The sequence below is a fragment of the Coptis chinensis genome, chromosome 9 (assembly GCF_015680905.1).
Source record: "Coptis chinensis isolate HL-2020 chromosome 9, ASM1568090v1, whole genome shotgun sequence".
Lineage (NCBI taxonomy): Eukaryota > Viridiplantae > Streptophyta > Magnoliopsida > Ranunculales > Ranunculaceae > Coptis > Coptis chinensis.
In genome coordinates this window covers 15,537,268-15,662,705 of record NC_141464.1, presented here as the reverse complement: position 1 = coordinate 15,662,705, position 125,438 = coordinate 15,537,268, and the positions used below count along the sequence as shown (strand labels likewise).

Below are 125,438 nucleotides of genomic sequence, written 5' to 3'. Positions count from 1 at the left end.
ATCCTATCTGATATTAGATGAGTATAGGACTCTATCCTATTAGATATTAGATGAGTATATGACTCTATCCTATCTGATATTAGATGAGTATATGACTCTATCCTATCCAATATTGAGGAGGTGGGAACCTCTATAAATAGACCCCCCACCTCTCACATATTAATCATCCAAACAACAAGAAAAGCTCTCTCTCCTTTAATGGCAGCCTCCAACATTTACTAAAGTAGAAGCCAGTAATTTGTGGAGATTCCATAGGTGGTATCCTCCCTAGCCATTGTCAGTTCTTGGTTCTTGGTTCGTGAAAAAAGGTTGCTTCCGTTAAGTGGTTGGAACTTGACTCCGACAAAGTTAAGAAGAAGAAGATCTTGAGTGTGCCAAGAACATCTTCTCTTGTAGATCAAAGCTTGGAACTTCAAATTGAAAGCCGTGACCAAGGTACGATCTTACGTTTTACTGGCTATTTTTTATGCATGTGGTATAACGTAATTGTATATATCGTAGGAATCATGCATGAGATATCGATAAAATCCTACACTGCCAAAGGAAAGAAATTGGAGCATATTATTTTCTGGAAAAGTTTTGCTAAAATAATCTTAAGCAAGGCTCTCTATCATGCTAATTTTTCCATCAATAGTCATGTCTGGTGTCTGTTGTATTATCTTAAAAATATTTACCTCAACAGCAAGGTTTCCAAAGGAAATGGACATCGAACCATCGCAGCAATTAATGAAGGCATTGGCAGTTGCCAAGAAAGGACACCTTAAGATGATAGGAACAGAGTCATGAGCGACTTCTGTATCTAGAATGACAAAATTGGCTGGATAATAGAAATCTTAAACTTTAACAAGAATATTTTCAACTACGCCCTTATGATACTTAATCGAACGATCGGCTAACTACAAAGTCATTTTAGTTGGTTTTAGATCATGTATACCTAGTTGTTTATAAAGGTAAAATGGGAGTAAGTTAACACTCGCCCCTAGATCTAGAAGAGCAGTTATGGTGAAAGTATCGCCCAAGGTGCATTGTACAGTGGGATGACCAGGGTCCTTGTACTTAATGATTCCGTTGTGCTCAGTTAAAGAGGGAAATTGTTCTATTAAGAATGCTTCTTTAGGTATGCTTGTTTTCCTCTTTGTGGTGCACAAATCTTTAAGAAACTTAGCGTGTTTTGGAATATGTTGTATGGCATCGAGAAAAGGTAGGTTTATAGTTAAATTTTTGAAAACTTCCCTAATCTCGTCAAAATTATCGTCCTTCTTTAGCATAGCTAGTCTATGGGGAAACTGTGGTTTTTCTTTATATTTAGCATAAGGGTCAATAGGAGTATTGCCCTTTTCTTTATCTTTTGCTAATTTCCCCTTAGGTTGAGGTTTAACTGGTATTTCTACAATGGTGGGATCTTCAGTTTTAACAACATTATCTAATAAGGTTCCTTTATCTTTATTAATTTGTAGGGAATCCTCGGGCATTATTACTTTGTTGTCAACCACTTTCCCTAAACGGAGAGTAGTTACGACCTTTAATTCTCCTTGTATTAAATTTTCATTACTAGGATTACCGGTTAATTCAAAAGATGTGTTTGTTGATTTTGGATTGGGTACGAGTTGACTTGGAAACACGCCTTTTTGTTGGGCCTTTTCTTGGGATAGATGTTGGATAGATTGTTGGATTGCTAGTAATATTTGTTGTTGAGTTTGCATGTATGCATCGAATCTATCAGGCTGGGAAGGTTGAGTTGCCACGAGTTGTGTAATAGGAACTATCTCATGTTGATTATTAACTGGTGGATTTTGATAGTTGTTATTTACCGGGACTAAACTTATATATATTATTATTATTATAATTACCTTGCCCTTGTCCTTACCTTGGTTGATATTTATTGTAATTGTTGGTGGGCCTAACGTTTTGATTATTAAAATCTGGAGGTGTTGCTTGCTGGTGATTATTACGCCAACTAAAATTAGGATTTTGTCTCCAAGGTATGTTATGTATATTAAAAGCGAAACATCTTCTGGCTGTGGTGGTGGTTGTTGTTCATAGGCAAGAGGACAATAATGATCGGAATGCTCAAGACTAAAACATAAATTACAGTGAAGAGAGTTTATATTCATGACAGGAATGGGTTTCGCTTCTTGTTTATTTATAGAAAGGGCATCTACTTTACGAGTGAAGGATTCAATTAAAGTTCTAAGTTCAGGATCTGGTTTAACCACAAACATACTGGCTTCCTTAGCTGTAGAAGAAGAAGGCATGGAGCGAGAGTAATCGTTACCTCCCCAGTTGTTACTTTTCTTGGATTAATTATCTAGAAAGTTATAAGAATATGTGGCTCATTTACCTAAGAAATTACCTTCGTTCATGATATCTAAAGTCTCTTTATGATGTTGGGATAAGCCTTTGAAGAAGGCACAAACTAGTGTGTCTTTACCAAGATTATGATAGGGACATTCTACTAGAAGATCAGTGAAACGATTCCAAGCCTTAGAAAATGATTTTTTAGGCTTTTGACGAAAGAAATGAATATGTGATAGCATTTCATCAATCTTCTGTGGTGGGTAAAATTGTTCCATAAATAATTCTACTTGTTTTTCCTATGTATCGACAAAGTTTGGCTTTTGTGTTGTTAGCCAAGCAGCCGCTTTGTCAGTTAAGGTGAAAGGAAACACCCTGAGCTTTATTTGTTCAAGTCTTACGTTAGGATGATGAAATGTAGTAAGAACTTGTTGTATCCTACGGAAGTGTTGATAAGGTTTCTCATGGTCTAACCCATGGAAAATAGGTAGCAGATTAAATATATTAGGGGGGGAGGGATTCTAGAATCTCCCGTAGTATCTGCAAGAATTATGCAGGACTCAGGTCCATCGTTGAAAGTCTTATAGAAATCAGAGAGGGGTCTCTCTGCTATTTCTTCACCCATTGCTACAAATGTAATGTAGGTTGTGTGTATGTGGTGATTGGTGAATTTCTAGATAGGCGATTATTTCTACGTCTACGATAAACTAATATGGCAGGTTTATGTGTACCAGATCTTAATCTCATGCAAGTTTTAAGTCTAATAGGCAAGTCCTAACGAGCATGCAAAAATAGCCTGATTATTACTAGAAATAGAATCCTCTTACAGTAAATTCGAGGATGTAGAGAGGTGTTATCTGGAGCGTCCTTGCTACGCGTATAAATAGCGCCTTCAACAGCCTTGAAGCACGTATATGTTAATTGAACAATTATACGAGTACTGGTCCGGGTAGACGATGTGGATTGTGAAGTCCTGTAAAAATATTAACCTTATTAGTCCAAGAGTTTTAAAATTTAGGTTAAGGCTTTTTACTATGGGCTTCGTGTTGGGCCTTGATGTTAGGCCTATGAAACGGGCTTTGGGAGTGGGTGGGCTTACTAACTAATATTAATTAATTTTTTTGTATTTTTATATCAAACCAACGGTCATGCCACTTAAGAATTGAGGGAAGTTGTCCGTGTGTACACTATCCTTAATTAGAGAACCCCAATTCTTTGAGTTTTCTAGACACCGTTTAAAATGAAAAAAAATATAAATAAATAAAATTTTGCATTTGATAGCCTATTGTACTCGTGAGAAAATATTGCAAATAATATTAAAATATTATTTTAACCTAATTAACCTAGGCCGGGCGCGCTTGGGAATAAGGTATATTGGGCGCGGTGCGCAAGTTAAAGGTGCGGGTCGCGCTTAGCGAAGGCAAAAATAAGGCACGTGCGCGCTCAAAACTAAATAACTAGGGTTGAAACTTTTAAGGTCAGGTCACGGGAGGGTAGGGAGTTGCTTGAACAACTCGTATGCTCTCGAACAGTAGCAGAAAAAATTGAAGAAATTGCAAACAGTGTTTTCAATGTGTATTTTGTGAATAGTAAAAACAGTGTTTTCTAATCTAACTACGCGTAATGTAAACGAATTAGATGGCAAGCGGCGCCATTGATAAGATATAATTTAATTAGACTAGAAAATAGTATATTGAAGGTTAAGAAACAGTAATTTATCAAGATATGAAACTCTCTAAATCATGTGATAAAGAGGAGAGTAGTCGTGTTTGTACTACTCTAGTCGTACACTACTTGGTTGCAAGTCTAGATTAGAAATATGCCTTACTAGTGAGAGTCAAAACAGTAGATTTAAAGGTGAAAAATAGTGTTTAATAAGATGATAAAAGATATAAAAGGGGTTTAATCTGCCACACGATTCGATTGACTATTAGTTAGTATCGAATCGCTTGTTTGATCCCTAGTGATTACCAAGTTGTCTCAGATCAAGGTTTAACTAGCTTGAGAGTTTAGCTCCACCACAAATCTCTTTGGTGGTGGCTCTAAACTCTAGTTTTCCGTTATGAGCTTTATCTCTAAACACTCACAACAAAGAACTTGAAGTTCTTTTATTCAAAAAAATAAAAGATAATGGCTACTCATCCTCACATGGCTTCATAAACCTCTTCTAATGGAGATTTAGCCATGATTCATTGGAATCGTACTAACTAAAGATTGAATAAAAGACATAATTGAAAAGACAATAATTGAAATTAATACTAAAACTTTTTATTAATGGGAATTAATGGTGGCTACAAACTAAAATTATTCTAACCCTAAACTATATTAAAACTAATTATAAACTAAGGGGTTGAGAGAAAAGAAGAGAATAGGAGGATAAAAGTGTTTAGCTTTAATCCTCTATATATAGGAGAGGGTTAGGGTTACATTAAAAGGGGGACTTTGGGCCTCTAAAGTGAGCCAAAAGTCTGTTAGGTTAAGTCTAAAGAGGTCACAGCTGTTGGAAATTACTTCCATACTCTTTTTGTCCACTTTTACAGCTCTGATTGGGGCAAGACCAAGTCCACTGGAAAGCTGGTTCTGAGCCGGTCATTTTGACATAACGTAGGCTCAATTCTGAGACCCGAGTCCAAAGATACGACATGTTGAAGTTATGTTGACTTTTTTGTTCTCTTTCTACCCTGATTGACTTTGACTTCCCAGCTTTAACTGGGCTTAAAAAAGGCTTTTCTTCATGATTCTTGGGCTTTAAATATAGAACTTCCTTGATAATCATCTTGACTCATTTTCCATACAAAAGCGGTGCCTTTAGTCACCTAATCAGCTTCAAGTCCTGAAATGTACAAAAACACGTAAACATTACTAATTCTCATTTATTATAAACACAATTGGCCTAAGTAGAATATTATTAAGGGGTTTAAACTACACTTTTGAGTTCTTATCACCACTCATTCTAAATGATCAAGCTAAAACTCTGCTAGCTAATACTGTAACTCAGGATGCAAAAGTAGCTGCAGTGATATCAAATGGCTGCTGGTCTAGGAGTATTACTGATTAACCTGAGAGTGAAGTCAAGAAGTGGATCATGGGAACTGAAATTAACTCATATCTCAATGCATATCAAGTTATTTGGACCCCGACAAGCACTGGAGATTTCTCTATATCTTCTGCTTATGCAGTTCTAATATGCAAAGTAAGGTCAAGTAGTACAAGATTGTTTGGGGAAAGCTCTCGGTTCCTAAACATTCCTTCACAATATGGCAATTATTTCAAGGGGTCTTCCTACACAAAATAGACTAAAGGCGAATAAAGTGATTGAACAATCTAAATGTTGTTTATGTGATTCTCATGAGGAAAGCTCGGCCCACTTATTCTTCGATTGTTCCTACTCGAAACTAGTATGGCAAGGCGTAAAAAAAGTTATGGGATTATTAGAACTGGTTCGAAGTTCTCATGCAGAGTGGTACCATCTCATGCACATTTGTATAGCAAATACAATGACATCTGACATGATGAGAGCTCTAATATGTGCGTATGTACAAGCTATTTGGAATAAGAGAAACTGGATAATTAAAAAAACAAGAGTTCATACCACATGATGTAGTCACTTTACGAGCATTTAATAGGATGAAACTCTACTTGGGGGAAAAGTTGGAAACAGTTAAAGAGGATGAGGTTCTGAGAGCTCTTTTACTGAAATTGGGTATTAGAGCAAAATTTAAACACAAGGAAGAACAGTGGGTTCAATGGCAGAAAGTAGAAATAGACACTCCCACTTTAACTCTTATGGGTCTCTACAAGGTGAGAGAATGGGGTTTGGAGGAGCTTTGAGGATATGTAATGGTGAGGTTCTACTACCATACAGCGAAAGTTCTACTAGACCATCAGTTTTGTACCGGGAAATTCTTGGGGTTCAAGAAGGGCTTGAAGGTGTGATAAAACTGAATGTATAGAGAGTTCAAGTTCAGTCAGATTCTATGAGAGTGATCCAAATTATGAACAAGAACGAGGAACCACCGTGGTATTGCAGAAATTTAGTTGCAAAGATATGGGATGTGAGAATGAAGTTTGAAGAAGTTATTTTTAAGCATGTTCTCAGAGAAGGAAATCAAGTTGCTCATTACCTATCCAAAGTTAGTAGGTCCTTGTGTACTGAAACTTTGTACTTTATCCCCCCCCCCCGGATCAAAAACTTTATGAATTGATCAAGGGGGATAACTGGATAAGGAAGGAAAATTGTACTTGCGTTCTTGTCATAAATAAAAGGTTGGGGTATGGTATCCTTAACCTCTAGCTATTTCAAAAAAAAAGTATTATCATGAAGGGATGCACCTGCTTTAGCAAGATTCCATGGTAGGCTATCTATGTTGAAGGCGAGTGCAGTTGCTTCAAAGTCGGTTTCCACCCATAATTTCCTCCAACGAACCTTTGGTCGTTGCATAATTGAAGAATATGGTTATCAAAGAAATCAAGATATAGTATTAAACAGACCAATTTTAAAAGGATAAACTACTGTTTGGTCAAGTTTCGTTCTTCCCCTTGTACAAAATTAACAGCTTAAAAAACATTGTACTTTCAAGTCCATAACAATTTCACCCTTGTCATTGACTCCGGCCCAATTCAGGCACTCGAAATCACACGTGTGCGTGTTTAATGTACTGAAGGAGTGTTCTTGGGTGTGGAGAGGTATTCTAGAGATAAGAACTATAGCGAGGAAGTATATCAAATATATTATCTCTAATGGAAACAACACTTTGCTATGGCATGACATATGGTGCCATGATAAACCTTTAAAGGAAGACCCTATTGCAAGAAATGAATTCACACTCCTAATGAATACCAAAGTGAGTGAACTCATATCAGATGGCAAATGGAATTCAATAGTGCACGATTTGCCTCAAAGCTCTTTAAAAGACATGATTCTCTCAACTGAAATCAATGTTCACCTACAAGAATATAGAATCATATGGACTCTTAACCCAGATGGTACATACACTTCTAAGTCAGCCTATGCTGCATTAAGGATACCTAGGGTCACAGTGATATGGTACAATATGGTTTGAGAGAAACTAGTTATCCCAAAACACTCTTTTACTGCTTGGCTCCTTTTCTATGGAAACTTACCCACTCAAGATAGATTGGTTCAGAGAAAAGTTATTCAGTCTTCCAAGTGTTGTCTGTGTAACACCAATGAAAAGGATAACTCTAAACACCTCTTTTTTTAGTGCCCTTTCAGTAAAGCACTATGAAATAGTGTTAAGCAACACTTAGGACTACCTCCTCAAGCTTCTAGTGCCAACAAAGAATGGAATCAATTCATGTGGATGTGCCAGAAGAACACCATGGAAGTGGAAGTATACAAAGTCTATGTTTGTGTTTTAGTGAGCTCTATTTGGCGAGAGAGAAACTATAGAAGATTTAGGAAGGTTGCACAGGATTGGAAGATGCATGGTTAGTAACAGACTGCTGTATGATGTGGGAATCTACCTTCAAGGCTAGCTAATAGTAGTGAAAGAGTCTGTTCAAATCAGAGATTTACTGGAAAGGTTGGGAATCACAGTGGAGTATAAAACAAAAATACCGATTCCATGCATTTGGAAGAAACCTGAAAAAGACACAGTCAAACTTAATGGTGATGGCTCTCTAACAGACAGTAGAAGTGGAAATGGAGGAACCATACGTGATGCAAATGGTGAAGTGCTGCTGGCTTACTCAAAAGTAGGTGACTAAGATCTGTACTCTTTCAAGAACTAAAAGCACTCTTTAATGGCTTGCAGGGATGTTTGATGATGAAGTTCATGAATGTGGAAGTAGCCTCAGATTCTCTACGAGTTGTCAGAATTTTGAAAAATCAAGAAAGAGCCCCATGACAATGCGATAAGTTAACAGCTGCAATTCATGACCTTATTAGCAAGTTTGTTAGTGTTAAGATCACTCATGTCTATAGGGAAACAAATTGAGTTGCTGATCACCTAGCAACCTTAGCTATTGACCATGTATTGGAATATTTTGTACCTCCTCTCATTTCAACTCTTATGACTATTGATGAGGAGGACAAAAATGGAATTGTTTATTTAAGATTCTAAATGCAGGTTGGGTCTCCCTTAAAAAAAAAAAAAAAAAAAAAAAAAAAAAGCTTCAATCTTAGGGGTAAACTAGTCTTTTAACATCTCAAACAAGACAACTGATAACAAAACTGATTCCTATCCTCAAAACACACTTTTCCAAAACAATGGAGTTATTGAGCTCATCCACTACAACTACACTGTTCAGTTTCAAGCCTTGTACTCCTTTTCCCTCTCGTCGTCTCTCTTTCCTTTCAACTTCTTCACTTCATATCTCAAACCCATTTCTTTCACTCACTTCTTCTTCCCGCCAATTTATCTCCCACCGCAAATCTTCAACTCCAAGTCATCTCACTGTTTCTGCTTCTTCTTCTTCTGTTGCTGTCAACACAGAAAAGGTTGATAAGTTGCCTGCTGATATTGAGGTTACTGAAACTAAAGAACCCAGTTCTAGAGTAAGTTGACCTCTTTAAATTATTTTGTTATGCTTTTAATTGTTTTTTTATTAAATGTCTTTAGTTTTGTTTATGTAAATATACAGGTTCGGTTAAATGTGATAGTTCCACCAGCTGTATGTGAGGATTGTTACAAAAGGGTGTTAGCTGAATTTACAAAGCAAGCAAAGGTGGTTTTTATTATTTTTATTTTTAAATTTTTTCACAGTACTAATTATTTGTTGCTAAAGATAATGTGAAGAATTTTATTGGATAACACAATTTATTGCAAACACCTCCCTATTAACTTTGTAAACTCAAAGTGCATTGTGGCTCTCTAATTAAATGAATAATTATGGCTAAATTAGTGAGATGTGGAATGTGGGGAAACCTTAAAAATGTCGTACTGGATCCCTTGATTTAGATGACCAAGTGGGGGTGAATAAGACTGAGTCCAGGCATTTGTAGAAATCTTAGCCGATTGATGTGTACATAGAGACATTAATATGTGCATATCAGACAATTGTACGCAGAATCATGCTATATGATCCGAAAATATATTGATAAAAAACCCTTGATTGAGAAGTTGATAGAGTTGATCGTCCAACCGCCAAATGCTTCTTTGGGTCACAAAGTTGACATTTGCATTAGTTTATATCTTAAGATTGGCATGAATTCCAAAGAAAAATGGGGCTATATAGTCCTACTTCTGAACTTTAAAGCTTTTCACTATGATATATAAGATAATGAGGGCACTACACTTGTGACTAAATAGTTTTGAGTATCTTCAAATTTAAGATGTTATCACAGCAGACAAATGTGTAGGACTTAACTGCCGACACGAGCCTAATAAAATGAATGCATTTCAGTGGGTTGGTCTGGTATGAGAAGTTATGGGAATGTATGTGTTTGGCCCAAGTTACCCTAGATGTGACAGGGCATGTCGCCATAGAGTTCCACATCTGGATTTTAAAGTGTTTGATTATAATATATAAGATCCTGGACTCCAAGGTTGGATGATAGATTGTACCAGATTTTATATAAGAGTAACCTGCTTCAAAGTACTGCATTGTATGATCACTATTACGATGAACTCTGTTTTGTATGAGTGCGCTCTTGATATTTCCAAGGGCTTGATGTGCGTAACTTAAGGCTATAGGATAATGAGACATTAGATTCCATCATATAGTCGTCAGCTTGTATTCATTGGGCTCACATCCTTAGCCTAACTCACTTTTCCTGTATCCTTCTGTTCTTGCATGTTTTAAAGTGGTCATTTCTTTGAATGCATTGGCGTAGGATAAACGATTGATGCATGCCAATATTGGACCAGCTAATCGTTTCTTTGAATGCAAAGTTGGAAATCACAAGTCTTTTGAGGAAAACATGTCACCACTTTGGAGTCCCTTTTCGCAGTGTTGAGAGAGAAAAGGGAGTGCAAATGTCAGGGTACCACCATTCTGGTCTGTCACCACTTTTTGGCTGAAAATGTCATGAGAAAGGAGCATACAATGGAATTCCCACACACACACACACACGCACTTCATGAACAATCTTACTGGAAAATTTTTATAGGGAAGGCATGCAAAAACTTTTAAAGAAGAATTCCTCATGAAAACTCTTGAGGGTGGTAAACAGGTCCCCTGGGTGGAGCACTTAATGAAAGTTTATACTGAAAAGTGGGTTTCCCACGGTAAATTCTCTTTTGCAATCAAAGACACCTTTAATGTTTTGAGCTTGTAAGTGCCTTCTAGCTTAGTTGGTAAAACCTTTGGGTGATGATACCAAAGGTCTGGTGGGTTTGAACCCTGCTACACACTATTGAGCTACTGATCTCTTTAAAAATAGGCTTTCCCACACATTTTTGCAGGTGTCGACTAGCAAAGTCGGTAAAACCTTTGGGTGATGATACTATAGGTATGGGGTTCGAACCCCGCCAGCTTCAAAGAGTTACTGATCTCATTTAAAACATGCTTACCAATAAAAAAAAAATGTTTTGAGCTTTGAGATCAACTTGGTGTCATTTTTTTACTTGTTTAAGTTATGTATTATTTTTTCCATTGAAGAATAGTAATGTTTAATGTATACTGCATGCATGTAAGAGTTCAAGAAGAGAAGTATTTTCATGTAATAATTTGGTCTCATAAACAGGTCCCAGGATTTCGCCCTGGAAAGAAGGTTCCAGAGAGTATCCTTATAAACTTTGTTGGTAAACAACATGTTCGACGTGCCACGATCGAATCGATTCTAAAAAGAACCCTCCCACATGCCATGTCTTCGGTATGCCACCTTATGTTTTGTTATTTTATTTTCCTCAGAAATCTCTATAGCTAGGTTTCTGATGTAAATTGTACTTTTGATGATTCTTTTTAATCCCCTTTTTGCATTACATACTTGAGTTATAGTTGAGCTGTAAGCGTTTGGTCTGTAATATCTGTTGCAGAGAATGCTTATCTAATTTCTACCAATAGAGCATGATTTGTTTTAGCTTGCGGCAAGATCCCCTTCTCACATTTATGAGACTAATGCATGTTATGAGCCTTCTTTACCAACAACATCATGAGTATTGGAAAAAAGATAATTTTCTCTGCTGGAGTGTTTTATATTTTTTTATTTAAGAGAGTTTAGATCAGGTTGATTGGCGTTAAATGGCGGGTTTTCAGGTCATTTTAAACGAAATATCTCTTTTTGAGAATCCTTGGATCTTGGGAGATCAATCGAGGTTACCTCTTAGTGAGGCAGACATGAAGAAAACCAAGAATCACCTATGATTTGTCTAGAGGAGAGGTGCAGGGTTCAAGGAGGCAGCACAAGCTCTATATTCAAGAGGTTTTATCAACATTAGGCCCCTCTGTTGTAAGCAAAATAGAAAAAGAAAATTGAGAAAAAGATGTGTCGGAAAAATGAGGAGAAAAATGGCCTTGGTATGGTAGTAGAAGAGAGGGGAGGAGCTCCTTCATAGGGATTTTTTTTTTGGTTATGTGGATGTGTCACCATATGTAGAAGCTTCGGACACTGAGCCTAAAGTCATATCACACATTTGCATCATATACGAAGTGTTAGCCTTAATACAGATTGAGATATGGCCATCTTAAGGGCTGGATACAAAGATATTGTACGGCATAATGATGGCTCAGTATGTCTCGGAGTTTGGAACTCATTGCTGCAATCTTTGTTGCCGGTTTTCTTATTGGGTCTCAATTATGCGCAGCAGAATTTAGGTGGCAACTGAGTCCAAGCAAGCAGTCACGTGTTTGAAGAAGGACCTTGTGCCATTAAACTGCCTCACTTGGGTCACGAGATTTGGAGTATGTGCCGCGGTACGCGATTTTGGATAGTTTGTAGTTGACAGTGCTTTTAGAGAGCCTAATAGAGCAGCTGACTTATTATCCTCTCTAAAATTTGTTGAAAGTTGTATTGTCCTTATTTCACCCTTACGTGAAGTTGTATTATTTTGTGCTGAGGAGTGGTGCATATAAGACTAATAAGTTTCGAATTAATGTGGTTGGGTCTTGCTGCCTGCTTACCCAGGAAAAAATTGTAAAAAACTTAAAAAGAGAAGAAGGATAAACAAAGAAAGACTTGAGGTTTAACTACTGCAATCAAATCCTGAAATTTAATTATTATTGTTTAACTTGCAAGCCATAGTGGCGTGGTAACTGTGTATTGATGGACTTATTTCTCAGGTGGAAGGAAGGGCTTTAAAAGATTCTGTTCACATTACAACTAAATTTTCTGATATTGATGAAACTTTCTCTTCTCCTGAAGATTTTTTGAGGTTTGTTAGATGTAAATCTTGAATTTAACTGCATTTTTTTTTTTTTATTTCAAAAGAAGAATATTGTTGGATAGAATGTTATTAAGCATCCCTCTTGTGAGGATGAATTTCTGTTTTTACATCTAGTGTTTGTTTCACTGCTTTGTTTTGTGTCAGATATGATGTACTTGTCGATGTGGAACCTGAGGTTAAATGGACTCCAGAGAATGGTTATAAGAACCTGAAGATTACTGTTGAGATAGACAGTGCTATAACTGCTGAAATAGCGTGTGAAGCTGAGATAAAGCGACGTCATAAGGCTCTGGGTTCCCTACGAATTGTAACTGACAGAGGCCTGCAGGTATTTTTTTATTCTATTGCTTGCATAGTTGGATGCATTTACTTCTGCGAGAAATCAGTAGAGGAAACACTGCATGGAAAATGAAACACAAAATTCCGTGCATCTGATGAGATTCCCAAGATGTGGAGCTTTCCATACTAATTTGGTTTTTAAGCAAAAAGTTGCAGAGTTTTGTTTTCACCATATGCGTTTTGATTTTATGTCTTGGTTGTGATTTATGCAAAAGATACATTAGGGGTCATTTACGATACAAAACTTGAATAGTGAAATGAAAGAAACTATGCTGTAGATTAGGGGGTTGCATTCACCTCACACTTCACTTGGGCATTTGCAAGTATCAACTGCGGATAGTTTATGCATTTCAACTGGAAGGCAGCTTCAAATATGAATATCAAAATTTTGTTTGGCCAATAGTAAAAGTTAATAGATAGAAGAGGTCGCGGAGCATACAGCTATCTAGGAATCGGGCTACCAAGACTATCTGCAAGTACCAAACTAGTGATTCTACGAAGAGAGGCTGTGTGTCAGGTTTCTAACTCTTAGCTAACGGGCACAACTTTACTGTCAGCTACGAAGTTGCACTCTCTAAATATATATATTTTTACTTTTGTAGTTTATAATCAGGAGTCTTCATGATTGACCTGCTCTGACTGCATTCACACTTTTCTGTTAGTTTAATAATCTTTGTTGATTGAGATGTCTCTTGTATTACATCAAAGTACAGACATCAAAGTACATAGTTTGAAAATTACTTATCCAAATACAAAAAATTAAGGATGGCATAGAGTTTGTAAAACATGGATGAATGGATCATTCAGTATATGTCTCAGAACCTTTTCCTTGCACTCTTAGTGCTTTAGCAGGTTCTACCCATTGATTTAACAGGAATATTCTGTTTTTGCTGCTTTTAAATTTCATACTTCACAGATTGGTGATGTTGCAGTCCTTGATGTTTACACGACAAGTGTTGAGAAAGATGAGTCTGATACTGAAAATATTCCACCAACAGAAAGTAAAGGTATGTTTCTTTACAGATAAGATTGTCAAATCGGTCAGGATGGATTATGCAATGTTCGTTGTATCGTTTTAAGTTTTATAACTGCACTAGTTTAGTCTTTGCTTTTATAGGTGTGAGGCGTCTGCTAGGTGCACAGTGAGGGGTAGATATATAACCATTATGAGCATGAAGTTCTCTTGATACTTTGGTTGTGAACTTGTGATACATAGCTGAGATTTTATTCTAGGTTTCTCCAAGTATACCGTATGACTCAAATTCTTTAAATTAGCATCGTCTTCTATAGTTGAGGTTTTGATCCTACTCCCACTCGTAAGTGGTAGGGACTGGCCCTAACTGACCAAATCAGTTCCTTATCCATCTCTGAGCATGTATTGCTTTGCTATGGCCTCAAGTCACGTTCCAAGCACATGGAGAGGTCATTTTCCAAATTTGATGCTCCACTGCCTGTTCATAATGTGCTTTGGGCGTGCTTCTGTTCTCTCACGTGTGGACAAGCCGACAAGGGCAGTGTCAGAAAATGCACCCACATGCATTTGTTTTGTTAGAATTTGAAATCAGCTGTGTTATAGTTGTGTACGGATATTTATGTTCTCTTGAACAAAGTTTAGAATCCCATTTGGGTAAAAGATGATGTTGGTTCACTTTGGCCCATGGCCAAACAAACCTAGATCTACTGAATATAGGATAGATAAACTCGCATAAGAAGACAGATACAAGCATACAACCCTGTTTTTAAAACCGAAAGACAAATATTTCCATAATTTTACCAAGTCCTTATTTCCTAAGCATTAGAACCACACTTTTCAGTCAGCAGAAATATACCAGGCGAGTATGCTTTTAAACATGTATTTTGAGTTCAAATAGTTTCAGGAACATAGATTAATAAGAGGCTGTAACTAGAGATAGCGGAACTTTAGTGACTTAAACATGTACTACAAGTTTTTGTCAAAAATGGTGAAACAATACTTAATCTTTTGGTAGATTATTACACGTATTTGGAAGCGAGTCATTGAGTGAAGCAGAACATGTCTATATATTAATATTAAAGTTCCCATATAAATATTTTTCTAGCTCTCTTAAAATTCCACGTCATCAACTCCTATTAAAACGGGAATTCCTCTCCTATTGAAAAGAAAAATTCTAGCACTTCTAATTAAAACAGGAATCATTCTTCTATTATAATAGGAATTCCTCTCCTATTGAAAAAGAAAAATCTAACATTTTTAATTAAAACGGGAATCATTCTCCTATTAAAAACGGGATCCCTCCTCCAATTAAAAACGGGTTTATAAAACTTAATTTAAACAATTTGTTGAGAAATTAAAACTGTAACAAGGGGTATTTTTCTAGCTCTCTTAAAATTTCACGTCATCAACTACTCCTATTAAAATGGGAATTCCTCTCCTATTGAAAAGGGAAATTCTAACACTTCTAATTTAAACGGGAATCATTCTCTTATTATAATGGGAATTCCTCCCTTATTGAAAAAGAAAAATCTAGCACTTATAATTAAAATGAGAATCATTATCCTATTAAAAACGGAAATCACACTTCAAAATTAAAACGAGATCCCTCCCCCAATTAAAAAGCGGGTTTTTAAAATTTAATTAAAACAATTTGTTGATAAATTAAAACGCGTTTTTAAGACTAGATTAAAACAATTTGTTAGGAAATTAAAACGGGTTAGTGACGAAAGCAGGAATCACAATTTGTTATGATTGTTGAGCAAGTTTTTAAAAGAGTCGGTGCTTATGCACGGGTCTACTTTCTAGTACTAAGTGTATCATCCACAATCCGACGTAATATGGTTTAGAAACATAGATTTTGTTACATAAAACATAATTACTTAGTTAGACGTAAAAGTCTAAAGTATTGTAAAACATAAACTTGATGCGGTGCAGAATATGGGCCACGTGACAAGCACATGTCATGCAATAGTAATCCAAGTCTGTCTTTAGTTCAATTCTCCATGTTTTGTTTTAGACTTAGGTAGGGATGACCCCCCATTATTAGTTGCAATTAGGTAAAACTCACATTTTCAGTAAAAAATTGACATGATCCCCCACCCAGACCAAGTCAACTCTCCTTGACCGTTATCATCGTGGTCATGGCTGATAAAAAGTCCAAAATACCCTTATTGGAGTGTAATTACTCAAAAGATCCCATGACTTTGCAAGACCAGGGCTTGAGCAATAACTATTATAGACAAGACTACTTGTTACTTGTCCTTGCTCAACTATCATCCGCTGTTCTTTATGTTATCCATATTGTAAATCGTCTATTTTTCCTTTATAAACAGTGTGAGAGAAGACCGCAATTAAGCGCTACTCTCTTTTCTCCACAAACTTTTTCCTTTGTTAGCTATAATAAAGTTTTCATTCGTATCAAAGCAAGCTATTGTGTTTGGCCCAAAGGGCCTACTTACTCCACGTCATCCAAGTGTTGTTCACGTGCTAGGCTCAAGTAATGGTACATGTGAGAACCGCTATTAAACTTCACTTGACCCTTCCATTTTCATAAAACAACAACCTTCTACCATTTTCCAGATGGTGCACGCATTTCCTATATATTTAGCTCAACTTAACGCTTCCCAATTATCCAATTTCCTTAAATCCATGTGGAAGTTGGAAGTTAGTTTTTGCCCATGTTTATTTAATACAAATTTCTATTAGTTATACAATCAATATTTCTTTGAGTTGCTATCTTCTTCTTCTTCATTTTTTAGTTGTGAGTTATGTGCTAGTGTAAATTGTTCATTTGCACTACCTGAGAAGCGAATCTGTTGGAATTTGGAAATTCGTCTTTCTAAGGGCGTGTTGAGATGTTTGTTATAGTTTCATATGAGATATGTGTGAAACCAAGATAGTATAACTGTTCCTGGGCCTCTCCACTTATCACCAATTGGTTTTAAGTTGGATACTCATAATGTTTATACATAGAATCACATAGCAATGGTAATTGGCATTATGACATTCTCCGCAAACTGTCAAATGCCTTTAGATTATGAATTTTAGGAGGGGGGAGGAATGCTTTTAATTTTGAAATATTACAAATTATTAGGAGATGTTGGAAGAGAATAATGTTGGTTAACAAAGATACTAGAGCATGCATTTTAAGATGAGGAGATTAATGATTTCTTCTTCATTTTTCTTTATGTTTAGTTTATTTATTCGTTACTTTAAGTATCATAAAGTTCAAAAAACCATTCTAAGTTTTGGTCCAGTTGTTAATATGTTGTAATTGGATCTTTTGAAAGCACTTGTCAAAGACTCTTAGTACTAATCACACATGTGAAATGAAACACATAGGAAATTACTGTTAGAATATATCATTATATTCTAGAAGATACTCTAGAATATATGGGGATTTTATGTTATTCTACTTTCCAGTTTTATTGTAATTTATGGATCTAAAAGTTAATATAAAATGGGTTGCTCTCACATAGAGAAGGACAGCACGACCTTCTTTACAATTCTTCTATTACCACTATTATAAAATCATAGATAGTACTGATGAGATTAGGATGGAAATGGACCTTAGTCACCAGATAATCAAGCGGGAGCAAGAGCGGGAAAGCGCACAACTTGAGAAGCTCCCACTTTTAGAGTGCTTTTATATACTAGTAATTTTATTAATTAATGAAGTATTAAGTTACGAAAGTTATTTATCCCACTGATTTTATTTTGTGTGATCCTAAGTTACTATATCAAACAAAGGAATGACAAAGGAAAAAAATTAGGAAAAAGGACAAATATTATAGAAAAATTTTGGCCAGTATTAAGTTGGCTGCAAAACTAGAGAAAAATATGGTCTACTCCACAATTGCTAGTTTGAGATGGGGAGTACAGTATAGTGGTCTTGGTCTTCTTCCTTAAACCTTCTTTGCACTTCAGTCTTAAGAGACCCACAAATTTCATCAGTTAACGAATAGAAAGAACAACTTCTCGACCAATATCTGATTCATCAATTCTGAGAAACAAAACTCGCTAGTTCGACCAAATCGTCATATTCTCATTTCTTTCAAATTGGGTGTCGAAACAGTTGTTATTGTTCATGGATTTTCATTCAACTTCAATCATATCAGTTTGGGTCTAGGAAGCATGGATACTGATACGTGACACGGATACGCGGACACGGCAATTTTCAAAAATATAGGACATAGATACGTCATGGACACGTTTGAATAATATATATATAAATATTATATAATTGAGCATTTTTCATCAAATTCAAATTAAAATGGCAATTCTACTTCATAAAATGACCAATTCAAACACATTAAGCAGCAACTTACATGTATAACTTGGATTAACTTCATCTTTCTTCTCTTGCATCTCTTTTTAACTTGGATTTTATTTCACTTGTTTTTTTTTGTTGAAGTTCCAAAAAAATTTCTTATGTGTGAGATTACTGTCCCCCGCATGTCGGAAATTAAAAAATTAATTATAAAATTAGATACTCCAAATCGCGTATCCGACACGCATCGGACGCGTATCGGGGCGTATCCGTGTCGGACACGTATCGGACACGGATACTTCACCCTTAGGGATGTATCGGTGCTTCATAGGTTGAGGTTAATAATCTATCATAGTATTCTTCAAATCTGTGAATGGTTTGTTTAGAAAATTAGAAGTCTGATTTAATTTAATAGAAAACTCATCTAAATGGGTGATAAAGAATGAATTGATTGCTTCTTCAGTGCAAAGAGCGATCTCTCAAATCCAAAGGCGGTTTGTTAAATCGAGAGCGCGGTTTAGAGGGCTTGTGATCTGAAACCGCCAAACCGCGGTTTGAGTGCGGGAGCTCCATACCACCTAGACGAGAAAGAAGAAAAATTGCAACAATATATTCAAGTATCACCTTGTACGTTTAAAGCTAAAACACACAAACTTTAGTGTAAAAAACTTTCATGTAGCTGAAAAGCATAAAATAAACAAAGAAAGAAGTTTATTGTATTCTAAATATGCAATCAGATCCATGGAGGTTTCTATCCAGGTGGCGTAATTGTATGATCGTCATCTCAAGAATGGAGTTTCGTTACTCCCATAGTATTAAGAAGGACATAGAGTTACAGACGTAATGGACAACAATGGACTTCTCTCTAAGTTGGTGTTTTCCTGGTGGCCTTCAGCACCGCAATTCTTTGAAAGAGAGGTTATTCATGACTTGATGATTGATGAATGACCTCTCTATTTTCGTGTGAAGTAAATTTGCGCATTCCTTCGGGAATTCTTTCTATCTTTCCACTCTCCCGTGTATTATTTATTTTCATTTATTAATAAATTGGTAGGGGTCAGGCGGTCAAGCAAGACCCTCCTCTTCTAATGTAGTCATGTACATGTTGGAGTGTTTACGGATGAAAAATAAATAAATAAATAAAATATCCACAGAAGTGTTCTTCCCCTAACTCCCAAAGTACTCCCAAAGTGTAAGCCTATCTAACACCTTTTTGAATAATGTGTTAGTCTTAAGGGGGAAAAAATGATGTAAAGCCTCAGACCCTTATCTTAAATCCTTTTCTTCGGCAATCCTCTAGTTGTTCCTACAACCTTCGTGAACATCCCATTGTGTGTGGCTTGATTATGTAATAGTCCGTGTTAATGAGCCGATGATTATGACAACAACATATTGAGAATGACTACTTGAAGGAAGTACTGTAGGATTATACTTGTTGTAAAAAATTTACAGTTTTCGAGCTTTACCCCCCAGAACTTGGGCCAATTAGCTTTACCCCCCAGTTCTTTCATCTAAAGGTTTACCCCCCAGATCACACCACATCCAAGTCAACTATACTTAACAGTTATCTTTTTGGTCAATGCATGTAAAAAGACTTCATTGCCCTTTGCCCTTTTAATAGTTTTCTAGCTTTACCCCCCCAGAACTTAGGCCAATTAGCTTTATCCCCCCAGTTCTTTCATCTAGAGATTTACCCTCCCATAACTTAGGCCAATTAGCTTTACACCCCCCAGTTCTTTCATCTAGAGGTTTACCCCCCCTCCCCCCAAGACCACAACACATCCAAGTCAACTGAGTTTGACCGTGATGTTTTTGGTTAAAACAAATGAAAAGACTCTAATGCCCTTTTCTAGGTATAATTACATAAATATCCTGTGACTTTAGCGAAGACAAAATTGGAATTCAAATCATCTAGGACACATGTCATGATCTTCTGAACTCTATCCGACGGCTATCACCAATCCTTATCAAATGACATCCACACCCTTAACATTATAAAATTACACCACTACCATCACTGTAGCATTATCTTCTCCAAGCCATACACCACTACCACATAAAAAGACTTCATTGCCCTTTCACGGTTGGTTTTCTCCTAGGATACATGTAGCTTTTAACAACCGTGAGGGTAATTATGTAATTTCATAATGTTAAGGGTGTGGATGTCATTTGATAAGGATTGGTGGTAGCCGTCGGATAGAGTTCACAAGTTCATGACATGTGTCCTAGATGATTTGAATTTGAATTTTGTATTTGCCAAAGACGCAGGGTATTTATGTAATTATATCTAGAAAAGAGCATTAGAGTCTTTTCATTTGTCTTGACCAAAAACATTACGGTCAAACTCAGTTGACTTGGATGTGTTGTGGTCTTGGGGTGGTGTAAACTTCTAGATGAAAAAACTGGGGAGATAAAGCTAATTGGCCCAAGTTCTGGGGGATAAAGCTAGAAAACTATTAAAAGGGTCAAGAGCAATGAAGTCTTTTTACATGCATTGACCAAAAAGATAATACTCAAGCATGGTTGACTTGGATGTGGTGTGATCTTGGGGGGGGTAAACCTTTAGATGAAAGAACTTGGGGTGTAAAGCTAGAAAACTGAAAATTTTAATTAGTATGAGAGCGTAAAATGACATTAACGGTGAATGGCAATCTGCAGAATTTCTAATGAATTGTGGCATGAAATAGTAAGCGATATTTGTTTGTCTCTCATTCACCTATCATACCTTTTATTCCTATCATTAACCTTTTCTCTTGTTCTTGACAATATATCTTGTCCGTTTTATTTGTATGAAAAGGAAAAATATATCCTTGGAAAACCTTTCAAATAAGCTCTGATTGAAATGGTTTGAAAGTCTCTTTGTAGTTGATTTCTTATGTGAATACGTTGCAGATTTTCAATTGGATACAGAAGAAGCTGGTAACCTTCCTCCAGGATTTCTTGACTCAATAGTAGGAATTCAACCTGGTGAAACAAAGTCCTTCCCTCTTGTATTTCCAGAATCACGGAAACAGGAAAATCTACGTGGCGCTGGTGCACAATTTACAGTGAGTTACATATGTTTAAGAGACTTGTTTGATGTAGGCAGTTAACAAGAAAAAACTATAAATGATGACGTGGAAGCATCCATGGTCACATTGATACTTTTCTTAGAAGGAAAGGCACACTTGATTGAAGGGAGAGAAACAAAGTTTGTTTTTCTTTCATAGCAATTTTTCTTAATATTCAATCTCACTAGTTTTTTATATTTTTTCGATCGAGTTGTTGTTCATTGCTTACTTCAAGAGAAGTTGAGTGTAATGATGCTCCTCTTTTCATGTTTTAGGTCAAATGCAAAGAATTATTTTATAGAGACTTACCAGCTCTTGATGACTCTCTCGCTGAAAAGATTCTTCCAGGATGTGGTGCCTTGTCTCAGGTAGGCTTCCACCCATTCACACACACTGGTCTATAGGCTTCTTTGTTTCTAATACTTGTGTCTAAAGTCTAAACTCAACTTAGCTACTGGGAAATTTGGCTGTTTAATCCTCAGTTAAGAGAATCTGTGTTACAAAGATGTCAAGAAGTGGAGCATACTGCTACAGATCAAGCAACAGATAATGCGATTCTGGATCAGCTTTGCAAGGTGATCTGACTAATATGAAATAGTTTAATTGCTAGTCTGTCTGCAATTCCATTTGGGGAACATTTTTCTAAATGCCTTCAGAATAGGTTCAGCTTCTGTGGACGTAAAAATGATGACATTACATTGACATGTGATTTCAAAGTCCACGTTGGTACACGTGTTTGGAAAGAATATTAAACTAGAGTAACACTTTGCGAATAACCTTTGGTATTAAAACATCCAAATCCTTGAGTTTGGGTTGTTGAATTTTTTTAAAAAAGCAGAGCATTTGAATATCTTCTTTCTCTTTCATACCTGTAACACGCCCCCCATTCCGAACTGGGAAAACTTAGTGTCCTTGTAGATTGAAATGACACACTTACAAGAATAATTTGGGCTGATCTTGGTTTTGGTTATCTTGTTTGGTATGAGGTTATGTGTAGATGGTTGAGCATTAACAGTTCACTGATACCAGAAATATCCTACAGTTATTATAATTGTTTTTTATGCATACTTGGATCACTGTCTTTTCTGCTTGTTATATACTATGTTATTATGGTTCTCCATACTGCGGGGTTTCCCTATTGGTATTGTGGAAGAATCTAGATAGAGTTTTCCCATTGTGTCAATGTACCTGTTGCATGTAGGTTACACTTAGATGACTTTCTCCACAAGATAAATGAGCTTGGATTTAAATTTGGGTCAACGTTGAAGCGAGAGGCTGGATACAATTTCTAACTCCATTTGATATTGGGTCCATTCCACGCTATTTATCTTAAAACAAATGAATGTTGTTGATTAGTCAGGAATTTATATCACACCTGGCACGCATACAGTTTGAGGAGACATTTAATATTCTAATGGTATTAACATACCGACAAAGTCGATGACGTTTTCAATGTGGGAAACCTGGGTGCTCATGCGTTTTGATTGAATTCTTGATTCCCTTAACAATTCAAATAGAAGAAAAAAATTAGAAAGCAAACACATAAATCATAAATGCAAAAAGAAACAACAGAGTTTTGGTTAACATCGAATAGCCTGCAATCATATCTATAAGAAGTTTTGGGTTCAAGCCTTTTGAGGTGCATTTCCAGTGTGTCCTGCTGAGGCAGTATGTGTTGAGATTATTCCATGCCTTTTCTCCATATGCTCAAACTTGTGGAGGGGACAAATTCTATATAAATATGAGAGGAGGCTCGGGAATAGAACATAGGTGGGACAATGGGATGGGGTAATCTCAACAGTCTTCTTGTTGAAACTACCCGTCTATGGATGCTCATGATGCTATGAGGTTAAACCACCTCGTGATGGTCAAACACACTGAATTGATTTCTCACAAATGCAATTTGAGGCTTTTTGATGTAAACTTGGTTGCGGAAGCATTAATTAAAATCAAAGTCTAATTTGTTCCATGGGAACAGGAAAAACGGAAAACATCATAATTTTGATTCACATTTCTCATTAAAAGAGAAGAAAAATGAACTTACAAAAAATAGCCAAAAGGCTTATCTGTAAAAGGGGTTTTGTTGCAATCCAAGATATCTATTTTAAAAGGAAACCTATTGAATTATTTCTGTTTAAGCAATCCACAATAAGAAAATTAGTTGACTTGCTCATCAATCAACCAGAAGAGGAAAGAAGCCAAACAAAGTTAAAAAAAAAACATAAAGAGTAATAATTAAAATGGCCTTCTTATTCACTTGTTCAACACGCATCTTGATGCCCACACATCGACCACGAATTCATTGCACTGAGAAGTTTGTCATCGACTTAAATTAGGAAGAGGTTCGCTCAGCTCCCTTTATAAGAAGAGGTTCTACCTCACTTTGGAGGGCCACGTAATATTGTTTTGATCAATTCCTTTTCTTGTTATCTTCATCAGATGATCGAAGTTGATATTCCGCAGTCATTGTTTGAGGAGCAAGGAAGGCAGCTTTATGGAGCCAAACTGTTACAGATACAGGTAAAATGGTTCAAATATTGTGGTGGTGTGCTTTTTGAAAGCACTTTTTAATGATGGAAGCCTGGCATAGCATATTAAATGAACAGATATATGAAGAACACTGACATAACATCATTTCGATTGCACAAGTCTTGAAAAAAAACATTGAAAAGAATGAAAAGAAAAAACTATAAAAGAGGAGGAGAAGTTGGCTTTCATGGTGGGGGTATATCGTATATGGATACTTTTGTTTTTGGAGTGGGGATGTTATCGAGTTTGTGGGGTGAGAATATTAGCACCCTATATTTATTTTTCAGCTATATTCTTGATAATTGTGTTCTGTCGTGTATACAGGCAGATATGAAACTAACTGAAGAGCAACTTGCTTCTCTGTCAAGTCCAAGAGCAGTAAACGAGTTCCTTGAAAGCCAGAGGGAAAACATAACAAATGTGATAAAGCAAAATCTGGCAGTTGCAGATATATTCAAGCGTGAAAATTTGCAGGTAGGCATCTTTTCTACTATTTGAGTCTTTTGCTTTGATTATTGGCTAGGTTTCCCTATCATTCATATTGCACTTATGCTGAGTGCTCTGATATCTTGCATTGTGCCCTATGCTAAAATTTTCTTTAGATACTCAAGAAAACTGAAAAGCAACGACTATCATCTTTTGACTTTAAACTCTTTACAGTGCTCAACTGAAGAGATTGTCAAAGAGGTTGAGGATTCTATAGCTGAATTCAAGCGTAATAAGCAAGAATATGAAGAGGAACGCATTAGGGATCAGGTATGCTCTTTGCTATTAATCCGTTTTGTTGTTTCTAGTGTCAACTAACTTGTATTATCTGGATTCCGAAAAGCCCTGATTTCGATCGTAACCTCTCCCTGTTAGGAATGATGATTGATGACTTGTTATTGTTAGTTTTGTCTGTGACTCTGTTTAAGGTCCAATATGTACCAGTGATAAATGTACGTAACCAGTCGACATTCTATCTTCGTTTGAAACTAAAATGAAAGAAAAAGAAACGAGAAAAGGCACAAGTGGTCTGTAGCATACAACATGTGATCATGTTGACATTATTAACTTTGCAGGTTCAGGAAATTCTGGAAGGGGCAAAGGTGTTAGAATGGCTGAGAGAACATTCAGACATCCAATACGTAAGGTGAGGGAAACAAGACATCAATAGTTATTTAAGAGTAAAGGATCAACATGAACAGAGCAGTGATCATTTTTGCAAGTGAGGTTTTTTACTTACCTTTCCTGTATATAAAGTATTTTTCGCAAGTTGCATTTGTAATCCTTTCCTTTATAAAAACAAGTCTTTTACTACGATGTTCACCAGATGATACTGTAATCAGACTCTAATAGATCGGCGACTAATTACTTGTCACTCCCAGGGTTTATAAAGAACTGAGATGGTTTGGTTTGTAAAGTTGTAAACTATCATTTCAAGTCAGATCTAGAACCAAATATTCTGAGGTATATGTGTTAGCAACAAATGTAAACTAAATTAGTTTATATAGCAACAAATTCTGAAACATCGTTAATTGTAATGGAGTAGGAATGGTCAATTTTTCCGTCAACGCTTTTTGTGATGGTAGTAGGTAATCCAAATTCCAAAGTGCTTAAGGGACCTCTCTTGAGTATTACCCCCACTAGATGGGAAATTAGGGTCTCCCCCCTAAAAAAAAAAAAAAAAAAAAACACTGTCAATCCAATTTGATTTGGGTGAGAGACTCTAATTCTTCATCTAGTGGTGGGGAAATCCTAATTGGCTCATATAGTGGGAGGTAATACTAGTTAACCCTACCCTTTATCTAAGCTTTAAAACTCTGATATAGCTCTCTATTGTGACTTTGCGAGGTCTCCACTGGAGATTCTGTTTTAAACAATTCGAACTCCCTCCGATGATTTGATATCCATTTACAGGTTTGCCTAGACCCGACCAACCTTTTTATAGACTTACAGAGTTACAGGTCTCTTGCATGACCACTGGATTCCTTATGTCCATGTCCCACTAGGCTAACTTTTTTGGAGTTTGGCGTAGAGGATAAAACTGAAATGAAAGAGTTCTTTTTCCTTATTAGGAAGAGGGTGATATTTGTTTCCCTTCTTTTCAGGCAGTCCCCATTTCATTATCTAGTCCATGTCTAGCTTGGAGCTTTCTTCTACCTTTTAAATGATTGTTATTAAAGCCAAACTAAGCATGCTACCATTTATGTCTTTATCTTCGAAAAGAATCTTGAATTTTCGTTTCCCTTATGAATTTGCTTGAATAGCCTATGAACAATACCCATGTTTTACTGCATTGAGAGAAGAAGAGTGTATAAGAGTTTAAGACTTTAAGATCAAGTTAGCCATATGAAGCACATTCAGGCACCTGTGTTGAACTTCAGATATCTGATGGATCCTCGCTCCACATCTAGATTTCTGAACTTCATGGCTTCTGTAGGATAACAATGTAGATTCAGCCATTGTCTCTTTTTATTTTCTTATTATCCACCATCAAATCAGAGTGTTGTATAAACTAAATTTTCTTTTCTATCAGCCGCAATGATATGATTTATGACGAACTGATTCAATCTTTACTCAAAAAAGAGACAAAATAGTTTACAAATTGATTGGTCGTTTTCCATACCACGAGTATATGTTGGGTCATATGCTTTTAGCTGCTCTGTTCTTTTGCAACATGATATATTTGCTAGAGCAACTGGTAACAACACCGCGCTTGCCTTCTTTTATCTACTCTAGAATCTGGATAAACTCAAGTACACGTCAGTGGGATTAGGTTTATACAACGCAAGGACCCAACATGAGATCATGAGATAATATTCATTTTTTTACACTATGAACAACTTATTTACAGATGTCGTCAGCATCAAGCATTTGAGTCAAGTTTCCAACTCTCAAATTCACTTTGCTACCTAACCGACTTCGACAATAATATTGCAAAACTGGTGCTGACTCAAAGCCAACTGACCGTTTCTTGGCAAAACCATTATCGGAATCCGTCACATTCGCCCTTGGGACAGTGTTCATTGTCCGTTTGTAGGAACTGAACCATTTAGCTAACATGAACCCGTTTCTCCTCCATGGAGGCACATGCATGTCTCCATTCTTCATGGACTTTTTAACTGCCGAGCACATTAGCTTCACTACTTGTTTGAGATCATCTGGTTGTGCTACGAAGACTGGAGGGAAAGCGTCCAGTAATGATTGGTATTGGTTGCTTGGCCTAGCGATGGTGAATTCACCGGTTAGGTTGGCTTCAACTATGTAGCGAGTGCCTTCAACCATGACGTCGATGTATTCGTAGTCACCTCCAGGGAACTGGCCTATTTTCTTCCACCGTGATTTGCAGAAACCTGAGACAATAATTAGCTTCTTGTTAGAATTGTAAATTAAATTATTAAACATGAACATACAGGAGTTCGGTGCAATTTAAAGTAGCATTCTCTAATAAGTCCCTAAATTAGATGGTTTTCTTCTGTATCATGCAATGTCACCATAATAACTTTTGTTAGTTATCCTTAATCAAAAAACGCGCACGATACAATACATTTTTCGATCTCAAAACATGTATGAAAATGATGAAATTATGCATGAGTACGTTGTGCTGGTTTGTTACCTGCATCGAAACCTCTTTCACGTAGTCGACTCATCAAATGACGCTTATTAATATTCACCCCTTGATCAGAAAAACTCATCATCCTTGCAGCAGCAATATCTTTCAAAGCAAGTTCGGTTTCAGAACGAATCCTCATTCTTACATCACCATCATGAGAATTACCAAGCAACAGCAAGTTCATCCGTTCTTTACTCGTTTCTGCACCAGCAGAAGAACAAGAATAAGATATGGTCTCAGAATCCGAGCCATCTTTTTCCATATCAATAATCTCTTCTTCCAAAAACATTCTTTCATCCTTCTCTATAAATGAGTTGATAAGATCAGAAAGCTCGGCAGAATTTTCTTCTGACGAGTGCTCGCTACCACTGCTTTGGCAAAGACGTGCTCTAGCGGTTTCATCAAATGTTGTGGTTACTCTCTTGAACCCAATTCCCATTTTTGATACTTACTCTTTTTTGTGTTCTCTAAAGTCTGTGTTGGTAAGTTATTTCCCTATTTGCAAAGGTGATAGAGAGTTAGAGATGCTTGTGGTTTATATGGGAGAAAGGGAGAACTGAGTGAATGAATATGAAAGGCATTTTTACGATGGAAAGGGATCACCATGTCGTCATGATGTTGAATGTGTATGATTGGAGCATGCTAGACGACAAAAGCCTCAAAAGCTGACAAACAACGTAACTAAAGAAATTTAAGAGGAGAACACCCGTGGTGCACCTTAGGTTCACCTGAGTTTAGTACATTTTCTCTTCATGCTCACATGTGGGAACCACGTGTATTCCACTTTTACCACGGTCATTAATCTTATCTTATCAACAATTGGAATTATAATCTCATGTCCAGGTTCATTGAATGTTTGTTGTAGTTCGAAGTAATTGGGGAAGATTGTATTATGTCCAGGTTCAACAATGTATCTAGTATCTAGTATCTAGCAGTATAATGTCTAGGTTCAATGAATCACGTTTCTTCTTTCAAGGGATATAAGATCTTTGTCTAAAACAGTATTTACATTTTCAGTTCCAATCATTTGTAATCCATCAGTGATTAAGTTACACATTAGTGTACCTAAAATGCCAGATTATTTAAAATAAGAGTTGGGATTTGTTGACTACTTGACTGTACTTAATGTGTAGCAAAACATGAGTCATCTTGCTACAACAGAATGTGAAAAATGATTTATATTTATTGTGGAAAATGAAAAAAGAAAACGATAAGCACAAAAAAATGGAAAAAACTATCCATACAGGAATTACTTGGTGCTAGAGCGGTAGAGATTAGCAAACTAGAGTTGTTTTTCGATAAACTTAGAGAACTAGAATCTAGACTTCTAGAGTCTGAATGAAACCGTAGCTACATGGGGCTCTTTTAGGCATATCACTTTTCTCCAATATTAATTCTCATCATATTTTTGTTGATTGCCGGAAATTCAATCCAATGGTTTCTCGAAAAAAACAAAAGCAAATTCAATCCATTGGATTTGCAATAAGATTGGTTCCGCTGGGGATTTAAACGCGAGATTTGTCCTTATCCATCATAACATCAAACTGACTTCGGATTAGACTTCGGTATTAACACCCCACTTTATGAGATTGGCAGCTCTTTGATCAATTCTAAGGTAGTGGCACCTCTTTATTAATCACATAAAAAAACACCCACGACAACAAGAAGTTGCTGCGATATCGCACAATCCACGGCATCAGGTTACCGCGAGATCCCATATCCCACGGAAGGTTGTTGTCATGCGTTTTTTTTTTATTTTAATTTTTTTTTAATAGCCACCGTAAAAAAATATTAGTTGCGTCGGTAATGATTTTTGATTTTTTGGTGTGGAGAAGATAATGATTTTTCTCTCCTCCTTTTATCTTTATATAGTCCTCTGAGCTAGTTTTACTCCAATCATATGCTGACGCGTGCTCATTCTTCTTCTTCTCCACTTTCTTCCCACTCACACCTGCAATATTCAACTATAGAGAGATATCGACCATTATGTTGATATCTTGATATTTGATTAAACTAACACTAGGGATGAAATATTAGGTGGACCTGACGGTATTTGCCCACGATATCGCCCCCTCTCGAAACCTTTAAATTTCAACCTTGAAATTTAGATGTTTCGAGAATTGAGCGCCAAACTAAAGTAACCAAAGTAACTTACGAAACACACCTTTTTCGAATCTCAAAATACAATAAAGAAAACGAACCGGTTACTGTTGGAAATGACAAGTCAGGCCCAAATCTCGTGAGTATAAAAACTCATTGTCACTTTTCTCTCTTAACTTATTCAGAAAAACAAAAGAAAACCACCGCCATTAAAGAAACTCTAAAGCTTATGTTCTTATTAATCTCATTCAACAGGACAAAGATTTGAACACTTTCTCAATCTCTTTCAATAGGACAAAGATTTGAACACTTTCTCAATCTCAATAAAGAACAAAAAGGTTAGAAATCTTGATTTTTTTTTTTTTTTTTTCTTCTGTATTATATTACTTTATCTATTTTGTTCTTCTTCTTGATTGAAAATGCTAAGGTTAGGGTTAGGGTTTAATTTTGAAATCCCCAACTTTTTCAATACTATGTAGCTTATAAGGTTTTTGAACTTATGGCTTTACCTTGTTTCAGTTATAGCTAGGATAAAAACATTTGGTAATTTTAAAAGAATTACCTCTATGAATTACTGGCTTCGAAACCGAGGTCTCATGACGAGATGTCAGATTCCACCTCTACGAATGCCCTCACCTTAACCTCGAAACTTCGATATGTGTATTATAAATACTATAATAATTGATTGTACTGAATATAGTGATAGTAGTACCAATAGGGGATATAGTTTTAATTCTAAAATCATTTTTTGTAGTGATAACGAAATGTCTAGGGAAGATACCGAATCTGAAGTAAGAGTCAGTACCTCCACCTCGACCTCAACATCTGATAGATGTGTTCAACATGAACAAGCCTAGGAATATACTTACGTAGCTGATGGTCTGCCTTGCCATCCTTTTGAAACGGTGACTTCTGAGTCAGAACGTGACATCACCGACGATACCAGCATATGGAGTCATGGTCTAAATCCTTATTTCCCAAAAAGACCCAATTTAGAATTGGTTCGAGCTACATATTTAATACTTGACAATGTCCAACTCCGACATTATGTTGGAGCAAAGAAATGGACCAAATGCCAAAGTGGTAATCCCCAAGCAATCATCATAATTGTTGGTAAAATAGCAGCAGGTCTACGACTTCCTTTTACTGCTCTTGACCGCAAAGTGCTGAATCATCTAAACATCTCTCCTGGCCAAGGCATGAGTAATTTTTGGAGATTGATGTATACATGTAATTATTACGATGCCCAGTTAACCCCCGAGACGCAGGAGTCGAAACGAATTAGGTTAATCGACATCCTTAACCATTACACTTTTGTTGAAGGAACCATTAAACAAATGAGTGGTCTAGAGAAATATACTGGCTACTATTATCCCAAAAAACGGAACAAGACCGATGTTAGAGGTATCATAAGAGTAAACTGAGACAGTGATAGACAATGGCCTCTCTATCCCGTCATCGTCTTTGGTCAATGGGAATCAGTCGAAACCGAAGCTGTTCCTCCCTTGGTGCACCATATTTTCAATCTTGGAGGTATGTTACCTTTTATTACCTTTTATTAAATCCCACTTCGTCGATATGCCATACCGACTCCCCTTCTGATCAATCCATTTAAGGCTTGCCACTTCAAGGAGTAAGGGAAATTCGGCTAGAGTCATGGAGCTTTTGAAAGGTTTGAAAGAAGAAGTAGATATGAAAATCGGTGTTGATATCTATGGAATCCTTGCTTCGATTGTTACTTTACACGATGCCACCAACTATCTCGCACCTCTATATGTCCTCAAGAGTGGTGTACTAAAAATGGATCAAAACCGAGATCGAGATCCTGGGCCAACGACCGAGCGCCAAGGTTTCTTGCGACCTTGCTCTTCTCGTGCTTTTCAAAATTCGTTTTCTTTGGAACTACCTCGCAATGTTCCTCAATGTTATTTTGACTATGTAGATAGTGGTTTAGTTACGAGTGAAAATCTTTTCCCAAAGATCAAACAAGAGGTTCCTGACTTCTATAACTATGCCCTTTTGCAAGATGTGTTTGATCACCATTTGTTACTGTACACAGATATGTCTGCCAGATTCGGGCAAAGCGCGCTCCAATCTTCAAGGTTTCTTGGGTAACGTAGGGGCACAATCTGGGGGTGAAACTTCAAAAGCTTCTTCTCAAAATAAGGAAGCTCATACCGATTCTAATTTAAGTCGAAGAAAAAGGAAGAAGACCACCAAGACCGAGGTTGCGATAACTGCTTCTATTCGCCCATCAACCATTGTGATATCTTGTCCTTTGATGGCTGCTACTACTGCTTTTGAGCCACAGTTTCTTCTTGATAAAGATCAAAAAATTCCTCTTCATGCTTCTCTTTTTGCTGAAAAGCTGATACCTGGGCTCAGCCGAACTCCACCACTGCCATCCTTCCCAAAGATCGATCAGTGATGAGCAAACTGTCTGATTTTGACCGTTTCAACATTATTTGTAATTCGATGGAAAATGTATGTATTCTTTCCTCTCTTTTTTAATGTATTATATAAGGTTATGCAAGTGTTCTAAATAATCATTTATTTATCTCATCGTAGATGAAAGTTGTTGTGGTGAGCTAGTTCGAAGCCGATGCTGCTGCCTCTGGTATTTTTAGGCGTGAAAATGAAATTTTGAAGCAATCCCTTGCTGATGAGAAAAAACATGCTGCTCTACTGACTAGCAATCTAGCTGCCGCAGAGAGGGCGGCTAAGAAAATTTTGGGCAATGAACTTAAGAAAATGGAAGCTGATCGTAATGAAAAGGAAGAAAAGATGAAGAAAATGGAGGCAGAGTATGAAAAGGAAAAAGCTGAATATGAAACTGAGGGAAAAATGTTGGTGTCCTAGATGGAGTTTTGTGTTAAAGTGATAAGAAGCTTTACACTGTATCTGCCTCAGAATCTGATCAACCAATATAACCTTGGCTCTGGCCCTGATAAAGAATCTCCTGAAATTGGGCATGAAGCCATTGGTGAAGAAGTTACTGAAATTGCTCCCATCGCCGATACTGCTACTAAGGATCTACTCATACCCGAGGCCGTAGATGTGGATCCTAATATTTTACAAGCAAGTATCGATGTTGCTGAAGTCGATGCTACTTTGGAAGAACAATCTAGACAGTAGCATTTTGTTGAATCTTGTAATAATTATAACATGTTGGGGTTACTCTTGAAACAACTTTGTTTTTGTAATATGATACTTGTCTTTATGCTCTCTAACCCATAGTACAAAATATTGGGATATGCCAAAATATCGACTTCTGATTTATGGATATGTATCGTGGATATATCCTCCTGTGTGGGGATATATTACATTGGGGCATCTGCAAATATCATGGATATATCGATAAATATCGACAAATATCCACAGACTATGTGTGGGTATTTCTGACTACAAATATCGTTGATATATCAAGATATATCGCGATATATCGACAAATATCGATAAATATCCACAAATCAACTATATTTTCTTTGAATGTGGTCATTGTAAAGGTTGAATTTAATTAGTCCTTACAAGTGTGAATAATGGGGAAGATTGTGATGGGTCGAGTTTTGACTGAGCTCGCTTTGGGACAAGTTGCCTACGTATCAAGTTTTTGTGATGAACTTGAATAAAGTCAGACGTAGTTCCTCTCCTCTGTTTTATAGGTAAGTACCCAATGCTTCCCCCTTTTCCTCTGTCAGCTATATACACCACACCTTCACACTACTCACATGTAGAACTCGAAGTCCCAACCTCAGCCCATCTAGAAGAAAATTTAGGTTGAAAATGGTAAAAATCCTAAATTTCAACAAACTAGATTTCTGATGGGCTTTCTTTGGGATAGCACAACTCTTTCCACAGATATCCAAAAACAACGAGACTTTTTGCGTTGTAAAGATAACACACAGACCTTACTTCTTTATGTTTTACAAAAGTTCTCAATCTCATTCTAAATATACTAAAACTAGACTCGAACACAGTGCGCAGAAACTGATTTCTGACGCACTGTTTTCTGCCAACCAAACTTTGTGATACCGTATCTATCTCCACAGGACTCGCAATGTGTCGAGGCCAATTGGGTTGGAAAGCTAACACACAGGTCTTACTTTTTCATGTTTTAGCATGTGTTCGAATCTCAACCAAACTATGTGAAAACGTGGCTCCAAAACTGATGCAGATCCTGATTTTAAGAAGACAGGTTTCTGACGATGTATCTTATCGACTGCCTAACTTTTCACACTCGCAATCAAATAAAGAAAGAATTCTTGTAATAAAAAGCAGACCTAACAAGGTCTAAAATAAAACTTGCCCAACACAAGAAATAAGCTCTAAGCCAGGGAAGTTCAAGCATGAACACAACCGATAGCCCTTGACCAAAAACATACAAAGCCACTATATAAACCACTAGACTACCAAGAAGTCGACCCAATCATAAATTAATATGAACTCAGAAAAATAAACTTATGTTATGATCCCAAGACCAACCTATTACATCTCACAAATATTCAAATTGTATTGTGTGAGCTAAGCCACCATATCAAAATTTCTACCAAACAGAGGGAGAAGATCAACCAACGACAATATATAACATTGTCTTCCTAGAATGAAAGTAACAAATTTGAAGACTCACCTCAAACATAATCAATTGTGCAGAATAAAAAAGGGGTAAAAAGATACACATACATTCTTTAAGCGTGGACCAAGCAGCCATGGCAGCATTTTTTTTTAGCTTGTTTCTTGGTCTGTGCTGGTTCTACTGTGAAGCTCCATCTTGCAATCTCAACTGTGCAATGAAAGACAGGAACAAACAGTGGTATAAAAGGGAAGTTTAAACCGGCTCTATGGGATGTTTCTTGAAGTATGTAAATTCTTGTAAACCCCAGTTTTCCTCTTGTTGAATCATATATCACAGAACAATGTTCTTCTAATCCTTGTCAGATACCTCAAGTCACGATTAATTGGATTTGAATAAGATCCTTTTAATAAACAAATATTACAACATATATAACGCGAACGTTTCTATAGAAGCATGCTTCAATTCAACAGTTCCAACTTCCAACAATTGCACTTGATACTAAAACTTGGAATTCATTTCAGACATAAGTACATAACTTGGTCATGGATAACGTAGTGTTTTACAAGTCAAGGAAGTTATCTGAAATAGACTTACCAGCCAAAGGAAAACTTTTGACAAAATCAGAAGGTTTGCTCAAGCATAATTTCAGTCGAAACCCTTCAACAAGTAGACAGATCAAATATGAGAAAAGGAGATGAACACCTTTTTCTAGCCTTTTCTTTCCACTTTCTTTCTTTCAAATCACCGCCACCACCAACCACCACCGAAGCACAATTATATCTGGCCAAATATCGTGGATAGCATCGGAAGCACAAAATAGTCTTACAAAAGATACAAAGGAAATAGTCAATTCAAAACCACATCAGAAAGAGAATCTATTTATCAAGTGCAACAGAATAAATGACAAGGGCAAAGCAATATTCTCATGGATCCGCGATTGTAACCTCAACCTCGACACCAGGTTCAATGGTGATGGAGGTGATCTACTTCACTACTTCAGAGGAGCTAACAAGGTCGATCACTCTTTTGTGAACACGGAGCTCAAAACGATCAAACGTGTTTGTTCCTTCACCACAAGGGGATTTCCTAGTAGTAATTTTAAGAACCTTAGTAGGCATTCTCACTGGTCCCTTGACTCTCAGTAGCTTCTCCTTCGCTCCACGAACAAGATCAGCACAAACTTTTTCAAGATTCTTAACGTTCTTGGAAGAAAGAGTGATTCTAATACGGTGTTCATCCTTTGGTGGTTCTTCAAATCCAACTTTAGCTGGTTTCATTGCTCCGTATGCAGCAGTTGCCATGATTGATAGATTGATTCACTACACAACAAAGAGAGATTGAGAAATCAGGTAGGGTTTAAAGTGATCACAAAATTGATGGTAAATATCGTGGATAGAATAAAAATTTTGTTATATCGTCGAAATATCGCGATATATCTACAAATATCGTCGATACTTACACTAGCATTTATCCAATTGAATATCGCGATATTTCTGTGCCCATCTCTGATTTCTCAATATATATCGCGATATTTTGTACTATGCTCTAACCTACATCTAAAAAATCCTATTATTTATACTTGTGTGATTTATATTTTGTTGACTATTGTCGAATTGGATAACACCGTAATATCCAAAAATTTGACTTGGTACTTAACCTATATATTTGCTTGAAAAGAAATCTTCGATTTCGATACTACTATAACAGATACTACCATAACAGACAAATAGTATCAATTGATACTTAAACTATTTTATTTGCTTGAAAAGAAAACTTCGATTTCAATACTACCATAACAGGCAAATAGTATCAATTGGTAGTTAACATAATTTACTTGTTTGAAAAGAAAACTTTGATTTCGATACTACCATAACAGACTAATAGTATCAATTGGTACTTAACATAATTTACTTGTTTGAAAAGAAAACTTTGATTTTGATACTACCATAATAGACAAATAGTATCAATTGGTACTTAAACTATTTTATTTGCTTGAAAAGAAAACTTTGATTTCGATACTACCATAACAGAAAAATAGTATCAGTTGGTACTTAACATAATTTACTTAGTTTGTTTGAAAAAGAAAACTTCCATTAATACTTATATTAATTCTACAGATAGTTGGATTTTTCGCCTTTGACCTGGTATCGCAGAACAAATGCTGCAGATATCCGGATCTTTTTGTCTTTGACCTGGTATCGAGCTCGGCGCTACATATCACCAGGACCTGGTATCGATCTCGGCGATACAGATCACCAAGATTTTTTTTTTTTTACTTGGTATCAAGCTTAGCGCTACAGATCACCAGGACCTGGTATCAATCTCGACGATACAGATCACCAGGATTTTTTCTTTGACTTGGTATCGATCTAGACGATACAGATACCATGATTTTTTATCTTGGACTTGGTATCAAGCTCGGTACTACAGATCACCAGGATTTTTTCTTTGACCTGGTATCGAGCTCGGCGGCACTACAGTTCACCAGGACGTGGTATAGAGCTCAGCGGCGTTACAGTTCACCAGGACCTGGTATCGATCTCGACGATACATATCACCAGGATTTTTTCTTTGACCTGGTATCGATCTAGACGATACAGATACCAGGATTTTTCGTCTTTGACCTGGTATCAAGCTCGGCGCTACAGATCACCAGGATTTTTTCTTTGACCTGGTATTGAGCTTGGCGCTACAAATCACCAGGATTTTTTTGACTGCATCGATCTAGGCGATACGGATACCGAGATTTTTGTCTTTGACGATGTCGAGCTCGGCTTCTGGATCACCGGGATTTTTCTTTGACCTAGTATCGATATCGATGATACAGATACCAGGAGTTTTTGTGATATTAACCTGTCATCAATTAAATTCTACTGATACGAGGCTACTTTGATATTGGCATAAATATTATATTTGGGAGATTTGAATATCTTTGTTAAATGCAGAATTTTGAAATGACAATAACAATGAACAAACATATTCTTTATTGATAAAATATTTTCAAATTACTTACATTTTGAGGCTTTGGTAATATCACACCTTCAGCCGTTTTCAAGTAATAAACTACATTGATTCCAACCTTATGAATTATGTAAGGTCCTTCCCAACTAGCTGCTAATTTCCCAACCCCTTTTTCTTTAGTGGTTGGAGTTACCATCTTCAATACTAAATCACCTTCTTGAAAATGTTTTTCTCGCACCTTCTTGTTGAAGGTTTTTCTGAGCTGTCGGTGATATGTATCCAACTTCAACCTGGCTTGATCTTGTTTTTCTTCAAGATTCAGCACTTCGGCTATCATGATGGTCTCATTCTGGCCATTCATCAAGACTTTGGTTCTGGATGTATTTACCACCATCTCTGCTGGTGTCACTACTTCCATACCATATGCTAGAGTGAAAGGGGATTCTCCAGTAGCAGTTTGTGGTGTGGTTGTGTAAGCCCATAGAACACTATTGAGTTCATCGACCCATAAACTTTTCTTATCTTCCAACTTCTTCTTGATATTGTCCATGATCGTTTTATTTGTGGCCTCTGCTTATCTATTTCCCTGAGCATAATATGATGCAAATCTTGTAACAATGAGATATATGTTGTCATCCATGACGCCCTCGGCATATCAATTTCCATGACTTCTGCTTCATCCATTTTGATGCTTGGCATTTGCTGAACCCCGATGCGCAAAATACGCCCCTCGGTATTTTCCAACATTGCTGCTACATAAGCCAAAGCATAAACATGTCTATTTTCCCCTCTATTCAGGTGTTGAAGCTTTATCTTATTAAAATATCTGAGCTTGATTATTATGAAATTTAAATAATCCACCATGTTGTCACAATTCGATGCATATCCTCCATTGATCTGGCTGACAACAAGTTGTGAATCACTAAAGATTGATAAATCTTTCACTTTGAGAGATTTTTCCATTTCTAAACCTGCTATTAATGCTTCATATTCTGCTTCATTATTCGATGAATGGAAACCCAAAGCAACCATTGTCTCTAGTATTTGATTATCGGGTGTTACCAGTACTACTCCGATACCACATCCCTTACTTCCTGATGACCCATCAACAAATAATCTCCACCCATTTGTTCCAACCCATGGGTCATCTTCATTAATGATATCCTGAGGCCCTTGTAGTTTGGAAAATTCCTCCTCTTCCATTTGCCAATTAGCATCTTCACATGGAAAGTCAACAAGAAAATCTGCCAGCACTTGGCTTTCTTCGAGACCCTGTTTCCCTGTTTCGGTATTCAACACCAAACTCGTTAATTAACACTGACCATTTCTACACCTTCCCGACTTAGCCGTCTTTACTAGTGTTTGCTTTAATGGGAGATTTTTCATAACGATCACTGAGTATGCCTGGAAGTATGGCTTCAACCTATGAGAAGAAAACAGAAGTGCTAGAGCATGCTTTTCAAGTGTCGAATATCTTGTTTCCGCTTCTAGCATAGTCTTGCTTTGGAAATATACTGGTCTTTCGATACCATTTTCCACCTTTACTAACACTGAACTTATTGTGAATTCTGTTATATATGGCTAGATGGAGAAGTAACCTTTCACCCTCATCTGGTCTTGTAAGTGTGGTATTTCTTGTAGATATTTCTTTAACTCGAAAAACGCATCTTCACACTCTTCATTCCAACAGAATTTAGTGTTTTTCTTAAGCAACTTGAAAGTGGTTTACATCGATCTGATGTTCGTGAGATGAATCTGTTGAGAGTAGCTATTCTTCCAGATAGCCTTTGTATCTGCTTGATAAGTGCTAAAAAATAATGACCCCAATTATGTGTATGTTAGTCTCCATTTTATATTTAAATATTCTAATATGATGTAATTTGAGTTTTTGCAGGTCAAAGAACCTAAATGTGAAATATGGAGGGAAAAGAAGTCAAACAAGTCTAAAAAGAGTCACTGGGAATTACAACTAAAGGCCTAGGGCAAAAACGTTATATTTGTCTCCATAAGTGTCAAGTCTAATGGGACTCTAAAAGAGGATAATAATTGAGTTAGAAGAGTCTTAAATCTGATCTCAAAGCCTTAATTTTAACTTCATAGGAAGAGGAGATCAACATGGAAAAGAAGTCAGAGTTTCACAAGAATTAGGAAATTGAAAGCTGTCAGAAGCTTCAGCTTGGGAAATAACCTGCAGAGCAAAGTGGGCCACATCCAACTTTTGTCCAACCAAATCCAACTTTTTTTAGGATTGCTTCTAGAAATATTCGAGAGAGGTTGACACCAAATAAACATAGGATTCAAATCTCTATCCAAACGAACATGTAAGCCAATATATAATGCACAAAAACCTCAGTTTACATCATCTAGGAAATTTAGTGTTTGCATTTTAGATCTAGAATTAAGAGAGAAGAAAGTTTAGACATTTTGACCATGAACATCTATAAAGATTATTCATTTTCATAATGTGTTCATAGCATAGTATGAGGAGCTAATCTCCCTTCTCTTGGGAGGGGAGATGAAGCTTTTTTCTTATGTTTTAGTTTAGTTCTTCTTCTATCATGTTCTAGTATAAATCCCCCATTGAGTTTTTTCTTATTCGTCCATTGATCTAACGCTCCTTATGGGGGTTAGGTTAGGAGGTCTTAGGGTGGAGGTTAGGAGGTCTTAGGGTAATTCATGATTGTGTAGAGCCAAATACCACAAACCCTAGATTCTTTTCTTCTAGTTTTTAGTGTTCTAGTGTGATGATTGGATTCTTTATGGCATCTCAATTAGTTGTATGGTTAATGCCACATGTGAATTTTCCATGGCACCTAGAGTTGTATATTGAATGCCACTTAAAACACAATTTGCTTATATAGAAGATATCATTGGAGATTGAAGAAGTATTTGATGGAAAGATAGAAAGCGCGTTGAAAGCCACATATTATGATCATGGTTATGAACATAAGATTTGTAGGTATGGTGAGTTTCTATTGATGATTTATATTAAGCATGATAGGTAGATCTATTAGACTAATTCTATGATTTTGGTGGATTCATCTCTCCCAAGATATTCTCTCTCTTGATTCATATTCATATATTTAATTTAGTTTAGTCTATGCATAGTTTACATCTCAAATCAAATCAACCATATATTTATTATTACTTAGCCACATATTTTACTTGCATCCATTAGAGTAATTTAGATTAGGAATTTCTATTATCATCAACTAGTTATTTATAGTAGGATTAATACCTTGCTAGCCACTATACTAATCAATATTTAATAGGCTAAGTAAGATTTGTAAAAGATACGTAACACAAACAATGACATACTAAATAATTATGTGTTACGTGTTTTTTCACTGCTTCCTCGATGCTAGTGATGGCATTTGCTGAATTGCTCGTATCTGGTTTGGATTAGCATCGATACCTCTCTTGGTAACAATGTAACCCAAGAATTTTTCAGAACCTACACCAAATGTGCACTTTTCAAGGTTAAGTTTCATGTTAAACTCCCTCAATATCCGAAATACGGTATCGAGATCTTTCACATGATCGGCAACTCTTTTGGACTTTATAACCATATCGTCAACATACACCTCGATGATTCGTTTTATAAGCTTTTTGAACATCTTTTCTACTAACCTCTGATAAGTGGCAACCGCATTCTTTAACCCAAAAGGCAATCTGATAAAACAATATATACTTCCATCCACGACGAATGCCGTTTTGAGTTGATCTAAGATGGCCATTAAAATCTGGAAATATCCTGAATACCCATCGCAGAAGCTAATTAGTTTGAATCCCATTCGATCGACCAACTTATCTATCCGTGGCATTAGATAGTGATCTTTGGGGCACTTCTTATTTATATCTATAAAATCGACACAGATTCAAACTTTACCATTCTTTTTGGGTAGCACTACGATATTGGCTACCCAATCAGAATGGTCCACCTCCTTAATTATTCCATTATCGAACATCTTGATTTCAGCTTGCACAGCCTCTTCATAGATCGGTCTAATTTTTTGATGCTTCTGATAAACAAGAGTTGCGTTTTCCTCCATATTTAGCTTGTGGGAACAGATATTGGGTCAATACCGGTGAGGTCCAACATCGACCATGCAAAAACATATTTGTTTTCTTGTAAGAATGTCATCAGTTCATCTCTTATCGTCAACTGCATCTCTGTTCCAATAAATGTATAACATTCATCACTTTCGATACTGATATTAACCTTTTCCACAACTTCCATTGTTTTACTTGCAAATATTTCCTCATTTTGCTTTAGCTCCTGTGTAAACTTCACTTGCTCTTGTATCTGTTGCATATCGGCATCAGATGATAAAGTTTCCTGTAATTGCTATTTGGAGCTTTCAAAGATGCCCCCAGTGTCTTTATGCTTTTCTTTCATCATGCCCTTTACTGTGATGAAATTGCACTTCTCTGACTCAAACTGATCTCCCCTTATCTCATGCAAACCATATGCAGTAGGAAACCTGATTACTTGATAGAAAGTACTTGGCACTGCACGCATATCGTGAATCCACTTTCTACCAAGGATTGCATTGTGATCCGAATGATGCTTGATAACAACAAATTTTATCATCACCGTTTGTGGTCTAGCTCGCACTGGTAACTTGATCTCCCCAGTTGGCTTTTTGGAGCTTCCGTTAAAACCATATAGGTTGAACTATGGTGCTTTTTAAATGGGTTTCATCAAGAACGATGCCTATGAATGCTTTCCAAAACAAAATATTCACAGAACTTCCACAGTCCACCAAGATCTTTTGTACATCATATCTTGAAATGCGCAAAGTGACTAACAACGCATTATCATGAGGCAACATGACCTTCAATAAGTCTTTTGGTACAAACATTATCGCCCACGGAATGCTACTCGATACCAGATTAGCATTCACAGGTATAGGTTCAATGTTGACTTCAAGGACCTCCTTTACAGTTGAAATTTTCCTTATCTTATCTCGGATGATCTTCTTCTGAGGTACGACCCCTTTGTAAATCATGTTAATGACTCCCAAAGGTTTCTCGTGTATTGTAGCTGTGACTTATGGTCGAGCATCAGCTCTAAACTCTCGAAGCTTTCCATCCTTCATTAGCCTGTCAATCTCCCTTAATAATTGAAAACACTTATTTGTTTCATGATTCTTGACTTTGTGAAACTGGCAATAAGGTTTGCCTTCCAATTCCATGGGAGTGAACTGTCGCACATAAGCTTCCTTACCTACCCTTATCAATATATCTTCTGGTGTTGTATTGATGACGACAAAGTTCTTTGGGTCTAACTCCTCTTTTAATGTTCTCTCATCTCTTTTTTACTGGAGGTTGAGACTCTGTTCTTGCAAATGCCTCACTAGGCCTTTTCTTATATGGCTGTGTATACTCTCGACTATCACCTCAGTCTCGACTCTCCGATTCTTTTCGTGTCGATTCCGATACTTGTAGCACAGGTTGCACCATGGCAGCCATAATTCCTTCTTCCACACGAATGTCTTTTTTGGCTTTGTCGTATAATTCTTGTATAGTCTTAACTTCTTTCCTCAACAGGTACTTATGCATATCTGATGCTGGTATCAGGCATGTTTGAAAAGCCATGACTGCCGTCATCTCGGACTCATCTAGCCTTTCTACCGACTGTGTCTCGATTTTAAAACGTGCCAAGAAGTCCTTAAGTGACTTCTTCTTCCTTTGTCTTAAATGAAATAAAATCGATACCTGCTTTGGTTTAACCCTTTGATGCCCATAGTTAGTCAGAAATTTTTCCTCTACTCTCTGAAGCAAGAAATTGTTCCTTCGTGTAAAGAACATAACCACTTCAACGCTTTCCATTTGAGACTAGAAGAGAAAGATTTACACAACAACGAGTCGAGATACTCGGTGCCTTAGTACACTGAGTACTTATTAGGGCAGGGAATCGGGTCGGGTATACCCGAATCCGACCCGACCCGATTACCGAATACATCATGTTCGGGTCGATTTTCATATCCGTTTATGTATTCGGGTCGGATTCGGGTTCAGATATGTCGGGTTCGGGTTCGGATATAATTTTTGGGCTTTTTTTGAATTTTTAGTGTTATCCGATCGGGTTAGTCGGATTCGGATTCGGATACTGTGAAATTATTCGAATTCGGATTCGGATATAGCCATATCCGACCCGAACCCGACCCGATCCCTGCCCTAGTACTGATGTCGATACCCAAATAAATGATCCAGTCGATCCGAGGTACCATCGTATTGATTGCCTTTCTGGGTCTTAAACTTTGGAGGAAGGGGCATCCTTTCTATCGCCTTACTTAACGGATTCTTACCGACATCGTCAGCCAGCTTTCAAACCGATGCCGAGGCTTTCTCAAGCAGTTGCTCACCAAACTACTCCATCATCATCTCTTCAATCATTGCTTTCGTTATTGGTTGAGCTAATTGCAAATCTTCTTCTTCATGCACTACATTTTGGCCTTTCTTTGCTACAGAAGGGACTTCTTCTTGATGGCTTTGCCTAGCAACTGGACTATTCGATGATGATCCTTCTCCATCTTTTCCATATAAATCTTGCTGTGAAAGCTTCTCATTCATCTCTCTCATAGCGTTGTTCTCTTGTATTAAGTTCCTATTTTGCTTTTCCAACTCTTGAAACTTTCGTAACAACACTTGCAAAGTTAACTCTTCCTCTTGAATCTCTTATATTTCTTCCCTTACTTTACTAACCGATCTTCTAGTTCTTCTCTCATCAGCCTTGGAAGCAATCTGAACTGCTCGCTTCATTTGCTACCGCCTTGCTTGTTGTGCTTATTTTAGGAGGCATCTTGATGTTGTAAACTATACGCAAATCTTCAACAAGAATCAACCCAACTTGAATCGTACAAACAGAAGGGAGAAAAACTCGAACTTGTGAACTCTCAAGCTTATGATGCACGGACGATGCCAATGTGGTAGTCAAGTGCGATTCTCTAAAGATCTAACTAATGAGTGATGTTTGAACTGTAATTCGAGATGAATGAATTGAACTTTATTGAATGATAATGTTTCTTACAAACTTTCTCTCTCTTTTGCTCTCGTTTTACAGTTTTTTGGTGTGGAGAAGATAATGATTTCTCTCTCCTCCTTTGGTTTTTATATAGTCCTCTGAGCTAGCTTTGCTCCAATCATATGCTGACGTGTGTCCATTCTTCTTCTTCTCCACTTTCTTCCCACTCATACCTGCAATATTCAACTATAGAGAGATATTGACCCTTATGTCATTTATGTCGATATCTTGATATTTGATAAAACACTAGGGCTGAAATATCAGGTGACGATATTTGCACACGGCAATGGTGAAATATCGATTCCTGATTTTATGGATATGTATCGTAAATATATCCTTCTATGTGGGGAAATTTTACATAGGAGTGTTTACAAATATCATGGATATATTGCTCTATGTCGACAAATATCAATAAATATCAACAAACTATGTATGGGTATTTTTTACTATAACTATCGTGGATACACATGGATATATAATGATATATCGATAAAATATCTACAAATATGTATGTGTGGATATTTTTTTACTACAAATCATTGATATTTTCTTTAAATGTAGTGATATTTTTAATATGAACTATTATATTGTTAAAAAATGCTAACTACTTTATTTGCACATATTCGTCGTTTTGCAATCAATTTTGGTTGTCAACTCTCCCTTCAAATCAAGTTCACTCTCCTCTACTTTCTTTTAAATCAATTCCCATAATTTTTCTTTATTTTTTCAATATCCACTACCACGACCATCCAATGTTATCAAACCCAGCCCGACAAAAGTATTGAGTCATTGGGTTGAATTGGGTTGGTGGTCTAACTGGGTCAATGACTTGAATCACATAAACTATTATAATTAATATATATTTATTCCATTGTAGCAAAATATGGTAGTTAATAGAAATATTTTGTGTCACCTACAGTTCCCAAGAGATTTGGAACCAAACCCTCCAACCAACATTTAACACTTTATTATAATATTTATTATTCTCATCTCCGTAGTAATAGTAATAATACTAATATGTACCAAATATTAACATTAGTAGGTGGTTGGTAGATGGGCACAGTGGAAGTTACAAGAGATTAAAGGTTCGGATCTTTGCCAAAACAAAATTTGAATTTTCCATTTTGAATAAATATCATGGATACGGACAAGAATATCGTCTATATATCGTGATAAATTCAATTGTATGTTGATAAATCCACAAATATCACAGATATATGCACTATTCAATTGTATGTTGATATATCCACAAATATCACCGATATATGTACTGGAATTTATCCAATAGAATATCGTGATATCTTTATATATTCCTCTGATTTCTTGATATATATCACGATATATTGTGAAATACCACGATACTTTGTACTATGCTGGCAAGGAGGAATGCTTGTGAGATGGGCTCCGAAAACACTCCGCTGGATGCCAAAACAAATTGACTGTGTACCAACATCATCTGTTAAATGTCATCAACCATCTATTTTGACAACCGGTTTGCTCTATTTTTTGCATAAAATTTTGAATTAAGTTTGTTTATCGATAAAAAAAAAAAGCATATTGCGGATTATCATCAAGAAATATGTAACTTTTGAGTTGTTATGCCGTGCACTCTTAAAAGACAGCTAATTTACACGTGAATTAAAAAAAAAAAAAAAAATTAACACATCTAAGAGCATTACCAATTGGTTGTGTAAATTTACACAGCCACATAAAAGAAATTTATACAATAAGTGTAACGGATAAAAATATACAATAAAAGTGAACCAATAAAAATCTTTTCACAAAATGTGCAAAAACAAATAGTGTTTGCTTTCCGCATTTTTTTAAGTAGTGGGTAGTCAGAACTAATTGAATAAAAAAATTGTGTAAAACTATTCTCATTTTTAAACAGCCATTTAAACACTTTTCCGTTAAAAGTCATTTTACACAATGCCATTAGTAGAGATTTTTTAGCGAAAATTGTGTAAATTTATACTAAAATTGTTTTACACAATCCGATTGGTCTTGCTAGGGATGTTGCACAGGTCTCTAAACTAGAGGAAAGACGGGCGATTAAAATTCGAGATGTATGATGTCAGGTAGTTAACTAGGCTACTAAGAAAGGTTTGCCGATAAGTATTAGCAGGCGCACTATAACACATTAATTCCGTTAAAACTAAAGAAAATCCCAGTCAGCATTATTATCTGATCTTGTATTAGTGAAACCAGTAATTGCACAGTAAACCAAGTCCAAGATCCTTTCCAAGGTCACATTTTCCATTTTTCAATTTCTATACAATGTCCAGGTGTAAGCTTTTTAACATTCTGGAGACACTCTCCTGATAGTGGTTGTTCACCCAAATGTTTCCAAGGAAATCAGCTTTCCATTTGAGCATCATTTGGATTGTTTGAAATCTTGTCGTACCTGGTAGCTCCAAAAGTGAAATCTTGCGGAGGTATATTCAAAGCAGCTTGATCGAAAATGGAGTTTGTAGTAAGGTTGCCAAACGCTGGGACGGGATTGGTATCATCAGCTTTTTGGAAGCCATACCCAAATGGTGCGCTAGACACCGAGCCGACTGGTATGTGACAGCTTTCAGCCGAACCAAAGATTTTCTGTTCATACTCCTGCAACTGCTGATTAACAGCTATAATTTATGAACAAAAAAGTTCAAGTCAGGTACACTTGGAAGAAGAAAGTTTACAACTCATGCAATCAGATAAATGAAGATGAAACTCCAGAGTATTTCTGCATCCAGAGTCTTCAATTGGATGCACGTACACGATATCTACCAGGATATCTACCGAGAAAGACTATTAGTTAAACATGTTTCCAAGGTTCTCCACCCTCTAGTTTGGGTCTTGACCAAGGAAAATGATATGTCAGCATAGCAACCATAATAGAAGAAAGAACATTACCAAAACCCCACCTAAGTGATACCACTACACAAAAACTATTTAAGAACTTCCCCAGAAACCCCACATACTTTTCCCCGTTTGGCCTTTCTCAAGGGAAAAAAGCAACTGTTTATGTCATCTGGGATGCCATCCTGTTCTAGCATTATAGCTGCAACTTAAACTTACCATCCTGTCCCAACAGCTCAAATGCTAGAAGGAAAAAATGGAAAACCCCAGCTTAAACATTTCAAATGCACAAGTAGACATGTTTCATAATATCAACTGACCTGGAGATAGGTCGACAGACGGCCTCTTTTCTTTCACCCATTGGTAACTTTGTGCAAGTCTCCATCCTCTGCTTTTCATCAGGAATGCTACTACAATAGCTGGTGACCTATTAAAAGATCAAAGTGAGAAATTAAGAATTGCAAAACACAACATATATTCAACTGAAAACTGCCACCTGTCACCTGTCTCGAGCAATTACTAACCTGCTCTTTCCTGTCATGCAGTGCACAAGAACACGAGCCTTGTCCTTTTCACATTGATCTGCAAAATAAACGAGTTAAACATACTAATCAGTGCCACGCGCCCCAGATCAAATAATGAGGTACAACTTCATCATTTCCAGGGATGCAACAAGGTTCCATCACAAACAAACAAATAAGGCTTTAACTGGACCACAGAAAACCAAATAGAACCAAACAACAAAAAACGAGAGTGGTATTTACAACTAAAGAACTGTACCAACCCAACATCCATGTGGATCACATTTCTAATAGAAATCAGTGTTATCAATTGATTTCCTGCAATTAATTTTAGTACAAATGGGGTCAGTCATACACTCCGGTATTAAAGAAAAATGTGGACAGTCTTCCTACATTGATCAAGAATTTCGATTTTTTAGGAGTCTTGCTATCATCCGACTAAGCCAATTTCACTATTGACATATTGACTATTGAAGATGGGAATCCAACTTTAAACCAATTGTTTATAAGTGAAGAGGCCCAAGAACTTACATATTTTTATGCAAGACAAAATATCTTATTAAGGGTAGATATTTGGATACTAGAGACCTCCCAAAAAGCCTTTCGGACCCAAAAAGCAGACAGTATCTCAAATAATAGTCAGTCATGACAGTGAGTTCTGCAACTTTGTTATTGTTCTCATTAATCAAACTGACAAACTGAAAAGGTGGAAAACCGAATTGAGTAAATCGCATTTGATGAACTGAAGTTTCGGCACAATCTGATTTAACCCGAATTGAGTGACTCGCATCTTAACCCCTATATAGCTGATAAGTGATGAACTGAAGTTTGCACACAATCTGTGGGCACTACTTATAAATTGTCAAAATGGACTCAGCTTGTAGTCTGTTGTGAATTTGTGATAGATGCAGATCAAGCTATCGGGGTTGAATGAGACCAGGGCCATATCGCTGGAGGGTGGAACCAAACCAAGCCCAAAAGATAAGGGTAGAACAATGTCTCAACCCCAAAAGTGTATAGGCACAGCAACAAAAAGTTCAGGAAACAGGCAAAGGATGATTGCAATAGCATCTGTGATTTTATTGAGAATCTAGAGAGAGTATAGAAGGAAGTTTGACAAAAAAAAGCATGACAAAGAGAAGGCACTTCGGGTGTATCAACAGAGGGCAAAGAGGGAAGCGGAGTACAATAATGTTGGGTTTTTACCGATATCTCATGCATGATTCCTACGATATGTAAAATTACGCTATATCACATGAATAAAATAGTGCAGCGGAAACAGAAGATCCTTGGTCACAGCTTTCAATTCGAAGTTCCAAGCTTTGATCTACCGGAGAAGCTGATGTTCTTGGCACACTCAAGATCTTCTTCTTCTCAACTTAGCTAGAGTCAAGTTCCAACCACGAACGGGAAGCAACCTTTGTTCACGAACCAAGAACTGACAATGGCTAGCAATGAAGGTTACCACCTATGGAATCTCCACGAAAAACTAACTTCTTCTATAGAAAACGTTGGAGGCCACCATTAAGGGGAGAGAGAGATTTGCTCATTTTTGGGATGATCAATATGTGAGGGGGTTCTATTTATAGAGCTCTCCCACCTCCTCAAATTCGGCTAGGATAGAGTCCCATACTAATCCAAAATCGGCTAAGGATAGAGTCCTATACTCATCCCAATACCTGGTGGTTATCCTTATCCCGGTGGTTTATCCTTATCTTGGTGGGCGTTTATCTATATCAGGTCTGACCCGGCCTTATTTCCAACATCTCTCACTCGCCCACAACGGCGAAGAAGGTTTATAAGAGAAGCGTTTAAGTAGAATGCTCAGCCATTCGTGTGTCTCACACGGCAAATGGTTCGTGTGACCCTAGCACACGTATCATGGTATCTGTGAAGTAGCAAGTAGCAATGAAAAGCACGACACAGTGATCTACCATGAAAGTGATCTTAAAGAAGACGAATCCGGAAACCTAATATCCGGAGAGTGTGTGTATACCCCAAGATCTGTTTGTTTCATCACTTTGATAAATAGCACTCATCCCTACGAGTCCACACCGTATCACATGATTCACAATTATCATCAATTGTCCTGGCCAGGTAGAATCCTAGTGATTGTGTGATAAACCTTCACCTTCAGTTCTTTTACCATTTGCACGCAAGTCATTGTCGTCAGAGTTCTACCAACTTCCCAGTATGCATCCAGTCAGCCTTTTAGTAAGAGCTTGTGGGGAGCAAACCAAAATTACGAGTAGTCCTCTTATTTTCTTGACAAGGTCAAAAGTTCAAAGAGGGTACCATTCGATATGTCTTAAACAAAAAACCTATCAATTGAGCTCACATAGCAAGAATTTTTAGGGATATTTATTTTCTTGCTCTCAGGTGGTCAACTACACACATGTTGTGTGAAAACATGTCATGGCAAGAGTATCTAATTTGTTTACTCAACAATAAATATCTGTATGTCCACTCATACCATGCAAGTGTTGTCATTCCTAATAACAATTCCAATGATATTTCGCTCCCACTTGGCAACAACCGTTTGTAGGTTTAGACAGAATCTTCCCTATGAAGCCTGTTTCTTCTTCTCCAATTATAAGAAGGGGCATGACTCGGCACTAGGTCCATCCTTCCCATAAGGTTTAGTGACTTGTCAAGCTAAACTCTCTCCTTGTTTAAAATGGAAGTGGCTTGCTCTCGTGAGTGAACCGGTCAACCCCTAACGACATACATATGAGATGATAAACAGTATAATGAGAATGCAATCGATCTGGAAAGAATGCACGTTTATTCATTAAACCATCAAAATGTTCTTAGCATAATCACATCCTCTTTAACCCAAGCATTTTTACATGTGCAAGGAAGAGTTCCTTTGGAATAGGTTTGGTCAATGGATCCATGACCATCGATCATTGGATATATGTTGTAGAACCACTTTCTTCTTCAGTATCATTTGTCGTACGTAGTGGTACTTTAACTCTATATACTTGGTTCTTCCATAGTACTTTGGATCTTTAGCATATGCAAGAGCGACCATCTTTGTCGATCGGATGTGAACCGGTTCAAGTGACTCTTGAGAACACTAACAAGTGTTTGATGAATCGTCGAGCACACGGCTTCACGTGTGTGGCGAGCGGCATGCAATATATACTCGGCTTCCATAGTTGAAAGTCTTATGGAAGTTTGCTTCTTCTTTGCTCCGGGATATATAGCACCTCCATTAATTATGTAGGTATATCCCGAAGTTGACTTCCTCTCATCAAGGTCTCCGGCCCGGTCGGCGTCGGAGCACCCAATCAGCTAAAGATCTTTTCCTTGGTAGACAAGCGAGTAGTCCACAGTGCCTTTGAGATACCTCATTATCTTCTTAATGACCTTCCGATTAATGCGACCCGAGGATTTGTTTGGAACCTTGATACTAACCCATTGCATAGTAGATGTCCGCCTTTGTACCTGACATTGCATACATAAGGCTTCCGATTGCGCTTGAGTATGGTACATTTTTCATAGCCTGAGTTTCAGTAAAGATACTTGGGAGACATTTCAGAACTCAAAGACTCCTAGACTTACTGGGAGATCCATTTGCTTGCAATCAGTCATGTTGAATCTTTCCAAAACCTTCTTGATGTATGTGTCCTGAGACAAAGACAACAAGCGTTTGGGCCGATCCCAAGTTATTTTAACTCCTAAGACATAACTAGCTTCACCCATGTCTTTCATTTCGAAGTTTAATGACAACCACTCCTTAGTGGAATTTATCAATGCCTTGTTGTTACCTACTAACAAAATGTCATCCACATATAGAGATAGAATCACAAAACCATTTTTAGATGTCTTGACATATACGCAATGGTCCCTCATTTACCATTTCGAATTTGTCTTGAAGCATAGCTTTATGGAATCTCGATTCCACCTAGAGGCTGTTTTAAACCATATATGGATCCATTCGGTTTACACAATTTGTATTCCCGACCGCTTGATTGAAAAACCGATTGGGTTGATCCATATAGATTTCCTCTTGCAATTCTCCATTGAAAAAAGCGGTTTTTGACATCCATCTGGTAAAACTCTAAATCTAAGTGGGCAACCATTGACAAGAGGAGACGTATGGAGGTAAATCTCACTACTGGTGAGAAGGTGTCCTCATAGTCTATTCCTTCTTTTTAGGTGTAACTTTTCGCAACAAGCCTAGCTTTGAATTTGTCTATGTTCCCTTCCGTATTTTTCTTGATCTTGAGAACCCACCTGTTCCCAATAGATCTTCTGTTTGGAGGTAGATCAACTAAGTCCCATACTTTGTTTTTCTTCACTGACTCCAATTCTTCCTTCATAGCTTCCATATTGGACCCAGAAATAGCCTCCTTGAACATTTTAGGTTCATCAGATATTTCTGTAAGTGCATTGGTCATATTTATCTCCCCTTCAATCTCAAACCGACGTTTGAGGATATAGCCTCTAACACTCTTACGAGGTTGGGATTGACCAATCAGTTGACCAATGTCATTGTCACTGGAATCAGGGTTGATAAAAGTTTCATCTTCGCCTTGTTCAACAGCAGTTATAAGGTTGTTAACTTCGTAAAGTCGTAGATCCTTATCAACCTCACCCCTCATTGGGTATTGATCCTCCAAGAATCTGACGTTACGTGCTTCTATTTCTGTGACATGCCCTTGAGTATCCTCCCTTAGGAAGATATACCCCTTAGAAGTCTCATTGTATCTTATAAAGACACATTTCTTTCGAGATAATCAACTTCCCAAATTCTCGATTTTGAGAAGTGACAAAGGTCGCACACCCCCCATGGTCTAAGGTAGTTCAAAACGGGTTGTCTACCGGTCCATAGTTCATAGGGTGTTTTGTCAACGATTTTGAAGGAACTAGGTTAAGTATGTATGCGGCCGTTAACAATGCATCACCCCAAAATGAGATGGGCAAGTTAGCTGAGCCATCATGGAACCTAACCATGTCCAAAGATAGGTTCTATTCCTTCTCCGAGACACCATTCTCACGGGGGTATAAGGAATAGTTAGTCGCCTAGCTATACCCTTATTTTCACGAGTTCCTTAAACTCATCGTGAAAGATACTCACGTCAGCGGTGGGTTCTTAAGGCCTTTATTGTCTATCAAGTTGATTCTCACAAGATTCTTGTACTTTTAAACAAATCAAGGCGATTTGTGAGACATCAAGTACCACGATCCATAACGTGTATAGTCATCCTGTGAAGGTAATGAAATACAAAGCCCCATGCCTTCTTTGTTACATTCATTGGTCCACGGATGTCCGAGTGAATAAGTTGTAAAGGATAAATTGCCGCTTTGGGCTTTCCCAAAAGGTTTCTTGGTGGCCTTTCCAGAAAACAACTTTCCGCGGGTTTCCATTTTAACAGAGGTTAAGTTACCTAACAACTCTCCCCTTGCTAAAGCGGTCTATCCCATCGTGGTCCAATATGTCCTAGTCTAGCATGCCACAATTGGCAACCAACCATTTTAGACATAAAACTTCAGTTTGTGCTAAGTGTAATGTCATAAAAAAGAATCCATTAAATAAGCATGACCTATCAAACTTGTTATTCAAAAATATCTGGCGAGTTCTGGAAAAAATTAAACACATAGGATTCTTGAAGTAATTTCAAAACTGATAAAAGATTTCTCCTAATTGAGGGTACAAAGAGTACTTCTGCAATAAGGATGGATCTCTCACTCGCAAAATCCAACCTATAAGTGCTTGTGCCCAAAATGCTTTGACTTACAATATCTCATGCATGATTTCTACGATATGTACAATTACGCTATATCACATGCATAAAGTAGCGCAGCGGAAATAGAAGATCGTACTTTGGTCACAGCTTTCAATTCGAAGTTCCAAGCTTTGATCTACCGGAGAAACTGATGTTCTTGGCACATTCAAGATCTTCTTCTTCTCAACTTAGCTAGAGTCAAGTTCCAACCACGAACGGGAAGTAACATTTGTTCACGAACCAAGAACTGACAATGGCTAGCAATGGAGGTTACCACCTATGGAATCTCCACGAAAAACTAGCTTCTTCTTTAGAAAACGTTGGAGGCCACCATTAAAGGGAGAGAGAGATTTGCTCGTTTTTGGGATGATCAATATGTGGGGGGGGGGTCTCTATTTATAGAGCTCTCCCACCTCCTCAAATTCGGCTAGGATAGAGTCCCATACTTATCCAAAATCGGTTAAGGATAGAGTCCTATACTCATCCCAATACCTGGTGGTTATCTTTATCCCGGTAGTTTATCCTTATCTTGGTGGGCATTTATCCATAGCAGGTCTGACCCGGACTTATTTCCAACAAATAACTTTCCCAAGAAGTTTATGGAAGTAGTAGAAACTTATGGGATGGAAAGAGTCGAAGTAGACAAGAGGGTAGTGAAGGCCAAACCAGTTACGATGATTGAGGAAGAGAAAGAAAACATAGAACAGGCGGCCGAAACCAGGAAAGATGGGGAAAAGAGGATAAGTCAATTCCTACATATTGAATTTGGAGATAGATAGGGAGCAAATGTCAATTCCTACAGAAAGAAGCTTGGTAAGCTGATAACAAAAGGAGACGCATGGGAAGTACAATGGTGGAGGTGGAGGAGGAGAATGATTCGAATAACTTCGATGACTTGTACTCCAAGGGTGAAAATGACAAGGATGATCATATCGATTTTAGCAACTTGGAGAAGATGCGCCTGATGAGGAGGGGGAGGGAGAGGAGAGGTGACGGGTGGTAGTATCGATGGTGCTTGCTCAGTGAAAAGGTGACTTTGCTTGGGCTATTTTTAGACTTAGGAAATTGTATCTTGGGAGTTTTCTTTTAGTAGTATAGTGGAAATTCCTTTTCTTTCATTTGCATTTCTTTGGGTCTATGTTAATCTGTGTCGGATACGTATCCACGTGTCCGTGTCGGACACACACGGACAAATATACCCAATTTTTTATATTTCGCCGTATCGGATACGGACACACGTATCCGTGTCAATGTAACTTAGCTTTGGGTGATGTGCCAACCCCAGGTAACCATGGTTACCTGGACTGGGTATTGATGTAATGTCCTAGCTGTTTGATCATTATAATTAACTTTTACTTATCAACAAAAAAAAAAGTAAAGTAACAGTCCATGTATGTGGAATGTAAGTCTTGTATGAACTTTTTGTGATACCATAACAAAAGCCCACTTTAGCAACACCTAAGCAAAACAAAAAACTTCGGTTCAATAAAAGTAAATATCCTTACAATTAGGAAATTTCGGAGGGTTAGCCCAATTTTGCAGTAAAGATAGTAGATACCATATGGCTGAGACGCAATACAGAGGTGTATACAAAAAAGTCAAGAAGATAATGTATTTTCTTGTTGGTATTCACTCTTGCTAAATAAACCTAGTGCATTAATTAATTACATATGAAGGAAACATTTAGCGTTTGCTTGATTGTACAAAGGAAAGATTCCCTAGCAAACCATCATGTTAGTGGAAACTCTACATGAGGAAAAAGCACATATAAGAGAAACTGACGACCATCAAACACTTTTATGGAGAACAGCCATAAAAATTCATCATGAAAGTGAGTTTAAAAGAAAACGTTATGTGTATGTTTTAGATCTCATGAAGATTCTCCACTTAAAAATTGGTTTAGCAATGAAAATTGCATTGTGCAATCAATCACACTCTTAATGTTGGAAAGAGAGATATACATGTAAGAGAGACAGATTTCTTTACATTTTAGTTTTAAATATTCAAAAAGTCATTGATCCACAAATTCGGTTTTCAAAGAATCTGATATCTTGAATGGATCTCGCCAAAACCAATCGAACTAGAACAATGATGTATCAACATAGGTTATTATGTAAGCAGCACACATTCATGTTTTTATAGAGTCCAAGACGCAGCACAAGGTATATAACTGGTAGTTAGAAAATGCCACATAAACACATACCAAAGGCACGAATATTTACAAGATATTACTTAGTAAGAGAATGGTTGTCATACCTAAGAATTGGATCGCATCATCAAATGTCAAAGCATTCTCCTCTTGGACGCAGTGGTAAGTGAAGGAGTTTCTATAAAGATTTTGACATGCCGGTACAGTCTGCAGATTTACATATTCAACAAATAAGAACACGGCAAGGTCCTTATTCCGCTTAAGAAATATATGCAATTGTACTCTTTCAAAATAAAGATAGAGAAAAACCATGAAAAGTACTAACGTATAGAGCAAACTGAAGAGGATATTGTAAAAGTGCAACAAGAAACTCCAACGAAACTACACCAAGAAAACTGCACCCCAAAGTGCGTCTACACTACGCATTCAACGCCAAATTTTGGTGAAAAAAATATCTCCCCACAATGGAAATCATCCCACAATAATCAGCTGAATTGTATACATCTATCCTTGCCAAAAGTTGTACAAATTGAAAAGAATTTAGACAGTTCTGAAAAATCTATAACATTCTAAACAACCTTTGACAAGATTACACATATTAATATGAGCTGATATTTGGTGAGGATGGTCTCTACTGTGGGGAGATCATCTTAACCAAATATCAGACTTTAACTCAAAGTTTTTATTGTGGAGTTTTTTTTAGAAAGAGCTGACCAAAACTTTAATCCTATCAAAAGTTGGATCAGACATTGAGAATTGAATGGGCAATCTAGATGGTTTAATTTTAAATCAATTTCTATGTGACATAGATGTAGTATAATTTGATTCTAGGTAACAAGATCTTATGATGAGGATGCCATCATCACTTAATCCAAGATCTTGGTCATCCTCAACTTATTGACCCAATCTACAAAATCCTCTCTTTTCTCTATCATAAACTCTAATTCCCATTCCATCAAACTAAGATTACAACTTTAATCTTCTCCACAACTTAATAAACCCTCCCAATCTTGATTTTCAAATACCCTCAACTTTATCCACACTATAGGCGGAAAGTATTCCACCAGCCACGTCACCTCACTAGTCTCTACGTTTTAATCCTAATTCCTAAAAGAGTCCATCCTCTTTTTCCTAACAATATAAAGCATGCAACAAACAGACATACTAATAATACAAATTATTATACTTACATTGAGAATATGAGAGATGCCTTGTGCTTTAAGAAGTTCAGCACGAGAAGCGTTATCATAACTACCCAAGTAAAGAAAGTCTGGGAATATTTCGGATGGGAAAGCACTCATGTGAATTATTCCACCAGAAGCTGACGATTTTTCGGGAGCTCGGTGTCCGCAAATACTGCAGACTTCACCTTCTTCGTATTTGTGATAGTGACCGCATACTCCACATGGGTTTTCTCTCTCCCTTTTCCTCATGATGATTACGACTAGTTTAGTGATTGGTGTGAGTCTCTTTGTTTAATATTTAGGGATTTTTTTATAGTTTTTTTTTTTTTTTTTTTTTTTTTTTCTAATGTTTTAAGATGGAAGTCTAATCAATTTAGGAAAGGACTCGTGTTTGACGGCTGAGATTTGAGTTTGAGAATATATTTGGCGGAATTTTGAAACGAGCCGGTTTTTCGACAACAAGGGAAAATTAATCGAAGTTATCATGCAACAAGAGAAACTTAGCATTCCCAATGTAGATCAATATCAAGGGATGTGACAATATTCACCTCCAAATGGTCAAAAACCTTTGCCCAATGCAAATGTGAATATCAAAGTGACTATTTTACCAAGTCAAAACGAGAGTGAAACCTTCAACCGAGATAGTAGCTGAGTTGGGAACTTCGGACGGGATGTTTTATTATGTCTCGTGTGTTTTTTTTTTTAATTTTTTTCGGTTTTTTTTTCAAAACATTCCGTCTCGCGCGTTTTTTCGACTCTTTTTCGGAGGTTTTTTTTTTTTTTTTTTTTTTTTTTCGATATTTTATTTCGATTCGGCATTTTTTCGATTTTTACATTCAGTCGGATTTAATCAAACATCCTGTTCGAGAATAATAATCACCTTTGCATTGGGCAGTCTTACCTTGCTTTTCACAAAAATGGTGGAAAAGAAGGGAAATAGAGCTGGCGTGGAGGTGAATAAGAGTGGCTTGCATTGGGAATACTATAATAGGTAGTTTAATTGGGCACTCATCAAATTGCATTGGGCAACCCTCAAAAAAAAATTACAAATTTGTCATAAAAAAAATGTTTGGTATTAAGCCTAGGCCCAACAACCAATTCAACCCGTCTCGCCATGTTGAAACTCCCGGGTAACGGTTCCCCATATTGTTTGAGTGTACACTCAAACGATATTGTTATGTTGTTTCAGTGACACACAAGCGGTCCTTCCTTGTCGTTTGAGACAAAGCTCTCGGGTTTTTCCATGGAACGGTCTAAGCATGTCATTTGTGTGTAGACGCAAGCAGTTTACATAGGTTGGTTGGGTAGTCTCCAGAGCGATACCACTAGGTCGTTTGGAGCCTCTATTGAACGACATTCAGGGGTCGTTCGGACTAAAATAATTGAGAAGTTTCAAACCAAGGAAATTTCTGATTAACCAATAATTAGCCCGATTAACCAATGAAAATTGATTATATAAACACCAATTACACTTTTCTTATACATAAACGCCAAACACCTTTTTTATAATACAAATAATTAATCGACCATAGTTGTACAATAATTTACTTAAACAATGATCTACAAAATTGAATTAGCAATAATTAATGATCAACACACTCCAATTGAATTAGCAAAATTGAAATCCAATTTAAAAAATTGGGTTAGGAACAACACAATTAATTGCACCAACACAATTTTTTTTTTAAATCATATGTTTCTCACTTAATGGCCAAATACACAATTTTCGAAGTTGTCTCAATGGAGCTCTGCCTTTCTTTCTATAAACATCACATAACCCTCTTTCCTTATCCCTTGGGCCTATTTTTAGTGTGCTTCTCACTTGAAATAGATCTTGTTCCTTAAAAGCTTCCTTTTTAGGTAAGTCGTGGTTGCTTTGACTCTGTAGACTGCCCAAGCTTAAAAGCTTCCTTTTTAGGTAAGTCGTGGTTGCTTTGACTCTGTAGACTGACCCTTGGGCCTCAGCTGTCTCGGTTATACTCGATAGATACCTGAACCTCTAAGCCCATCTCTTTCCAACTATCTTGATGGCTTTTATCAGTTGATAATCTTCAATACTTTCCCCCTCTTCCAACCTCGTCTCAAGTTCAACAACAAGATTCAAACTTTTCTACTTCACAAGGTCAGACTCCTTCGCAAGGTGAGTCTCCGACTTTTCATGTCCCTCCCCCTTTGAGCAACGGGATGGATACTGCAACAACACAACAAATAGGTTCTGTTCTACTACAGAGCAATGGTGTAGCTCGTACACCCACTCAAACAAGAAGAAACTGGAGCTCACTCTTTCAATCTAGTACGAGTCATTCTTCGGATGTTGCTCTCAAGCAGTTTGATCTTCAAATTGTTGAAGGGGTTGCTCAAGTCCCGATGGATATAATTCATAAAGGTTTCAGTGACTGGCGAGAGTATGTAGTTGGGTTCTTTTTAGAGCATCGTCTCCCTTACAAAGTGGTCAAAGAATTCTTGAAAAAGAAGTGGCGTACTAAGAGCAAATTTGAAATGGTGTCGGATGCAGACTTGTATTATTTCAAGTTTCATAATGAAGAAGATAGATGTCTGGTGCTGGAAGCTGGACCGGTTTTTATTGGTGGTAGATGTTTTATTGTTATAGAATGGTCACCGGAGATTGAAAATTAAGAATAAAAAGACAGGTAAAGCTATTCTTATTTGGGTAAATTTGCATGAGGTACCCAAAGACCTATGGACTGGAGAGGGGTTGGGTTTCCTTGCTAGTAGAATAGGTAAACCACAAAGAATGGATGGCCTAACAGCATCCAAAAGGAGACTTACGTATGCAAGAGTTTGTGTGTTAGTTGAGATAAGTGCTGAATTACCTGAATCCTTCGAAATCAATATGGGTGGTGATGATGTAAGGAGAATCGTAGTGGACTATGGTTGGGTTCTTAAATTCTGTGGTAATTGTAGAAAATTTGGACACAAGACCATAAACTATTTGAAGCAGAGTGGGTCAGATAGTAGCGCAGCTCCCAGTGCAGCTGAAAGGCCTGCTGATCCTGAAAGTGGCGGTCGGAGAATGGAGAATGGGGAAGTGGTGCCACAACCTCTGGATACTACTGAAGCAGTAGCATGTAACACTACCCAAATAATGGTGCCTGAGTGCTCAAATGATAATCCAATAGAGAGTGCTATGGATATTGTAGGAGAAGTTGTGAGTACAGAGTTAGCTCTTGGACATGAGGAAAACCTTCAAGTGGATAGTCCAGCAACATCTTTAGAAGTGTGTAGTCCCCTTATGCCTTATTCTTTGGAGCAGGAGTCTGCCATAATACCTTATGTTGAGGCATTGGCCGATATTACTGATAGTACAGCTGGGTCAAAATTGCAGTATAATGAAGATTGCAATGCCTTTAGCATCCTAGCAGTGGATGTTAGAGACGGGGAAATGTCAGATGATGATGCAATCTCAGTCGAAGAAACCGAATACTTTGATGATAGGAATACAATTCATTTGGAACCAGCTGAACACACCACTCCACTGTTACAGAAAAAGAAAGGCCCTGTCCTGAGGTCATACAATAAACCGTAGGATGATAGTGCAAGCAAGAGTACTGAGAAGAAGAGTAGGGGTCGTCTCAAGGGTTCAAGAAATAAAAGACACCGTTAAAGATGATTGCTCCTTCAAGTATATGGAATGTGAGAGGCACCAATGACATCCAGAGGGCTAAGGAAATAAACAAAATTAGGATTGAGAAGAAGCTTTGTTTTTTTGGTCTCTTGGAGACAAAAGTTAGAATACATAAATATGATGAAATAAGGAATATATGCTGCCCTTCTTGGAAACATGTCCACAACTATAATAAGAGTCCTGCAGGGTGCATCTGGGCCTGCTGGGATCCTTTCTTCATGAGTGTCCAGAAAATTTCAGAATCATCACATTTCATTCATTGCAAGGTGGTATATCTTCCGGAAAATGAAAACTTCTTTTTGACAGTGGTATATGCAAGTAACTCCCATTCTGAGAGGCTATAACTATGGCAAGATATCATGTTCATCAATAACTCTATAAATGGCTCGTGGTGTGTTGCAGGGGATTTCAGCAACATTTTGTTTACAAATAAAAGGGTTGGAGGAGAACCTATGCATCCTCGAGAAGCAATGGACTTTAACTTGTGTTTGCAAGGGGCAGGTCTTTCTGATCTTAATTACAATGGTTTCTTTTTTGCATGGTATAATAAATCCATTGGGAGTACTAATATCATGTCTAAAATTGATCAATGTCTAGTTAATAATCTATGGCACTCGAAATTTCCTTTTACTAATGCTGAATTTTTGCCACAAGGAGTTTCAAATCACTCTCCCATGGTTTTACAGTGGATCGACTTCAAGAGCTTTGCAAAACCTTTTAGATTTTACAACTTCTGGACGATCCAAGATGGTTTCCTTATTATGCTAGAGGATGTTTGGAATACTCCCATCTATTCCAACCTTATGTATGTATTGACTCAAAAACTCAAATTACTCAAGGAAAAGGTCAGGCCGTGGGCTAAGCTAAATTTCTCCAACCTTCATGAAAGAGTAATCAATGCCAAGTAGGAGCTACAAGATATTCAGATTCTCCTACAACAAAACCCAAATGATGCAATGATTGGTGAACATGAACGAGTGGCCTTGAAGAAGTATAAATACCTTGCTCTCGCAGAAGATATTGATATACTGCAAAAAAGTGATTGTCTCTAGATGAATGATAGGGGTAAAAGAACCACCTATTTCTTTAATTCTATTAAAGAAAAGAAAGCTAGGAGTGGCATCTGGTCTCTCTCTTTAGACCAAGGTATGACCTCTGGTCAACATGAAGTGGCTGCGCTCATGGTTGAGTACTATAAAACTCTGTTAGGCTCACTTGCTGCCCCTGTCAGTGACGAGGATTTTTTTATGCAACTACAAGTTTGAGATGTAGTTCCTCCTGCTCTACAACAACAACTCGATGAATGTCCAACTGAAGTGGAAATCAAGCAAGCCCTTTTTGATATGTCGGATAACAAAGTGCCAGGTCCAGATGGTTTTAACCCATATTTTTTTCAAGCATTATTGGAATGTGGTGGGTTCAGACTTTACACGAGTAGTCCAGAATGTATTCACAACAAACAAGATACCCCGAGGAGTTAAAGCCACCTTTTTGTGTCTCATCCCCAAAGTGAGCAACCCGTCTAAAGTGGAAGACTTCAGACCCATTGCACTTTGTAACATTGTTTACAAGTGTGTCTCTAAAGTCCTCACCAATAGATTCAAAATCTTCATAAATTCACTCATCTTTTCAAATAAGTCCGCTTTTATCCCTGGAAGATCGATACAGGATAATATTCTTTTATCACATGACCTCCTCAGAGGCTATGATAGGAAGAGAGGGACACCTAGGTGCTGTGTCAAGCTTGATATTAGGAAGGCCTATGACAGGGTAAGCTAGGACACTATCTCATGCATGCTAAAAAGATTTCAATTCCCACCTAAGTTCATGTCATGTATATATATATATATATGTGTGTGTGTGTGTGTGTGTGTGTGTGTGTGTGTGTATTTCTTCGCCCTTTTGCTCAGTGTTAGTGAATGGTGTTCCTGAGGGTTTTTTCCCTGGAGCTCGAGGTCTTAGACAGGGAGATACCATATCTCCGTATCTCTTTGTTATGGTGATGGAGATCTTATGTTGTATTATCATAGGAAAAGTATGCTCCAGGCAGATGAAGTACCACTCGAAATGTAAAAAAACACAAGTTACTTACCTTGCCTTCACAGATGATGTACTGTTTTTTTTTTTGCAAAGGGGATGTGCAATCTATCTATGCTCTCAAAGACTGTCTTCAGGAATTTGGGGATGCATGCTACTGGGATTCAAATTAATTCTCATAAGACAACCATAATGACTAGTGCTTTAAGTGAGCAGGCTGCTCTGGATTTGGCCAATATCTTGAACATAAAACCTGTGAAACCTCCTGTTCAATATCTGGGACTGCTTCTGTTCTCCGCCTATTTAGGCATTAGAGAATGCCAACCCCTCATTGAGAGAATCACTGGTCATATTGTTGATTGGAAATCTAGGTTATTGTCTCATGCTGGTAGATTATAGTTGATTTCTTCTGTTCTTAGCCAATTCCACATCTATTGGTCCAGAACATTTATTCTCCCTATCACTGTCTTAGAACAAGTGGAAAATATTTATGTTAACTTTCTTTGGAGTGGGAGTGATTCCAGAAGAAGTCTCCACCAAGCAAGTATACATACTATTTGTAAGCCAAAATAGGAAGGAGGGTTGGGTATTATGAATATGAAGGTGTAAAATAAGAGTGCATATTGCAGTCTCGTTGTCAAAGTAGCTGCAAATGATGAGTGTCTGGGTTGAATGGATATGGTAGAATCACATCAAGAAAAAATTCTTCTAGACCATGAATATTCCCTCTGACTGTGCATGGTCGTGGAAGAGTATACTCAAAAGCAGAACTGATGCAAAAGAGCACATCGAGTACTCTATAGCCAATGGTGAAAATACTCTTATATGGCATGATTTGTGGTGCAAGAACAGTCCTTTGCTCCTCTACTCACAGGCAGTTCTTGAGCTCTATTTTCCTTTGGATGCTACTGTGAATAAGCTCTTACATAATGGTACATGGAGTAGTGTCGATCTTCCATAATCTGCAATGTGCGGAGTTTAAAGAAGACATTTTGAATACTATCATCAATGACCATCTTCCAGTGGACATAGTGATATGGAAACCACATCATAGTGGTAAATTTACCTCCAATAGTACGTATGTTGCTTTGAGTTGACAAGGACAGAAGGTGAGATGACAACGATTTGTGTGGGGAAAGTTGGTAATCCCACAACACCCATTCACATGTTGGCAACTATTTTCCAATAGTTTGTCAACTCAAGATAGGCTTGTCTATAACAAGATATTTAATTACTCAACCTGTTGTTTTTGTAGTCAAAGCCGAGAGTATTCCAACCACCTATTCTTCGAGTGTCCTTTCTCTACTGATATCGTAATAGGTATTAAAAGTTTCCTTGGTATTGCAACTGATTCAAAGAGTTCAAATAGGGAATGGTCCTCCATCTTGAGAATCTGTAAAGAGAGGAAACATGTGGGGGAGATCTATAAAGTATATATATGTGCTGTAGTGAATGCGATCTGGAAAGAAAGAAATGCCCGAAGATTTTCCAATAGAGCCCAGCCTGCTACAATCATTCTTGTCCAAATCAAAAGACAATTGAGGCTTTATATTCAAGTTCAAGTAACCTCCTTGATTGATATGATACTGCTGAGACACGGTCCTTGTGTTTAGCTTTGGGAATTCAAGTAACTTTCAAAGCACCAGTCACTAAATGGTGCAAGTGGATACCTCCCCCCGAACCAAGAGCAAAACTGAATACTGATGGAAGCATGCATGGTCTTGACACAGGTCATGGAGGTTTGATACGAGATGGTAACGGGAAGGTCCTATTGGCTTTCACAGGGTCAGGTGGTAAGTAGTCAGTGATTTTCTAGGAGTTGAAGGCAATCGAGATTGGCTTGAGTAGATGTGCAGATATGGATATCCGTAGGGTGGAAGTGGAATCAGATTCGTTGATGGCCATTCAAGCTATCACCATAATAGCTACACCTCCTTGGTATTGCTTGGACTTAGTTACACATATTCAATAGCTCAGTACTCTTTTTATTTTATGCTCCTTTAACCATGTATATAGGGAATCCAATAAACCGGCTGACTATTTAGCAGGTTTGGGATTAGGTCCTATAGAGTTTTTATCTTTTGTTGGGCCTCCCATAGATAGGGAACTATGTATGTTAGTAGAAGAAGATGCTAAGGAAACTATATATGCTCGTTTTTCTTGATTAATACAGGTGGGGGTCTGCCTAACCCTAGCTTATTTCTAAAAAAAAAAACACACAACTTTTTTTTTGCACGCAAGTAAGGGAATTTTACTAGAAAGGGAAGGGATTGTCAAAGACAATACCAGTTACATTTTTTTTTCATCTAAATCGATAGTAGGTCCTAAAGGGACTTTCTATCTTAGTTATTAAGTCTGGTCTACTAGTGCTCCATACTGAAGTATTGTGTAATAAGGTGGATCCTTTCCTGGATGCTGCATCCACACTAAAGTTGTCTTCTCTCCAAACATGGGATAGCTTCCAGTGTTGTAAAAAATGCAATTGCTCACTTCTATCTCGCTCTAAACGTCCATGGAATAACATCGCCATTGAAGGCCTTTACAACAGCTTCTGAGTCGGGTTCAATCCAGATGCAACCCCAATTCATCTCCATCGCTTTCTCGGCTGCCATGACTATGGATGTGCATTTGGCATGATAACTATCTACTCGACCGAGACCCACAGCAAGAACCCCAACCACCGCTAAATCCTTGTTCTGGCATACTATACCAGCCTCACCATTACTGGGTATTCCTTGAGCTGATCCATCTGTGTTACATTTGATAACATTTCCCACTGGAGCGACCCAGTGCACTTCTTATTGGATCAAAAGCACTGGGGCTTTTTCACCTGTACATCAAGCCTTTCAAGAAAGTGAACTTCTTTCATGTCATTGTGTTTTCTTCCTTGTGATAACCAGCCCAAGACCTTGATCCCCTTAATAACTTCTCTCTTAATGTTACTCAAGTGAATAGGGATGTCTTCAAAGTGTTCTATGTTCCGAGTTTTCCATACCTGCACTATAATGTGGACTATGGTAGCGTTCCACAAGTCTTGAATAATAATGCTTCTGTCTTTTGTAACTCTCTGTAAAGCTTTGAAATTATGTTCCGAGAGAGTTAATTCAAACAAGGATGCTACCCATGCCCAGATTTCTCGGACCTTGCTGCAATCCCATAACATGTGTTGTGCGTTTTCCTCTTCTTGATGGCAAAAGTGGCATCGTGATGCGAGTTTTACCCATACCTTTTGCACCCTATCATCTAATGGAACCACCTTGTGAATGAGCTTCCACGCAATGCAAGCTATTCTGGGATGTAAATGCACTGCCCAAAGCTTCTGATGCCAGGAAATCTTGTCCTTCTTTTGTCGAATTGCTTTAAAAGCTACACCAACACAATTACATGCACTCCTTATCTGTTATGACACAGTATATGTATGACCAAGTTAAAACATGTAATCAAACATGCCAAAATCTAAAATAATAATTTGTTTTATATCTAAACTTGTTATTCTCCATTTTCTTTTTTCAATTGTGAATTATAAACTAGTTTGGGGTTTAGGGTTTACAAATTTCGTACCAATATAAATTTTTTTAATTTCAAACATATTTCACTCAATTATCCAAATCTAAAATAATAATTTTTTTTTATATCTAAACTTGTTATTTTCTATTTTTTTTTTCAATTGTGAATCAAAAACTAGTTTGGGGTTTGGGGTTTATAAATTTTGTACCAACATAAAAAATTTTAATTTCAAACATATTTCACTCAATTATCCAAATCTAAAATAATAATTTGTTTTATATCTAAACTTGTTATTTTCCATTTTATTTTTTCAATTGTGAATCATAAACTAGTTTGGGGGTTTGGGGTTTAAGGTTTACAAATTTCGTACCAACATAATTTTTTTTAATTTCAAACATATTTCACTCAATTATCCAAATCTAAAATAATAATTTATTTTATATCTAAACTTGTTATTTTTCATTTTCTTTTTTCAATTGTGAATCATAAACTAGTTTGGGGTTTACAAATTTCGTACCAACATAAAAAATTTAAATTTAAAACATATTTCACTCAATTATTCAAAATATATCAAATTTCAAACATCTTTGAAATGTATTTCAAACATCTTTATATTGAATACTCAAGTTTCTCATTTACTCCTTACTCCTTGTTTCATACTCAATTAAAACCAATCAAAATCCTAAATGAAACACGAAGATGAAGAAGAAGCATTTGATGTAATGCTTGAGGTGCAACAACAAATTAGAGAAAAAGAAATGAGAATAAATGTTGAAGGTGAAGAAGTTGTAATAGAAAGTGAAGAAGTGGCAAAAAATGTTGAAGGTCAAGAAGTTGTAATAGAAAATGAAGAAATAGAAGATGCAACTAGTCAAGCAAATGAGATGCCGAGAAATCTTCGACGACGAAGACAACCAAACCTAAATAATGAGGTAACCAATTACAACTATAATTTACAAACACATTAGAATGAATACAAAACACTTGATTGATTGAATGAATGAATCTACAAGAGAGCATTGCTTAGAATGAATGCAAAATATTTGATTGATTGCAAGTACAATTTGTTATCAACAACATTTAGAACCCGAGCCCAAACTACACCGTTGGGTCGTTTGGGGACTCTATTAGCCGACACAGCTGGGTCGTATAAGGACCCTATTGGCCGATGTACCTGACCTTGTCTCTTTTTGTGTATGTAGATGGTGTATGGTCATTGAACAAAACAGAAGCGTATCAAAACCTAATTATCCCTCAATAAGTAAAGAATGAGTAGGGTATCGTTCCACTTTTAAGTGTATGTTATGTGAAGGACAAGACTGAAAAGGGGGTTTAATGGATTAAAAACTATGACTGTAGAGATTTTAGATTCTAATGCTAAACTAAACTAAATTAACTAAACTATTGAGAATTTATAAGAGAGGGAATTCAAGAGATTAGAATCCACCAATACTTTTAATCTATGACCTTTTGCTTCATGGTTGTTCTTATAAGTAGACTACAATTAGGCAATCGAGCGAGTGCCGATGCCCTCTTGGACGAAACATCGTTAACAATTAACTCTACTTAATGTTGTTCTTATGTTTATGCTATTAATATCTTCTTTCCTTTAAAGTAAGCTCGGGCAGCCATTCAATGTATTACCAAGAGCAACATCAAGGAGTACTTCCTAATAGGGCGGCCATTCAATGAATCATCACTTAAGGTAAACACAAAGAATACTTCCCCTAGGCAGCCACTCCCTGAGCTACCCCTTCGAAGGCAACACAAAGAATACTTTCCTAACTCTAAAGAACTATACTACTAGAAAAAAAGTAAAGAAAACTAGGATGATATTAATATTGCAAAACATAAACCCTATTCTATACTTCCATCCCCTGGTGTGGGCAATGAAACTAATAACTAAAAACATAAAGAACTAACCTGATTGAAGAACACCATGAACCAGAAGAATCATTAAACCTTAAGCACTGGCTTCATCTCCTCCCTTGAAGGAGAAGATTAGCCTTTCATAAAGAAGAAAGAACACGAAGAACGAGAAGAAGAAGAGTCGAAGAATATAAGACTAGAAAGACTAATTTATTAAGACTCAGCTAGTTAAAACTGATATTTTATTATTAATCTCTCTCTGTCTCAAGTTCTGGAGACAAGAATATAAGTGAATTGGCAAATTACATGAGGCACTTAGGTCCTCTATTTATAGAGGTTACAATGAGCTCTAGAAGCATTCCAAATCGTCATTTGTTTCCTAATACAAATAGACTTCTTTCATAGTCCAACTTCGTCTCCAAAACTGAGAAGAAATTGTCTACAATGTCGATCCATGCATCTGGATGCACTATTCATGCATCTTAGACGCGATCAATGCGTCTCGACACTCGATCCATGCGTCCCAGATGCGTAAGCCTATTTTGTCTCTTCTGCTCTATCATTCTATCCTCTTTTGCGGGCTTTGGTCCAAGCAACGAATTTTTTGGCCTTGGGCTTCCAAATAGGCTTTAAAATAGGTCAAAGTCGCATCTTTAATAGCTCCAATTCCTTGGCCTTCTCCATGATTGTCCACAGGCTTCCCATGTGATCCTAAATGCTCCGAATTGCTTTATTTTACCCTTTTTTCTCTAATATTCCACAAAACTCTCTCTTTTACCTGTAGAATCATAAAACATAACTTACAAACACTATTAGTCTACTAAGATGGCTAAACAAGAGGCATAATCGAGAGTTAAATAGCACTTTTTGAGCACTTATCACAACTCCCAACTAGCCTTTTGCTAGTCTCTTAACAAATAAGATAAAAAAATAAATAAGTGATCAAAATCACATCCTAATAACAAAAATAAAATCCTAACTCATTTTCGCAGGCATCGCGATTACATTTACCATATGCAACAAGGCTTTAAACCTTTAAGTTCCCCAAAAAGGACGAGTAATAGTCTCGTGAGGGGTTTTCGTTGATATACCCACAAAATCAATCAAGAGCATGTTCAAGAATGATAGTATTTTTCAGAGAGAGAAATTCCTTACCCACTTAGTGCTTACTCCAACAGATAGTCTCCATTGCTAATTATATTGCTGCAAAACTCATAAATTATGATGGGAGATAGTAAAAATTGACAAAATTCTTAATAAAGGCTTATGTGTGTACTTAGTCAATCTCCTATACTCTCCTATCCAAGAAACGGAATCCATAGTTTACCATAGGTAGATAATCTCGACTTTCAATCCTCACCGGTCATACTCTCAGAAAAGAATCTCTCAGAAGATGGTCTACTATTTTACCTCATATATGTGGGGAAAAGAATAATGCATACGAACATCCCACATACTACCTTGAAAAATAGACTTCTGAATAAAAGTAGTCTCATGGAAAGAATGTCAATCACATATGAAGTGTCAGGTCCTTCACTTTAGCATCCTCTCACCTATTCTAGACCTTGTACCATACTGTAGTGATAAGTCATGGGTTGTAACTTGGCTTGGGTATTGGTTTATGAAGGAAAGGTAAAAAGGATTCTAAGGTTGTTTCGGAAAACACTAAGGGTTTTCCTTCATTCTTTGGAAGATTTCTTCAAATTCTATATTGCAGAGAAAGTTCTTCCTTTGTCTTAGCTTTTCCATCCATTCTGTTCAAACTTTTTTTTTTTTTTTTTTTTTTTTTTTTTTTTTTAAACTCTGTGGTATATCCTTGATTAGTACTGGATATGCTTGTTTTCCACTAGCTTCTTTCACTTATAACAGAATGATGGTCTTCATTGTATCTCTCTGGTATTTCCTTGTAATCTTCCTTTTGTGCTATTTCTTCCTTTTTGTGCCCCTCGTATTCTCAGAAACATATGGGTATGGCTGATAAGGATTTTGGCTATACTCCTTGTCTGGAGTTGGGTAAAGGGTAAAGGGTTTTATGAAAGAAAATGGCTTATTGTAAGGCTCAAAAGGGTTTAACATGATGGTCATACTAGGTGGGATAAAGGCTAAATGGGTTCACTACTTGACTTATCAGTATGATACTCTGTTTCGAATAGACTACAAGACCTAATGGCTATCTCCCCAGTTGATGTCACTTCGTGATTAACCAAATTAACAGATAATGAGACTATTACAACGACATAAAGAACTGAAAGATGTTAAGTCACTAAGACTCGGATTTTTCGTAAGAACTCTCCAAAGAATGGGTATAAAGCTCAAGTCTCACGGGTTAAGTCAAAAAATTCTACTTCCAGTTTACTAGGGGTTTAAATCTCTCTTCCAGCAAAAGTACACAAAACTGACCAAGTATTATGGTGGTGCCTTGATAAAGAATTCTATCAACAAGGACTATGTCCGAGCATAATAAATAGTCTAAGCGGTAATGAAATCAATAATATTAACTATCTATCAAACTCAACACTAAGCAGTATAGAATATATATCCCAGACTCATAATTAAAATTCATTTTTCTCATGCTACTGATATAGAAACAAAAATATTTTTGTTTTTGAAAACTAATTTTCGAAATTCATTTCTCAAGTGCACCCTCCCCCTACTTATGCATGCATTGACCTCAATGTATAAAGAAGTAAATGAAATGGATGAGAAAAAGGTAGGATATTACCATTGATGCCGAATATCAGAATTAGTTCAAGAAACAAATTTTTAGGTTTTTTTTCGTCAGATCCCCAAGACGTAATGTGAGTCTTTTAAAGTCAGATCTTCAAGACTTTTGAGTCCTTTATAGTCAGATCCTCAAGACTAGTATTTGATAAGAGCCCAAAACTATAGTTTTAACCCTGTAACAGTCATACTTTTAGACCAATTATGTGAGTAATAATTAAGAGTTAACACTGATTACGTGTTTTTATGCATTTCAGGTTTCAAAGTCCATTCTGTGTAGAAATGTGCCACTTTAGCGAGATAAAGGAGCAAAGGTCGGTTACTAAGGAGTTCCATGATTAAAGGCCAAGATTCAAGAAGACAAAGCCTTTCTAAAGCCTGGTCAAAAGCTGAAAAGTCGATGTGGCCAGAAACAGCTTGACACACAAGTCAACAGAACTTCCGAAGGCCGTATCTTTGGACTCAGACCTCGGAATGGGGCCTACTTTATGTCAAAACGACCGCCTCGGAAAGAGCTTTCCAATGGTCTAAGCCTCGATTCAATCAGAGGATCAGAAGTGGACGAAAAGTCTGTTGAAGCCAACTGCAGCTGAATAGGCCTTTTTGGACTGAAAGTATTGGGTTTTGGGCCTGATTCTCTGGCCCAAAACATGGCTCCAAGCCCATGCACGATTTTTGGATCTGAAAGTATAAAAACCAAAGCTTCACTCTTTATTAATGGTAGCTAGTTAGACCTAAAACTATATAGAATTCTAGATCTAGTTTTCAGTAGAGTAATTAAGTTTAAGTTCCATTTTCAATTCTTGTTGTAGATTAAGTCCTTGAATCATTGTTCTTGATTAAGTAGATAAATAAAATAGTTATTTTTGTCAATTTCGATTTTTGTTATTTCAATTTATAGATCTAGTTTTAATTCTTGTTGATTATCATTTCATAGTTTAAGTAGATTGAAACATTGTTAGTTAAATTAGTTAAGTTAGAATTTTAATATGATGCGTAATTATAATTCAATGGGAAATGATGGGTTGATGACACAAGGCTAAAACCTCCATTAGAGGGGTTGATGAAGCTTTGATGAAAACTTAGTGGTTTAGTGTAGAAGCGTTGTAGAATCTATTCCACTCTAGAAGGTCATGATTCGCCATGAGAATGGGTGGACGACCTCACATGCTAGTTAGTATTTGGTAGAAATGCCATGAACACTAGGGATTAGAACTCGAAATTCTTGCCGTAAGAACGTAAGAATCGAGATACAAGAATCTATGCTAGGTTATCAAGTTGGATTTGAGGTGGATTCAATTCCCCTCTAATCCTTATTCTAGATTCAAAAACAATCATATTTCCATAGCATTCGTAGTTTAAATTCAAATAATCAAGTTCATATTGTATCGTAGTATAACACCCTTCGTAAATCTCTCTTTAGACTTAAGACCGATTAATTAGATTAGAAAACATTCCATGCTAGAGAACTAGGAGTGGAACGAATTTGTTACTCCACTCTATTTCGATAGAATTGAGAGTAGAAACTTTGATAAATATAGACACATAAATAGTTTTAGTTTACTTACGTTTTGAGTTCATCGTTCATTTCGTAGGTAAACTATTTCATTTTATCGTTTATCAAATGGCGCCGCTGCCATCTTAGTTTCACTTTAGCATTGTTTTCATAGTATAATTAGTCATTTTTAAGTCCCATTAAACCCACCCACCCTTGTTTGATTCATACTGTGGTTGTCCGTTTTAGCGTTGAAAAGTTCATAAAAATATACCGGCGTAAATCAGCTTCAACCGACCCGGCGCACTGCGCCTAAAACACTGGAACCTTGAGTGCGACCCGCCCTCATCTTGAGCGTGACCCGCCCTAAAAACACTGGAATTTCAAGTTACTTTCGAGCCACGCCTAAGTGGCGACCAGCATACTAAAGCTAAATTTTCGGTTTTCTACAGGTTTGTTTTGAACCCGATTTTTTAAGTTTTTCAGTGTTCTAACTTGTTATTTACACCGAACACGCTAAACAAGGCGCTATTCATAAGCAAAGCAAGGGGCGCTATTAGGTATTCCTTTCTTCCATACCTCGCATCTCGGTTAGAGGTTTATACTAAAATATCAAGATTGTTTGGAGTGTTGTCGTGTTTAGACTTAGACTTGCATGAGATTAAGGTGCAGTGGGAGAAAAACACGAGCGTAATTAACCGTCGGCGTCAACAAAAATCTATCGAGTATACCAATCCCTACACCTCTAGCTACTATTCCACCAACCACACCTGACATAATGGGTGAAGAAAGAGACTCATCTCTCCGACTTTTACAAAGCCTTGGCGATAGCCCTAAATCTTGCATCGTTCTAGCGGACCGATTGGGGGATTTTCAAAATTCCCCAAACATATTTAATTTGTTACTCATTTTCCATGGTTTAGACCATGAAAAACCTTATCAACACATCGTAGGATTGAACAAGTCCTTACAACATTCCATCATCCTACGGTTGATGCGAAAAAAATTAAAGCGAGGGTATTTCCCTTCACCTTAGCCCCGATAAAGGCGGCGTCTTGGTTAAGCGCCCAAAGCCTAACTCTCAATGGACTTCGTGGGCTAAACTTGTTCAGCTGTTTATGGAACATTTTTACCCACCCCTAAAGACGGATGAGATGCTTTCCAAGATTCATTTTTTCCGACAAAATCCTCATGAATCATTTTTCTAAGGCTTGGAATCGTTTCACCGATCTGCTTATTGAGTGTCCACACCATAACCTAGCAAAAGACACGTTAGTTCGTGCCTTTTTCAAAAGACTTCAACATCACCATAAAGAAGTCCTTGACATAATGAATGGGGGTAGTTTCCTAAGTAAAGGAGCCTCGGAGGCTTACAAATTTTTAGAAGATCAAACTAAACGTAATAACAATTGGGGGTAGTGATGATATCCCCCATTGATGATTCTTCTTCTTCAACATTAAGGCGGTGGTGTTTTGAGATGAAACCCGATCTAGAACTTAAAAATTTAATCGAATCTCTAACTAAAAAGGTTGAGGCTATTTCTGTGCAACAAAAGCCTATCCCCGTCATGAATGTTAACTCCAACCCATGTAATGTCTGTTTGAGTCCTGAGCACTCTGAATCCTATTGTCCTCTCGCCTATGAACAACAACAATTAGAGCAAGACAATGTTTGCTCCATTAATAGCTATCCTATTCCTAATGCCCCATGGAGACAACATCCCAACTTTAGTTGGCGAAACAATCAACAAGTTTCACCTCTAGGGTTTAATAACCAAAATGTTAGGCAAGCGAACAACTATAATCAAGCTCCACCTAGGCAAGGATAGGGACAAAGTCAGGGAAATTATAATAATTATAACAACCAAGCGCAACCACGACATGATTTAGCACAAGGTCAGGGTAATTATAATAGTTATAATACTAATAGAGGTATCGTTCCGGTTAACAATAGTAACTATCACAACCCACCCATAAATAATCAACGTGAGATAGTTCGGTCGCACCACACATGACTACTACACCATCACATCCGGATCGTTATAGGCGCCTTTATACAGGTTTACCCAACAACTTTTCAATCAATGACTCAATCAAACCAACAAATCTTACAATCCATAAATCGGGGCATACAACGGTTAGCCCAAGAGAAAGCCACCAAAGGCGTGTTTCGGGACAAAGCGATACCAAACCCTAAAACAACAAACCACGACCTTTGAGGTAAACGGTAATACTAGTGCAAACGACAATAGTAGGTGACCTAAATGCCATCACCACTCTCCGCTCTGGAAGAGTGGTTGATAACAAAGTAACTATGCATATAGTTACCCCATTAGTACTCCCTACACCGGATATCAAACTAGATACCGAAGTAGAAACTGAAGAGCCTACCACTGTAGAGGTACCAGTTAAACAACAAACTAAGAAACATAAAGCCAAGGTAACACATCAAGTCGAGCCATACGCTAAATATAGAGCGAAACCACTATTCCCTCAGAAGTTAGCCATGCTAACCAGGGATACAAACTTTGAGGAGATTAGGAACGTTTTCAAGAATCTAACGATAAACCTTCCTTTTCTCGAAGCTATTAAAAAGCTCCCTAACCACGCTAAGTTTCTTAAAGAGTTGTGCACTACTAGGCGTAAGACCAACATACCTAAAGACGCCTTTTTAACTGAACAGTTCCCAACTTTATCTGAAAATAATGGAATTGTTAAGTACAAGGACCACAATCGCCCCTCTTTGTAAAATGCACCTTAGGAGATTCCCACCACGGCGACGCTTTTTATTAGACACGGGGCGAGTGTTAACTTACTCCCGTATTACTTGTATAAACAAATAGGTCTACAGGAAATGCAAGCTACAAAATAGCGTTGCAATTAGCGGACCAGTCAATTAAGTATCCTAAGGGTGTAGTGGAAAACGTGCTTGTTAAGGTTCGGGATTTTTACTATCCTGGCGATTTTGTTATCCTCGATCTGAAAGTAAGCTAACGACTCTGTACCGATCATCTTAGAAGCCCGCTTCTTGGCAACTGCCAATGCACTTATAAATTGCGTGATGGTAAGATGTCCTTATCTTTTGGCCATCTTACTACGGTTGAGGTAAATGTTTTTAAAATGATGAAACAGTTACGGATTCGTCTATAGATGGGGAGGTTAGCATGATCGAGAGTTTAGCTCAATATTATTTTAACAACACGTTTCTCAAAAACAATATGTACAAATTCCTTTCTTTTGGAACTTCAGATTTTGTAAATGACTCCTACTTAGAGGAAGTCAACACCATCCTTGAGTCCACACCAATTGTAGACCCTTCGGTTGCTCCATATACTAAGTATGAAGACTTGCTACCTAAGCAAGTATTCATTATGCAAAATGAGGACCCCGACGAAACATCTATTGATTTTCCTTCCACCCCAGTGCTTAAACCTCTTCCCCCGGATTTAAAATATATTCAACTTGATCCGGATGGTAATCATCCGGTAATTATATCTTCTCTGTTATCTAAGAATGAAGAGACACGTTTAATCCGGGTGATTAGGGAACATCGGTCGGCGATTGGTTGGTCCCTAGCCGACATTAAGGGAATTGACCCTAATGTTTGCACTCATCGTATCCATTTGGAGGATAACGCGAAGACTTCTCGCAAACCTCAGCGTTGCTTAAACCCTGCCAAGAAAGAGGTGGTTAGGGAAGAAGTTTTATGATTACTCGATGCGGGTATCATATACCCAATCTCTGATAGCGAATGGGTAAGTCCCATTCATGTAGTTCCTAAGAAATCGGGAGTTACCATGGTACGTAACGGGAAGGGTGACTATGTTGTCACACAAGGTCCTATGAAATGGAGGATCTGTATTGATTCTGAGGCGTTTAAATGCTATGACACGAAAGGATCACTTTCCTTTACCTTTTATATATCAAATGCTTTCGAGCAGCCTAGCTGTTCATGCTTTTTATTGTTTTACGGATGGCTACTCGGGCTATTTTCAGATTATTATTGATATTGATGACCAAGAAAAGACTACCTTCACATGTCCCTTTGGAGCGTATGCCTATAAACGAATGCCTTTTGGCCTTTGTAATGCTCACTGGTACCTTCCGGTGATTGTATGCTTCATATATTTAGTGACATGGTAGAAGCTTTATGGAAGTTTTCATGGATGATTTTTCTATCTATGGAGACTCCTTCCGCAGTTGTTTGTCTAACACATCTAAAGGTTTTGACATGGTGTGAAAAAAGAGCCTCGTTTTAAAAGCTGGGAAAAGTGTCATTTCATGGTGAAAAAGGGCATAGTACTAGGTCACATCGTTATCTAGTGATGGCATCGAAGTAGATAAAAGCGAAACTAGATAAGATAGCGACCCTACCTAAACCACGGACTATCCGTGATATTAGAGCCTTTCTAGGCCATGCGAGGTTTTATAGGCGGTTTATTAAAGACTTCTCGAAAATAGCTAGGCCTTTAACTAATCTGCTTTTGAAAGATGCAATCTTTGATTTTAATTTTAAGCTGTCGCAGGGGCTTTTTGAAACTTTAAAAGCCGCCCAACCTCTGCACCAATTATCTGACCTCCCGATTGGTCTAAACCTTTCGAACTCATGTGTGATGTTAGTGACTATCACGGTTAGTGCGATCTTGGGACAAAAACTAGATAATAAGTCCACTTTTTATTTATTATACTAGTAAAACCTTAAACGATGCTCAACGGAATTATTCAACTACCGAAAAAAGAATTCTTAGCTGTCATTTATGCTTTAGATAAGTTTAGTCCTTATTTGGTTGGTTCTAAAACTTTAGTTTACACGGACCATGCAGCCACCAAAGTACCTTCTTGCAAAGAAGGATGCTAAGCAGATTAATCCGATGGATCCTTCTCCGCAAGAGTTCACATTAGAAATAAAAGGACAAAGAGAGGGTCGAAAACGTAGTTGCCGACCACTTATCTAGACTTACAAACGGCGATAATAGTGATTACGAGTCCATACCGACTCTTTTCCCGATGAGCATCGTATCGCGATTTTTTCAACACCATGGTATGATGACATTGTAAATTATTTAGCAGCTGATGTTATGCCTTATAATTGGTCAAGAAATGAGCGTAAGAAGTTCTTGGCGAGTTAAGTTATACAATTGGGATGAGCCATACCTTTTAAAGTATTGTCGCGGATCAGATTATTAAATCGTTGTATTCCCCGGTGGGAATATAATGAAGTTCTATCATTCTGCCATGACAAAGAGTGTGGTGGCCATTTTAGTGGGATGAAAACAGCCGCTAAAGTTCTTCAATGTGGATTTTATTGGCCTACCCTTTTAAGGATGCCAAAGTGCATTGCAAGGCGTGTATTAGTTGCCAACAACTTGGGTTAATCCGCGAAAACGTAATTTGATGCCATTAAATCCAATCTTGATAGTAGAAATTTTTGACGTTTGGGGCATTGATTTCATGGGTCCTTTCCCTGTTTCCCATGGTTTCATTTATATTCTAGTTGCCGTGGACTACATGTCTAAATGGATAGAGGCCCTAGCTTGCCGTAGTAATGACCATAAGACCGTTGTATTTTTTATTAAAGAATATATTTTCTGTCGATTTGGCATTCCTAAAGCCATCATTAGTGATGGTGGAACACATTTTACCACAGTTGTTGCATCCCTAGTGAAAAAGTATGGAGTTACACACAAAGTAGCAACTCCTTATCATCCAAAAACTAGCGGACAAGTAGAAGTTTCTAATAGGGAAATCAAAAGATTTTTAGAAACAACTGTAAACCCGATAGGAAAGACGGTCGGCGTCTATCGGATGCCTTATGGGCGAAAAACTGCTTTCAAAACTCCTATAGGTATGTCTCCCTTTAGACTTGTATTTGGGAAACCATGTCATTTGCCCGTTGAATTAGAGCACCGTGCTCTCGTGGGCTATAAAAGCCTTAACTTCAATATTGATGAGGCGGTGTCAAACGCAAGTTGCAATTGAATGAGCTTGAAGAAATCCGTAGCGATTCTTACGATCTCGCGAAGGATTATAAAGCTAACATGAAACGTGTTCATGATAAGAAAATCTTGTGCAAAGAGTTTGTGGTCGGTCAAAAGGTTTTGCTTTACAACTCCCGTCTACATATTTTCCCAGGAAAACTAAAACCCGTTAGTGCGGCCCTTTTTCTCAGTTCTTGAAGTCACCCCTTACGGGGCAATCACCTTGGTAAATCTAAATGACAATAGTACCTTTCAAGTTAATGGTCAACGTTTAAAACATTTTAACGAACTTCTGTCCCCTGATGTAGAGGAAGTCCTTTTCACGGGGACCACATCTATGAGGATTGACCTTTGTCATTGGTGTACTTCCTTTCACTTCCATATAGTGGTAAGTGCACCATTCAGAATAACTGGGCCCCTCCCTATGGAGTGTGTGGCTGTAAAATACGGATCCTAAGTCACGGTTAACATAATTCCGTTTTCCACTTTTGCATGTTTTCTCGGTTTTTGAGTCATGTTCCTCTATGGGGTGAATTATGTATTTATTGTTTTTTGTTTTTTTTATAATAAACTAATAAAAAAAAATAATAATAAAAATATTCTTAATCATAGAAATAGGAATCCAACAAGTCTTGGGAATCTGACTTTAAATGACCTGCGTTAGAACAAATTTTGTGTTTAAAAATTTGTTTGCGGTGGGAAATTGGTCTTTCCATCTGGATTGCTCAAACTTTCCATTTGTGTTGCTTAGGCCCATTACTTGTAGTTCAATTGGGTTGACATAATCTAAACTTAGATTTCCTTCGTTCGCATAACTTATGTCACACACGCACTTCGAGGCATTTTTCCACCCTCTTATACGTCACCCATGGTTGGAATTGAGTGTTTTATGGATCATTGGATTGGAAATTCTCTACTGATCATTTCCATAACTCATTAAAAAAAATCGGGCCATAGCAGGCGGCAAATTGAATTTGAAATTAGCGAAAATATCGGAAAATTTCGGAATTCAAATTGGGCTTGGGCCCAAACTGCAAGCACGACTGTGCGTCTCCTTCCTTCCCAAAAAATGCACAGTTCTTTCCCTTTCAATCCCCCGGTTACCAAGTTTAAATCAAACCTTGAACACCAAAACAAAAAAAAAAAAAGAGAGAGAGAAGAAAACCTAACTACACCCACACCAAGATAATCAAATCCAACTAAAATCTTCTCTAAACCATTACCACCACCACCCCAACTCCGAAAAACAGCCACCAATTCAGGTAACCACCGCCACCACCGTTGTTTTTAGTAGTTTTTCTTCAAACTTCGCCTCCCCACGGTCTACAAAAAACCATTAGTTGTCTCGAAACTTCAATGGCGCTCTGACGAAGAATTTTGCCGAACAGCGTTTGCTTCAAACTGACTTAGCCATTTTACTGACGAAGATGATTAGGGAGGCATTGGAGCGGACTATGGTACTCGACTGAGGAGTTCTATCACTATGATTTGGTAGAACAATTTTATAAGAAGCAAGAATTTGAGGGGGATAGGATTTTCATAAAGGTAGCGAGGAATGAGGAGGGAAATGCTTGAGGCGGTTGTTGGGAATGTTAGGAATTACGGCTTGAAAGCAACACAGTAGCGACAATTCAGGAATCGGTTATCTTTGGAGTTCCCGCTTTGATGAAAAGGATACCGTCGTGGAGGTGTGAATACAATCCGACATCTCATTCGTCCGCCCGGTCGACCACGAACCCAATCAATCCGGGTCGTAGCTCGGTGGATTGGTAGGAACGTCCCGGGGAAAGACAAAGTCGATGATATCGGCCTGCAATGTCTGCATGTTCTCTGGATTTTGCAAACAAATAAGTATAATTTTTGCATCCTCGATTTAATGTTTAATGTGATTAGAGGAGTGGGAAAAGCTTGGCCCTCTTCCCGTATTGATCACTAAGATCATGCTCTCCTTTAGAGTCAATCGCAAAGATCTCTGCTCCTATTAAGATCAAATTGCATTCTAATGCAAGTATCTATATGGATTGCATCCAAGAGACTTGGTCGTTATCCCGAAGAAAAGGTGGTTGAGTCGGAGGATGAAAGGGAGGATATGACATGTCCGGGATGGCGATGCATTAGATAAATGTAGTTCTAATTTAGAACGATGCAAGTATTGCAAACTGCCTTGCGTTAGCGTTTATGGTATTTGTGAAGATATCCGAGATAGACAGATTGTAGTTCGAAAAGAAACAAACGAACCTTCGGGCGAGACTTGAAATGCTTTCGAAGGGGGTTCGGGGCGATATCTTGTCTAACATGGAGACTATCTACCAAAGATCAACAAGCCCGGTATCGCGATTTTCGGGACCGAGATGGAAGCCACGGCTTGTTCTGAATAGAGATGCTACGACGCATGCCACCCGTGGATGACTCTATTTTAGCCGAGTCCGACAGGCATGAGCGTCGTCGCCGAAGGACAGATGGTTCAAGCCATTCTCCATCTCAGGGTCCATCTTCATCACATAACTAGGTGTTCACCATCAGTTTGTGTTCGCTGTTATTTCATAATTTTGTTTTATTAGTTGGATTTTAATTCAGTTGTTAAATTTAAATATTAAGGTGTTTGTTTTATGTTGTTTGCTTTTAAATTTTAGTTTTAATATAATTCGTTATATGATCATCTGCTGTAAAGTTGTTTTGGAGGAAAGGTTGAGAATTTGGCCGATATCGGCATATCTATGATTTGTGTGGTGGTAGCATGAAATGTAGGAGAGTTTAGAAGTTACTATTCTAAATCCATTATGAAAGATACCAGGATTTTTAGAAAATCACGAAAATAGTTTGTTTCCATTTTCGGGGTTGGAATTTTTCTATTTCCGAAAATTGGCTTAAAACAATTTGGGAACTTGCCGATTCGTTTTGGAAGCTCATAACCTATTTAAACTCCCTTCATTCTACACTAACAAACCACACTACACCCCACCATCATCCCGCACCTTTCACTCCGAGCTTTTCCTTCTTTTTCCTCTAAACTCCTGTTTCAGCACTTACGAGCACCGTGCCTGTACAATTTCACCACGGTTTAGTCGCGGACGTGACCAGCGCCTTCTGGCGACGACTTCGCTAAACACTGTAATTTTAAAACCCCGCGACCACCATACCGCCATTGTGAACACGGAAGTTCCAATTTTTTGAGGGTCTTTCCAGGATTTTTGGAACTGTTCAAGGAGTCGTTGAGATGACATCTCCTATAGTCATACCTGAATAGTCTTTCGAAGACGTATTGGGAACCGAGACCTATGGACATTGGTTCCGACACAGGATCCTGCAGTTAGGATGGCGTCATCTACTGGTAAGTGATGACGATTCATATTCACCAAAGCTTACTGCTTATTTCTACGACCACGTTAAATTCTATTGTAATCAGGATGGAGAACAAGAATTCTCTGTCGTAGTCGATGACACGACACATCAATTCAATAAAAATGTGGTCGCTTTAGTTTCAGGATTACTAATACCTGATCCTGTTCACACATGGGCATATATGACCGATAATGCATATCTTTATGATTATACATATTTCCATGAGTATTATGGGGAGGGTATTTCGAAAGTAATGGACCGAGGCGATATAGCATTGCCCTTGGTAGCCTTTCCCTAAACGTAGGCACCACCATGTTATTCATCCCGATGAATATTTTGGGGAATGGCGATTCATTTCTGCAAAACAATGCTTGCGGTGACATTTTCCTCGCTTTAGCTGAGGGACGTCGCCAATATAACATTCCCCGAGTTTTAGTCGCTAGTCTTAAGAGAGCCCAAAGCATGAGGCATAAGTATCTTCTTATGCCTGTTTTAGTAAGCCGCATCATGCGTAGTTGTTTACACATTCGTGAAAAATTCACGATTGGAAAAGGGTTGAAGTCATGAGACCCACCAATTGGGTGGTTAAGCTCATTCATGAATAATGACTTGGTCGGGATGGCGGTGCAGCCTCATTTGGTCGCCCATTACATCCCATCGGACATAATAACACTTAACGAGGTTAGCATTAGTAGATGATAAATGGTGGCAAGCTTGGCAAGTTATAATGGATGGCGGGGATCTTGAAGGAACCTCATCTCTTTAAGGAGGAGGAGGATGCTTAAAGCGGGGAGATAAGGTAAGTTTTTAGTTTTGTTATTGTCGCTTATGTCCCAAGCAAATTTAATTCATTAACCCCATAATGGGTGGAACTCTTATAGAGTTCGTCGGTATTTTTATTTCCTATATTAGTATGTTCTAACCTTGTTTTGCGGATGTCCCGAAATTTCATGCGTTTCCATGGTATTTTTCTACCCTCTTTATTTAAATGCTTTGAGGACAAAACATGTTTCTTGTTTGGGGGGGGGGGGGGCATAGAAACACGTGTAATTAAGGCATCTGTTAGGATATAGAAATGTATAATATGCATTTGTTTTCAAGTTAAAAATTTTCAAAAACATAAATAAATAAGTGTATGCTATACACTTAGGAATATTGGTATTGTTTTCTTTCTCTATGCTCTTAACAATCTAGAAGTCTCACGTAGCTTTTGCATCAGAATAATTGTTAGAAACTTAGGTTAATATGTAGGTAATAATCTTTGCATCTATCTATAAATATATTACATGAGTGTATCTATGATTGTTAGCAGTAAGTTTCTGAAAGCGAGGCTAGAGTACTTATTCTACAAATCATGTGAGAATATAGCCTAAAGCCTTATATGAGCGAAACATTTGAGAAATGACACAAGGGAGAAGTAAAATCCGGATAGAGAAATCACACGTCCACTTGCTTGATCACTATGCCATATCCTAAGTGAGAATTTAGGCCCTCTTTGGATCGATATAGCCAGAAATTCAAACCTGTGAATTATTTTCCGCTAGTCGCCCCTCTGAGCCCTTCTTTAACCTTTCATAACCCATAAATCCTTTACCCTGTTACAAAAACAAAACAAAAAAAAAAAAAAAAATCAACCTACCCAATCTAGAATAAGTCTGAGAATAGAATGAGGAAGAAAGATGAAGAGAAAAAAAAAAACCGGTGTAAACAAAAGTTAGTTAATTGCTTCAGAAAATAAAGAAAAGAAGTGTCCATCCAAAGAAAAGAAAAATAAAAATATAAATAAAATAAAAACTCCAAAAAAAAAAAAAAAAAAATAAAAAGGAGTCAAAAGCCAAAGAAAAAGAAAAAAAAAATGGCTAAGGATGGAAACAAAGTGTAGAAGCAAAAGTAAATAACAAGGTTTTCTCTAAGTAATATGAAGACTCTACTATCTCAGACTTGTCCTTTTGAATATCAATTTCCTTCCTTCTTAAACCATCTCCTAATCCCCGCAACACCTAATAAAGACCTCTAGCTCAATTAGGAATAGGTTAGTGTGATAGTAAGTGGCAGATGTGTTTGATCGACTCCGGCTTCCTTGTTGTCATTGAGATTGTAAGGTAAAGTGTGCCCACTTGCATTAATCGAGTAGCTTAACTTGAGCCGAAAAAAATCAGTGGTTTTCGTCTTGACATTTATGTGAGGACCTACTTAAGGGCGCTATTCGAAGTTTTTCAGAAACGAACCTGCTAGGCATTTCATAGTATTACTCATAGTATTTATATTCGTATCATAGATGATTGATTATTATGCATATATTAGCTTAGGTTTTTGACTTGGTTATTCTTATTCATTTGCTAGTGAGATGTATAGATAGTTGGGACATGAATGAGGAAACAATAGTTTTATTTCTTAGTCGTTGTAGTATAGTTGAAGTTTGTGAGTACCTTCACTGGAAAACTCTCACGAGGCTATAACTCGTCCACTAGGGAACTCCTAGTGGTTTAAGGCCTTGTTGCATATGGTCAATGCAATCGCACTCAGCGAAACGAGAGTAGTTAAAACTCCATTTTTGGTCACTTCTAATTTCTCATCTTTGCTTGAGGACAAGCAAAATGCTGTTTGGGGGTGGTTTGATAAGAGCCCAAAACTGTAGTTTTAACCCCCACAATGCTTGATCATACTTTTAGACCAATTATGTGAGTAATAATTAAGAGTTAACACTGATTACGTGTTTTTATGCATTTTAGGTTTCAAAGTTTATTCTGTGCAGAAATGTGCCACTTTAGCGAGATAAAGGAGCAAAGGTCGGTTACTAAGGAGTTCCGTGATTAAAGGCCAAGATTCAAGAAGACAAAGCCTTTCTAAAGCCCGGTTAAAAGCTGAAAAGTCGACGCGGGCAGAAACAACACACAAGTCAGCAGAACTTCCGAAGGCTGTATCTTTGGACTCAGACCTCGGAATGGGGCCTACCTTATGTCAAAACGACCGGCTCGGAAAGAGCTTTCTAATGGTCTAAGCCTTGATCCAATCAGAGGAGCAGAAGTGGACGAAAAGTTTGTTGAAGACAACTGCAGCTGAAGAGGCCTTTTTGGACTGAAAGTATTGGGTTTTGGGCCTGATTCTCTGGCCCAAAACATGGCTCCATGCCCATGCACGATTTTTGGATCTGAAAGTATAAAAACTAAAGCTTCACTCTTTGTTAATGGTAGCTAGTTAGACCTAAAACTATATAGAATTCTAGATCTAGTTTTCAGTAGAGTAATTAAGTTTAAGTTCCATTTTCAATTCTTGTTTTAGATTAAGTCCTTGAATCATTGTTCTTGATTGAGTAGATAAATAAAATAGTTATTTTTGTCAATTTCAATTTTTGTTATTTCAATTTATAGATCTAGTTTTAATTCTTGTTGATTATCATTTCATAGTTTAAGTAGATTGAAACATTGTTAGTTAAATTAGTTAAGTTAGAATTTTAATATGATGCGTAATTATAATTCAATGGGAAATGATGGGTTGATGACACAAGGCTAAAACCTCCATTAGAGGGGTTGATGAAGCTTTGATGAAAACTTAGTGGTTTAGTGTAGAAGCGTTGTAGAATCTATTCCACTCTAGAAGGTCGTGATTAAGCCATGAGAATGGGTGGGCGACCTCACATGCTAGTTAGTATTTGGTAGAAATGCCATGAACACTAGGGATTAGAACTCGAAATTCTTGCCGTAAGAACGTAAGAATCGAGATACAAGAATCTATGCTAGGTTATCAAGTTGGATTCGAGGTGGATTCAATTCCCCTCTAATCCTTATTCTAGATTAAAAAACAATCATATTTCCATAGCATTCGTAGTTTAAATTCAAATAATCAAGTTCATATTGTATCGTAGTATAACACCCTTCGTAAATCTCTCTTTAGACTTAAGACCGATTAATTAGATTAGAAAACATTCCATGCTAGAGAACTAGGAGTGGAACGAATTTGTTACTCCACTCTATTTCGATAGAATTGAGAGTAGAAACTTTGATAAATATAGACACATAAATAGTTTTAGTTTACTTACGTTTTGAGTTCATCGTTCATTTCGTAGGTAAACTATTCATTTTATCGTTTATCAGTATTCCCACCCACTAGGTTCCACTTTGTAGGAATTCTTCTGATCTCTCTCAGCATGTGATTGACAAAAGTATACCTTGTACCAACAATTTTCTCTTAATGGCTGTAACCCAGGACAAGTTTCAGAATGACAATTCTTACAGCAACCTGGCTTACACACTCTCCTCTTATGTGCAAATGGACTTTTACCGAACCTTACACGAGCCATAGAAATAATCTTCCTTTGAAGGTCAATAGGGAGTAAATCCCATAAACTAACAGGTGGGGGAATACTTAGGTTTCCATCTCAAAACTGATCTTTCGACAATATGCTTACTTCCTGTAGACATTTTCGCTCGATCTACTAGAATTCCTTCCTTTGAAACTTGGTGACCCAGCACTATCCCTTCCTTTACCATGAAGTGACACTTTTCCCAGTTCAGAACTAAGTTGGTATCGCAACAACGTTTAAGGACTAAGGAGTGATGATGTAGACAATCCTCAAAAGGACATGTGAATGTGGTCTTTTCTTGGTCCTCAGGGTGAATATGGATCTGAAAGTATCCTGAGTAACCATCAAGAAAGCAGTAGTAAGCTTGTCCAGCTAATCTTTCTAACATCTGATCGATGAAAGGTAATGGAAAATGATCTTTCCTCAATGCACTATTCAACTTCCTGTAATCGATGTAAACTCTCCATCCAGTCTGAATCCTAGATGGAATCAACTCATTATTCTCGTTCTCGATTACTGTGGTTCCAGACTTCTTCGGCACAATTTGAACTGGACTAACCCATTGACTATCAGAAATAGAGTAGATAATGTTGGCATCAAGGAGTTTGACGTCCTCTTCTCGAACTACTTCCTTCATCTTTGGATTAAGCCTCCTCTGTGGTTGCTTAGAAGTCTTGGAATCCTCTTCCAAATGAATCCTATGTTGAACCATCATAGGGATGATCCCCTTGATATCATCAATTGTCCAACCTATAGCTGACTTGTGTTCCTTTAAAAGTGCTACTAACCTGGATTCCTGCTCCTCAGTCAAATCTGATGCAATGACTACTGGGTAGGTTCCCAAATCTCCCAAGAAAACATACTTGAGTGTAGACAACAAATGTTTCAATTCTAGCTTAGGCGGCTCCTTCTTAAGCTCTTTAGATGGTCCATCAGGCATAGGCGATTCAAACTTTTCTTTGAACTTGCTGTCATCCATGATAGGTGATGAATCCAAAATCGCATTGATTACCTCGACACTAAGTTCCTCACAGTCTGAGTCTGTCAGAGCTTTCAACAACTCGTCAGCAGGATATGAATGAGTCAGATAATCCTGTGCTAACGTTTCAATCATGCATACCTCGTTCAAAACACACACCTCCTATGGTTGCTGTAACAAATGGAAAACATTGGTCTCGACTTTCATATTACCGTTTCGACAGTTGATGAGTGCATTTGCAGTGGCCAAGAATGGTCTGCCTAGAATGATTTGTATCTGCATACCAGATGTAGATTATGTGTCGAGTACTATGAAATCAACCGGATAATAGAAATCTTCGATTTTGACTATGACGTCTTCAATGATTCCTCTAGGTATCTTCACTGATCTATCTGCCAACTGTAAAGTAACAACAGTCGGTTTAAGATCCTTCAATCCTAATTTGTCGTAGACAAAATATGGTAGAAGATTCACACTGGCACCCAAATCTAATAAAGCTTGCTCCTCCAAAGAATCTCCAATTCTGCATGTAACAGTTGAACTTCTAGGATCTTTCAGTTTCACAACCGCTAGATTCTGTAGGTACGATGAACATCTTTGAGCGATAAAAGCTTCTTTCAAAATGTTGGTCTTCTTCTTCACTAGATCTTTCACGAACTTGGTATATGAGGGAACATGCTTGATGGCGATCAGAAATGGGATATTAATATGCAAATTCTGAAATACATCGAAAATCTCCTTGTACTGGTCATCCTTCTTGGTATTCACTAGTTTCAAAGGAAATGGTGCTGGCGGATTCTTCAATATCGGTTCTCTTCTTTCGGCTTCGGTTGGCTTGGTAACAGATAGTGGAGTGACAGGTGGAGTTACTCGTGATGGCTTGTTCTTACTTACGTCCACAGTAGTTCCTTCAACTTCTTTTGCAACAGTTTCTTCAGTTGGTGGCACAACACTAGATATATCTGGAATGTTAGAACTGGGTGGGATGGTGAGGACATAAGTTACCTTAGGCTCCACGCAGAATCTTTTCCTGGTTCATAGACAATCAACTTTCTTGCCTGACCTCAGAGTGGTGACAGAATTAACTTAAGCATTCGACTGAGTAATCTCCAGGTTATCCACCTGCAGGACACCTCTTCCTTTCGGATTTGGCTCCGGCTGGCTTGGTAATGCTACTTTTGATCTTTTCGTCAAGGCAGCAGCGATTTGCCCTATCTGGCCTTGAATGACACTAAAGTTACTCTCCAACTTCTAGGTTCTTTGATTTGTCTGTTTCAGCTCATTGACAATGGTGGTGATAGCTTCTTCCAGATGTGGGATAACTGCTTTGCTCGACTGAGGCGTAGGGGCAATATATCCACCCATAAGATCTGGTACTAACTCTCTATTTGTGTTGGCTTGGTATTGCTGATTCTGGTATGACTGTTGATTTCTGTATGGTTGCTGGCGGTTTTGAAACTGATACTGGTTATTCTGGAACTGATTTGACTGATTTTGGAATCCTGGAGGAAAATTCCTCTGATTTGTATTTTGTGGCTTCCAATAATTCTGTCCTTGATTGAACTGGTTATTTCTTCTTAAAGAGTTGATACTACATGCCTCTGCATTAGTATCCAGATAGTACGAACACTCATCAGTGGTGTGGCCTTCATCAGAACATAACTCACAAATGGCATAACAAGGCTTGATTGGCTGAGGTTTAGCTTGGAAATTGTTTGCTTTTGGAGGAGTAATAGGGAACTGATCAAACTTCTTGTTCAGAGTTTCAAGTCCTATTGATAGGCTTGCCATAATTGATATCATTGCTTGATTTGGGTCTTCTTGAATTTGGTTGCCAAATTTCTTCGGCACCCCCTCCACTCTAGCTACGTCCTCGTTGCTAGTACCCCATTGTTAAGTGTCTTCAGCTAAATTCTCGAGAAAGTTGTAGGCTTCCTCTCCATCCAATGATGTAAAATTACCTTGATGCATTGACTGTATCATCTACTTGTTCATAGTAGAAAGTCCTCGAAAGAAAAAATGAGCCAGTGTGCTCTTATCATAACCATGATGTGGACATGAGACTAGCAGATTATTGAATTTCTCCTTGCTTTGATGATATTCTTTAGTCACCTTCCCTTTGAAATTGCTGATGGCCTGCTGCATGGCATCTGTCTTCTGGGGTGGGTAGAACTTGTTCATAAACTTTGTTCTCAACTTCTCCCAGTTGTTGATTGAATTGATCGGTTGTGCAGTTAACCATTCGGATGCTTTACCTATGAGTAAGAGTGGAAAAAGAATTAACTTGATACTCTCATCCCTGATATTCTGGTTCTTGAAAGTTTTGAGGACTGATAGAAATTTGTTCATGTGAACATAAAGCTGAATATTGTCTGAACCATTAAACTTTGGAAGCATAGAGATTACTGATGCTCTAATTAAGTTCAAACTGGTTAGCTTCTGTCTCTGGAAAAACAATACTGCTGGGTGGGTCTCCAATGATTTGCGAATAGAAATCACTCAGCTTCTTCCTCTGTTGTGCTTGCATGGGTGGGATAGCTTCAGGATTATTGGTGTCCAAAACAGCTCCATCATTGCGTGCGGCCATTGTATCAATTTCGTCTAGTATTCTTGTGAGTCGGTTGTTAAACCTTGTCCACTGTTGTGTTCTTACTGGACGATGATATGGACGATGGGGCATACACTAGAAAATGCTCTGCGGAAATAACAAAAAACTATCCTACTATGCTTGAATGCAATTAAACTAATATGCAACTATTTTAAATTATACTAAAATGTAAACTACTTTCCTTCAACTAGGTTGGGCTTTGCAGCTAGTATCTCGCCCGTTGTCTATGGTGAATCACTTGGATTGCTTAAGTATCACTGCCCATAGACGATAGTCCATTTGTCAAGATTCAGACAAGAAACACTAGAGTTTGATGTTTCGCTGTGTTGTCTTACAACTTCAATTGTTGAAAATGTCCTAAATGCAATTATACTAGAAAGCAATAAAACTAAACTACAATGCAACTATACTAAGAAAGCAATAAAAAGAATGAAGATTCGACTAACCTAGATGGTAGATTTTGTCTTCGAGATGTCCTTCAAGCTTATTTCTTTCTCAAAAGGATGGATGATGCGGATAAAATTACCTCAATATCCAAAGTTCTAATCTTGAAAGAAAACGTTAAACATAAACAACTTAAAACGGCAGCGATGCCATTTGACCTTGCCTCTTTTTGTGTATGTAGATGGTGTATGGTCGTTGAACAAAACAGAAGCGTATCAAAACATAATTATCCCTCAATAAGTAAAGGATGAGTAGGGTATCTTTCCACTTTTAAGTGTATGTTATGTGAAGGACAGGACTGGAAAGGGGGTTTAAGGGATTAAAAACTATGACTGTAGAGATTTTAGATTCTAATGCTAAACTAAACTAAATTAACTAAACTATTGAGAATTTATAAGAGAGGGAATTCAAGAGATTAGAATCCACCAATACTTTTAATCTATGACCTTCTGCTTCATGGTTGTTCTTACAAGTAGACTACACTTAGGCAATCGAAATGAGTGCCGATGCCCTCTTGGACGAAACATCGTTAACAATTAACTCTACTTAAGGTTATTCTTATGTTTATGCTATTAATATCTTCTTTCCTTTTATGTAAGCTCGGGCAGCCATTCAATGTATTACCAAGAGCAACATCAAGGAGTACTTCCTAATAGGGCGGCCATTCAATAAATCACCACTTACGGCAAACACAAAGAATACTTTCCCTAGGCAGCCACTCCTTGAGCTACCCCTTCTAAGGCAACACAAAGAATACTTCCCTAACTCTAAAGAACTATACTACTAGAAGAAAAGTAAAGAACAGTAGCATGATATTAATATTGCAAAACATGAACCCTATTCTATACTTCCATCCCCTGGTGTGGGCAATGGAACTAATAACTAAAAACATAAAGAACTAACCTGATTGAAGAACACCATGAACCGGAGAATCATTAAACCTTAAGAATCGGCTTCATCTCCTCCCTTGAAGGAGAAGATTAGCCTTCCATAAAGAAGGAAGAACACGAAAGAACGAGAAGAAGAAGAGTCAAGAACATAAGACTAGAAAGACTAATTTATTAAGACAGACTAGTTAAAACCAATCTTTTATTATTAATCTCTCTCTCTGCCTCAAGTTATGGAGATAAGAATATAAGTGAATTGGCAAATTACATGAGGTACTTAGGTCCTCTATTTATAGAGGTTACAATGAGCTCTAGAAGCATTCCAAACCGTCATTTGTTTCCTAATACAAATAGACTTCTTTCAGAGTCCAACTTCGTCTCCAAAATTGAGAAGAAATTGGCTACAATGAAATCGATCCATGCGTCGGGGGCGACTATTCATGCATCTCGACGCCGATCAATCGTCCCAGACGTGTAAGCCTATTTTGTCTCTTCTGCTCTATCCTTCTATCCTCTTTTTTGGGCTTTGGTCCAAGCAACGAATCCTTTGGCCTTGGGCTTCCAAATAGGCTTTAAAATAGGTCCAAGTCGCATCTTTAATAGCTCCAATTCCTTGGCCTTCTCCATGATTGTCCACGGGCTTCCCATGTGATCCTTAATGCTCCAAATTGCTCCATTTTACCCATTTTTCTCTAATATTCCACAAAACTCTCTCTTTCACCTGTAGAATCATAGAACATAACTTACGAACATTATTAGTCTACTAAGATGGCTAAACAAGAGGCATAATCGAGGGTTAAATAGTACTTTTTGAGCACTTATCAGTACCTGGATCGGCTGGGTCATTTGGACTAAATTTAATGAGAAGCTCAATTTTTTTTTGGTGACATTGAAATCCCTCATTACACAAATTGTTTTAGATTCTTGTTTTATTCTATATGTAGGATCCTTTGCCGCGATTCGAGAACCGATCCTCTGCAAATTCAAATGACGTGGATGATTGTCAACCAATTTTAAGTGATATAACAGAAATATTTACTATGGAAGAGGTAAAATGGAGTAGGTATTGATTTCATTTCTTTTGATTTTCTAAATGAAATTTTACTAGTGTATTAATAATAGTTTTTTTTTTTTTTTTTTTTTTTGTGTTTAGGTCTTTCATACACGTAATGAGGCAATTGGTTAGGCAACCCCTAGAGGAAAACAAGTTAATGTGGTTGTGGTAATTGAAAAGTCAGAGTATGCTAAGGGAAACCGAGTAGTAAGGTTGAATTTGGCTTGCGAGTGCTCGGGTGTGTATCGGTCACACAAAAAAGAAGGTGAAGGGAGGGCTAATAAGAGATAGTTGGGAAGCAAGAAATCGGGATGTCCATTTAAGTTAAAAGGTGTTTTCCAATGTGGCACTGTCGATAGTTGGAAAATAGAAGTTAGAAATAGTATTCACAACCATGTATTGACGAAGACCTTTGAAAGACATGCATTTGTTACTCGTCTGATCGTTCCAGAGTTTGAGTACTTGTCAGAGATGAGTAAGTGTGGAATAAAGCGTAAACAAATTTTGAATTCCATCAAGAATAGGTATCATGAAAACATATCTAGTATATCCCAAGTCTATACTGCAAGGCAGAAGGTGAGGAGATTGGATATGAACGGTCTCACGCAATTGCAGAGATTGCGTGAGTTGTTAGGAAAAAAAAACATTATTTTGAGGAGTTGAGAGATGATGAGAATACCGAAGAGATAACGGGGTTGTTATGGGCCCCCATCCAGAAGCTGCTAAGTTGGCTCAGACTTTTCCAATAGTTTTCATGTTAGATGCCACCTACAAGACTAACAGGTATTGGTGACCTCTTGTACAGTTTGTTGGGGTGAGTTCAACATGGAAATCTTTCATCGTGTGTCAGGTGCTGCTTCAGTTTGAAATAATAGTCGACTATGAGTGGGCCCTACATCAGTTTAGTGGCTTGCTTGGTAACAAAAGCCCATTCGTGATCGTGTTTGATAGGGACTTAGCCCTGATGAGTGTCGCTGATAAAGTTTTCCCTAACGCACACAAACATCTATGTAGATGGCATATCGCTACGTGTGTCCTTTCAAAATGTTACAATATTTTTCAAAGCACAAAACTTGTAGAGAAGGCCCTGTTCTAGTGGAACATTGTAGTCAAATCGAAGACAAATGTTATTTTCCAGCGTAGATGAGATGCTTTGGAAAAATATTATAGGGTTGAGTACTCCAATTTTGTTAGTTATTTGCTAGAGACTTGGTTTCCTCACAGGGATCAATTCGTATGTTGTTGGACTGACCAGCATATTCACTTTGGGAGTATAACGACCAATAGAGTTGAAGGGTCTCATGCTCAGGTGAAACGTGTACTAGGAAATGCAAACTGTCACAATTTTTTGAGTATGTTAAGCTTAATCCATTCGATTCTAGAGATCCAAATATTTGAGATTAGAGCTACCTTCGAGAAGAGTATATGATTGTAACTCAGCACCACCACCAGATTATGTTATTTCATGAACTCAGAGGCCTTGAGATAAAGCAACCTTGGTGAGGTGTCTTGATTGTAGAGGGAGAGGGAAAATTAGTCTTTGTAAATGTAGGGGTATAAGAACTCAAAAGTAGGATGAGAGAATGCACCTAGACTTATTCTAGTGTTATGTTGGAGTAGTGTAGGATTTAATTTTCAAGTCATTTACATTCAAGTTATTTTACTTTTTGTTCTTCATTTCAATCAAGTTATTTCTTTCAAGTTTTGTTCTTCAATTCAATTAAGTTATTTCTTTCGAGTTGTGTTTTTCCTTTCAATCAAGTCATTTTTTTCAAGTTGTGTTTCAATCCCTCAATCAACAAAGTCTTTTCTAATGTTCTTCAATACAACTAGAGTTAACCAAAAACAAGTTTTAAAAGCTAAGAAACCTACCTTTCTTATTTCAAACTCGTATTCATTCAAGCTCTAAACAATTTATGGTGAACCTTACTTCAAAACACTTTGAAACTCCCACTACTAAACATTCAGATACCTATTTGCTTTAAGATTTAATATTGTCCTCCTGCATTTAGGACGTCATCAGTGCAACCTTATCTTGTGATTAGCTCCCAAATGTGCATTTTATTACTTTTACAATACTACAATTATGTCCTTCTAATGCTGTATAAACAGACAACTCATAGCTTTTACTGCCATTTGCAGGTTACATGCCTTTTCTGACTACTTATTGTAAGAGATGCATTTTAGCGCCGAAAAGAGCTCTATTAACGCTTATTATGAAGACTCTAGTTTACAGGAGAAAATATTGAAAAGTCAACGGCCAACCATCAAGGACTCAAACCGAGAAGACTAGAGCTTATGGACTTAACTCAAAAGTAGCTTTGCATAACCAAGCTTGATCATGAAGAAACCTAAAAGCAAAAGTGAAAAGCATAAAGCATAAAGGAAAAAACAACTCATGAGGTGGCTTATATCTAGAGAAGTGATAAGCACCCAAAAGTGTAGTTTAAACCCCTTAATAGTATTCTACTTAGGCCAATTATGTTTATAATAAATGAGAGTTAGTACTGTTTACGTGTTTTTATGCATTTTAGGATTGAAGTTGATTAGGTGACTAAATATACAATTTTTTCATGGAAAACGAGTCAAGATGATTGCTAAGGAAGTTCTATCTTTAAATCCCAAGAATCAAGAAGGAAAAACCTTTTCAAGCCCAGTAAAAGCTAGGAAGTCGAAGCTAATTCGGGAAGAAAAAAGACAAAAAGTCATTAGAACTTCAAATGGGAGTATCTTTGGACTCAGGCCTCGGAATTGGGCCTACTTTATGTCAAAACGACCGGCTCGGAAGAACTTTTCCAATAGATTTGGCCTTGTCCCAAGTAGAGCTGTAAAAGTGGACAGAAAGGGTACTGAAGTAATTTCCATCAGCTAATAGACTTTGGGCTTTGGGCTTAACCTAATGGACTTTGGGCTCATATTAGAGGCCCAAAATCCCCCTTTTTGGCCCATGCATGAAAAATGTAACCCTAACCCTTCTTCTATATAAAGAGGGTTAAGGCTAAACTTAAGATCTCCTCCTTACTCCTAGTTATTACACTCTTATTAGTTTAGTTTAATTTTTAGTTAAGTAAATTAAGGTTAACATTGTAGCCTCCAATAAATCCTTCAATAAAAAGCTTTAGTTTAATATTCAATTATTTTCTTTATATTATGTCGTCTTATTATTATTTAGTTAGTATGAATCCGATGACACAAGGCTAAACCTCCATTAGAGGGGGTTTATGAAGCCACGTGAGGATGATTAGTAATTAGTTTCATTATTGTTTTGCATAAGAGTTTCAAGTTCTTCGTTGTGAGTTTCTAGAGATAGAACTCATAATGGAGAACTAGAGATTAGAAACCCCATCAAATAGATTAGTGGGGGTGCTAATCTCTTATGCTAGTTAAACAATGACTATAGAGATGTGGGTTGTTTACTAGGAATCAAGAAAAACGATTCGATGACTAAACTAATAGCCAATCGAATCGCGTGGTGGAATTTCTCCTCTCTATCATTTTTATCATTCGTCAAATCACTATTTAGCAATATTAAATCTACTGTTTTGACATTATTACTCTCTTAATAGTGACTTAGTTTAGTTTAATCTAGATAAGTATTCAAGTACGTACAAGCAAAAGTGGGATCAAACACGACTACTCCTTTTAACACGTGATTTAGAGAGTATTCAATTTTCAGGTTTTCAATCTTTGTCTACTGTTCAAGCATATTAATCTACTATCCTTTAATCAATTAAAACTATCTTATCAAATGGTGCCGCTGGCCATCTTGTTTGCTTTCGTATCGCATGTTTAGAATACAATAAACTGTTCACTGTTTTCAAAACAAAACACTATTTTTACTATTCAAGTTTTTCCGATTTATTTTTGCTACTGTTTGAGTGCATACGAGTTGAGAATCCAACTCCATGCAACTCCGTGACCTGACCTTAAAAGTTTGAACCTACTCTTTTTAGTCACGAGTGCGCGCATGCCCTCATTTTGCCTGTACACAGCGCACCCCGCGCTCTCTCTCCTAAGCGCTACCTGCGTCCAATTTAGCTTAATTACGAGCGTGCCCGCGCCCTATTTAAAGTAGAATAAATTCATTTTTTAATAGTAATTGCAATATTACTTCACGAGTATAGTACAATACTCGTATGCCCAACAACTTTAATAATTTAAAATTAATTTTTCGTACTATACGGTGTCTTGAAAACTTAAAAAAGTTGGGTTCTCTAATTAAGGAACGTGCACGCACGGACAACCTCCTTCAATTCTAAAGTGGCCTAGCCGTTGGTTTGATACAAAAATAAAAAATTAATATTAGTTAAATTAGAAAGCCCACTCATTACCAAAGTCGTTTCACAGGCCTGACATCCAGGCCCAACACGAAGCCCATAGTAAAAAGCCTGAATCTTATTCTTAAAATGTTAGAACTAATTGTTCAAGTAACATAGACGTGCTTTAAGGCTATTGAAGGGAATATTTATATGCGTAGCAAGGACGCTCCAAGTAACACCTCTATACATCCTCGAATCTACTGTAAAAAGATTATATTTCTAGTGATAATCAGACTATTTTTGCATGCTCATTAAGAATTGCCTATTAGACTTAAAACTTGCATGAGATTAAGATATGGTACGCATAAACTTGCCATATTAGTTTCTCGTAGACACAAAAATAATCGCCTATCTAGAAATTCACATATCACCACACACACAACATCTACACCCACCAACACTACATCTGTAGAAATGGGTGAAGAAATCGCAGAGAGACCCTTCTCTGATTTCTATAATGCTTTAAATGATGGACCTGAGTCCTGCATCATTCTTGCAGATACTACGGGAGATTTTAGAATCCCCCCAATATATTTAATATACTACATGTTTTCCATGGCTTAGACCATGAGAAGCCTTATCAACACTTACGTAGGTTACAACAAGTTCTTACTACATTTCATCATCTTAACGTAAGACCTAAACAAATAAAGCTTAGGGTGTTTCCTTTCACCCTAGCTGACAAAGCGGCTGCTTGGCTAACATCACAAAAGCTAAACTCTGTTGACACATGGGATAAACTAGTTGAATTATTTATGGAACAATTCTACCCACCACAGAAGACTGATGAGATGCTATAAAATATTTACTTCTTTTGCCAAAAGCCTTAAGAACTTTTCTCTGAGGCTTGGAATCATTTCACTGATCTTCTAGTAGAATGTCCCCATCATAATTTTGGTCAAGACACACTAGGTCATGCCTTCTTCAAAGGCCTATCCCAACACCATAAGGAGACTTTAGATATCATGAACGGAGGTAATTTCTAAAGTAAAGGACCCACAGATGCATATAACTTCTTTATTAATCAATCCAAGAAAAGTAACAACTGGGGAGGTAACGATTACTCCCGCTCCATCCTTTATTCTTCTACAGCTAAGACAACCAGTATGTTTGAGGTAAAACCAGACCCTGAACTTAGAACTTTAATTGAATCCCTCATTCGTAAGGTAGATGCCCTCTCTATACATAAACAAGAAGCGAAACCCACATCAGTCATGAATATAAACTCTCCTTGTTGTAATTTCTATTTTAGTCTTGAGCATTTTGATTTTTATTGTCCCCTTGCCTATGAACAACCACCACTATAGCCAGAAGATGCCTGCGCTTTTAATATTCCTAACGTACCTTGGAGACAAAATCCTAATTTTAGTTGGAGAAATAATCACCACCAAGCCGCACCTCCAGGTTTTAATAATCAAAATGTTAGGTCCACCAACAACTATAACCAATTCCAACCAAGGCAAGGACAAGGGCAATGTAATTTTAATAATAATAGAATCTAGTCCCGGTAAATAACAACTATCAAAATCTACCCGTTAATAATCAACGCGAAATAGTTCCTGTTACACAACCCGTGGCCACTCAACCTTCCCAACTTGATAGATTCGATGCATACATGCAAGCTCAACAATATATTTTACTATCCATTCAACAATCCATCCAATAGTTAGCCCAAGAAAAAACCTAACAAAAAGGCGTGTTTCCAGGTCAACCCGTACTTAATCCTAAATAAACAAACACAGCCTTCGAAGTAACTGGTAATCCTAGTAATAAAAATTTAATCTAGGGAGAATTAAAAGTCGTAACTAGTCTTCGTTAGGGAGGAGTGGTTGACAACAAAGTAATTATTCCAGAAGATTCCCCAAAAATTGAAAAAGATAAAGGAACCTTACTAGATACCATAGTTGAAACTAAAGATCCTACAATTGTAAAAGTACCAGTTAACCCTCAACCTAAGGGGAAATCAACAAAAGTTAAAGAAAAGGGCAATACTCCTATTGACCCTTATGCTAAGTATAGGGAAAACCCCCCGTTTCCCTAGAGACAAGTCATGATAAAGAAAGACGATAACTTTGACGAGATTAGAAATGTTTTTAAAAATTTAACTATAAACCTACCTTTCCTCGATGCCATTAAACGTCTTCCAAGACATGCTAAGTTTCTTAAAGATTTGTGCACCACAAAGAGGAAAACAAACATACCTAAGGAAGCCTTTTTAACTGAACAATTTTCCTCTTTATCTGAGCACAACAAAATCATTAAGTACAAGGACTTTGGTAATTTGATAATCAGTGTTTTAGGTTTGTTCTTTTGTGTCCAATGTTCGTAAAACGTCCGACTAGTCAAGTTACCTTACTCATGTGGGTTGGTAGCATAGATCGAGTAAGGGATCATCCAAACCTTAGGACTAGGCAAGGTTCACAATTGAAATTATAGCTTCAAATGAATTAGTGAGTAGGATTTTAGGTTATTTCTTATGTTGCTCAATTAAATCTTGGAATGCACATTAACGTAAAATTACAAAGATTGATTTCTTAGTAAACTAAAAAGAGAGAGAGATACAGGAATAAGGTTAATCATAATTGTGCAAGGTCAGTTACAGATTTTTAGAGTACCTTATCACTATAGCTCTAATCCATCTCGAGTTCATAGACAAACCCGAAATGGCGTCGAGTATCGATCCCTAGTAAGATGTACTCATCTCTGAGTTCATCTTACTAGCATGGGGGGTAGAATTAACATTCCATATCTAGAATATCACTTCAAGTCCTGATTTAATTATATACTAGGTGGACAAACTAGAGGGCTAACGGCTACCATAGGATCTCGCACGAGAATTGACCTAGTGTTAACTGGGTCTCGCACGAGACTAATATGGAGTATCAGCACTCCAAACTTGATCAGTCTCAATCATTTTGGAACCGGATGCATAATCAAAACCTATTTCCTAAGTAGTGATTCTGGAATACTAAAATGTAGCCTGATCCTCACATGAACATCATTGACCCTCCCCTTGGGAGGGTTTTAGCTCATGGTCCTTGGATGGATTTTATGTTTTGCATGTATGAAATGAAAAAGTGAAAAGAGTAAAGGAAGAACTGGAAATTTAACTTGAAGAAAATAGATTTTATTAGAAGTTCAAGACTTCTTGTATCAACCTAATACAAAAGCTTCAAAATGAGAAAATAATATGCATGAAATGTAAACAACAAAATGGAACTTGTATAGTCATGGAGATATGTATAGTCATAGAGGTATGCATTATCGGTCATATATCCCCACGTGTGAATAGGATCAGGTATTGGTATTTCCAAAACTAACGCTATGACATACTTATTGAATTCTAGCTGCGTGTCATCTACCGTGACGGAGAATTCTTGTTCTCCATTTTGTTTACAATAGAACATAACATTATTGTAAAAAAATTCAGTAAGCTTAGGGGAATACGAGTCGGCGGCACTTACCAGTAGATGCCTCCAGCCTAACTCCAAGATCCTTTCGCGGAACCAATGTCCATAAGTCTCGCTTCCCAACAAGTGTTCGAAGGACTGCTCCGATATCACTATAGGAGAAATTATCACAAAACTACTTGTGAGAACAGCTGCTACTATCTTGGAACAATCCTCGGAAAACTGGATTTTTTTTTGGAGCCCCCAGGGGTTAGGGCGCAGGTGTGCTCAAGCTATGCCTAGGCTGGGCGCAGGTGCGCTTTGATGAATTTCGAGTTCTAGGCACTTGGGCGCAGGTTGCGCTCACTTTTAGCCTGGGATGGGCGCGGGTTGCGCTCCAGATGAAAATTGGAATTCCAGTGTGTTGTTGTGGCCTCGGGTCAGTTGGGGTTGGATAGGGTGCAGGTCATTTCGGGTAGAATTTCTCGGCGATGCTTAGGGTGCAGGTGGCTCCTCCTGCAGGGGGGGAGCCGGAGGGAGGATAGGCGAAGCGTGAAGTGAAGGAAAAATAAGGTAAAGGGGGAGTGAAACGTGAGAGATGAATGTGAGATGTATTTGGGGTTGTGAGTGCAGAATGAATGCAGTTTTTATAGGTTTTAAATTGCTAAAACGAATCGGGAAGTTGCTAAAAAGCTTTAAGGCAATTGCTGGAAATAATAAAATTTCCAAAACCGAAAACGGAAACAACTCATATTCTTGATTCTAAAACAACCCTAATATCTTTTAAGCTGAATTTAGGATATAATCTGCCTAACTCATCGAGATTTCATCCTATCACAATACCTATTCATGGCGATGCTTATATCGGCGATATTCTCAACCCTCACTCCAAAACAACTTCTAAAATGGATGATCATATAGCGAATTATGCTCGGCTAAATAATACTACCCCCAAACAAATCGGGAAGGTGGGATTAATGATAAAAACAATGCATAATTCGAAAATAACCAACTTATATTTAAAATTGAATTCAAACAACGTAAACAAACCAAATTCAAATTTGATTCTTGAACTAATATTTTTACATTCGAACTAAATAAAAATAAATACAATAAAACAAATCAACTCATCAATCCCTAAACAATGCACCACTGGTAATGGAATCCGCATGAGAAGGAGATGACTCTTGGGCTTCTGAAGGGCCAGAGCCATCCGTCCTGCGGCGACGACGCTCGTGCCTAACAGACTGCTCCTCAGAAGAACCCCCCTGGGGTGGAAAGCGTGCAATCATGTCGTCTCGGAACTGGCGCTGAGCTTCCATCTCAGCCTTCGTCTATTCCCACTACTCATCCTCGTGCCGGGCACGAGTCTCAAAGTTATGATGCATGGCAGCCTGCCGAGTCCGGAGGTCTTCGCAAATAGTATTTAGGGAACGCATACCACGATGACTCACAGTCATGCGTTCTGCGTCCGTCCTACACCGCTCCAAGGCATCGGTATCAAAACATGCCGTGTCATCCTCATCCTCCGAGTCGGTCTCATTAGCTACCCTCTCTTCAGGCAACCTCCAAACTCGTTGGATACACTCCGTATAAATATGAGGATTTCGGTGCTCTTTCAGGCAAATCCTATCAGACCTCGGAGTCGCTCTCAGGGTCATCATGATTTTTGTAATCAAAACAGGGAGAGGTGCAATACTCTTCCCAACTCCCCTAATCATATTTCTAAAAAATCCATAATACAAAACTCATACTTCTGCTACTGGAGTATCCATAGCACGTGAAGGCAGTTCAGACCTATGTCGCTAACTTTCTCCTTCCTTATTACATTCCTACCAATCCATCGAGCTCTGACCCGGTTTGGTTGGTTCTCGAGACGCTTGGCGAACACAATGCGAAGCTTCGCATTGTAGTTCCCTTCGAAACGATTCGTTCATCAAAGGTTCTACAACAGTAAACTGGGAATCCTGTAATGTGGGATCGAGATGGTGTCGAGGCGGAATGCCTAAAATCTCAGCCAACAACCCAGTAGTAATCTGTCTCCTCCTCTGAGCTACCTTAACGAAAATTCGATCCCCATCCAACTCCCTCGTCCTGTAAAACTCTCGGACCAAATCTTCATGGCAAAAATCGTCTGTCGAGTACCACAACCCACTCTAGTCTCGCCTAACCATCTCGTCACCATAAAACGGTGCGAAGTGGTCGGCAGTAAATGCGTGCTCCGGCAATATGCGACGTCTTTGAGACATTGGAGTTTTGATAAGTGTGTTGGTTGGAATAAGGTAGGGAGGCGTGTTTTAAAACACTCTAACTAAAAAAATAATGGCAGGAGGCGCGGTGGTGGTGGGGCAGTTCGAGATTTTGAGATTCTGATGGTTTTTGGTAGTTTAAATTGGTAGAAGTGGTGGTGTGTGTAGTTAGGAGAAGATTTGGGGTTGGTTTGAACTTTGGGCGTGGGTGTATATAGGTTTTCCCTTTATTTTTTTTTATGTTAGGGTTGAAGCTTTGTTGTGTGTTAATGGCGGTTTGAAACAAAAAATGAAGAAGAAGAACGCGAAGCGTTCTTGGGTTGAACTGTGGGCTTGGGCCCAAGCCCAATACGAATCAACAAAAAAAATCAATTTTTAGTACAACTCAAAACTAAAATTGCCGCTTTAGTACCGGTCCGATTTTTATGAATGAGATATGGAAATAATCAGGAGAGAATTTCCAATCCACTGATCCATAAAACACTCTATTCCGACCGTGGATGACATATGAGAAAATGGGAAACACCTCGAAGTGCGTGCATGACGTAAGTTATGCGAACGAATGAAATCTAACTTAATAGAAAAAGTCAATCCAAATCGTAATACGATGAAACGGTCTAAACATCGCAACTGGAAAGTTGAACAATCCAGGACGGAAACGAACACCCCACCCCCAAACAAATTTTAGACACAGAGTTGAGAAAATTTGTTTTTAAAAGTGGGTATTTTAAAGTCAGATTCCCGAGACTTCTTAACTTACTATGTTTGTGATTTTAACAAGTTTTTATTTTTTATTTTTTATGAATAAAATTTAATATAAGAAAAACAAGAAAGCATTAAAAGCATAACTCACACCATAGAAGAACATGACTCGAAAACCGAGAAAACATGCAAGAGTGGAAAACGTGAATTATGTTAAATATGGACTTAGGATCTGGTACTTACAGCCACACACTCCATAGGGAGGGCCCGATTACCTTAATGGTGTACTTACCAATATATGGAAATGAAAGGAAGCACACTAAGCAACAAAATGAGTCGTTTATAGTCAGATACTCGAGACTTTAACAAATAACTGGATATATATATATATCTTGCAGGTTCCATATATCAACAACCTAAAGAGTTGTGGGTCTTTCCATTAATAAATAACATGGAATGCATTCCCAAACAGAATTAAGCACTAAGATTTCCTACGTCGCAACCTAGTGGAATGAAAGCGAAGTCTGATAGACCTCGAACATAACTGAGCATGCACCTTCTTTTTCATCTCTGAACGAGGGGTTGTCCAAGTGAATGAGTGTGAAACAATGGATGGTTATGGATGATATGGTGGATAAGGATAAATATTAGAAGGAAAGAATAGAAAGAATAAAAATGTTGGTTTAGCACAACCCTCATTCATGGTGTGGGTAGGAAGTGTCTCAATCCTGAAAATGAAGGTGTCCAGTGCCGTTTCCTTAGTAATTATTTCCATATTAGGAGGATTTAGAAAATCATTAAGCACAGAAGAAGCAAGAGGGTCAAGTGCAAACCCTAGGTTATGTTGAAAAGGTGTAGGATGGGGTACATTGATGGAAGGTGAATGATGTGAGGTGGGTGAATGGTTATCAATAGGAGGGGACTCTCGATTTGGCGAAGAAGAGTTGCGAAATAGTTGAAGGAAATCTTCCTCAATTTCCTCAACATCCACGGAGTCCTTATTAAAGTTGGAACTTCCAAAGGAAAGGAATTTGTGCATTTGATTATTTGGAAACTTGGTTTTAAAATAATCATGAGCTAAACTATCGATCATGCTAACCTCTCCATCGATATTGATATCAGGAACCTGTGTAATCTGTTTAAATACATTGACCTCAGCGGAAAGATGGCCAAAAGATAAAGACATCGAACCATCACGACAATTTATAAGAGTGTTGGCAGTTGCCAAGAAGGGGCGCCCTAAAATGATTGGGACAGAGTTATTAGCAACTTCTGTATTGAGGATAACAAAATCCGCAGGATAGTAGAAATCTTGAACCTTAACCAGCGCGTTTTCCACTACACCCTTAGGATACTTGATAGACCTATCAGCTAATTGCAACGTCATAGTTGTAGGTTGCATTTCTTGTAGACCTATTTGTTTATATAAATAATAAGGGAGTAAGTTAACACTCGCTCCCAGGTCTAATAAAGTAGTGGTCGTGTGAGTATCTCCTAAGGTGCATTGTACAGTAGGACGACCAGGGTCCTTGTACTTCACTATTCCATTATGTTCTGATAAAGTTGGAACCTGTTCAGTGAGAAAGGTGTCTTTTGGAATATTTGTCCTACGCCTAGTAGTGCACAACTCCTTATGAAACTTAGCGTGGTGAGGTAATTTTTTAATTGCGTCGAGAAAGGGTAGGTTAATTATAACGCCCATATTTTTTAAATACATATTTATTTATTAATTAATTAATTTAATTATTTATTTTCAAAATTCGTCGGATTGGACTCGGAATACGTGGGCCTGGTTTTTGGGCCCGAGTCTGGGTTGGGCTTGGGTTTCGGACCCAAGTATATAAACACATTGTTCTGGAAAATAGGGTTCATAGATAATAAAATATTAAAAAAAAATGGAGGCAGAGAAAAAGCTGGATTGCTGGAGAGGTGGAGCGCGACGGCTCGGACTCGGAGGAATTCGTAGGAGCTGCTCAGACAGGTGAGTAGCTATTTTGCTATTTCACCGAATTTATGGTTTTCTGTGTATTGATACTGTTCATTATCCGTGGTATTGGAATTCGGGTCATCTGTTTGATTAAACTTTATTAAATTTCGGATTTTGAATTTAACTGTCGAAACTGTGTTAAATTGGGTAAACTGTTAAGCTTTGGAGAGAAAAGCTTCGAGGAGCGTCAATGGCGGCTCCTTTGTCCGTATGCGTGACTGTTAAAACCGTGATGGGGATGGGTTGGTTGAAATCGGTGGTTAGAATGTCGGGATGGATAGCGGGTGTGGTGTAAAGCTCGCTACCGTTTTCATCACCATAAGCGCTATGAAATTCGAAATCATTTTGTTTCCAAAATCGTTTTGTTTGTTGTTTGTTTTGATGTTGGTTGTTGAGGTTTGTTGGGGGTTGGAGTACGGTGGTTGGGCTGTTCGAGCCTTGAACAGCGCCAATGGCCAACGCGTCCATTCTTGTATTCTTGAAGGATTGATTTTTGTTTTTACTTTCGTGTTGAACTATTTTGTTGATGGTTGTGTTGATTGTTTTGTTAAAGTGTGAGTGTGGGGATGTATATGGGGCCGTCGAGTGGAGCTTCAAACAAGCCATTAATGGCGGCGGGATTGATTCCTAGATCTAGTTTTGGTGAGGGTTGGATTGTAGGATTTGGGGTTTTTGTGTTAACAAATGTTGTTTGGTTTTGGATTTAGTGTAAAACCGATTTGATAAAGTTTGGAATAGTGGTGGCCGGCGATTTGGTGGAGGAGGAGGAGAATGGGTGAGGAAGAAGAACTGTGGATCGGTTTGGGCTTGGGCCTGGGTCAGTTTCAGTTCTTGGGCCTTAAGTTATTTGGGCCAGTTCTATTTTTGTTGGTTGGGCCCGATTTTGGTTGTTTTGTTTGGGGCCAGTTCTTTTGGTTTGTTTTGGGCCGGCTTTGATATTAGTTTTCGGGCCGAACTCATTTGTATTTGTGGACCAGTTCAATTTAAAGATTTTTGGACCGAACCACTTAACTGTTTTGGGCCCGTTTCTAATATTGCTTGTGGCCAGTCCATAGGACTTAAAATAGATCTAATTGGGTCTTTAAATGTTTGGACTTTCGGATTAGAAGGTTTGGGCTTGGCCAGGTGGGTCCGAACCATTACCTTGGTCATGAGCCCATGAGCCATGCACCTTTGACCTTAGCCATGAACCATGGCTATGACCCTGAACTTGTCGAACACGGAAACGACAGTTTGACTTTGACCAGGACAGTTTGCCTTTGACCATGGCATGTTGACTTTGACTGTTGACCGTTGATTTTGACCGTTGGCTGTTGACCGTTGACTTTGACTTTGACCATGACATGTTGAGTTTGACCTTGACCATGATGTGTTGACCTTTGACCTTTGACCGTTGACTTTGACTGTTGACCGTTGACTTTGACCGTTGACTGTGGAATGTTGACTTTTCCAGTTTTTCACATATTTGATTATATAAAATATTGTCGATATTGTATAACTTGGTTGGTCATTATCTAATTTAGATTTGACGTGAGTAGTGTGTAAAGCATATATATATTGGGCTTTGATTATGGACTTTTGACTGTCTAATTGTGCTACGTTTTATGTTGTATATTATATGGACACATATAGTAATAAAATGCTGTGGAAGCTAGTATATATTTGGTTGTCATTATCTAAGAAAGATTTGACATTGATGTTGTGTATTTTGACACGTGGACGATATTGAGATGTTAGGAGACATTATATTCCTAATAATGCTATAATAAAGATGTATGCGATACGTTGAAACATTGTGACATGATATAATATCTTTGGGATTGTTATATTAATGCAATATCTTTGAGAAATGTATATACGCTCCATTATTATATATGTGAGATGCTACTATGAGGTAGCATAGTATTGGTGAATATTTGCCCACCTGAGGGTGTAGTGCAATAATATATTGGCACGTGAAAGAATGAAATTTGGTTTATGAGATATAATTGAGATGTTTCTAAATATTATGGCTTAGTGCAATAAGGTAATTGACCACTTGCGTGATATAGTGGAATGTTTATGAGTCATTAACGATGACACCCTGAATAAATTACATAACAAAAATCCTAGAACCTGACTACCACAACTCATGTGATTGGCCCTTCTGGCGTTTCAGTTAATCTGAATGGCCTTCGGGCGGCCCTCCTGGCGTAGCCGAATAGTGGCTTGATTATTCCGTTCGCAAAATAGAACGATGATGTGCAATATTTTATGCCAAATAGTGGCAGTGCTTACATAGATTTGGCTTCCGTGTGAGGATTTACCTGGTGTGCGGCATCCCGCTCAGGGTGGTTACGCACGGAGTGGCTCATTATGTAAGGGAGGCATGTGGATGTACATGTTCGGCGTTGGGTAGCGATTGTGGTAGCCAGGGAAACTAGGTAAGACATAGATACGACGTGATTTTAGGGACACGCAAAAGAAAACCTTAATTAATATAATTATGGTAATATGTTTGTTAATGATGTATATGTAGATAGATGATTATATATGGTTTTGCGTAAGGGTGGGTCAAACTAATTACTTGGGCAGAGACGACCCACTCGTGATTGAGCATGAAATGAGGCATTATATAATATGTTTGTTTGGTTATTTGTTTAGTTGAACCTAAAGGCCTCGATGGAGGAACTACATGCCTTATTTATTATGTGTATAGTTTGTTGTGTGGTTAGTGGGAAGTTAAAGGCTTTCGATGGAGGAACTACCGCCTTAATTATTATTCTTAAGGATGTTGTATTTGTCGTTGAAAGTTAAAGGGGCCTCGGTGGAGGAACTAACCGCCTTGTGGATTGTGTTTATATTTGTATAAGTATATGTTGTTTTAGGGCTACTCACACCAAAGATTGTTTATAATGTCAATTCGATTTGCATGTTTGCTTATCGGGTGTGTTCATTAAATGAACATAGTTGATAAGTCTTGACAGGTTTAGTGATGAAGAAGATTGGTTGCTGCTTGTGGTTTTGCGTTAGCATTGCATCTCGTGATAAGTTTTGTTTTCCTCGAGGTGATATAGATTTTCAGTTGAGATAAGGTTATTTGCATTTTCATTTGTAAATTGTTTTTGTAATGAAGATGACCGCTGTTTAAGTTAAAATTTTTATTGGTTTTAATTATCCGCATATTTTAAAACTGTTTATGGGTTTTTGGGAGTGGAGAGTGCGTCACACCTCGGAAATCGAAGAGTCGGGGACAAATAATGTTTTTCCGAATTCTGTCGAAATTCGGGGTGTGACATTAATCGTTAGATTTTTGAAAACTTTCCTAATCTCATCAAAGTTTGTATCTCTTTTTAACATTGCTAATTTCTGGGGAAACGGTGGTTCCTTACTTTGTTTAGCGTATGGTTCAACTGGATATCTAACCTTTGCTTTTTGTTTCTTAAGTTGTGGTTTAACTAGTACCTCTACAGGGGTAGGATCTTCAATTTCAGTTTCGGTATCTAGTATAATATCTGGTGTAGGAACTTTTTGTGGGGTAACTATAGACATCGTTACTTTGTTATCCAACACTCTGCCTGAATGGAGAGTGGTGATGGAATTTATCTCTCCTACGTTTTCATTTTCGTTACTAGTATTACCGTTTACTTCAAAGGCAGTGTTTGGTGTTTTAGGATTAGGTATTGCTTGTCCTGGAACCACACCTTTGGGTTGTGCCTTCTCTTGAGCTAACTGCTGTAAGGAAAGTTGGATGGCTTGTAAAATCTGTTGTTGAGTTTGCATAAAGGTATCAAAGCGATCCGGTTGTGCAGTGGTATTTATTACAGGTTGTGTAACAGGAACTATGTCACGTTGATTATTTATGGGTGGGTTATGATAGTTATTATTATTAACCCGAACGATACCTCGATTTGTATTATAATTATTATTGTTAGAATTATTATAATTACCCTGACCTTGTCCTTGTCGTGGTTGAGCTTGATCGTTATAATTATAATTTCCCTGACCTTGTCCTTGTCTTGGTGGACCTTGGTTGTAATTGTTTGTTGGCCTATCATTTGGGTTAAACAACCTTGGAGGTTGTTGATTATTTCGCCAACCGAAATTGTGGTTTTGTCGCCAAGCTACATTAGGTTCGCTATTAATGGAACAAACATTATCTTGTTGTGATTGTTGTTGTTCATATGCGAACGGACAATAGGAGTCGGGATGCTCTGGACTTAAACAGAAATTACATGGATTGGAGTTGACATTCATGACGGGGATAGGCATTTGTTGGACAGAAATAGCCTCTACCTTTTTAGCTAGAGATTCTATTAAATTTTTAAGTTTCGGATTGGGTTTCATCTCAAACATACCGGCGGATTTAGCTGTTGTAGAAGAACTAGCGGAACGGGAAATATCATCACTACCCCCCAATGATTATTCCGCTTAGTCTGATCTTCTAAAAAATTATAAGCCTCTGAGGCTCCTTTACTTAAGAAACTACCCCTATTCATTATGTCAAGGACTTCTTTATGGTGGTGTAGAAGTCTTTTGAAAAAGGCACGAACTAACATGTCTTTCACTAGGTTATGGTGTGGACACTCTATAAGTAGGTCGGTAAAACGATTCCAAGCCTCTGAAAATGATTCATGAGGATTCTGTCGAAAGAAATGAATCTTGGAAAGCATTTCATCGGTCTTCAGTGGTGGGTAAAAATGTTCTATAAATAGTTGAACAAGTTTAGCCCACGAGTCCACAGAATTAGGCGCTTGGGTAGTTAACCAAGACACCGCCTTATCGGCTAAAGTGAAGGGAAATACCCTCAGTTTAATTTGTTCAGCACCAATCGAAGGATGGTGGAAGGTAGTAAGGACTTGGTCAATCCTATGCATGTGCTGATAAGGTTTTTCATGGTCTAACCCATGAAAAACGGGTAACAAATTAAATATATTCGGGGGGATTCGGAAATCCCCCACTAGGTCTGATAGAACGATGCAAGATTTAGGGCTATCGCTCAAGGCTTTATAAAAGTCCAAGAGAGGAGACTCTCTTTCTTCAACCATAATCTCAGGTGTGGTGTGTGGTGTGCTAGCTAGAGGTAAAGTGAGTGGTATACTAGAAAGGCGTGTTTGTTGACGTTGTCGGTTAATTACGTTAGGCATTTTTCTTTGGCCTGACCTTTATCTCATGCAAGGCTAAGACCAATCTTAATGAAAACAACAACACTCCAAACAATCTTGATATGCTAGTATGAACCTCTAACAGAAGATGCGAGGTGTGGAAGAAAAGAGTACCTGAAAGTCTCCTTGCTTCGCTTATGAATAGCGTCTTGTTTACTCTTGCTCAGTGTATATAACAAGTTAGAACACTGAAAAACTTGAAAGCAATGGAAATTTGAACAAACCTGTGGAAATCGGGCTGTTTCAGCAGAGGGCGCGGGTGCGCTCAGAATATGCCTAGACAGGGCGTAGGTCGCGCTCAGGCAAAAATTGGGATTCCAGGCGTGTGGGCGCAGGTGGCGCACCAAGTTGGCCTTGGTAGGGTGCAGGTGGCGCTCAAGCAAAATTCGAGATTCCAGGCGTGTGGGCACAGGGTGCGCTCCACTTTAGCTTCCCCAGGGCGCAGGTGCGCTCCGAATAATTTTTCGTGGAAACGTGCAAAGCTGAAACAGACAACCACAGTGAAAATCCAAACAAGGGTGGGTTGGATCTGAGACTTTGAAAAACTATCAAGTCTACAGAAAACAATACTAAAGAGTACTAAGATGGCAGTGGCGCCATTTGATATAGTAAAAAGAGTAGTTTACCTACGAAATGAACGTTAAACTCAAAACGCAAGAAAACTAAACTAAATTACGAAAAGCTATCAAAGATTTCTATACTCTCAATTCTATCGAAATAGAGTGGAGTAAAAAGTTCGTTCCACTCTCAGTTCCTTAGTATTGAAGTTTTCTACAATTGACTAGTAATCCAAAGTTTAATGAGAGCAATGGTGGAGGTTTTATACTACGACGTGAATTTGAACGACAAGATACGAACAACGAAATGACATATATAAAGATGTGAACTTTACTACTTTTAATTAACCAATACTTCAAATCTAATTAATGACTAAGAATTGAATAACAACAATTGAAATTAGATCTAATAAATTGAAATGACAAAAATTGAATTGACAAGAATAACTATTTTATTTATCTAACTAAATGAAGAACAATGATTCAAAGGATTAATCTAAAACAATGAATTGAAACTAATTAATTTAACTAATTAAATTCAAATAAAACTAGATCTAGAAGCTATTTTAATGGCTACTTTTTACTCTAACCTATCTAACTATATCTAACTTAAGAGCTAAGTCTTATTTTATACAAAGGAGGAGACCAGATCCAAAATTTCGTGCATGGGCTGAGGAGCCATGTTTTGGGTCGGAAAATCGAGCCCAAAGCCTAATTTCTTCAGTTCACAGAGCCCGTTTCAGCTGGCTTCGACTTCAGCAAACTTTTCATCCACTTCTACTCCTCTGATTTGTTCAAGGCTTAGACCATTGGAAAGCTCTTTCTGAGCTAGTCGTTTTGATGTAAGGTAGGCCCAATTCCGAGGTATGAGTCCAAAGATATGGTCTTCGGAAGTTCTGCCGACTTGTGCACTGTTTCTGCCCGTGTTGACTTTTCAGCTTTTGACCGGGTTTTACAAAGGCTTTGTCTCCTTGAATCTTGGCCTTTATCACAGAACTTCTTAGCAACGAACCCTTGCTCCTTTATCTCGCCAAAGTGGCACATTTCTGCACATAATTGACTTTATTGCCTGTAATACATAAAAACACGTAATCAGCATTCATTCTTATTTATTACTCGCATAATTAGTCTAAAAGTATGATTATTGAGGGGTTAAAACTACATTTTTGGGCTCTTATCATCAGGCTTTGTTGGGCTTCACTGGGGCTGAGTGGGAAGACTTCAAGTATGCACATTATTCTTGTGCTTTGATGCAGGTTTTATTATCATATTCATGTTAACTGTGAAAACCTGCAAAAGTACAAAAATATAATTATTTCATGATTATTAAACACATACTTAACCAAAATGCTATGTCTCTATGGGGTTTAGTATTACAGTTTTGGGTGCTTATCACACCACCCCCAGACAGCACATTTTCTTGTCCTTAAGCAAAGAAGAGACATTAAAATGATAAGTGGCCAAAAATGTGTTGTCCTAAACTAAGTCTCATTTCGTAGAGTGCAGTTGCATTGACCGTATACAACAAGGCCTTAAACCACTAGGAATTCCCTAGTGGACGAGTTATAGCCTCGTGAGAGTTTTCCAGAGAAGATACTCACAAACTTCATCTATACTACAACGACTCAGTAACAAAGGCTTGTTCCCTTAATTAATCTCAGATATCTATACATCTCACTAGCGGGGGAACGAGGATTAATTCCTTTGAAATTCAAGTTAATATACATACAATAATCAAAACATCTATATATGAACATACATACAATGATCTTTGCAATGAAATGTACAAGCAGGGTCGTTTCTAGATCCTTTGGATAGCGTCCTTCAGTAGGTTCTCATAGGTATGTGTCGAAACACAAATTCTCTCATATTTTTCCATTCCAGTTTTGCTAACTCCAGTGTGCAGTGGGCACACATTTCTTCATATACTCAATGACAGTCAGAGGAGCCGAGGTCGAGAATTCACATATACTACTTATTATCACACCATCCTACCCCTAATTGAGCTAGATGTCTTTATTAGGTGTTATGGGGCTTAGGTGCTAGTGTAGAAGAAAATGGAATGAAAAATTCAAAAATGATGAGTATGAGAGAATAAGGTCTTCGAGATCTTTACACTAGAGAAATCCTTATTTTCTTTTCTGTTTCTAACATGAGTTTCCATACTTAGTTTTTTTAAGCTTTTGTATTCCCTTTTGATTTGATTTTGGGGAAAGTTCTAACTTTGATTTTTGGAAACATATTTCTATTTTTTTTTTCTTTCTGAAGCAGGTAACTGATTTTGATTTGTGACAAGTTTTTCTCTTTATTTTTTCACAGTTCATCCTATTTCTTATACTCATCATCTAAGTGGGCTTATTTATTTGTGGTTAATAGATGGGTAAGGATTTTTTTGGTGAAAATGAAAGGGTTAATGAAAGGTTCAGTGGGGCGACTAGCGGTAAATTTTTTACAGGTATGAATTTTTGGCTATATCGATCCAAAGAAGGCCTAAATTCTCGCCTACGATTCGGGTGGTGATCAAGTAAGTAGACACGTGATTTTCTCTATTCGGAAAAGCTACTCCTTTGTGTCATTACTCATATATCAAACATGTTGAGGCTTTTTGGTTAGATTATCACAGGATATGGAAATTAAGTTGTCTAACCATGGGTCCCAGAAACTTACTGCTATGTACATTCAATGATAGTCAGTGCATGAATGCTCATGAAAAGATGTAAAAACTATTGCATACGTATTCACTTCAGTTTCTAAGAACAAATCCTAATTCTAATGCTAGGGTGAGATTTCTAGATACTTTTTATCATAGAAAAGGAAACGAGACTTTGTCACTAAATACACTTATTTAGACAGAAAATAAAGCTACATACAACCTAGAAATGCTTAATTTTTTTGCGAAAGGTTCTAACCACCCGCAAACAGTAGGACGCTGTGTCCTCAAAGTGTCAAGGGGAAGAAAGAATATACCTGAGAGGCTTGAGAAAAAATAGAGCTGATATCTTAAACAGAAAATTATGCTAACACCGCATATAATATACATAAACAAAAGGGAAAGGGCACATCAAGAACTAAAATAACAAATATGTACATCAACTTACACTGCCCTAATTAAGAATTAGGGGTATGTCCATTCTAGCTTCATCTCTATCGAATTGCCATTCTTTGGCGTCACGCTAGTTTATCATGGTTTGCCAAACTTCGCTCCACTTTCTCTTTTTAGAAGTGTCCAAATGAGCTATTATGTCTTTGTCTTTGGGGAAGCAACGAACGTACTTTAGGTACCTTGAAGAGCACTGACGCTAGATCTAAAATCTCAAAGAATGAATTATCTTGTTCACCGGACACATAGAATCTACTCGTACCCAGTCATGAAAAGTGGCCGAAAACTGTGGGAAGAATTCCCTTATTATCCGGCATGCGGTAACGGGCAAGGTGATATAATGGCGTCGAAAATGACGAGTCCTTTTAAGGTTCTCAATTATGAGGTTCATGATGTCGAAGAAGGTGTGTTGCTAAGCGAGAGCATGGAACGTCTTGCAAGCTGATTCGGTGGTAGTGGAAAACTGTCAATCCCCCATGATGTTCAGAAGGATAAACAACATGGCAATCCCGACATTCATTGTCATACTTGTTAAGGGAATTGTTTTGTCTGGCCATCGGCTAGCTTCCTCACGTTCAATATTGCCGTAGAGGCCATCGCCGTAGAGGCCGACGAAATCTGTATGATATAGTGATGGTAGGGGTGGGCTCATGATAGGGAAGGTCCAAAGTCATAGCAACTGTTGGCTCGTAAAAGATATGTCTGGTGTTACCCATACAGATTGAGAATCCATTCAAAAAGAAACCACGTGCACCATTAAATGTTGTTGTATCCTCCATATGATCATAAAAATAAGTCGTTAAACGTAGAAAGTATGTCTGCTCAGGTTGCAGAATGAGGGAGGACCAACCGGCTTGGGTGATAAGGTCTCTAAAATGAAGTCCACACGAAGGAGAATCCAACAAAGCCTGGAAGGATTGTTCAGGGATGATCTTTGGAGGTTCCATTATTGGAGATGCAGATAGGAAAGTAGGAAGTGGATGAAAGAAGACGTGTGATGAAAGACACCACCTGTAGACAAAGATAAACCAATTTTTAGAATATGATGGAAATGACTGAGTAAAAACAAATGACATTGATTACAACAGGAAAATTGCACTACATTTAATTAGGGTTACTAAAGAAAAAAAAACAAAAAAACAGAAAATGACAAAGAACGAAAATTCAAACGGAAATTTGCGAAATTTAATTTGGGCCATGACCTGGGTAACGGCGAGGATCCTTAGGTGGGAGAAATCCATTTTTAAGATTCTCAATGAAGTCAATTGATAAGAGCCCAAAACTGTAGTTTTAACCCCTTAACCATCATACTTTTAGACCAATTATGTGAGTAATAATTAAGAGTTAATACCGATTCACGTGTTTTATGCATTTCAGGGCTTCAAAGTCCATTATGTGCAAAATGTGCCACTTTAGCGAGATAAAAGAGCAAAGGTCGGTTGCTAAGGAGTTCTATGAATAAAGGCCAAGATTCAAGGAGACAAAGCCTTTGTAAAGCCCGGTCAAAAGCTGAAAAGTCAACACGGGCGTAAAACTTAAGTCGTGAGAACTTTTCGAAGGCCGTATCTTTGGACTCAGACCTCGGAATTGGGAGTATCTTATGTCAAAACGACCGGCTCGGAAAGATATTTCTAATGGTCCAAGCCTTGACCCAATCAGAGGAGCAAAATTGGACGAAACATCTGTTGAAGCCAACTGCAGCTGAAGAGCCCATTTTGGACTAAAGAAATTGGGTTTTGGGCCCGATTTTCCAGCCCAAAACATGGCTCCAAGCCCATGCACGATTTTTGGATCTGAAAGTATAAAAACAAAAGCTTGAATCTTTGTTAGTGGTGGATAGTTAGGTTAGAAAATAAATTAGGTTAGGATAAGAAAAGTAGCCATTAAACTTTAGATCTAGATCTAATTTTTTTACATTCATTCAATTAGTTAGTTTAGAATCATATTTAGTTTTTAGAATAAAGTATTAGTTCTTCAGTTCAATTTAGATTATTGCTTAAATTCTTATTTAGATTTAGTTGTCTTAAATTCATAATTAGTTATTCACAATCTTAGTTCTAAATTAGTTTTAATTTCAGTTTAATTTAATTGTCTTATTGTTATTATTGTTCTTGTGTTGGGAATGGTAGTATAGAAATTTCACATCAAATCATAACTCTCACCATTGTTCCTTTTGGGTTTGATTAGTTGAATTTGTTTAAGTCTTGAGAGTTAAGAGTTGAATGAATCCTTACTCATTATATTGCATGATTATGTTCTGAGAGTAAGAAGAATTGATTTAAACGTAAGAACGGTAGGATTACGTATTAGTGTTGTTAACATTAATATTTAGGATTTTACTATTTATACGCTTATCAAATGGCGCCGCTGCCATCTTAATCTCGTTCAAGATAAGAATTCAATTGCTTGAATTCAAGGGGCAATCCCCCATTCTCTACCCACCCACCCTTGTTTGATTCTAACTGTGGTCGTCCGTTTTATCAAGTGAAAGTTTCTCGACAAAATACACGGAGCGCCCACACCCCAAAAGGAGCGACCTGGAAGTTACAACCGAAGCGTGACTTCAGCCCAAACCGAAAACAACCCGCCAAAAAACACTGAACTTCGAATTTGCAATTTTGGCTCGAAAAAAAACATCCCATATCGAAAGCGACCGACCAGCAGCTCAAACATCAGAATTTGAAGTTACACGGGCCACTGCAAGGAGAGGCACGCTAAGCTGAATTTTGCCGGATTTCCGCAGTTTGATTCAAATTTTCAATTTTCAAGTTTTCAGTGTTATAACTTGTTATATACACTCGAACACGCGGAACAAGACGCTTATTTATAAGCCGAGCAAGGACGCAATCAGGTATTCCCTTCTTCCACTCCTCGTTTCTTTTGTCGAGGAGTTTTAATTCTAGTATAATCAGGGCTTGTTTTTCGTAGACATAAATACCACACGCCTATCTAAGAATTTCACACACCATCCGATATAATGGCTGAAGAAAGAGAGACTCCTCTCTCGACTTCTACAAAGCCTCGAAATCCCCAAATCTTGCATCGTTCTAGCGTAACCTAGTGAGGCGATTTCCGAATCCCCCAAATATTTTTTAATTTGTTACCCGTTTTCATGATTTAGACCATGAAAAACCTTATCAGCACATGCGTAGGATTGAACAAGTCCTAACAACATTCCACCATCCTACGGTTGGTGTGGAACAAATTAAACCCGGTGGTATTCCCTTTCACCTTAGCCAATAAGGCGACATCTTGGTTAACTGCCCAAACGCCAAACTCTGTGGACTCATGGGCTCAACTTGTTCAATTGTTCATGGAACAATTTTACCCACTACTAAAGACAAATGAAATGCTTCAAAAGATTCATTTCTTGCCGGGCTCCTCATGAATCCTTTTCGAGGCCCGGAATCGCTTCAATCTTCTCATTGAATGCCCGCGTCATAATCTTAAAGAGACACGCTTGTTCATGCCTTCTTCAAGGGGGCTTTTTACATCATCATAAGGAGGTTCTAGATATCATGACAGTTTTCTTAGTAAAGGAGCCTTGGAGGCTTATAAATTCTTAGAAGATCAATCTAAGAAGAACAACAATTGGGGAGGTAACGATTCCTCCCCGCTCCTCTCCTTCTTCTCTTGAGGTTAAACATGATCCCGAAGCTTAAAACTCTTATCGATGCCCTCACTAAAAGGTAGATGCCATCTCTGTTCAACAACAACCCACTCCAAAAACATTAACTCTACTCGTTGTAATGTCTGTTGTAGTCTTGAGCATTTCGACTTCTATTATCCTCTTGTCCATGCACAAACACCACCACAACCACCACACTTCAACCAGTTAACTCAACATCAAGGACAAGGAAACTTAGGTGACCAGAATAGAGGTTTAGTACCCATAACCCAGAACTATCAACATCAAGACATGAACGCTCAACAAGCTTTAATTCCAATACAACCATCTACAGACAAAGTAGTAGTGACCTTGTTGGAGAAACAAAATCAAATTATGCAACAAAACTCCAACTTGATGAAAGATCAGCATGATCAAAACTTTAATATGATGAAACAAACGATGCAAATGATGCAGTTTTTGTGCCAAAAGGTTATTGACATGTCTTCTAACCAAAATAATAACCAAACCGGCGTGTTTCCAAGTCAAGCAGTGCCTAATCCTAAGTCAACAAACACCGCCTTTGAAATAAACAGTATTTACTATAATGGTAATATAAACCAAGGGGACCTACAGGCAGTCACTACCCTTCGTTCAGGGCGAGTAGTTGATAACCAAGTGACTATGCCTGAAGATTACCTGCAAACTAAAAATGATACCATACCAAATACTATAATAGAAACTGAAGACCCTACAACTGTAAAAGTACCAGTTAAACCACAACCAAAAGGGAAAACATTACAAGACCCAATAATAGAAAGTGAAGACCCTACACCTGTAGAGGTTCCAATATGGACACCTAGATGGAAAACGGCTAGAGATAAATCAAAGACTAATAATACTTTTATCCCTTCTGCTAAAAAAAGCGATGAAGCACCATATCCCCAAAGACTAGTTGTGTTTAAAAAGGACGAGAATTTTGATGAGATTAGGGAAGTGTTTAAAAATTTGACTATAAACCTACCTTTTCTAGAAGCTATAAAAAGTCTACCTGGACACGCTAAGTTTCTAAAAGAGTTGTGCACCAAGAAGAGGAAAACCAACATACCCCACGAAGCATTCTTAACCGAACAATATCCCTCTTTTATCCGAACATAACGGAATTGTTAAGTACAAGGACCCCGGTCGCCCTATCAGATAATGCACCTTAGGTGATACCTTCATAACAACTGCTTTATTAGACCTGGGGACGAGTGTTAACTTACTCCCTTTTTATTTATATAAACAACTAGGTCTAACAAAACTTCAACCAACCAAAATGACTTTGCAGTTAGCCGATCGTTCTATTAAGTATCCCAAGGGTGTAGTTGAAAATATTCTCGTTAAAGTTCAGGACTTTTACTATCCAGTCGACTTTGTTATTCTTGACACAGAAGTTGCTCATGATTCCATTCCCATCATCTTAGGGCGTCCTTTCTTGGCAACCGCCAATGCCCAAATCAATTGTCGGGATGGCTCAATACTCTTTCTTTTGGAAATCTTTCTGTAGAAGTTAACATGTTTAGATAAAAACAGGGACAACTAGGTTTGCCTGTAGAAGGGGAAGTGAAGTCCATTGAGAGTTTTGTACCTCACATTAGTGCGGCTGACACTTTAGTCCCCACACTAGTAGATACCCCTCTTATGGAAGAAGACAAGGATCACAATTTCTACTCCTTAGACGTAGATAACATCAAGGAGGATTTCCTTCAACTCTTTTGCAACCCTTCTTTGCCGCCTCGTGAGTTCTCTCCTATTGACATCCATTCATCTCTTGACGCCATGACGGAAGAAGAATTTTTCGCCCTCTATCCCAGTGATTCTTTTTACCCACCTATTGAGGAATGTCTTACATATCTCAAGGCCTCCGATGATATAGACCTAAGAACACTACTTGAACACCATTCACCCACCTCACATCCTCATGTCACTCATTCACCTTCCATCACGAATGTTCCTCGCCCTCTACCTTTCCAAAGAACCATTGAGTTTGTACTTGACCTTGGCGTTTCTCCTATGCTTCATAACTATCTAAAACCAACTGGTGAAGAAGTAACACCCAAGGACAAGCCACCTGACATTTTTTCATTTTTTCCATTTTTTCCTTCTCAAAATTATCCACATCCCACGTATCTTCCACAACCATCAATTTTCTCACGTTCATTTACTTGGCATCCCCTTCGTAGGAGGACAAAGAAGAAACTGTATACTCAATTAGGTTTTAGATCTATAAGGCTTTGCTCTCATTCCACTAAGCTACGTCATAGGAAATCTTGGTGCTTAATTCTGTTTGATGGTGCACTTCGTGTTAACTATTTACGGAAAGATCCACAATTGTTTAGATTATTGATATATGGGAAACTGCATGTTAATACATATATATCACTTTAAGTCTAGGGAATCTGACTTTAAAAGACTTAAGTTTTCGTACAATACCAACTTTCTGGAGTATAGGCCAAACAAAAATTTCAAACTTAAAAAGAGTTTTCCAATTTTGTTTGGGGCTGGCGTATTTTGGCATTCATTTCAAATCATGTTGCCACCCTAAGCCTGTCATGTTTACTCCAGTAGAGTTTGTGTTAGTTAGTACGTACCAGTTTAATTGTGCTTCATATTATCATATCATCTTTACAATATTTACATTGTACAGTGCTGCGCCAATTTTTGCCACATTTCTATGGTAAATTCTTTCCTTATCTCTTTACACTTTGAGGACAAAGCGTTCAATTGTTTGGGGGTGGGATAGAAACATTTGCAAAAATTAGACACTTTTAGGATGTAAATTACGCACTTTTATTTATAAAATGTTAAAAATTATAAAAATTAGTTAGTTACATAATTTAATTGTGCTATTGAATTGTTTCATGAACCCCCTTCTCCCAAATTGTTTGGGGGTGGTATAGAAACACGATGTAAATGTTAAGCACATATTAGGTTGTATATTACATATTATTTGTCTTAAAAATAATAATAAAAAAAAAAATTTATGCTATACACTTAGGAATATTGGTATTGTTTCTTTCTCTATGCTCTTAATAATCTAGAAGTCTCACGTAGCTTTTGTATTAGAATAGTTTTTAGAAACTTAGGTTAATATGTAGGTAATAATCTTTGCATCTATCTATAAATATATTACATGAGTATCTATGATTGTTTGACAGTAAGTTTATGAAATCTAGGCTAGAGTACTTATTCTACAAATCCTGTGAGAATATAGCCTAAAGCCTTATATGAGTGAAACATTTGAGAAATGACACAAGGGAGAAGTATATTTCTCAATAGAGAAATCACACGCCCACCACTTGCTTGACCACTATACCATGTCCTAAGAGAGAATTTAGGCCCTTTTTGGACCGATATAGCTAGAAATTCTGACCTAAGTATATTTTCTGCTAGTCGCCCCACTGAGCCTTTCATTAGCCCTTCCATAAACCACAATTCCTTTACCTGTTACAAAAAAAAAAAAAAAAAATATAAAAAGAAAAAATCAACCTACCCATTTTAGAATAAGTCTGAGAATAGGATGAGTGAAGAAAAGAGAAGAGAAAAACTTGTGTAAACAGAAATTAGTTAGTTGCTTCAGAAAAGAAAAAGAAAAGAAGTTTCCATCCAAAGAAAAGAAAAGAAAAAGAAAAAAAAAAGAAAAAAAAAGAAAAACTCCAAAAAATGAATAAAAGGAGTCGAAAAGCCAAAAGAAAAAGGCTAAGGATGGAAACAAAGTGTAGAAGCAAAAGAAAATAACAAGGTTTTCTCTAAGATACATAATATGAAGACTATATTATCTCAGACTTGTCCTTTTGAATATCCATTTCCTTCCTTCTTAAACCATCTCCTAATCCCCGTAACACCTAATAAAGACCTCTTGCTCAATTAGGAATAGGTTAGTGTGATAGTAAGTGGCAGATGTGTTTGATCGACTCCGGCTTCCTTGTTTGTCATTGACATTGTAAGGTAAAGTGTGCCCACCGCATTAATCGGAGTAGCTGAAAACTTGAGTGGAAAAATCAGAGTGATTTTTGTCTTGACTTTTATGTGAGAACCTACTTAAGGACGCTATTCCAAAGTTTCAGAAACGGACCTGTTACTGCATTTAATAGCATTACTCATTGTATATATGTTTATTTGTAGATGATTGATTATTATGCATATATTAGCTTAGGTTTCGACATAATTATTCTGTATTCATTGCTAGTGAGATGTATAGATAATTGAGGCATAAATAAGGAAACAATAGTTTTATTTCTTAGTCGTTGTAGTATAGATGAAATTTGTGAGTACCTTCACTGGAAAACTCTCACGAGGCTATAACTCGTCCACTAGGGAATTCCTAGTGGTTTAAGGCCTTGTTGCATATGGTCAATGCAATCGCACTCAGCGAAACGAGAGTAGATAGAACTCCATTTTTGGTCACTTATTCTAATTTCTCATCTTTGCTTGAGGACAAGCAAAATGCCGTTTGGGGGTGGTTTGAGAAGAGCCCAAAACTGTAGTTTTAACCCCTTAACCATCATACTTTTAGACCAATTATGTGAGTAATAATTAAGAGTTAATACTGATTATGTGTTTTTATGCATTTCAGGCTTCAAAGTCCATTATGTGCAGAAATGTTCCACTTTAGCGAGATAAAGGAGCAAAGGTCGGTTGCTAAGGAGTTCTGTGAATAAAGGCCAAGATTCAAGGAGACAAAGCCTTTGTAAAGCCCGGTTAAAAGCTGAAAAGTCAACACGGGCAGAAACAGTGCACAAGTTAGCAGAACTTCTGAAGGCCGTATATTTGGACTCAGACCTCGGAATTGGGAGTATCTTATGTCAAAACGACTGGCTCGGAAAGAGCTTTCCAATGGTCTAAGCCTTGACCCGATCAGAGGAGCAAAAGTGGACGAAACATCTGTTGAAGCCAACTGTAGCTGAAGAGCCCATTTTGGACTAAAGAAATTGGGTTTTGGGCCTGATTTTCCGGCCCAAAACATGGCTCCAAGCCCATGCACGATTTTTGGATCTGAAAGTATAAAAACAAAAGCTTGACTCTTTGTTAGTGGTGGATAGTTAGGTTAGAAAATAAATTAGGTTAGGATAAGAAAAGTAGCCATTAAACTTTAGATCTAGATCTAGTTTTTTTACATTCATTCAATTAGTTAGTTTAGAATCATATTTAGTTTTTAGAATAAAGTATTAGTTCTTCATTTCAATTTAGATTATTGCTTAAATTCTTATTTAGATTTAGTTGTCTTAAATTCATAATTAGTTATTCACAATCTTAGTTCTAAATTAGTTTTAATTTCAGTTTAATTTAATTATGTCTTATTGTTATTATTGTTCTTGTGTTGGGAATGGTAGTATAGAAATTTCACATCAAATCATAACTCTCACCATTGTTCCTTTTGGGTTTGATTAGTTGAATTTGTTTAAGTCTTGAGAGTTAAGAGTGGAACGAATCCTTACTCATTATATTGCATGATTATGTTCTGAGAGTAAGAAGAATTGATTTAAACGTAAGAACGGTAGGATTACGTATTAGTGTTGTTAACATTAATATTTAGGATTTTACTATTTATACGCTTATCATCAATCTGTGCAACAGCCCGTTGCAATAGGGCGCTCTATGTCTGGTAAATCTTGGATTGGTTTTCCATTATGAGATTGTGATTTGCCAAGAACTGGTTGTGGCTGTGCAAGAATTGTGCTTGTTCCTCGTCGTGCATTGTCTGAAGGTCGTGAAACTTAAAAAGACTGGTGATGATGATGTTCTGATATGTGTATAATGTCATTAATCCTTGGTGAATGAAATGAAGGCCTTCCATAGGATTAAATACATTGTGTAATTAACTTTAGAACAGAGAAATGTCTCTAATGGGGACCTTGAGTTGGAGAAAAGGAGTAACTTAAGCTCTTTTCTACTCCTGGATCTTGTGCACCAAATCCTTCCCCTTTTAGTATATTATACTAGGTTTTAAGATCTTATCTTTGTTTTCCCTCCTTTTCTTTCCTTTTTTGGTATCTTTCTTGTCCCCTCGAGAAGAAGATTAAGATAATTTTCGCTGGTTTTCCTTATCATGGCTTCTACTTCCTCACCTCCTCAACCTTTCCTCTGGAGTTCCCTCTTTCAGAATGCCAACTCGACTTTGGCTACTTCAAACACTGTTTTAGACCCTCGCTCTCCATCTTTTGAAGAAGGTGCTGCAGTAGTACCCCAGGTTATTATTGATGAATGTATTTTAGAATGGGAAGATGTGTTGATAGGTTATTTCCTAGACAAAAGGTTAAATTTTCCCTTTGTTAAGAATACCTTAGAAAAAGCCTGGAAACTAAAAGGGTCTATGGAGATCACTACGGATATGGACTTATTTTTTATAAGCTTCTCGACTTTTGAAGACAAGCAATCTGTTCTTGAAGGTGGTCCTATTTTTATTGCTGGCAAGATCCTTGTTGTTATGCCATGGTCACCTGAAGCGGAGAGTCAAAGGAACAACATCTCTACTGTTCCAATCTAGGCAAAACTCTCAAAAGTTCCGAAAGAACTATGGACTAAGAAGGGATTATCGTTCCTTGCAAGTCTTATTGGAGGTCCTCTTTGTATGGATGGCGCAACATCTATGAAGAAAAGGCTCGATTTTGCAAAGGTCTGTGTTATAATACCTTTGAACTTCGAATATCCAACAACGATTAAATTGAAGATTCGTGGTAAACATGTTTATGTTGATGTTGAGTACCCTTGGAAACCCCCGTCATGCACCAGATGTTGTCGGTTTGGACATCTAACTACTAAATGTCCAGCAGCTCCTCCCCAAGTGTGGGTTCCCAGAGCCAACAATACAAGGGTACATAATCCCCCTGTTGTAGCTCCAGTCACTCATTCACACACGCTCAATAACTCTAATCAGAACTCCCTTGATTCTATTGCTGATGAAGTAATATCTCCTCTTAATGGTGCAGTAGTCTCTTGGGTAGCTCCTAGTACTACAATGGCATTAGTGAGCACTTCCTCTTCTCTTATTGTTGCAGTAGTTTCTAGGGAATCTCCTAGTATTGCAATGGAGTCAGTGAACCTTCCTTCTTCTCTTTATGCTGCAGTAGTCTCTAGGGAATCTCCTAGTACTGCATTGGCGACAGTGAGATCTACTTCCTCTCCATCTCTGCCTCGGTCAATCCAAGCAACCTCAGGAAATTATGAAGACTTTTCCAATTCACAAGGCCCACTTCTAGCCTCTCCTCCTATTTCTCAGCTGCTTAGAATACCTTCTGAAGGCTCAGCTTGTAACTGCCTGATTAGCAACTCGCCTTTTAGTTCTTTGAGAAATGCAGGCAGTCCTTCAACCTTCTCAAGAGACTCTGCTCAAAACAGTGGAAATACTCGAGGAAATGAAGTTGTCGTCTATACAACTATGCGAGAGCAGATTCAACTAGTCATTGAGTAGGAGGAAGGTACTTTAACTGAGGAAGAACTTTTCCGCTTTAATGTAGACAATAATGCGTATGCAGCGTTAGTCATGGAAGAGGAAGGTATAGATGATGACACCTCTGAGACGCATGAGGATCTTTTTGATGATCATATTGTGACCTCCCCTCTAGTCACAAGATTGCAAATGTCGTCACAAGTTGTTACCAGAGCCCAGCTGCAACAACAACAACTGCAAAGCTCAGGAAAAAGAGGTAGAGGAAGGGCTAAAGGCTCGGGTAACAAAGGGAAAAACAAACGATGATCCTTATGAAGATATGCACTTATAATATTAGGGGGTTAAATGATTTGAATAAGGCAAAGGATATTAATGCCTTTAGAATCAAGAATAAATTAGCTTGCTTTTGTCTTTTGGAAACTAAAGTTTGGCTACCAAAATTTTTGAGTATTAGCAAGGTCTGCTGCCCTTCTTGGAAGTTTGAGCACAATAACTCTAGTGCAGTTTGTGGACGCATTTGGTTCTCATGGGATCCTTCAGTTCTAGGTGTTCAAAAGATTTTAGAGAGTGATTAATTTATATACACTCAGGTTACTATCCTTGCCACTGCACAAATGTTTCATTTGACGTCAATCTATGCAAGCAATAATAGATCGGAAAGGTTAATTCTCTGGCAAGATCTCATCAGCCTCTATTCATCCTTCTCGGGTCCTTAGTGTGTGGCTGGTGATTTTAATAATGTCCTCTATTCTCATGAGAGGATTGGTACAAACTTGGTACATCCTAGGGAAATTACCCCTTTTGCAAATTGTCTCAACTCTGTAAGTCTCTATGATCATAAATCTAGTGGATGTTTTTTCACTTGGACTAATAATGGAGATGGTTATGTGAGAAAATGGTCTAAGATTGACAGGTGTCTTATCAATTCCTTGTGGCTGCTCAATTTTTTTCTTCTGGAGTGGAATTTTTGCCGCAAGAACTTTTTGACCATTTGCCTACAGTTATCTCGATCTCCAATTCTTATTCATGCAGGCTTCCGTTCAGATTCTGTAATTACTGGGTTGTCAATCCTTCCTTCAAGGACACTCTTATAAATTGCTGGTCTATTCCTAGACAAGGAAATCCATCGTTCATGCTTTGCAAGAAATTAAAGATGTTCAAGGAAGCTCTCAAAGGCTGGCCTAGATTTAGTTCCATAGATCTTCAAAATCAGGTGGCAGCTACTCGGGCCAATCTAGAAGATATTCAAATGCAAATACAAAAGAGACCTATTGATTCTCACTTTTCTAATCTAGAAATGATACGTAGATTTGAGCTTTGTGACCTTGTGCTTATGGAGGAGTACGATCTCTTCCAGAGGACAAACAATGACTGGCTATCTTTTGGTGACAAAGGAAATGCCTTCTTTCATAATTCTGTAAAGGAAAAGAAGACTAGGAACAATAGATGGTCTATTATGGATTCTCAAGGAGCCCAGCAGGATGGTCAATCTAATGTTGCCCAGGCATTCATATCATTCTATAAAAATATGTTGGGTACTTATACTTTATCCTCATGTAACCCTCGGATTCTGGAGCATCTTAATCTTTAAGTGTTGCCCCCTGAGAGTGCTGCTAGATTGATAAAGGATATAGATAACTTGGAA

At 37.6% G+C, this 125,438-nt stretch overlaps 4 protein-coding genes, 1 long non-coding RNA gene and 1 pseudogene across 6 annotated transcripts; 3 read left to right on the top strand and 3 right to left on the bottom strand.

The window, feature by feature from the left end:
* The first annotated feature begins 8,478 nt into the window (after positions 1-8,478).
* LOC147475011 (trigger factor type chaperone family protein) lies at positions 8,479-25,105 on the top strand. 2 transcript variants are annotated; one of them, XM_086582202.1, is made up of 13 exons: positions 8,479-8,815; positions 8,902-8,985; positions 10,946-11,074; positions 12,481-12,572; positions 12,729-12,912; positions 13,840-13,930; positions 21,059-21,213; positions 21,492-21,584; positions 21,699-21,791; positions 23,656-23,736; positions 24,070-24,219; positions 24,406-24,501; positions 24,807-25,105. In XM_086582202.1, the coding sequence occupies exons 1-13, from the start codon at positions 8,528-8,530 to the stop codon at positions 24,879-24,881; spliced, it is 1,611 nt and encodes a 536-aa protein (XP_086438328.1). In that variant the 5' UTR covers positions 8,479-8,527; the 3' UTR covers positions 24,882-25,105. The 2 variants fall into 2 exon arrangements, with proteins under 2 accessions (XP_086438328.1, XP_086438330.1); XM_086582204.1 differs by lacking the exon at positions 10,946-11,074.
* Positions 25,106-26,504: 1,399 nt separating this feature from the next.
* LOC147475010 (uncharacterized) lies at positions 26,505-27,896 on the bottom strand. The gene is made up of 2 exons (XM_086582205.1): positions 27,344-27,896; positions 26,505-27,080 (listed from the first exon to the last, which is right to left on the bottom strand). Exons 1-2 carry the CDS (start codon positions 27,777-27,779, stop codon positions 26,572-26,574), a joined length of 945 nt encoding a protein of 314 aa, XP_086438331.1. The 5' UTR covers positions 27,780-27,896; the 3' UTR covers positions 26,505-26,571.
* A 1,704-nt stretch (positions 27,897-29,600) lies between these two features.
* On the top strand, positions 29,601-33,636 carry LOC147475009 (uncharacterized). Its single transcript, XR_015209108.1, has 3 exons — positions 29,601-29,778; positions 31,500-31,924; positions 32,009-33,636. It is a non-coding gene; the product is annotated as an uncharacterized LOC147475009 (long non-coding RNA).
* A 1,151-nt stretch (positions 33,637-34,787) lies between these two features.
* LOC147475008 (small ribosomal subunit protein uS10z/uS10x pseudogene) lies at positions 34,788-35,392 on the bottom strand (annotated as a pseudogene).
* A 10,768-nt stretch (positions 35,393-46,160) lies between these two features.
* On the bottom strand, positions 46,161-56,948 carry IBR5 (indole-3-butyric acid response 5). The gene is made up of 5 exons (XM_086583178.1): positions 56,444-56,948; positions 55,361-55,460; positions 47,373-47,430; positions 47,169-47,275; positions 46,161-46,631 (listed from the first exon to the last, which is right to left on the bottom strand). The coding sequence occupies exons 1-5, from the start codon at positions 56,684-56,686 to the stop codon at positions 46,360-46,362; spliced, it is 780 nt and encodes a 259-aa protein (XP_086439304.1). The 5' UTR covers positions 56,687-56,948; the 3' UTR covers positions 46,161-46,359.
* Positions 56,949-58,196: 1,248 nt separating this feature from the next.
* LOC147475006 (uncharacterized) lies at positions 58,197-60,673 on the top strand. Its single transcript, XM_086584615.1, has 2 exons — positions 58,197-60,349; positions 60,486-60,673. The coding sequence occupies exon 1, from the start codon at positions 59,193-59,195 to the stop codon at positions 59,982-59,984; it is 792 nt and encodes a 263-aa protein (XP_086440741.1). The 5' UTR covers positions 58,197-59,192; the 3' UTR covers positions 59,985-60,349; positions 60,486-60,673.
* The last annotated feature ends 64,765 nt before the right edge of the window (positions 60,674-125,438 follow it).

What these genes read in the sequence shown, in the direction of transcription:
- LOC147475006 (XM_086584615.1), top strand. Translation starts at nt 59,193, where the DNA reads ATGGATGGCCTAACAGCATCCAAAAGGAGACTTACGTATGCAAGAGTT.
- LOC147475011 (XM_086582202.1), top strand. Translation starts at nt 8,528, where the DNA reads ATGGAGTTATTGAGCTCATCCACTACAACTACACTGTTCAGTTTCAAG. An exon ending in TCTCCTGAAGATTTTTTGAG is followed by an intron (nt 12,573 to 12,728) that starts GTTTGTTAGATG and finishes GTTTTGTGTCAG; the next exon opens with ATATGATGTACTTGTCGATG. An exon ending in TCCACCAACAGAAAGTAAAG is followed by an intron (nt 13,931 to 21,058) that starts GTATGTTTCTTT and finishes AATACGTTGCAG; the next exon opens with ATTTTCAATTGGATACAGAA.
- IBR5 (XM_086583178.1), bottom strand. Translation starts at nt 56,686, where the DNA reads ATGAGGAAAAGGGAGAGAGAAAACCCATGTGGAGTATGCGGTCACTAT. An exon ending in GCATCTCTCATATTCTCAAT is followed by an intron (nt 55,461 to 56,443) that starts GTAAGTATAATA and finishes GTAAATCTGCAG; the next exon opens with ACTGTACCGGCATGTCAAAA. An exon ending in TGATGCGATCCAATTCTTAG is followed by an intron (nt 47,431 to 55,360) that starts GTATGACAACCA and finishes TTTATTTTGCAG; the next exon opens with ATCAATGTGAAAAGGACAAG.
- LOC147475010 (XM_086582205.1), bottom strand. Translation starts at nt 27,779, where the DNA reads ATGGGAATTGGGTTCAAGAGAGTAACCACAACATTTGATGAAACCGCT. An exon ending in TGAAAGAGGTTTCGATGCAG is followed by an intron (nt 27,081 to 27,343) that starts GTAACAAACCAG and finishes TTATTGTCTCAG; the next exon opens with GTTTCTGCAAATCACGGTGG.